This window comes from Schistosoma haematobium, chromosome ZW, assembly GCF_000699445.3.
Source record: "Schistosoma haematobium chromosome ZW, whole genome shotgun sequence".
Classification (NCBI taxonomy): domain Eukaryota; kingdom Metazoa; phylum Platyhelminthes; class Trematoda; order Strigeidida; family Schistosomatidae; genus Schistosoma; species Schistosoma haematobium.
In genome coordinates, this window is record NC_067195.1 from 59,873,048 (window position 1) to 60,017,226 (window position 144,179).

General features: G+C 31.9%; 2 protein-coding genes across 4 annotated transcripts; one reads left to right on the forward strand and one right to left on the reverse strand.

The window, feature by feature from the left end:
• Positions 1–973: 973 nt before the first annotated feature.
• On the reverse strand, positions 974–73,141 carry MS3_00004035 (uncharacterized protein). Of its 3 annotated transcripts, XM_051211924.1 has the most exons (14): positions 72,598–73,141; positions 39,603–39,914; positions 37,523–37,728; positions 35,020–35,128; positions 29,052–29,345; positions 27,406–27,684; positions 25,110–25,421; positions 21,181–21,431; positions 19,616–19,772; positions 17,635–17,769; positions 15,744–15,869; positions 11,763–12,087; positions 3,995–8,682; positions 974–2,721 (listed from the first exon to the last, which is right to left on the reverse strand). In XM_051211924.1, exons 1-12 carry the CDS (start codon positions 72,989–72,991, stop codon positions 11,768–11,770), a joined length of 2,895 nt encoding a protein of 964 aa, XP_051072042.1. In that variant the 5' UTR covers positions 72,992–73,141; the 3' UTR covers positions 974–2,721; positions 3,995–8,682; positions 11,763–11,767. The 3 variants fall into 3 exon arrangements, with proteins under 3 accessions (XP_051072042.1, XP_051072043.1, XP_051072044.1); XM_051211925.1 differs by lacking the exons at positions 974–2,721; positions 35,020–35,128; positions 37,523–37,728; positions 72,598–73,141 and adding an exon at positions 50,058–50,399 and having other exon boundaries at positions 6,815–8,682; XM_051211926.1 differs by lacking the exons at positions 974–2,721; positions 3,995–8,682; positions 11,763–12,087; ... (7 more) ...; positions 35,020–35,128; positions 72,598–73,141 and adding an exon at positions 50,058–50,399 and having other exon boundaries at positions 35,585–37,728.
• A 37,790-nt stretch (positions 73,142–110,931) lies between these two features.
• Positions 110,932–130,662, forward strand: LIMS2 (LIM and senescent cell antigen-like-containing domain protein 2). The gene is made up of 9 exons (XM_051218804.1): positions 110,932–111,019; positions 111,064–111,267; positions 114,261–114,368; positions 116,256–116,301; positions 117,383–117,449; positions 118,974–119,094; positions 123,603–123,851; positions 125,770–126,042; positions 130,123–130,662. The coding sequence occupies exons 2-9, from the start codon at positions 111,164–111,166 to the stop codon at positions 130,244–130,246; spliced, it is 1,092 nt and encodes a 363-aa protein (XP_051072045.1). The 5' UTR covers positions 110,932–111,019; positions 111,064–111,163; the 3' UTR covers positions 130,247–130,662.
• Positions 130,663–144,179: the final 13,517 nt, after the last annotated feature.

Here is a 144,179-nt window from a genome sequence, read left to right on the forward strand (position 1 = left end):
GATGAGATTACAACCCTTCGGTAGATAATTTCGTAAATGTTAGAAAAGTAAAGTACGTGAGCTGGATTACTCTGAGTCGTCCACAAGACCATGTATTAAGCCAACACAGGCTATCTTAGTCGATGATTGGTGGTCTGCTTCAGTAGGACGGGATCAGTCAGCTTGTGTCGAATTCACACCTCACGGTTAATACCTAAATCAAACTGCCCTTTCGTCACATCCAGGTACTATGGCTACTTTGATGATCTTACAACACAAACAATGTTATCACAGAAATATACTGATAAGAGAAGTTACAAAAAGTGCGCGACCACTGCTGCACAGGACAGTCCATGGCAATCAATTGATTGACGGGCGTTGGTCGTGGTTGACCCTAACATGAACCACCAAATTGTTCTATATTTAGTGACCATACTACTGGATGGCTTGGCAAGGGCCGTAACATTTCACGGGAATTACAAGCAGTTGAAAATTTTATTCATCACTATTTTATTTTCACTATATCTTGTGGCAAACGTAACATTTTTGGTTATTGAAGCATTTCAGCCTATGTTAAATTTCATGATTTTCATGTATTAGCTCATTTTGGTGGACACGTATACGATGTTATTTCAACATATTGACTGCGTTACTGATAATTATTGTGTTCGAACAATTCCTTTAAAGTCTATTTTTAGAATCCTATTACAAACAATCGAAAGATACCTCAGTGAAACGATGCTCGCTCTCGAATTTCCACAGCCTTATCGTTCTGAAACTTAAAGACAAACCAAAAAGACAGAACATCTATAGTGGTAGATAAGTCCTGAAATCAAATAATAATTCAAGTCTTCGACATTGTTGCTGATATCATTAAGTTGACAGGAGACACTTCAACTGAAGACACTTGCTCAAACATCACGCCAGACCACTAATGGGTGCGTAATGCTACGCAAACCTTAGAACGGTAGTCAGCTAAGTTAACATAGTATTCAATATTTCCAAATATTTGAGCAATTTACTTGGAACAGGACAGTTGAGTGGCTAGAATACCTTCACTTTTATAGCTTGAGATCCTAGACCGCTTCTTAAAACCAAGATAAGAGTATGTGCATAGCGATAAGTTTATATGAACTTTTCACAAAGTTTCTGAACACCGAGATATAAACAACAGTTGTCATAGTAACAGTAAATTCAACGTTGTTGAAAAAGTCAGATGGAGAATACAAAGCCAACTGGGATGCGGCGTGCATCTCATTGGTCTACTGAAGTCGAAAATGCATATAGGTTTCAGTTGGCAGGTTACAGAGACGAAGTGGAATATTTTGTAAGTTTTTTCGTTTTATATTATTTACGAATGTTTTGAGAACTATAATAATGCTGATCCAGAGAAGTGGACAAATACGGGATTTGTTAAAAAACTGAAGCGACGAGATGGTCTGTTCTACTATTTTAACAAGAATAGGGAGTGTCCAGACAAAGATATACCGAAATGCAAACTATACGTATATTAATAAACAAAATACAACTCAGTGAATAATATCCATCAAGCTTTATTTCTAGAAGTTCTTGACAGTGCGTACTCTGTTTAACAAAGGGTGTGAAAATTTTACACGAGGGTAAAGCAACAATTAATAAACTATTTCAACCACAAAACCTGTCGGTGTTTCTTCGCTTGTTGTTTATTCCTAATACAAGAGATTTACTGCAATCCTCTGACGTTTTGGTAAGAGAAAGGCTTTTGCCGATTATGAGTGGTTGTATTGACTGCATACATAGTCTGGTCATAGTTGAAACGAATATTTTTCCTCAACTCAGTCGAAGAAGAAAGAAGAGCACTGTATATTGTTTGACAGTTTAGCTAAATACTACATACTCATTTTAAAGAAGTCTAAAGAATGAAAAGCTTTCTTTAATTGTGACGATGAGGATGCCCTGTTTAACCTGCAGGGTCTGGTACTATGTCAAGCCTGCACAGATTATTCTAGCCTTTGGACAGACCAATTTATTTATTCTTCTGGAGCCGTACTTTGATCTTGTTAATTAATCGCTTATCAACCCCAACCGTTTTTACGTAAGCGTATGTATGTAAATTTCTTATCTTAAACATCACATATCTGCAGCTTATTTTTGTTCGACTATAAATATCAATTCATGGTCGGTTAAATCAAGTTGGCTTACTCGCCTTCTCCACCGCGCATCAATCCGTTTCGCTTTGCCATCTCCTCTTCGCTTTCTTCTCTTCGTCTCTCTGAACGTCTATTCTGATCGACGATTGTACTAAGTATACGTATTCAAAACTCCATTCTCGTATTTGAATAATTTTAATTTCGTTATTCGCTAACGCGAGTTAAATCGATAAATATGTACGGAATTGGTGACATGTATATTTCGATGGCAATCAACATACGATCAAATCGGAGTCAGGTAATGGGCCACAAAATGTCTTGTCCACAAATGTGTTTTCTGAAGGAGCGGTGGTCATGCGTTTAGGTAAACAGTCTTCAGTCTTCTTCAGTTTTGAGTAAAAAGGATAGGAGGTCTATCAACCTATATTAATCCCTGCAGTTTGTAATACTGTGGAGGTCCAATCTCGTTTTGAATATATTAACAGAAGGTGCTGATATTACGTGTTCCGGTAGAGAATTCCAGTAATTCATTACTCAGTGCGAGAAACGAAACTCCAAACGTAAACGATTTAATTTTTGAGCTTTCTTCGAATGTCCTCTCAAATGATTAGTCCTAGACGGAAGTAAAAGATAAGACGTGTTAATACCAAGGTCATCGTTCAGTATACTATAAGCCAATATTAGATCACCCCGTACTCTATGGTGAGATAACGAAATAAGTTAAGGTGTATCAGTCTTTCTTCATAGGATAGGCCAGACAGACCTTGTACCGTCTTAGTACCTCGTCGTTAGACTTTCCAGCATCTCTGCTTCATACTTGAAAAAAGGACTAGCTGCTTGAATCCCATATTCTAAATGTGGTTGCACATAAATCGGGTATAATAATCTAAACATTTCATCATTTAAATATTGGAAAAACCCACGAATTGACCATAATGCCCTATAGCCTTTCGCAGCAGCAGTCTTACAGTGACTAGTGGCTTTGAGATCACTGCTTAATATGACTCCTAAATCTTTATAGTTTCTTACTTTGGGTAGCATGAATCAACATATTGTATAGTGATACGATTCATCATAGTTATTTATTTGCATCATCACAGTCTTATTGGGATTTACTTCTAGTGACCACCTGTCCAACCATGCCACCAATAAGCTAAGATCATTTTGTAATACCATCCTATCTGACATACTGCGTAGGGGTCTCCAAATTTTTATGTCATCAGCGAAGAGTAGAACGGATGATTTTGCTACAGTTGGTAATTCATTTACATAAAGTAAAAAGAGAAGAGGACCGAGGATTGTACCTTGGGGAACTCCACTCTTTACAGGTACCCACGAGGAGAGAGCCCAATTTACCCTTACCTTTTGTCTCCTGTCACGGAGAAAGTTACTTATCCAATCTACGACTGTATAATGGATTCCAAAAAGTTCCCGTTTAAATTTAAGACCAGAGTGGGAGATTATATCGAAGGCTTTACTGTGATCTATGAAGATCACATCCACAGGAATATTCCGATCTTTTGCAGCAGCCCAATCTTCTTTTGTGATGAGAAGATTTGTCAAGCATGATAGACCTCTTCGAAAACCATGTTGTTCCCTGGAGAAAAGATTATACCCTTCAACATAGCTTATAACATATATCCGAATGATTTTTTCCATCAGTTTTACAAGTGCACAAGTTGAGCTAATGGGTCTATAGTTACTAACTAAATCCCTACTCCCAGCTTTATACATCGGACTTTTTATGGCGTATTTCCAGTCTCTGGGCAATTCACAGTTATATAATATACCCTTGTGGGTCAGCGTAATTTTACATTGGTTTTCAGGAGAACCAGACTGGGAAGCCTTTTACGTTTTATGTGTGAAATGACCAACATTTGACTTACCAGAAATCCTATTTCTCAACGTCTCCTCACTGACACTGTGTGTCAGTAAACTTGGTTCATGAGAAGTGTTACCTAGTCACACTAACCAAGTAAGTCACGAAGTCAGTTGCGATCAATACAATTCATAGAGTATTTAACCAGTTATGGCAGATTTTCAGGGCATGCTGTGCATCTTAAAGTACAAATCTTTCGTTCCTGAAAGCTACACAAACGAAAAATATCAATTCATAACCGTTATTTAGGTTGAAAGTTGAGAATGGGCCATCTGGAGTCTTCCTGTATAATAGTAGCTGGTTCATCATACAAAAGGTTAGAGATTGATTCACTTGCCAATTTTTAGTTCTTTCCTAACGGACCACAGTCTTTTTGAGGGAAGGAGATGGATGTTCGCATGACTCACTCAAAATGTGGGTGGACAATTGTTGTACTCAAAGTTATAGACGTCTTGGTATCCCGGTGATCGAATAAGCCATGTATTTTTTCAAAGTTTTTAAAACAGCTTCCACTTAGGATTGCGCAGCGAACTTTGAGTTTTGACTGATATCACTTCCAAGGTTACCGTGTGTTTGCAAAAAAAGTAATTCAACACAAGTATTCGATAATTCTAATAATTTGTTGTAGCATTTCAGAAATCTATAGTGTTCCTTTCAGTTTGTATAACGTCATATATCTTGTTACAGTCCGCAAATATCAAGACTGAGCGAAACGAAAGACTTTGGGGATTATTTACGAATAAAAGAAAGAAGACTAAGCAAAGATTACACTAGGAGCCTCTGTTAATCATCTCCATCTGTATGCAGCATTAAATTACTCCCAACCCGTGTTGCCTAACCCAGATAGAAGTTGGGCACATGGAACTTTACTACAACCGTTACTGAAGTGAGTGAAGATTGCATCTTTCGGTAACCTGTGACCTGGGATGCCAGTGGATGTTTCTTTGCCAATAACAACTTAGAAGCCTGAACAACCAATTCGGAAAACATGCTATTATTTGGAGTACCAAGATCTTGTCCGATTGCTTAAATAGTTGTTTTCAAATAACCTCTTTAGAATCTTGACAACTGTGTCAGCTAAACTTACTAGACAATAGCTTTCAGGACCGAACAGAGAAATTATTTCAAAGATAGGATACAATAGAGTATTGTTCAATTATCTAGCTAGTTTCACTGTGTCGTAGGCGTGTTTAAAGAAAATAAAATATTTGATGGTAAGTAGTTTCGGTTTATGTAATAGCCTTGGAAGTATTTTGTCAAGTTTATTCATCAGTCCGTGGGGTGTCAAGTTATCAGTTGGACATCGTGCTTAGATTGAATTTAACCTAATTAGGGTATATACAAACGGGTGAGTGCAAAATGAACCGACATCGATTATAGTGATCATTATTTAAGATTGAACTGCAAGGGATGAGATTTGTCAAAGTACCGTAGATGTAAATGTCAGTTATACTTTTAACTTTCTATAACATGTCTAAATGTTCAGTTCCAACGAATTTCAACGAATTTTCAAGTTTTCGGATGAGTAAGGTCAATTCTCTTTGCCATCCTATTTTAGGAATATATCTGACAACTGATGTGTGAATGTTACACAATACAATTTTCCAAATTTGACCGCAGTGGTCTCCTTATCTTGATGTTCAAATGGTTTCAAAATAGTTTGTTGGTACTTTGCTTTTTTTCTCCACTTTCTGTGCATAATGGTAACTCGATTAAACCATCAAACTCAGATACGACATCAGCAATCGGTAGTGAAGGTATTACTGCCAACTGACAGATATGGACATCGAACTTTCTGTCGGTTGTTTAATGTTGTTGATGTCCTGTTTGTCGGAGCTTTTGACATATAAATTGTCTCAGATGTAATGGAAAACATTAATGTACTTCATTTCGACACTCGTTGGAATGCCGATAAACCTGAATGTTCGTAATCGATCTTGCTAATTAGTGGATTTAAAGTCAGGAGTTCATCCGATTTTTAAAAGATGTGTACATACGAATTCATGTCTTTGTCTCACATTAAAATGGAAATTAGGCGAATAATAAAATTGAATTCCGTACAGTGAATTGTGTATACCTGAGTAAACAAAGGCGAGGTAGTCTTGAAAATTACATTAGCATACCAATAAGAACACTGCTTTAGGAATGCCAGATTCCGAGTTATAGAGGAGATTAAGTTCATTTTTCACTGAGTCTATCATCTTGTGTAAGTAAATTTTATTATTTCACAGTCGCCTGATATTCCAAAGGTAGGGTCAACGTAACCAATGAATTTGGATTTGGCATTGGCAACTCATGGTCATAATGAGTGTCAAATTTTCTGCTTGACCCGAAAAGAAGCTGAAAGTTGAGATGATACTGCATAGACCAGACTGAAAAATGTCATAGCTAGGACATGATCTCTCTTTTCTGCTAATGCGAATACTATTAAATTCCAGCTACAAAAAGATTTTGTACAACTTGTCCACTTCACAAGCTTAAAAATAGTATAAACTATAATATTTGTAGAATACAATGAGGTGATTATGTTTCATGTATTCTTTCCTACCAAATATAAGCTAGTAAATCAAGTTCGATGATAATATTAGCGTACAACCTTTAGGAATTAATTTTTTCAGTGATCGGTAGAATTGTGATCTTAAATTAAAACCATTTAACACTGTTATAATATGTAATTATAGTGGTAGTAATGGGATGTAGTTATGTAACAAAACGAACGATTTATAAAAAACGCGAAAAGGTAAGACAGAAAATTAAATTGGGACCACTGAACAGTGTTGATGATTTTTTGAAACATAAAATTAACCTATTAATACTGGTTTTTTCGTACTTACGGAGTTGGAATTGAGACAGTCTCCTGTTAAACACAAAAAGGATATTTATGTTTCCTAATTTCTATAGCCTCTGCGAATTTTGATAGAAAGGAGTTGTACTGAATATTTTGGATGAGCACACTGTATATATCTTTATTCCATACTGAACAGATGGCCCTTAACCGAACTTCGAAAACCGTTTTCTCTTCTATGTCGAAATTTCTTGGGAATTTGTTCTCTGAAATCATGAATTCTCCTACTCAGAGTAATTAATCAACAAAAAGGAAAATTTTGAATATGAGATCGTGAAGATTGTTTACTTTCATTGAAATCGTGAACTGAACTAAACCAGATCACCATTGAAGATCTGGAGGCACTGGACAAAGAAAATGATATGATAGTTCGGAAAGCTAATTCTTAAAGCATTCATTCACCTGTCAATTTACATCGTTTTATAATATCATTTACCTAGTGACCGGATAACACTAGTTACTCAAATAGTTCCTATTAAACAGAAGCAGTGATTTTATGTTTTATGTGGTCCGAGATAATTCCAAAAAGTTTAGAAAACATAGAGAAGTATGATATTTAGTCCGATAGGTAGCTGAAAATCATATCAATATAGACTCAGTTTTTCCAAACATATGAAGAAGGTCACTGAGTGATATGGTTAGAGGTCAATCGAACAAAACAGTTGATTAGAATCTAGAGATATACAAAGTTGCCGGAGCATACAGAGACAGCAAAAATAACCATCAAAAAACACTAGTTCAGCTCTTATAATGTAATTCTGAAAGACTCATTTTCACTTTAACTGGGTACCGATGATGATGTCCAATAAGAAAGAAAATGGAAGATCTTGTGTTAAACCATGTAGCTCAAATTACAAGATTTTGCCAAAAATGTAGCAAAATTTCTTTTTTTTACAAATCTCAGTAGTTACCATTAACCAACTTATGCTTAATTGTTTAAAAAGCATTCATGACAGGAAGTTCAGATTTCACTCATCTTTTTTTTAAAAAATGTATATTCAGACGTTTACTAAGTATGAATTGTCATGGATACTTAGTTATTCTAAGAAACAAAATCTCCAAAGCAACATAGAACATAATCAATTCAAAGAAATATTAGCATTTTTTATTTAAACATGAAAAAGAAAAAAAAATATTTTTTAAGCGTAAATATTTCTAAAATAACATTATAATTAATTAAGATTAATAACTCAATTTGTATCATTATTAAGCTGAAAAATAAAATAAAAACATCATATTGAAGAATATATACCATTTGTTCATTGAAATCTTTAACATTAAACAATTCTATTAATTTACCATAGAAATTATTCATATTCAATACAAAGTTGAATTATTTCCCTTTGGTTGATTGTCGTTTTTCTTTAAATAATGAAAATAAATTGACAGTATAATTAAATAATTATATCTGATAATGTAAAATTACTAAATGTGATTCATTAAAACATTTTTTTGAAAAATGCACTTTATTATTGAATATTGAATTGATCATTTGAATTAATAGTTTTGTTTATGATTGAAACATTTAATTCTTATATAATAATTGATAAATAAATATGTAAAATAAATAAGTTTTTTTTATTACTGAATATAGCTAAATGTTTGTTTGTTTTAACTGTTGATATATATATGTATATAAATATTTTAAAAATTTGCTTGTTTAAATTGTTTACTTCATTATATTTGGAAAAGAATAGAACAAATTCAAACTGAATAGGAATATTAATAACTAAAAAGAAAACACTTCTAAAATGTCTCTGTTTTTTTTAAAATTGATTTATTTAAATAAATTCAATGTTGTTTTTTTTATTTATTGGAAGTTGTTATTGACTTCTCATGAAACCTGATAACTATAATGAAAGTATAGAAAAGTAATAAAATGATTAAATAGAATAATGATATTTTTAATTTTGTGGAATAAAATAAATATGTATAACAAATATTTATTATCTTTAATTCTATTTAAAGTTTAATTTAATGAACATTAGAAAGTATATTATACTAGTTAGGAAATACATGACAAATTTGTATGATTCATATTTAGTTTCACTGATTGAAATCATGAGTCAATTGAAGCTAGACCACCATGGAAAACCTGGAAGCACTGGACGGCATTAACACCCTTGGATGCCGGCTCAGTGGTCTAGTGATTAAGTGCTCGCGAGCGAAACCAGTAGGTTCTGGGTTCGAATCTCGTAAGGGGCGAGGTCATGGATGCGCACTGCTGAGGAGTCCCATACTAGGACTTTCTCTGTTCGTGTTCGGCTGTTGTTAATTGCTGTCTTCTTGTTCTTCTTTTCTTTGATCTTGTCTAGTGTTTCTATAGAGCTCCATTCTTTATGATGGTGTTTCTTTAGACCCAGAACCTCCTGACACGTCGAAGTTTATGCTTCTTTGATACTTTTCCAGTTGTCCTCCATAGTAGTTTCTTCTTCCTTCAGTAGATCCTGTAAGGCTTGGAACCTGTTGTTGAGAGATATCTTGAATTCGTTGATTTTGTTAGTATCTCGAAGGAAGGCTGTATTGAACCTTTGTATTGCTGTTTGTCCACTTGTCCAGTTCTTTTTTAGCTTCAGTTTCAAATTGGCTACAACTAGGTGGTGATCTGAAGCTACGTCAGCACCTCTCCTGGTTCTCACATCTTCCATTGTCCTTCGGAATTTTTTGTTGATGCAAATATGATCTATTTGGTTCTCTGTAATGTGGTCCGGTGAGATCCATGTAGCCTTGTGTATACGCTTGTGTGGAAATATTGTGCCTCCTATGACCAATTTGTTGAATGCACATAGATTTGCAAATCTTTCTCCATTTTCGTTTCTTTCTCCCAGTCCATGTCGTCCCATAATATCTTCATATCCAGTGTTGTCTATTCCGACTTTGGCATTTAGATCTCCCATCAGAATGGTGAGGTCCTTTCTTGGGCACTTCTCTATGATTAACTGCAGCCGCTCGTAGAACTGACCTTTAATGTCGTCGTTGCTATCATTGGTGGGTGCATAACATTGGATAATATTCATTAAGATCCCCTCCTTCTTTGTCTTGAATGACGCTTTGATGATTCTGGATCCGTGAGATTTCCATCCTACAAGTGCATTTCGTGCTACTTTGGACAGCATAAGAGCGACTCCCTGAGTGTGTGGAACATTGTCCTCTTCGTGACCGGAGTATAGCAGCATTTCTCCCGTAGCTAGCCTTTTCTGTCCAGCTTGGATCCAGTGGGTTTCGCTGATTCCCAATACTGCCAAGTTGTATCTCCTCATTTCCGCTGCTATTTCACTGGTCTTCCCGGTCTCCAACATTGTTCGGGCGTTCCATATACCTATAGAACTTTTCGCTCTGGTTGTTAGAAGGGGCATCGGCCTTGTGGCTTCCGAAGGAACTCGGCTTTCACCATGAAGCGTCATAATTCTTCTAAATGAAGACCTTCTAACTCCCAGGGCAGAGTTAAAATGGTTTGAATAATTTTTTCTGGTAAGCGTTTTTTTAGCGAGTTAGTTTTCTACGGGATGGGGACTCTAACCTCATGCCAAACCCTCCTCCTTTACCCGGGCTTGAGACCGGCAGTAACTCTGGAAGAGCTGCAGGCGGAGTTTTTGCTACATTATGGTGCTTGTGAAAAGATTGCCAACATAAAACGGAACTCTTAAGAGGGACCAAATTTCAAAGTTGTGCACAAAAGGCAGCTCTCATAGATGCATTCAAGTTGATGATTGGTGTCAGGAAGACCGCTTACTCTCACCTTTTCTCTTTCTTCTGGTTGTTGGATGGATTATGGAAACGTTCACATCTCAGGGAAACCATGGAATACAATGGAGAGTTGGATGCGGCTAGACGTTTTGAACTTCATAGATTACCTAGCTCTTCTATCCTATGCACAACAAAACATTCAGGTGAAGACAGCTAGTGTAGCAGCAGCCTCTGCAGTAACACACATCAATATACACAGGGTAAAAAGCAAGATACTGAAGTACAACACCGCCAGCACCAATCAAATCACACTTGATGGAGGAGCTCCGCGTGATGTGGAAATTTTACATAGCTGGACAGCATCATTAGTAAACAAGATGGATCTGATGAAAGTGTCAGGGGAATGATCGGCAAAGCAAGGACATGATCCCTACAACTGAATAACATATGGAATTCAAAACAACTGTCAACCAATATCAAAGTCGGAAATTTCGATATGAAAGTCAACAAAGTCCTACTGTACGGAGCTGAAACTTGGAGAACTACTACAACCATCATCAAAAAGACCCAAGTATTTCTAAACAATTGCCAACGCAAGATATTCAACATTCATTAACCAGATACCATCAGTAACAGCCTACTATGGGAGAGAACAAACCAGTTTCGAACTGAAGAGGAAATTACGGAAAGATGATGGAGTTGGTGGACAGGATGTACATTGAGGAAATTATTATACTGCACCACATTGAAACCCCTAACTTGGAATCCTCAAGGCAAAAGAAAAAGGGGCATACTAAGGAACCCGTTGCGCCAGGACTTGGAGGCCAACATGGAAAGAATGAACAGAACTTTGAAAGAACTGGAAAGGAGGGCAAACGACAGAGTTGGCTGAAAAATTCTGCTCAGTAACTTATGCTCCAATAGGGGTGAAAGGCATAGCTGAACATGTTGTTTGTGGAGTCAGTACCTGATATTGCATATTTTTTCGTTTGGATAAAGTTATATTTCAAATATTCACCTCTAACAACGATTAAAATTAGGACCAACAAAATCCATATAACGTTAGTTTTTTCATGATCTTCGGAAGGTTTTGTAAATTTTTACAAAAAAATAATTTAGGATTCACAGATTTAAACATGAAGGATATATCAAGAATAAAGCTCATTTAGGAACATGGAAAATATATGAGTTTCTGAAACCAGGAATTTAAAAAGGATGTTAGGCAATCAAAATTATCACTTACATTATTTAACCTCCGATCATGACAACTAAGTCATTGGATAACGCTCGAGTAGCTCCTGAAAGACCTTCACAGTTATAAATTCCATCATCTCCTGGTCTTACATTTGAAATTGTCAGGGTACTCACGACAGTTGGCATTGGTGCATTACAGTTTCTGGGTACATTGCTTATTCTGAAACGACTGGGTTCCTCAGGAAGACATCCCCAATTGAAGCGCCATATCACATAGGGCACAGGATTGCCTGTGACTTCACAAACAAGAACTACAGTATCACCTCTACGAACAGAGTAACGTGTAGTACGTGGTTCGGCAATCATTGGCGGAGCTATAAAATTAGTTATTCAAAGCAATCAAACATGAATAATACTAACATACGAACTAAATGCTTTTGAAGACAGTTTTTTTAACGGCAATATTCTATAAATCATTATTGTAAGCACTCGGATAGTCTGTTATAAGTGATTAGGGATTATGGTGTGTTGAATTTCCTTGAATAACAATATTAGGTAAACACGATGAAATATTTGGATTTATAATAATCGCATACTTTAGTTTATAGTTATTGGACCTTGAAAAAACTGATACTTAGATCTTGATAGGAGTAATAGTGTTACACATGAAACTGATTCATAGTTTATATTTTCCAATTTTATACTGATAGATGATAAAGCCTATGATTCTTTACGGTTGCAAATAAAATCGTGTCATAATTGACAGAAAGCACCTAAAGTAAGTCTAAACGACCTAGGTAGTTATCTTCAAATATGCACATTTGACTAAGTTCATGAACATACTAAAGATTCTAAAGCATCTCTTTCAGAAGAGAATAATAATTTAGGTGATGTTAATGATATTTTAGTATAATCTTTATGAAACTGTTAAAGAGTTATTCAGTTTATTTTGAACCTTATCATCTTATTGGATCATTTTCGCGGATACTACAAAACAATAGAAGCTAGTCTTTACTTACCATTAAGTATTTGATTATGAACACAGTTTGATAACTGGTAATTAGGCAGAGGCATCTATTAATCAGGCGTACTGTTTATTATTATTCTAAATGACTTATCAATGTAGTCCACGCCACTTTATTCAGTCGCTTAGCTACAACATAGGACCAGGGACATATATGCATCAATCCAAGTGGCCATGCCTCAATAGCACAGCAAGATAAACACCAAATTCATATAAGCAAATACTTTAATGATAGTAATATATATGTAGACAAAGATTGCATATAAGGATATGATACAGGAAGAAAGAATTGGTTCGTCGAAAGAAAGGTATGAAGTAATTTTAATGTTGAAACGATTTTAATCTCATAGTTTAGGGGAAGACAAAGAGTGTATACATCTACGCCATTGTGGTCGATTCTGAGCCATGTCACCCAGAGTCTCTAACCGTTGGTTACGATAGTCACGCGGACCGCAACCAATTAGTCTGCATCTACCAACATGGCTCAAATCAGAAGTTAGTGACTCCAAGAACTGATGCCACGTTCTGGTTTGGCCGCCCCTGACTTTCTCCCAACCATCTCCAACACCAGCCATCATTGCGCGCCGTATTAATCGGTGTCCGTGCATATATAACATGTGGCCCAACCATCTCAGTCGATGAAGAATCGCAATCTTAACAATTGATTTACCACCATTCCCTAATACCCTGCGTCTAACCTCACTATTACTTACCCAGTGATCTCAGCAGGTGCGAGCAATATTTCTACGAAATATGTGACCAAATACTAGTAACCTACGAGTATCTTCTACTCTGAATGGTCGCGTTGTGCAGTAGTGAAGTAGAACAGAACGAACTGCTGCAAAGTATACTTTTCCTTTAATTTATAGACGGATATCTTGCCTTCGCCATAGGTGACGTTAGTTGGCAAAAGCCAAACGAGCTTTCTGAATTCGTGCCGAGATTTCGTCAGACGCCAAAACAATAGGGCTGATTGGACTTTTACGATAAGTGGAATTGTCGAAGCGTTTGACCATTTCACTCCACGCCACTTACTATCAAATAATTTAACGTTAAACAATAAATTCTTTTTATGAAATAGTCTAGAAGCTTATGAATGTTTTTTAATCAATAAGAGACCTTCCACTTTATTCTCGGCTGAATGCATACTATTACAATGTACTAAGAGCCATTTCACTGAGTGTAGAATTCAGGATCAAATATCAACTTCTGGCCGAAATATGTGCTTCATTATATTTAACAACAATGGTAATAATAACCAATCTAATCATCCGTACACATATAAACAGAAGATTAGAGTATAAGATTTTCTGTTTATTATCTATAGTTATCTAAAAGACATAAAAACTGTTTTATCTGGAAGATACGTTTGCACATCATTCTTCTTAAATTGATATTATTGACTTAATTCAGATATTTGAATTTTTAATCATCATGATGAAGACAGCACTAATTGTTTTTTGATATTAGAACAGTTTTCTTCTTTATGACTGTACACTTACATTTCATGCTAGTTGTTACTCAACAGTATAACTCATCTGGAATCTTAAAGGGATTATTACCTCTAATGAAATATGAACTCATATCACCCAATGTCAAAGATAAGTAGAATATTTGATAATCAAGAGCATGAAACTCTCAGTTTAGCAAAAGCTTAATCGCATCTCAAAACTGCAGAGTGACAACAATCATCAATCTTAAATACAAAGCTTCCACCTAACATTAAAGATATATCACTTTGAACTGATTGAATTTTAAAAGTATCTATTTATTTACATCAGTTTTATTTTGGATTGTGTAACTAAAATTATTTTATTTATGCCTACAAACAGAATACCTACGAGCTATACTCATAATCCAATGTAAGAGAAACTAAAATCTTTTTTGTCTCATTGTTAACCTGAAAACATATATACTCCTAAAATATGTATGAATAAACACATATCTTGAATTAAGTGATTGTGTAGTGAATGAGAGCATACAAGTAGGAATAAGCGGATCTATGCGAATACAAAATTTAAGAACCATACAATAAACACTTAATTTTCAAAATGTCAATCAATTGTCACAGATTTGATTATTCCTTCATTTTCACACCAATCATATTTTGTTCTAGTTTAAATTTCTTCGATCGTCTTAACTTTCTACTGCCAGGTATTTCACTTTCGATTATTAATACATACTACTTATATCTGTCAATATCAGTAATACATACTACAATTATAGTTTTAACTTTGTAGTTAAACAAACCATTAGTGAATAATTTATTTTAATTAGATTACTATGCACCACAGTATGTATATTAAGTAAATATCAAATTTATATTATCTACAAGATATATATATATATAGTTGGACTTTCTTATCATAAATAGATATTTTAAATATTCTATTTAAATTTAATTATCATTACAATGAATACTTAAATTCTTTATTTAAACAACAGTCCAATAAATAGGTTATGTAATAATTGTTTATTATTTATTAATTTTCTTTGAACTAGTTTACACATTTTATAATTTATGTTTGATTTATCTCATTCACTTTCCAGGTAGCTGATATATACATATTTTCAGATGGGTTTTGTGGATATTATAGTAATTTCAATGGTTAAGATCATGAGTCAGTTGAAGCTAGATCACCATGAAAAATCAGTGCTTCCAGGTTTTCCATGGTGGTCTAGCTTCAACTGACTCATGATCTTAACCATTGAAATTCATATTTATTTGTCAACGGGAATCTATTTTGTCGTTATAGGAAAATTAATGACATTTCAGGAGAGAATATTTTCTTAACGATATCCTCAAACTGTTTATAATCCTTTATAATATTTTAAAAAAAATGTAATTCAAGTACATAGAAGTACTAAATTCCTACATTTTTAGATCCATTAAAATTATAGGCTTATCATCTTTAGAAATATTTTTGAAAACCCTGTGTTTTTTTGCCAATGAACAGTGTTTATTTAAATAATAAAACTCTAGTGGTTTGTTTTAAACAAGCTTACCACAAGTTAATTCATCTTCACCATCACTACAATCTCGATCCTTGTCACATACAAAAGCCATTGGAATTTGACGACCATCTCGTCTACAACTAAACATTCGATCTTGACAACGTTCTGAAGCTCGTGCTTATAAAGGAATTGAGAAAAAAATACTTTATTTAAATTTATACCATGTATACTTTGCAAATGTTATGAATAGACCAACATGTTCAATTAATAAATTGGTGAATACAAATTGAAATACTTAGAAATGATGTTGAATTCGATAAATACGTTAATATCTGAATGGTTGCACGTCAGGGAACACAGAAAACACACTAATAATATTAGCTAGAAGAGTTATCGAATGGCTTTTATGGCAATATCTTTGAATTTACAGTAACTGTTTAAAACTATGTATATTTTGTATAGTTTCAATAATGTACATTATTGAGAAAAATGGTAAAACCTTTAAAATCTATCCACTTTATTAATTACCAAAGATAATCGACAATATGAATAACTCTTACGCTTGTCTAGTTCACTAATACAAGGTTTAATTTCAAATTGTTAAGATAAAAAAAACCATTTAATTAAATCTAGTAATAACTGTGTTAGGAAGGTTATATTTTTGGTTTCTATCTAAAGGATAGACATTTTATTCTGTCTATCATTTGATTATAATTACACCGTAGTTAGAAAAATCAATTGGTCAGTCAAGTGGTCTAACATCAATCGGTTCATGATCTCAATCAAAAACTTAACAATCTCCATAACACCTATACTGATAATTACCATTAGCTCACTAGTGCTAGCTTCGTGAGGGAATTCTCAGAGTTCTAGTAAGAAGCCGTGATCAGTGGAGCTAATTTGTGTCGGGTAGAGACAAGCATCTACCTCGGTACAACGGAAGATGGTCGCGCAATTTCGTGGATTGGTTGAGGCTACACATTAACATAATTGGATGCCGGCTAAGTGGCACAGTAGGTTAAGCGTTCGCGCGCGAGACTGAAGGCCCCGAGTTCGAATCGCGCGAGCGGGATTGTGGATACGTACTGCTGAGGAGCCCTACGATAAGACGAAACGGTCATCTAGTGCTTCCAGGTTTTCAATGGTGATCTAACATCAATCGGTTCATGATCTCAATAAAAAACTTAGTATTCTCCACAACATCTATAATGAGAAGTATATAATTGTAGGGTACAGTACAAATAAGATTTGTCTTTTCTAAGTTTGTTATTTGGTATATAATATGAATTTACTCATGATAACAACCAAAAATCTTATTCTACCATCCTCAAAAGAAAAAAAACATTTCCAGAGATATCTTGTCGACTTAGATCATTTGCTTTGTCCAATGAAATATCAATAAATTCAATTAATTCATTTCTCTCTCACTAATTTTATACGTTACATTGGGTTGCATTTTATGGTTAATTATCAGCTATTTCTTTTTGGATTAAATAAAATCTAACAAAAAAGAAGAATATCGTGTGCAGGATAATGGATGCGCACTGCTGAAGAGTCCTACAATAGGACGAGACAGCCATCCAATGCTTCCAGATTTCCTATGGTGGTCTAGCTTCAATTAACTAATGATCTCAACTATCGAAAAATGAAATAGTTTTTTTAATTAATACTTCGAAACAATCAGATCACGTATCTAGAATAACTTGACTAAAATTTATTGTTATTATTGACACAATAATTGACTATCATTCGAATAATGCTCCCCTCATTTTTAAAAAATTATATTCAGTTCTTCAGTTTCTAAGGGAAATTTATCATATAGAATATGATTTGATAAAACAATAAATCGAAATTTACTATAATCTATCCAAAAGATTTTAATACATGATAAGTAAATTTATTATGAATGTATATTTTAATTTAAAATTGTTTATTTGTTTACCTTCACAATTTGATTCATCAAAACCATTTCCACAATCATTTTCACCATCACAAGTCCAATGTACCATAAATGTTGGTACTGTCGATTCTTTTCCTTGATAATATTCACATTTTCTTGAAAGTGGATCACAAATATCTAATGAATAGTTGATGTAAAAAATAAATAAATAAACAAGCAGAACAAAACAAAATTACAGATATTTATTTGACGAAAAATTAGGTTATTCAAGAAAGTTCAATGATAATTTTCTGACAATTAGATACTACTTAAATAGCTTTTTTAAATATACGATTTAAATACATGAAATACTGGAAATCAACTTATGCTGTTTATATCCGTTATCTCTTCAGAGATATTTTTATACAATACGAGATTAGTAATATAGATAATAATTTTGTCTGTAAAAGACTATATTCATCGCTAAACAGATAACTTTATTGAGTGTGAATGAGAAGAATGAACATTGTTGAAGATGTATTGCTCAATGAACAATTGGTCAATGACTACAAATACTTTATTATTAAAGTGATTTCATAATTAATATACCATGTGGATTATAAAAAAAACAATTAGAATATCGCTAAAATGTCTAAAAATCTTCAGTTGTATGCACAGATTAGTATTGATACATGGTAATGATATGTGATAAAACAGAAAAACACAGCATATATATTCTGTCGGACAATTAGTTTTATTTATCTTTCGTGGAAGGTTTCTTTAAACCATTGGTTAGAAAATAATTTGGAACCTCGCCTATATTGTATGAAGAATTTGATGGAGTGATTGAATGAATCTAGTAGATGTTTAGATATTCGTGAAATTTCTCTTGATAAGTTGTGTGCTGTGGTTCCGGGGAGTGCTACAATTGAACGTAGTGGCATATTTGATGTGTATTTTTGACCTACCGTAGAACCAAAGGAGTAATGGTGCATTGAATTTCATTCTCCATTAATCTTGTTCTGATATTTGTCCTGCTTTGACGAGCTTGTTTAAAAACTTTGAGATTTGGTTGTCCAAACTTTTAAGTGGATTTGGGTCCATTGGTTTGTATACGCTTTTATTCTCAAGTAGTTCCTCGGCTTTCTTGATATATTCTTCTTTGTCCATAATCACTGTTGTGCATCGTTCGTCCGCTGGAAATATGACGATATCTTCTCTCGTTCTGAGTTTTTTCAACGCTTTTTGTTCTTGTGAAGTCAGTTGAGTGTTATGTTTCATTAGTCAAGTTAGCGGTACCATAGTTTGTCTTATTTCCCGTTGAGTTTCTTCACGGCAGTTTTGAGTGGTGATCCCAGTTCTGAGGCGTTACTTGTATTGTAGTTTAGTCCCTTTCGGTGTAAGTGTTCTTCTATGTTTGTTAACGGTTTTTTTTGACAAGTTGTTTGTGCTTTCTTCCGCACATATTATTAGTTTTCTAAGTGTATGTTGTACATATATATGTAGTATGTCTGTATGTTGTAAAAATTTCATTTATATTCAATAACTTTAGTTCTCTGAAAAAATACGAAAGTCAAATACAATTTAGATTCCGCATTCGTTTACAATCACAAATGTTCAGACTAAAGATTCTGTTAAATTTATATTGTTGATGATATTTGGAACAAAAGAATACCATTGTTAGAGAATATATTTTTGCAAAATCTTTCTCTTTTTCTCTTCCAGGTTAATAATATATTTCTAACATTAGGAGGCTTGGAAAAGTAACCTCATCAACAAAATTAAATGTAAGAATAAACTGCAACGGTCAAGATATTATCTGATTATAGTGTTATGTCGATAATTAGTGTACAGTTCAAAAGCCTTATATGTCGGTCAGTTTATCATGTAAGTAATTATACGAAGAGGGTGAATCTAAATTCAGGCATAAGTTAAGTTCCCGGAATCGACTAATCATAATAACATAGAACAGGTTGGTAAGTTTAAATTATTCTTCGTAATTTAATTTTTTCAGTCAAATCAACAAATTATTTGTCCTACTCACTGCACATTTTAGGATCTTCATCTGAACCATCATCGCAATCCCTCACTCCATCACAGAATCTTCCAGCTGGTAGGCACTGACCAGAACGACAGCGACGTGAACCATCCGGACAGATATCTTCAACTGTAATTATTGCTGATGTTGGTTTACTTGGTTCCTGCAATCATAATTTAAAATTAGTGTAAATAAACTGACACAATAATAATTTCATTTAAATGATTGATCATTTCATGTTTTCAGTTTTCATGTTGAAAATTTTCTTAAGTTCATAAAAGCAAACAAAAACCTACATTATAAGTCATAAATCACTGTGTAATTGATAACCAAATTTATTAACAATTTGTATGACCACACAAAAATTGAAAAGTTTACGGTGTATAAAATGAACTAATTTCTTTCATTCTCTCTTTATGAGAAAATGGATAAACTTCAAGCAAAGTAATAGTAAAGTAAACGATCATTAGTCTATCTTCTGTATATTATTAACATAGTTTACTTCAATTAATTGATATCAATTGATGAATAACTATTTGAAATTAAGGGACACTTAAAATGGTTTCTCAAAAATTTTAAAGACAAATAATCATTTTCATCCATTTTCATTAAATTACTGTTCGTATTTAGTTGTCCATCTTCAAAATTTAAATGTAGAAATACTTTCCTATTCAACCGAATAATTTACGGACATATTACAAGAATAAAAGAATTGTCATTTCAGATTCTTAAAGTTATTATTCCGCTCAGACTACGTTTATGCAGTATATATATATATATATATATATATATATATATATATATATATATAATTTAATTCGGAACCCATTAACATTTGACATCATTTCATTGAATTAGCAACCAATAGAAATCAAACATGTTTTTATGAAACTGATCAATAGTAGGAAATATTCTGTTCAATGTTTGAAGTAAATTTCTTTTCTTTTTGTTTTCAGTTAGTGATTAAACATTTTAAAAGTACTAAGTTTGAATATTGATCAAAAATTGTTTGATTTTTGTAAAGGGGATTGATTTTTTGAAAACTATTCATAAATATACAATAAATTACTGGGTGGACTACCTTTAAATAGCTCAAAAAATAGTACAAAAAACATTACTGGTATATAGTTTCGACCGATTGATTAATCATGTTTTGTTGAAGCACAATTGAATTACTGTTGCATATTTATCATGGTCATTTGAAACAAAAAAAGTATTTATATTTGTCAAATCTATGGCAATTAAAATGGTAACTATTTACCAATGTTTATTAGAATAACTAGTGAAACAATATTGGAAATTTTGTGAATTGTAATAAATATGTGTGCTTAATACTATTTATCATAGAGACGGTAAATAATTATGGCTGATATAGGATATATCTGTCTTATGATATATGTATTACGGTGATACTGTGTGCAAACCGTTTGGGAATAGGAGGATATAAATTTGCCACCTTTGGATGAAAGTGTACTTCTAAATTAATAATGAATCAAATATATATATATATATATATATATATATATAAACAATATAATAATATATAAATATTTAGGATATTTTAGTCTTACATCTGAAAGGCATTCAACAATCGTTCCATTTTGATCTGGACCTAATCCTCGTTGCAACACAAATCTTACACGGTTTTCACTGACACGTGTAGTTTCGAAACTGATTCTTGAATCTATAACTCGAAATCGTGGAGTAAATGGAGCCGGTTGTCCATCTTCAGATGCGGCAAAACACTCAAACTCTACTGGTTGATATGGTCGAACAGTCAATCTCTGAGGTGTGATTGTCAATATGTAACTTTTTACGGCTCCTTTGTGGTTAAAAAAACAATTGAAATTCAGTATAAAACATTTAAATATGACATGTGGACTATTAAGACAATCTTTCATGGTTATTTAGTGTTATCCTAACAGATTCATGGAACTTGGCACTTTCAATTCTATCATTCCTTTTATTAATTGATATTCAACTGTTTGAAGGATATTTTACGGTTCTTAGGATTAAAATTTCGATCAATTATCTACCTTACACTGACCAAGAGCTTTTTAGTGAACCCTTGAACGGGATCGGTATTTAAAAGAGACTTCTTTATATGATGTATTGGGAATAATTGCTGACTTTATAACGGTCTATATATATCTGGATGCATAGAAGGAATTTCTCTAATGACGATAAAGTTAGAAGTAAATAGCAAATTAACAAACTGGATATCTACAGAATGATAGCTTGAAGATATCATTTTCATAGCATTTAATCTTAAAACAAGTTGAAATAACTACTAGATTCTATAATACTTTATGAAGTCTAAATTCTTACATAAAGACAACCTACTGTCAAGTTTGTCTACTAACCATACTACACTACGAAGCCGTAATTTAAGTACTCCTAATGGTTGCAAATGAGGAATCACAATAATTCTCACGATATTGAGTAATTCTCATATTGAATTGACCTTTTTTCAATTTTAGATATTTCAATCTATATCACCATTTATTTATTTAAATAAGGCTGATTGTTTCCGATTCCAATAATATTTTGCATATTTTAGAGACTAAATAAAATATAGTCCCAAAAGATTTGTTTGTACAGATTGACAAATTTATCCCTTTAGGAGAGTCAGATGGTATCAAACAAAATATTGTGATGATCGAGCTTTCTAATACTTACAATCCATCTTGAATTACTGACCCATGAATTCTTATTATTTTACGATCATAGAATTTAAAATAAATAAAATGTTATACAAGTGAAACCTTACTATGACATTGATTCGGTTGTGGAATTTAAAATAGTCTAAGCTCCTATAATATTTGTTGATATTTCCAAATTCTACAGTCAAAAGTCCTATCTAAAGATCATCAATAAGCTTTTAAGATTTTAATGCAGAATGAAAACATTTTCATTCTCCTACTCCAGTTTAAAAGACACCTTTCAATTTATTCAACTGCAGGAAAAAGTGGACATTTCTGATAAATTCATGGTTTTCTTTGATGTACCATTATTATCCACTACAATCGCATTAGAGGAAACCAACCAGGTAATAGGTCAACACTTTGACTTAAAGATGAATTTAAATAGCTTCTACTAATATGTACTAGAATTATTCAGTTTAGATTCAATAAAATCTTATATCATCATATTGATGGAATGGTTATGGGTAGCCTACTGGGATCAATCGTGGCAGATTCCTTTATGAGAAACTTGATATGTGCTGGGTTAGTTGATTTTGTGTTATGAGTTGCATAACTATAACACGTAAATATTGTTTCTACATAATTTTGTCTCTATATTCTCAGTTATTTATTCTAGAATATTTTTATTTTTAACTTATACATTAGCATTAATTAACATATGAACATCGCTTTTTGTTCTTTCATACTTATAACCTTTTTCATTAATTTTCATTGAAGAAAACTCCTCCGAATTTTATGATATAAAGTATGCACAATGATTTTTAAAGATTAATACTATGGTGCGTGCTACTTATATTGATATAAGTAGTATGTAACTCGAGTCAGAAATGTAATGTCTGGTAGCAGAAGTTGGGGAAGGTCAAGAAAGGAAGAGCGGGAATAGAAAGCAATTAGTATGGAAATGCAAGAACAATGAAGTTTGAGACAATTATTGAACATTTTGCAAATTAAGTATTATAGTATGGTTTTCTATTTTATCAAGTAACTCCGTAATTTTGTGCTAAATATAATTCGATTGTCCCCACCCGTGTTCTGTTCACTACAATACTACTATGTTTAAGTTGTAAACAGCTAACAAGAAACAGTAAAATAATTTCATGTTATTCTGCTACTGTCATCATTCTTGGTTTAGTAAAATTTATAAATGGGTTGAATTGTATAAAAGTTTTATAAGTTTGGTCATTACAACTGTAAGGAAACATTAAAATGTTAGTCTACCAAGTAGATTGCAATTCACTGAAGTCTATTATAAACTAAGTGTATTGTTTTTGTTTCTGTACTTTTGTGAAGTTTTACATTTGATAATTTAATGAAATGATTATTTAAAGTTGATGAAATTTTTCTATTTTATTAAATTAGGATTATTCAAAGCAAGTTATTTGACAATTCATTGTATCAGAAAGGGGTTTTGTGGATATTACAGTAGTTTAATAGTTGAGTTCATGAACCATATGAAGCTAAGACCACAATTTTTTATTATTTAAACACATAAACATTGGTAAAAAGAGGTACAAAATAGATATGCTCCATATAAATCATTTGATTTGTGTGAGTACTGGGATACTGCCCAGGTGCCCAAACTGAAACAGGTGGTTCCCGGAGCATTCGACCTAGAGGTCTGATCCACAAGGCAGTGGAGTAACGTCAGGAGATGCAGTCCTATGTTAGCCGGTGACCAACAATAGGTTCATATGCTATATGTTCCTTTAGGATCCTGAAGCTCATGTGCACCATTCATTTAAAATCAGGGTTTTCCAACTCCCCTAGGTGGTTTCTCCATATCCACCAACTTGGTTAAAGCTCCGGATATTCACTTTTCGTCCTCTCAGTTTTGTAAAAAGCACCCCTTTCGCGAGAAGGCAGTGAGTACGAATTCCCTGGTTGTATGCGCGTGGCCATGTGAGACCACCATGGGAAACCTGAGAGCGCTGGACGGCCGTTTTGTCCTTTGTATTTTCATGAATTTTCACAAATTAAGGTCATGTATAAAACGCGTATCTATACTTAACAATTAATCATTAACTTAAGAGTTAGTCCAAAGCAACTATTAATTACTTTAATGGGTAAATATTTAATTTAAAATTATTTTATTAAAATTTAGCTAAATTACATAAATTAACTGTCTTTAGTCTAAGAGAGAAAGGCATTTCTTTTTCCCCTTAGCCAAATGATTGTCAGCAACTAAAGTACAGCAACCGTAATATTGTTATTATTGTTATCATAGTATTTATGTGTTAGTGACCTTTTCCATTCATCTGCATTATCATTACTATTTTCGATATGAATGTTACCAGTAAATATGGTCAAAATCAACATACTGAATGTTAAAAAACATGTGATCGGCTTATTAGTTTGTGTTAACTTCAAATCAACTGTTTTATTGAGTAAAGCGGGAGATTTGAAAGGTAGAAAGAATGTTTACTTACATGTTGCGGTGAAATATGATGAAATAAAAATAGTTCAGATAAACAAAGTTAGTCGGAAACAATTTTTTTCTAAAGGCATATATATATATATATATATATATATATAGGCGGGAGGTTGGATATTGTGCAAAGTTTAACTTTATGTCATGTATATGACAGGCGATCCTGTTTATTTAGAGGCTTTTAGTTGCCGACTATATCTAACATTTAAGTGAAGTTCAACATATTATATTAAATATTGATGAAGTTTTCCTTTTTCATTTTACTGTTCAGTATTATAGGTCTATGAAAAACCAGATCAAGTTAAAATAGTATAATGTTTCAAGTTATAAAGACTGTTAAAAAAAGTAAGTGAATTTTTTAACTTACTAACAAAAAGTTTTCCGACAATTTCTTCATTTTGAGATGGTAGTCTACAAATATATTCACCTTGATCAGCAACACGTGCTCTGCTTTTACTAATAAAACTGGTATGTTGAGCAACTAGATCATCATGACGCATAAAACTATCAGGTGTATCAACATCAAGACGTACACGTGTGGAACTATAAAATGGTCTATAATACCATTCTAATTGACGATTAATGTTACCATCCATTCCATGTACACGACAATGAAATTCTACTGCTTCACCTTCATCAACTGTATCCGATTTTGGATTGATTTCCAATCCTTCTTCAGCTGTTTAATAAAGAAAAATCTTAATTAGTAAAAATGCATTTTAATCACAAAATATCTTTCGTTCTAACGTATAGCTTTTATTTTACTTTGTTAGCTAAGATTAGGTTATACAACAGCAAAGTAGCACCCACGGACCTCTCAATCGACGTTGACTCACCAACAATTGAAGAGATCAACATGGCCATAAGACAAATCAAGAGCTGCAAATTATCAGAATCAGACAACATTCCAGCAGAGGTACTGAAAGCAGATGAAGCAGTAACTGCAAAGATACTCCACATTCCCTTCAGGAAGATTTGTGATGAAGAACAAGTACCAACAGAATGAAAAGAATGACTTTTGGCCAAAATACTAAAAAAGCGATTTCAGCAAGTGTGAGAATTATGGAGGCATTACTCTTCTCTCAATACCAGGAAAAGTCTTCAACAGGGTTTTGTTAAACAGAATGAATGACTCCGTATACGCCCAACTTCGAGACCAACAGGCAGGATTTCTTAAGGATAGATCGTGTACAAACCAAATCGCAACTCTACGGATCATTGTGGAACAATCAATTGAATGGAATTCATCACTCTACATCAAGTACGTTGAATACGAAAAAGTATTTGATAGCGTGGGCAGAACAACACTATGGAAGCTTCTTCGACACTAAGGCGTGCATCAGAAGATAGTCAATATCATACGGAATTCCTATGATGGATTGAACTGCAAAATCGTGCATGGAGAACAGTTGAAAAACTTGTTCGAAGTAAAGACCGGTGTCAGACAAGTTTGCTTACTCCTACTCTTCCTATTTCTCCTGGTGATCGACTGGATCATGAAGACGTCAACATCTGAAGGGAAACTCGGGATACAGCGGACATCTAGGACGCAGCTGGACGATCTGAACTTCGCAGATGATCTGGCCCTTCTATCCCAAACGCAACAACAAATGCAGGAGAAGACAACCAGTGTAGCAGCAGCCTCGACAGCAGTAGGTCTCAACATACACAAAGGGAAAAATAAAATTCTCCGATACAACACAACATGCACCAATCCAATCACAATTGACGGAGAAGATTTGGAAGACGTCAAAACCTTTATATATCTGAACAACATCATTGATGAACACGATGGATCTGATGCAGATGTGAAAGCGTGGATCGGCAAGGCAAGAGCAGAATATCTGCAACCAAAGAACATCTGGAACTCAAAGCAACTGTCAACCAACATCAAGGTCAGAATTTTCAATACAAATGTCAAGACAGTTTTACTGTATGGGGCAGAAACCTGGAGAACTACGAAAACCATCAACCAGAAGATACAATTGTTTATTAACAGTTGTCTACGGAAAATATTTTGGATCCGTTGGTCAGGCACTATCACCAACATCCTACTGCGGGAGAGAAATGGAGACAGACATGAGAAGAATGAACAAAAATTGGATAGAACTGGAAAGGAAGGCCCAGGACAGAGTGGGCTCAAGAATGCTGGTCGGCGGTCTATGCTCCATTGAGATTAAAAGGCGTAAGTAAGTAAGTAAATAATAGGTCCTACGGAAGTTTGACAAGGATCGAGGTTTGAATGAAATATTTATTTGCTAAGTCAATGCTATCTAATGTTGTAAACACGGCTTATTCATAATGGGTATAGAATGATTCCTGATTTTTTTAAATGTCGTTTAATTTATTTCGATACAACTAATCAGATTTCAATTAATCTTGATAACCTTAACTTTGAAGATCTCGAAAATTAGATAAATCAGAAAATTACTTGTCAATTATGTAATGCGAATGCTTCATTTAATAATGTTCACTTAATAATTTTTATTATTACACTAGAAACTTGTATTATGCTAACATCCCTGTCTCAACAACAGCCAGACTGCCAGTTGTAATATTTACTAAGTTTTATAAATCTATTTTAAGGCAGTTATATTATATAGTTTTGTTTAAAGTGAATTTACTGGTCTTACAAGAGTTGTCTTATGAGAAGATAGGCTTACCTCTAACAACTAAATGTGCTTGTTTTATATCACGACCAATTCTGCACTCGTATGTTCCTCCATGATCATATTCTATGCCACGAATTGTCACAATACTTACTCTTAAACGATCGATACGAAATATTTTGCCTGTAGCATTCACAGTTGGATGATTCTCTAATAATTGATTTTCAAAATACCACCTAACATCTCTTGGATTAGCTACAGGAAATTCACAGTGAAGTTCACGTGTTTCTCCAGGTAAAGAAACCATAACTGAACCAGGCGGAGGACTCATTTCTACAAATGTAAAATATAAGTAAAGTACATTTAACGTGTTTTCAAGACTGATTAATATCTGTCATAAGTCTTTTTATAGTTTGTTATGAACAAAGAAACATCTAATGATGTTATGACTGAATAATTTCTCCATGATTAATAACTAATTTATCAAATAAATATTAAGCAAGCTTAAATTTTAAGAAGATAATGAAACATGTTTAATTAACTGATTTTGTCTATTTCTCAAACTAGCTAGCTAACTTTTAATGATGCATACTCCAGTGATTATCTGTGGTGTTGCAAGAATCGGATCTCTTCTAGAAAAACAAGATTTTTTAGTTCACATTTCCATTAGTTGTGACTAAAAAGATTCTGAAATGGGTCTCTCTGTTTTAATTTCCTCTACTTAGATGATAGTGAATGATATGGAAATAAAATCAATTTATTCAACATGGATGAGTGTCGCTGACATTAGGCAGTAATACATTATAATTTATGTGAATAGCTCCGGATTTGCAAAGCACATACATAATTCGATATATAAACTTTTAACAGACAAAACTCCTTGAATTAATAAATACAACATAGTAATAAGTAAATGTTAGCTGAATGATTTACTTGTTTTAAAACTTCATCGTTTGATATAAAAACCTAAATTAACTAGCTAGAAATTGTTATAACTTGTAGCCTGTGTGCCCTGTTAATGTATAACGTAACGATACCGCCAATTAGAGAGCAGTGAATTGTCGGTCGGACCAATGACTCGTAAAACCCTTACGAGCAGCCTAGAGTCCTGATTGGTCCTGCTTTCCGCCTAGCCCAGCCAGTTAAGTCCAGAACGCTAATCTCAGCCTCTGCGATATGAATCATTCATTTCATGCATACTGGGTTTATATACCAACCTGACAGACCACACCGTACCATAAAATAGAAAATAACATTTGCACAAGAATTAGCCAAAAGTGGCTGTGAATGAGGGAGGTAGTAATTAATAGACAGGGGATAATTCAAGAATGGTAGATCGTATAGCAATAGTTCATGGGTCAAAATAAAGCTTATGATAAGAGAAATATGAATATGAACAGTTTAGTTATTTAACAATTATACGATAAAAATATAGGCATATTATTGATCCATAAATGGATCCCAAAAGTTACCATTCATTGTGCTTATCGGAACCTAACAGAAATTGAGCATGCTTTGTCAAGACATACTGTTAACATTTCAGTCATCCTGATATTTTATTGCTTAACATAACAATTCCAATAATCAAACTTGTTAATTCAGTTATATATGTTATCATAAGGACTGTTTGTTCTTCAAACTAAAGGTGGTCTTTTTATGTTGTGATGTGTAGATTTATATGTTTAGCACGAAGAACTTACCAATTTTTGTTTCTCGTGTCAATGCCAAACTTAATTCAGCTGTTGCATTAGCTGATATAGCAGTACGTGAATATCTTGGTGTCCATTCAGCTCGACATATATACATACCTATATCACGATACGATAATGAATTCAAACGTAATAATGCTTCACGATGCACAACTTTGGCATTATGATACCATACAAAACTGATTGGCTCTTCCGGTTGCGGTTCAACTTCACAAACCATTTCATACGGTCTGCCAATGATGACTTCACCAGTAATTGGTCGAATATTAACAATATGCTGCATAGCTATAATTATTGTTAAATAAATAATGTTGTTCATAATTAATATCATATTGAAATAGATCCGTGGTAATATTGAAAACGGCATTCTTTTGCAAAACAGCCACAGGTAATTTTCACTTATTTGGTAAAAATCTTAGATGCTTACATGTAATCAGTAAATTCCTTAAAAATATTTGTCCAAACATTTGCTTTAACGAGTAACTATGCTCACCACCATATAATTTTATTTACTCATGGATCAAAAGCCTAAATTAATAATAAGCATTATTTATTTGCAGAATACTTGCAAAAAAATGACTTCTAAGTAATATTTACATAACGATTGTTTCTGAAGAACTCTTGAAGTGGTCAGTTTATATAGGTAAGTGATTGTTATTAGTAATTGAGTTTCCATTGAAATACATAAACTTTTTTGATAACATGTCTGTCGTTGGTATCTCTTTGACCAATTTCATAGTATAACAATACTAGGAATTTGTGAGATTGAACTATTGTTTCTTCTTCTACATTTTATCTTCATTATTCATAGCACAGTCATACTGTAGTGAATGGGATTTCAGGTGGGGAAAACCACTTTATCTTGTAATTCAAAATTATAGAGTGCCTTGGTAAAATTTGAAGTACCATATATTAAGTACTTTATTTGTACATCTTCCAACAGTTGTCTCTTACAAAATTCATCGTTCATTCATTTCTGTTTTTACTACAATTACGATCTGATTACATTTTTATTATCTTCAATTCTATCTTTTCAACCTTTTGCTGCCAGGCATTTCACTTCTGATTGACGTTACATACTACTTATGTCGACAAACATAAGTAGCATACAATTTGAACAAACAATTTCGTTTAGAAGCCCATTATCTTAGTATTAATACGTTAATTAAAAATTGTAGAATATTCATTTAGTTGTGAACATTTATACGATAAACATTATATTCACTAAAAACTAACAGCATCTGGAGACTAGAGAGGCTGAAATGGTCGCTTTGGCATTGTCTAAGAGTTTACAAAAATGTGAACCAGTGAACATAGACAGATCTCAATAAAAAACTTAATAGTTTCCACAATACCTATACTAGTAATTAGCATGTGCTCACTGGTGACTAGCTTCGTGAGAGAATTCTCGGAGTTCTAATGAGAAGCCGTGATCAGTGGAGCTAATTCGTGTCGGGTAGAGACAGGTATCTACCTCAGTACAATGGAAGATGGTCGCGCGATTTCGTGGATTGGTTGATGTTAGACACTATCACCATTGGATGCCGTCTCAGTGGTCCATTAGATGGAGTGTTCGCGCGCGAGACAGAAGGCCCAGGGTTCGAATCCCGCGAGCGGGATCGTGGATGCTCACAATAGGACGAAAAGGCCATCCAGTGCTTCCAGGTCTTTAATGGTGATCTAATATCAATCGGTTCATGATCTCAGTCAAAAACTTAACAGTCTCCACAACTTCTATACTAGTAAATAAAAACATAGAGACTACATCAAAAGTGATGAGCCCGAGACAAACGTATATATCTAATTTTAGTTAGTTAGCTATATGATATGATGATAATTCAGTGTCATGGTGTATGACTACTTCAACTACTCTATGATTGAGTTACAATCAATACGTCATCATGGAACGATCTATTGAGTACCTTTTGACTTGTATTCATTTTCAACCTGATGCTAATCAACTAATACCCCAAAAATATCCTCAAATTCATGAACATAATCAAATCTCACTAAAATCTATTTGTAACAATTTACTCCTAAATAATTATTTAGATTCAAATTTTATTGAACATAACTTTGTCATACATAGACAATTATGTTATCCATAATAATGATTTTTTGAGACAGAAATGTGTTAATCAATATTAGTTATAAATACATTCAGTATTTAGGTAAAGCAAAATGTTTCCTTCACCTAAAATGTATTCATGTGAATAATATTTATAAACATTATAAAACGAATGATTATGAAAACCAGATTTTGTCTGTAAACTACTTCAAATACCAAAAAAAACACAATCACGGGAATTTTCAATGAATTGACATAAAAGTGTATTTCTTCTTCTTTTTTTTTGTTGCTTCACTTTAGTTGATAAGCCATTAAAATCTTATAAAGATAACATTTGTTTTGACTTTTCAACTGAAAATTTGGCATCATCATTTAGAAGTTATTTGTGATGTCTATTCAATGGCCTACGTTTGGGGAACAACTTCATTCTTCGTTATTATTTTTCTTGTTATAAAACCATTAATAGATACATTTGATAATAATCGTATTACATTTACCACTCCATTGAAATGTAAATCAACTTAGTTTTTAAATATTTATTGAATAATATATTAAGCTTGAAAAGTTATAAGATTATTCAAACATTTGCTAGAAAGTAGGGTGAGACTCTAATTTAGGGACGAGATAATCAGAAGGGTTTGAGCAATTTCAAGGTCATGGAGCCAAGTTCAACACGCGATGCTAACATACGATCGGTTCGCAGTGAATTTTAGAGAAGAGGTACTTATTGAGAGGCTACAACCCTAACCCTATTGAGAGGCTACGTTTCTAACCCTAAACCTAACCCTAACCATAACCTTAACCCTAACCCTAAACCTAAGCCCTAACCCCCAAACCCTAAACCTAACCCCTAACCCTATGGACGAGTTTCTATACGGTATGCATTATGAATTGAGAACCTCTGAACCTTTGTCGAACCTTAACAAGTTTTTAACTCATGTAAAAGGAGAATACCCACTGTAATTCATTACTTTCTCATAAGATATTTTCACTTTATACTAACTGTCTTCTGATTGGCTAATAATTATCAAGGTCATTTGAGATTCGTTCAAAGGTCGTCCCTAAAACTAGAGTCTCGCCGAAAGTAGATAAAAAGCAAAAAAAGAAAAAAGAAAAACAACGATCGGTTACTTCCTTTTTTCAATATGAAACTCCATAGCACTATAGTACAATTATCTAATCCTTAAATTACTGATATATGTCATAAAACACACTATAGTGTCAAGTAATTATTCTGATGAAACTATATTATTTAGATGACGAAAAAGTAAAACACATTCATATCGTAAATTTAATTTGAATTAAATTTTCTACTTATATAATACACAACCATAAAATTCAATTAAGCTTATTTTAGATGTGTACAATAAATTTTAGATGAAAGAAAAAAAGGAAAAAAATAAAAAAAAGAAATATTTAATTGACAGTTACATAGGTGAACTATTTAATTCCGGTAACTACCATAGATGAGAATTCCTTTCTTACATTACAGAATATAACACATGGATACTTTATACGAATTATGATTTAACTTATTTTTTTCTCATGTTGTTTTCTTTCTTTTTTTGATTTTTCTTGCTTTTTTTATTTAAAATTGTCTCAAGGGGTTTGTGGAGATTTTAGATATTTCACAGATTGAAATCATGAGTCAATTCCAGCTAGACCACCGTGGACAATCTGGATGCCGGCTCAGTGGTCTAGTTGGTTAAGCGCTTGGCGCGAGAATGATAGGTCTTGGGTTCGAATCTCGTGGGGTGCGGGATCGTGAACGCACACTACTGAGAAGTCCTATACTAAGACAAAACGGCCGTCCAGTGCTTGTAGGTTTTCCATGGTGGTCTAGCTTCAATTGACTCATGATTTCAATCTGTGAAAATTGTCTTTTAACTAATTAAAATTAATCAATAAATAGATAATTCACTATTATCCACAGTCTAGTGGAAAATATGAAATATAAATCAGGAATAAAATGAATAGAATTTTTTTCTTTTTCTTTTTTTGGTTTTACTTTTTATTAACATGACGAAAAATAACAGTTGACATTATTGTTTGTTTTAAATGATTAATCAGCTTTGTACAAGATTTGCTTTGCTTGAAATGAACATATATATATATATATATATATATATATATATATATATAATCGACTTGATTGTGTTTATTGAATGAATAGTATAGTTTGTGTGCATATGTATGTGTTATGTTGCTAAGCCGTTGAATACATATCTACTTGAAACGTAGACAACGTAAATTGACTCGTTTTATATTTTAACATATTATTATATATTATGGATTATCTATATATATGTATCTACTGAATACTAAACATCTAACATGGAATAATTATTATGATCTTTTGACTGGGAAGAATTGACGTACCAGTTAATGCCTATTTATGAACTAGTTGATGATGAATCAGCAAAAATGTAGTTTTGCAAACAATAACAATAATAATAACAACTATTTCTGCTGTGATATAATCACCATCATTTGAAGTAAAAAGAAAAAAACGCTCATAAATTTGTTTTTTTTTCTTCTTCCTATACAGGATATTCTTGTGAATATTCCTGTCTGTATGTAATCGGACAAAATGCTAATGAATAAGAGATTAATTAAAAAAAAGTAGTTTGAAGAATAAAAGCAAAACAAAATTTGGAATTGATCGGTTACAGACTTGAAAGTGTAGTTTTAGGGAAAATATTATTTATGTATACAATAACAACATAAAAAAAACTGATGATAAACATGACGACAGCAGAAATAACAATCAGGATTGTGAGGAGGATGGTTATTGTTATAACGTTTTGATAATTTTGATTAGTATAGAGTGACACAATAACTTACACTTAAAACAGTTTAGAACAGAGTTGATGAACAGTGCATATATATATATATATATATATATATATATATATATATATATATATAAGTTTGACTGATGTAGGTTAATAATGTTTCATGCATAACAAGTAAACTGATAATAGTGAACAAACCATAAACATATATCATCTTATAATTGATTAGTAATATAGATATTATACGGTAGAATAGATTATTATGTGGAAAATATTAGTTGTTTAAGGTAACTATTTACAATTACTATTTTGAATATCATTTATATAAATGAAATAAACCGTTATTAATCAGTGATTTGATTTCAATATGTTTAGAGTTTTAATTTAGTTTAATTTCCCATATGATGGGATATGACAATAAGAAATAGATATCCACATATACATCATTCATTATCTGATTTAAGTCGATGAAGTGAAAATCTGAAACTAGAAATAACTCATCAGTTTATCACCTAAAGTCAAACCACAAATCAGATTCTTTAGCCAATTTTAACTACATTTTAAGTAATATTTACGGCTTCCGACAAGCAATTCAATTAGTATTGAAAACTTATTTTGAAAGTAAATAATATTATGTCAGCGGTGTGGCCCTCTAAGAAAACCATCTGCTTCGATTTTGGCGCCTAAGGAGTATTCCAACCCTTAAACAAATCGAATGATTTGTGTAGCACATATATACTTAATGTTTCCTTGTACTAATGTTTATATGTCTTAATAAATAAATAAAAATCAATAAATGTCAGATTATCCCATTCAAAGAGTGATATGAAATTATTTATTCAAAGGCTTATTGATAAACTTGTCAATTGGTAGTTTAGTGAACAAACACATTACTATTTATAACATTTAAAGTGATACTGGAATCTCTTTTACTTTCTAAATTGTACGTTTAATCATAGATTCTAAATTAAACTTTATTAAATTGTTACATCTTCATAAAAAAAGATAAGTAAAATCAGTCTCTTCTTATTTATCAATAAATACTCAATAGCTTTGATTAGGTGTCTTCACACGTCATTTATTTATTACATCATACCTTGTTGACCGTTCAGCATAGATACACGGTACTTGGCTTGGTAAATTACACCTGTTTGACGGTTGGTTGCTTCACATGTATAATTGCTCAATTCACTCGGATCTTCAATCTTTAATACGATTTTTTATGGTAATTTAATGTTTTTTTTTTGTTTTTCAATGGATTATAATAGATTGTTATGACGATAGATTTCAATAAATGTATGATATAATGAGTGAATGAATGAATGAATGAATGAATGAATGAATGATGATGATGATGATGATGATGATGATGATGATGATGATGATGATGATGATGATGATGATGATGATGATGATGATGAATACAGTATTAACAGTTAAGATGAATAAAATGAGAGATGATCACCGAATACATGATGACAATAATGATGATTGTTGTAGGGAAGAAAAACCAAAAACAAATTGGTTAAATATTTTGGTTAGTAAAATGAACTAATTTAATAATTATAGAAATACACTAAATAATAATAGAATATGTAACAATTGTAATAATGAAGCAAGCAATATCATTTCATAATCATGTTAATCATGCAAACTAATCTATACAAGACACAGATTTTAGTAACATGTTAAATTAACGCATCGGAAAACAGAAAAAAACTATGATGTTACGAATATTGTCAGCTAAACAGTTAGGTTTTTTGTAAGATATCATTGTTGTTTTACCCATTTATAATTCGACACCTTTCTTGCAGTAAAGTGTTTATGATCTGAATAACTTGACAAAAAGGTGTAAATCAGAAATTTAAATATTACTTACTTACTTACTTACGCCTGTTACTCCCAATGGAGCATAGGCCGCCGACCAGCATTCTCCAACCCATTCTATCCTGGGCCTTCTTTTCTAGTTCCATCCAATTCTTGTTCATTCTTCTCATGTCTATTTCCATTTCCCGGATTAATGTGTTCTTCGGTCTTCCTCTTTTCCTTTGGCCTTGAGAGTTCTATGTGAGGGCTTGTCTTGTGACGCAGTTGGATGCTTTCCTCAATGTATGTCCTATCCACTTCCAGCGCTTCTTCCTCATTTCTTCCTCCGCAGGGATCTGGTTTGTTCTCTCCCACAGTAGGTTGTTGTTAATGGTGTCCGGCCAACGGATTCGAAGTATTTTTCGTAGACAACTGTTAATAAACACTTGTATCTTCTGGATGATGACTTTTGTAGTTCTCCAGGTTTCTGCTCCATACAGTAAAACTGTCTTGACATTTGTATTGAAAATCCTGACCTTGATGTTGGTTGACAGTTGTTTTGAGTTCCAGATGTTCCTCAGTTGTAAATATGCTGCTCTTGCTTTGCCGATCCACGCCTTCACATCCGCGTCAGGTCCACCGTGTTCATCAATGATGCTGTTCAGATATATAAAGGTTTTGACGTCTTCCAACTCTTCTCCGTCAATTGTGATTGGATTGGTGCATGCTGTGTTGTATCGGAGAATCTTACATTTCCCTTTGTTTATGTTGAGACCTACTGCTGCTGAGGCTGCTGCTTCACTGGTTGTCTTCTCCTGCATTTGTTGTTGCGTTTGGGATAGAAGGGCCAGATCATATGCGAAGTCTAGATCGTCCAGCTGCATCCAAATTTAAATATACCGTTCTTAAAAAAATAATCTGTCAGTGATTACAGTGTCTAGAAGCTGATAGAGCACTAATTTGCAATTGATTGATTACTGAGTAGTGATTAATGTTATGTATATCTAGTTCTTTAGTAATGATTGAATTCTATCGATCGAGTTACATTACTATATTTCATGGTAATATAAATAGAGACCAATCATGACTGGAATAGCTCTATCGTCAAATCTGAAATTGAGAAGTTGACTAATGTAAATGTGGATATCACGTGATATATCAACTAACTGTTCACAGTATAATGATCATAATATAAAATAACAACTGAATCAATTTATTTCTAAATAGGATTTTCAGGATAAAGATCTAATCGTTACATTTCCTCCGTTTCTTTTTAAAGGTACGAAATTCGCACCATGTGTCTTTTTTAAAACTTTAGTTAAATACAACGAATTATTCAAATGATAGATGTAAAAGTGACGTTTTATGTAACTATTGATGTTTTCTGGAAAATCAGCTTAAATGTATCAAGCAACAATTGATTTATGGCTACCCCATTTAGTGAATTACCAAAATAAAAATTTTATGTTATACAGTATGAAATTTAGTTCATTTTAAAATTAACCGAACATATTAAACTATTTTAACTTTTCTTAAATTATTTATTAAGTCCCACATGAGGACGTTACATTCATCCAATGCTTTGAGATTTTTCAAGTGCGGTTTAGCTTTCATTGATTCATGATGTCAACTATTGTTCTTTTCATAAAATGTTTAGTTGTACCAAAATTTGAATCATTTGTTGTCTAGTGAAAGTAAACACTGAAAAAAAAGAAACTTTTTTTATTTGTTTTAATGAAATATACATATAAAGTAATAAAAAAAAAGAAACTGAAATATAATAGATAACCCACCAATAAATACAATGTATCACCATTAGTTACAATACGACCATTTTGATCAATCCAACGAAAATCAAATAATTCATTGATTTCAGGATCATTTTCAAATAAACATTGTCTCATTATAGTTCCTTGACGAAAATCTTCATTCGGTAATGGTTTGATAGTTAAATTTAATGTTTTATATTCATCATCAGTACTTAGTTCACCTGATGATGCTGGATAATTAATAAAATACATTCTAATATGAAAAAACAATTCTCTTTATTATTATTATTATTATTATTATAAAATGATCACTTCATGATAAATTAGTAATAATTATGATGACAAATGAAAGAAAAACTTGTCAACCAAATTCATGATCTGGTACTTTGAATGGTTCTTTATTCTTTTCAAATTTAGTAAAATTAATTTCATGCAATCTACATGCAGTTAGTAAGATCACAAATGAATTATGTGTATAGGGGATGATTATCATCTTTTGCCTAAATGAATAAATGTATATATATATATATATATATATATATATATATACATGTATATTTCTTTTAGAACATTCACATGATAAAGAAAACAGTTTTGTTTTTTCAAAACAAACATTAGAAAATGTTGATAGTAAACTAAAACATTCATTTAATGTTAGTACATATTGTAAATAATGATCAGAGAGTTATTCAGTTCAACTATTTTGATAAATTCATGTTAGTACTATATTCGTTGTTACTATCCATATTACTGTTTGTCTATAAAGTTTGTTGTTTATTTTTAATTTTCAAAAAAACATTACTATGTATATCATTATATGTGAAAATTATAATTTGAAATAATCTCAGCGATTGAAATTTAAATAATTCCAACGTTTCGTCCAGCTTACTTATCTGGACTTCTTCAGGGTAATAATCAAAATCAAAATCATCAAAGCTATATATATATATATATATATATATATATTATTGATTAAATATAAGATTGAAGAGGAAGAATGTATTTGTAAACGTTTAGCGAATGAATTTCGAGGTAAATCCAACATTTCATCTGACAATCTGATCCATGCTTTTTCAAAGAAAAAAAGGGATTGCCAGGCGAAATGTTGAATTTTCTTCGAAATTTATTCGATAAGATTTTATAAATACATTTCTTCCTCTTTAAAGTCTTATATTAACCTTGGTACCTAAATACTATGAAACTATTCGATTAAATGTATGATTGTTTAAAATAATGGTTATTTATTTGAAATTTATGAAACCTTATAATTTTCATAGTTGATTATGATATACCAATATTTTGTTGGTGTTTATTTAAATTAATAGTAAACAAAACGAACACATCTACTTTAATGTAGTTTATATAAATTGTATGTATATACAATCGTAATATAACCTTCTAACCTAATTTTCTATAAGATAATAATATAGAAATACTTATTTGTTGTTGTTGTTAAAAAAAATATGTTTTGATATTAATGAACTAATGTAAATTATTTAATCGGTTTTGAGGAGTAATTTCAATGTGATTAAATAGTGAATGATTATTTGATAGTTCAGTTCATGAGTCATTTAAAGCTAGAACATCATGGAAAACCTGGAAGCACTAGACGACCATTGGATGCCGATTACTTCAGAGGCAAGACTGATAGGTTCTTGGTTCGAATACCATTTGCGGGATGGTAGATGCGCACTGCTGAAAGGTCTCATACGAGAATGAAACGGCCATTTAGTGCTTCTAGGTTTTCCATGGTGGTCTAGGTTTAATTGACTCATGAATTCAATTATTAAATGACTAAAATCTTAACAAAATCCCTTCTGAAAATGATTATTTGTTAAAAAGCATTTTGAATACATATCGATTGATAACATTGTGATAAAGTTCATTATCATATTTATTACATTTTCATATATTCTGAGCAACTTAATGAATAAGGAGAATCTTAAGTCGATTTGCCGGTTATACAGGTTCATAGGTGTAATTTCCAGCCAAATTACTTGAATTAAAGAAAACCTAATCAAAACATAGTTGAAATTGATTTGTAAACCATTTTGAATAAGTGATATATAAATAATTTATAATAATGAAATAACGTTTAACTTACCTAGTCGAAGATTTAAAACTTTCTCAAAAGTTTCATCATCTGATAATCGCGTAACTTCACATCGTAATGGATACTGTAAATGTTCCGGTCCAAAATTCGTTATATAAAGTCTAGCATCAGAAGATATTTCTTTTATAGTCCCATCAGGTGCACGTTGTATCCATCTGTATGAATATTGATTACTATCAATTACTGAACAACGAGAATAAAGCAATTCTCCAAAATTCACATCTAATGGTCCAGGATCTCCGGGATTCAGTACAATTGTAGGTTCAGAGTTTCTGTCACCACCAGCCATTGAAATATCATCTTCTGTTATTCAGACATAAAAAATTAGAAAAGAATACAAGTGACTTAATTAAGTTATTACAATAGTTACATAATAATGTCGACTAAAATTATGCATTATTCTATGTTTGGGATGTAATGTTAACTCATAAACTCAATGTTTTCTTTCTCATAAAAGAATACAGCCACACTGTCATTTCAACAAATCTTCAGCTAAAGAACTACTGGTTACCAAATCATTTTTGTCAGGAAACTTAAATAATTAAAGTTATACTTAACTTTGAAAGAAAGTAAGCTTTCTTCTCTACTCTTTGAATTATTAATCATTTAGTATAAATCATCGAAATGCTTTCATCAAATTTGTTTAAAATCGTTTTGCCTCAAAATTGAAATTGCTTGCATGTTGCAACACAAAAATTAATGAGATGGATATTTAAAAGAATATTTCATTGAAAATTCTTCATTGTGCTTAATTAAGATACGTTATTGAAATGAAAATTCTTCTCTTGCAAGCGGTATGGCAACAGAAATAACCAAACTATGGATTACTTATATTACTTATATAATACTATTCACATTACTTTCTATTAAAATCAACTCATTCAAATCGGAGAGCAATAGATGATATTGAAACCTGTTTTTTACATTGCTCTTGATTTTCTTTAAATAGATTTATCGTAATCACAAAATGTATTGTAGATCATTAAGTAGGTGTTTTACATTAATTTAACAATAACAATACATTTTACTTATAAATCAAATATTCAGTAGTATTTTGCTTAATCTAAGTAATATTTCATTTTATTATAATTTTTTAAAGAGAATATAGACTGATATACATTTCTGGTTTGTTAACTGAATAACTGAAGTATATTCAATAGAACTAAATAGAAATTTCATACACATAATTCCCTTTATTATTTTAAAGAGAGCAAGAACAAAGATTGGTGTAGAAGAATATAAATTCAGTTTATTTCGTTGGGTTTTCATCAGCTGCTTACAACCTAAAATATTTGAAAATCAGAGTTACGACAGTTATTGACATACTTATACATAAGAAAGTGATTAAGGATGAATATGTTGGGGACAATTGATCCCCAGAACTCACTTGAGAAAGGACGTAATTTTGTAATTTTATTTAGAAAATTTAAATTTCTTTGTTTTCGCATCAATGGTGCTCTTTTCACTTTCATGTCGTATTTGTCACTGGGAAATACCTTAAGTGCTATTGGTCCGTTGCGTCTCTTGGCATGCTATTTGGTCACTATTCCCAAGGACGGTTTTGTACTGTATATACACGTTTTGAATTGTGTTTGTTGTTATCGCTCGTTTCTGGCTGTTTTCAGAATATACTTCACCATTCCAAGCTTGAACTTTTCCCTCTAGTTAGCGGGGCTGGGATGCATCAATAGATAGCTTACTGGTCTTTGGTCACCGAGTCTTGTTTCTCGTTCGCAGATTAAGTGAACTCGTGATATCTTCAACCCTAGCAAATTTGGCGAGGGTGGCTTCGGAAACATGGATCCTTCTAAACTTGAATTAATACTTGAGCAGCAGATGAAACTTATTCAGATGTTAGCAGATACAAAGCTTACGTCTAATACTTAACCAAGCAGTTCTAATCCTACTACTACTGCACCATCAGTTGATGGTATCGCTAACAGTATCGCTCAGTTTCATTACGATCCGGAATCCAATGTCACGTTTGATATGTGGTTTCGACGTTACGAAGACTTATTCAGACTTGACTTTGCTAACCAGGATGATGCTTGGAAGGTCCGCTTGCTGCTTCAAAAGTTGGGTCCTACTGAACTAGACAGGTATTGCAACCTAATTCTGCCTCTAAGCCCGCGCGATCTCTCATTCCCGGACACTGTCCAGTCATTGAGCCAACAATTTGGAGATAACTCTTCACTATTCAATGCGCGCTATCGATGTTTGAAGCTCACTATGAACGAAGATGATGATTTTCTCACACATGTGGGTATCGTCAACCGAGAATGCAAACGCTCCCGGTTGAAGTCGCCTACTGAAGACCAATTTAAAGTCCTCATTCTCGTCTGCAGCCTTCAATCGCAGAAGTTCAGTGACATTAGAACACGCTTGCTAAGTCGATTGGACCGAGACCCAAAACTAACTCTTAATGATATTGCAAACGAATATCAACGTCTAGTCAGTCTACAGCGTGACACTACGATGGTCCAGCGTGGTGGTTCAGATCGTACTGAAGTTCGTGTAGTTCAGCAACCACCCAACTCGCATAATTCTGCCCCAAAAACATCTAGTTCAGGTCAACAGGCATTTTGTTCGAAGCTGTCCATATAAACAACATCGGTGCAGGAAATGTAATGCGGTGGGTCATAAAGATGATTTTTGTCGAAAAAAGAAGCCGAGCAGCTCCAGAGGTACAAGAAAGCCTAGGCCTAGATCCAACACGAGTTCGTTGAGTCTAATAGCAAGCTGTCAGAACTCAACCCCAGGTGAGAGGAAATTTATTACCCTTAATATTAATGAGCGCTCGTCTACATTGCAAATAGACACTGCATCTGACGTAACAATTCTCTCACGAAAATATTGGATCAGAATGGGAAGACCACGCACGGTGCCAAAAACACAGAAACCTCGAGCGGCATGTGTTAATTATCTACGTTTGTTGGGACAACTAGATTGTAAAGTTTCTTTTCGCGATTCGACGTTTACCGGGGTATGTTACATCACACCAGCTGATCTTAATCTACTTGGTTTAGACTAGATTGACCGGCTACATTTAGCTGACGTTCCGTTAAGCACTGTATGCCATCTGGTGAAACAACCTCATGAACCTGAAGTATATTCGAAAGAACTAATAACGGAGTTTTCAACCATTTTCCAGCCTGTGTTGGGTCAGTGCACTGCTATGAAAGCAATACTTCGGTTGAAACCTGGAGCTAAACCTGTCTTCCGTCCGAAGAGACCATCGCCGTACGCAGCATTATCGAAAGTTGATGAAGAACTTAACCGCCTCCAACTACAGGGAGTTATTACGCCTGTTTCTTATTCTGCCTGGGCAGCACCCATTGTGGTTATTAGGAAGGTTAATGGCACAATCCGAGTATACGCAGATTTTTCCACAGGTCTTAACGCAGCTCTCGAACAGCATCATTACCCACTGCCAGTCGCTGCAGATTTGTTCACGATGTTAAATGGTGGGAAGTTCTTTGCAAAGCTGGATCCCACTGATGCCTATCAACAAGTGTAAGTGGCTGAGGATTCGAGAGATTTACTTACCATAAATACTCATCGTGGCTTGTTTCAGTAAAATCGCCTACCATTTGGTGCTAAAACAGCTCCATCTATTTTTCAGCAACTAACGGATACCATTCTATCGGGTATCCCGCGGGTCGCAACTTATCTCGATGATATCTTAATTGTTGCCACATCGTTAGAACAGCTTAGAGAACGCACGACATCTGTACTACAACGTGTCAGCGATAACGGATTCCGATTAAGTCCAGAAAAATGTCAGCTTTTTTTGAAGTTAGTAAAATACTTGGGATTCATTTTTGATGCCGCAGGTCGCAGACCAGATCCTGAAAACATCCGAGCTATAAAACTGATGCCGACTCCCACTAATATCTCTAAGCTACGATCATTCCTGGGACTAATTAGCTACTACTTTTGTTCCGTCTATGCATGACATACACGCTCCGCTAAATCATTTTCTGGATAAGAACACCAGCTGGAACTGGACAAAAGAATGTTAAGCTGCATTTTACAAGCTGAAAACAATTATAAGCTCTGAACTATTACTGACACGATCCGTCCATGCCTATCATTGTCGCTGCAGACGCTTCAGCTTTTGGACTCAGTGCTGTCATTTCACATCAGTTCCCGGACGCAACAGGGAAAGCCATTATGCACGCATCTCGTACATTAACTTCAGCAGAAAGAAAGTACAGTCAAATAGAGAACGAGGCTCTGGCCCTTGTGTTTGCAGTACGCATTACATAATCGTCTAATATGTATGTTTTTTCCATGAGTTCTAATCACTATTTCAATGTTCTGTAACCTTCCCTCCCAAACTTTATTCATTCGAAACAAAATTTAATGAACTCATTAACTCTATCGAAATCTTCGCTACATCATGATACATATATTCATCTTTAATCACCCTCTTATGTATAAGTATGTCAATAACTGTCGTAACTCTGATTTTCAAATATTTTAGGTTGTAAGCAGCTGATGAAAACCTAATGAAATAAACTGAATTTATATTCTTCTACATTAATCTTTGTTCTTGCTCTCTTTAAATGAAAATTCAAATATAAAGCTTGGTAATGTTTTTGAATTAAAACTTATAATAATGTATTAATTATAAACTGGAAAGTGAAGTGAAAATTGATTTACTTTCAAAGACAAAATTCATAAATTTATATTTTCTATCACTTTGTATTGTACCAAACTGAACATCAAACTTGTGATACAGCTAACGAGTCTTAAATTGGACAAAACATACGTTCTGAATTTCATTACTAGTCAATATTCATCTTTTTATTTACTGTTTAAATTGTTCATTTAAAACTTTATTGTATCTTGTATGTTTAAAGTTCAATAAGTAAGTGACATGTATGATGGCGTTTTCGAAAAAAGAAAAGTACAACAACATACCGATTGAAATTGATTATAAAGTTAGTTTAATTCTATTTCTTAAAATGGATCAAGAAATTATGGACATATGTTTTCATTTTATTAATCCACAAACTAAATATTATCAAAAGAACTAAAAAAAAGTCTTACTAGGATGATAGATAGTTGAACTATTCCCTACCATTTCTTAAAGTGATTTTCAATAATGTATATTATCTATTAGCTTCTACTTTAGTTTTTATATCATAATCTTCATATTAAGATTTTTATTCAGTTAATCCATATATATTCAACTCTCAATCAGCTTTCAAGATGAAACACTGGGGGAAACAACGTTCTTTTTTCTTTGTCACAAAACATATCCCATAGAAATTCTATTACCTTCATGATAAAAATTCAAATAAAAACTAAAAATGAATCTTATTGTGACTTTTGGTTAAAACACAGGCATAAAAAATGTTACCAATTTATGTAATGTAAAGTAAAAGGTTTATGTCTATATATACATATATATTGGTGAATTCTTTTATATAACTAAAGTTATCTAATATTATTGAAGATATTTTGTTCAAGTAAACAGTATAATTTAAAAAACATTTACTTTTCCATCTAACTTATAATCAATGTATTAACCAGGGTAAAACCTATTGGGATTGTTAGTAATATATAAATGTTTGATATAAATATAAACATATGAGATAAAAAAACCTGTGTTCCTATTACTACATGGGATAAATGTGTTGATCAATGGTAGTTCTAGATCTATTCACTTTTACTGTCTAAGTAACTATTGGATTTATGACTAATATATGGATAAGAGTTCAAGTGAAAAAGTATTTCATTTCTTAAAAGTTCTCTTTATAAACGTCATATGAAATAAACAAATAATAATGTAGTAAACCCGAACACGAGTGGGGACAATCGAATGTATTTGACACGAAATTACAAAGCATCTCAATAAAATCTTAGAACTATATAATAAATCGTTAATTTGCAAAATATCAATCTATCATCTCAAACTTGATTGTTCCTGTTGCAAACATCGATATATTGTCTCAGATTTCATTGTTCATGTGTTTTCATATCAATTGCATTCGGTTCCCGTTCACTTTTCATCGACCTACTGAAATACGTTCTATGCCTGATCACCGTTATGTACTACTTGTATGGATATAAGTAACCTACACAACAATGGGATACCATATTAAGCATGTTAAAATCACATAAAATTGTTGTTGTTTCTTTCACTATGAATAATCTAAAATATATTGTGAATAATTACCTAATGAAAAATGTCCGAATACCTACTTGATAATCTTTAAGCATAAATACGATAGTTGTAATTGGATTGTATACAATATTTTTGTTCTAGCTACTTTATAAAACCTATGAATGTTTGGATGGTCTTTTGTCAATTTGAAGATTTTTTCATCAGAATGTGATATGGACTGAAATTCTAATAAAATGTAAAGACCAGTTGATGAGTGTCTTATTCAAGGCTTGGATGACTATCTATGATCTCTTAAATTTCACGCATAAGCATAAAAACGACAGTTTTTCTTCAGTATTTTATCTTTCTGAAGAATATGAAAATTGTTTAAAGTAATCGGATGTTTATTCCGAAAAGTAAAGTATTCCATTTCACAGAAGTAGAGCATGAAAATATTGATCCTACCATTTTTCTCATAATGAACGTTTCCATTTAATTGTACACAATTAATGATTAGAAGTATTTTAGATAGATGGTCAATAAATGTCTTTTGTAGTCATGATGTGTTGGAAACATTGGCAACTTAGTTCCAGTTTAGCAGGTCAAAAATATATTTCTTGCTAAGTAAGCTAGAAATACTAATGTGAGTAATCATTTGTGACTCAACTATATCTTGGTAACTGTATGAGAATTTCACATACATTTATTTGTCTAGTGAGTATATTTTGACAGATTTACACATCCCTTATCTACAATAAAGTTATCTAGTGTAATGTTCTGATACTTTATCGATTCCTTTATTCATTTTATTCGCATTCATATAAAGTGTGAATACAATATTCCACTGTAAGTCATTTGATTTATCCTTGTATCTGTTATGCTTTAAACCTCAATTATAATTGAATAGTGCAACTCATAATACAAATGGGTAGTAAAAAGGCATTCGTTCATAATATTCTAAATGTTGGATAACATGAGTATTCAAGATTGAAAAATTGTTTTCGTTTGACAGTTTCAACTAGAAGTAATTGTATTCTATAGTTAATTTCCTTCCGTAGGTTTAGAGGCTAGCATATTATTATTTAAAATGTATAGTGTTCCAGTTATTTGGTAAACCCATAAGTGCGATGCAGTTCACCTATTCGAATGAATTGTGTAAGTTACAGTATGAAGACTTTATGTGCTCACAAGTGACTAGTTTCATGAGGGAATTCTCAGAGTTCTTTTGAGAAGTCGTGACCAGTGGAGCTAATTCATGTTAGGTAAAGACAGGTATCTACCTCAGTATAGTGAAAGATAGTCGTGCAATTTTGTGGATTAGTTGAGGTTAGACATTCACACTGTTGGATGCCGGCTGGCTCAGTGGTCTAGAGGTTAAGCGTTCCCGGGTTTGAATCCCGCCAGCGCAATCATGGATGCGCACTGTTGGGCAGTCCCGAACTAGGACGAAACGGTAGGCTAGTGTTTCCAAGTTTTCAATGCTGTTCTAACATCAATCGGTTCATGATCTCAATCAAAAACTTAATAATCTCTACAACTTTATACTGAAAATAATATTAGTTAATATTCAATATTGAATTAAATCCTTGATAACATAAAATGAACAGAACTAATTGTAACAGCATTTAATTTACATATTAGCAATTAGATCTTAATTAATGAACTGGTTATAAGATTATTCGATTTAAATCTAATTAATAATTGTAATATGGTATAATTCTTTATTATTCTGCCATTAATACAGTCTACACAAAGGTTTTCTTCTTTAAATGAGTTGGAAAAAATGAATAAGTTAAGTAGATTTTCATGTACATGACATTTGTCTAGAGAAAAAAATAAGCACAAGTATCATTAGAATGTAGTTTAATATCATCAGATGGAAAATTTCATCTAGTTATTACAATTGGTGAGTTACTTTATTTTATTATAAATTAAATAACAGTACTACTGATCATATTTTAAACAGTATATAGCTTCTATATGGGTAAATATATTTATATTTCGGATAAACGATAATCAAAGTGTATACTTTTAAAAGATGATATGATTTCAAGCTATTATCCTATAAATACACCAAAATCTTAATCTATTTTTTAAAAAAAATGTGGAGATTATTATGGTATGTACTACTGATGTCGACCGATATTAGTAGTATGTATCATGAATCGAAAGTGAAATGCTTGGTGACAGAAAGTTAAGAAGACGAAAGAAAAGAGAACGAGAACAATGAACAATTCCTATAGAAATGAAGGAACAATGAAGTCTGAGATGATTGATTGACATTTTGCAAATGAAGTATAACATATATAAGCGAACAATATTGTTTTCGATTAGATCTTCGTCAGGCTTTACTCTAATATACGGTAATATTTGTATGCATATATGAAATTATTAAACCAATCAAGGCAGTTTATGAGTCAATGATAACTATGAAAACGATTACATAATAAGTGAAAAGCGAAAAGTACAAATTTGTAGTGTGATAACAGGTGTATTAGTTTTTGATAAGAATAATAAAGGCTCAAATCAATGAAGTATAGTTCTCAAATTTTACTAAGATGTTCTGTAATTTTATGTTCAAATACATTCGATTGTCCCTATTTGTGTTCTCGTTCACAACATTATTACTGTAGATTGATAATTAAAGTATTGGAAGTGTTCACTGTTAAATTATAAAACCAACATACATAGTTATTGTATTACTGATTCATCTTCATTATTATCATTTATTTAGCTAGATATCAATGTAGATTACTTAATTTGATACATTACTATCAAAGCTCCATGAACAAACTATCCAGTTCAGAGAATAAAACTCCATCAAATAACATTACTATCATTTCATTCATAAATAAATAAAATTAGAATAGTATTTTTGTGTACAATATACAATAACAATTCAAACAAATAGGTTAAATTAACTAATTGACTTATTATGCAATGAATCAGAAAGTATATAAGGGAAATTTCAAAGATTATATGAATCACATTATGAAGAGATACTTTTATGACATGATGATTTTGTAGCATATGAATAGTTTAAAATATTGAAAGATTGAAAAACTTCCTTTCTTAAAATATTCAAGTAATATGTGTCTAACTAAATCTTGTACAATATTTTTGATCTGAAATTTATATCATACTTTAAGAGAAATTGATGAAACCATGGCAACAACTCAAGTAGAAATTCAATTTAATCATAGGATTTGACCAATATGTTGGATAAGTCAAACCAACTGTTATTTTAAATTCGTTTAAAATACATGTATTAGGACTAGTTTATACAATAAAATTTATTTCTAACAATTATGCTTTTTGAAACTAACTGATTTATGCAATATCTTTCAAATGTCATTAAATTACTGATTATGAATTTAGAACTTTCAAAAAAGTGTAAAATAAAAGATGGTAGGTGGCTGGTAGTGGAATTCAGGACGTGCGTTTCGTCATCAGTAGGTAAGTGGATAATGTAATGACATTTGAAGCGAACGGTACTGGGTTCCTAGTTTCAGAGTGAACATCAACTCTATGATTCACATACATGCAAATGATAAGTCTTAAATAGAACGAAACACACGTTCTGGATTCCACTGCTAGTCATTATTTATCTTTGCTTATAAAGCTTATGACAAAAGGCAATATCAAAGCGATCCGCACAGGATGCACATATGCTAGTAAAACACTAATTAATTGCAGTCCTAATCAACAATAGGATGATACAAGCAAACAATACGAAATATAAACTAATTTGAAACTAAATTTAATTCTTATTTTTAATGTTAAATAATTGAAACAAAATTCATCATGAAATTATTAGACATATAGCTTGGTTAAAATATAATAAACATCTCATATAATAAATCAAATTAATAGAGATATTTGTATGTAAAGTATTCTGTTTTTTAATTGTTCCAACATTTTGAATTGTCTAACTAAGCCAGTAGGTCCTGGGTTCGAATCTCGTTGGGGGCGAGGTTGTGGATCCGCACTGCTGAGGAGTCCCACAATAGGACGAAACGGCCGTCCAGTGCTTCCAGATTTTCCATGGTGGTCTAGCTTCAACTGACTCATCATCTCAACCATTGAAGTAAACACTGAATTATTTATGAAATAAAACTTATACGTTAAAATCGATTTATTTTAATGAATGTTTCAATTCAGTTTATAATGTTACCTATTACATAACACTGTAAAATAAATTAATCTCTATAATTCATTTCTCTATTCATTTCTCACTTGTAAGTTGTTCAAGTTTTTGTTTTTACGAAACAATATCATATTATTAATTCAATGAAATCATTGAAAGCTATACAAGTTCTATGAAAACTTACCAAGAACATCACGTTGGCCATTTATTAATATACAATGAAATATTGTTAAGTATAAGATATAATGCATCAATGTCAACATCATTTATATTCTTATGAATCTATTTGAATGAATGTAGTTTTACAGGAATTCTTTATTATCTTTAATATGAATATGAATTATATTTTATATAAAGAAATATAATTTCATAGATTTGTAACTACACAATTGTCTAAATATAATGACCAATAGGAATGAATAGTTTTAACAATTGGTTAGTTGATAAGTTTATCTGGATTTATGTAATAATGTACCGGCCGGTATTCAAAAATCAATCATTATTGTCTTCTATATTTGTGTATATTTGTATTATATATACATAGAAGTATAACCATTTATGATTAGACAACATTCTGGTTGGTTTAACATAAAAAATAATCAAATATTAAAAACATATTTTGGTGCTTGAAAATTAGAAAATAATGCCTTTTCAATGAAAAGCAATAGTGTAAGTTGTGTTGAATAAAAAAAATTAGAACGTTTAAATGATAATTTCAATATTTGAGATCATGGGTCAATTGAAACTAAACCACTATGAAAAGCCTGAAAGCACTGAACGGCCGTTTCATCCTAGTATGAGACTCTTCAGCAGTGCTCATCCAATGATGTTATTCTCTAACTTCAACTAATCCATAAAATTGAGCGACACATTTACCATTGTCATCAATGACTTAATATCTCACAACAGACCCGAATGAACTTCGCTGATCATGTCGTCTCACTAGAACTTCAAGAAATACCTCTTGAAGCCAGTCATTAGTGAGCATATGTTGAATATGTTTAAATAATACTATATAGTATACTTTGATTATAGCACTCTAAATCGATTCTGACCATAAATAGTGGAGCAAATGTTTTGCCTTATAATCAGCTTTTTTTAGCCATCCCTACTCACGCTATACTAATGGTTAATCCAAAATTATAAGGTTTTCAAGCATTTACCTGTACTTAAGTTAATTCATAAGACATCACGATGCTTAGATAGATTTATATAGTCGCTTTTTAATAAAACTTTGTCAATATAATTGAAATCGGAATGGTTATCTCAACAGTTTATCACTAAATGTTGGTCAGAATAAATTAAAGGACAAACGTTAATCCACTAAAGATATAATTTAATCAAGTAGATCTTAATTGATAAATGAACGAAATGGAATAGGTTTTCAGAGGATTGATAATGGCGGAGTTGATAAAATATTTCATAAAAAGTCCGGTATTAATGACAATAATAGCTAAAATATGTAGTGAAGAACTGACACTAATAAATTTAAGTAAGGATTAGGAGATTAATACTAAAATTGTAAGAACACCTAATTTAATGGAACATTTAGACAATTTGCGAATGTAGACTTACCCACGCTTGTATGAACTATGTCCATGACCAACGTGTACGAACCTCTTTTGAATACGATACTTAGGCTTCTGGATGTGAATTATGATCGCTATGACGATACACAAACGATGAACCCGTAAATCATGTGAAAAATCTGATGATGTATCGTAAATAACATAAAAAAACATTATTTAGGTCAACCTGATGTTTTGTCTCCACAATGTGAGCAAAAATAAAACTCTTAGTCTTATATATATTGAATGAGAGCTGTGATAAAAATCTAACTGAAAAGGAATATTTTTCACCTTATTCATCTTTTTACGAAATGTCTCAGTCAGCCAGCTACAACGTAGGACCAGGCGCATTTGTGCATCGTTCCAAGTTGCCACACCTCATTAGTACAACAAGATGAACACCGAATTCATAGAAGTAGTTAATTTAGTAGTGGTAATATATAAAGACCGCATATAATGACATATTACAGGAAGAAAGAATTAGTTCGTAGAAAGAAAGATATGAAGCGATTTTAATCTCATAGTTTAAGGGAAGATAAAGAGTGTATACACCTACGTCATTTTAATCAATTCTGAGCCATGTTACTCAGAGTCTCCAAACATTGGTAACGATAGTCACGCCGATTCCAACTGAGTAGTCTGCATCTGAATGTCTAAAAAATGTATGTTTATATGAAATGTTTAGTGAACACAGAACGAAATGTATTCATCTTATTCAACGATATTTGTTATTCATTCATTATAAATGAAAATAACCATTAAAGCTTTTTTTTATTTTCCAAATAATTTTCTAACAGACTTATATTCTTTAAGGAATCATTAAACTAGAAAGTAGTCGAAACAAGGTTAGTCATCATTCAAGACTTCAAAAGAATGCCCAATTTATTATGTCTGAATTCACCCAATATAAAATATAGTTTTAGTTAATATAACCTTTTTTGTAGTGATTGCATATATCTTAATATAAGTCATGATAAATGTTAGTATTTATTTACTTTGATTTGCCAAGATTTTATTACAGCCTATTAAGCTAGTGTGTATTTATTTTTACCGTAGTTATGTTTCAAACAATCCACGTCATTACTCGATATTTCTACATCGCATAAAGTAAACACATTGTAAACAATTTATAAAACATAAAAAACATGAGAATAAAAAAGACTAATATAAATTTTTGACTGAAATCATAATTCAATTGAAGCTAGACCACCATGGAAAACCTGAAAGCACTGGACAGCAGTTTCGTCCTAATGTGGGACTCCTCAGCAGTGTGCACGCGCGAGATTCGAACCCAGGAAAATTAAATTGATAGAATCACTTGATATGAAGGAATTAGTAATGAGTTTTATATATGATAAATATTAAAATATTTAGCTGAAAGACTTACAAATCTTTAATGAGATATTTTATTTATTTCTAGTTGTTGATTGAACTAAAACCCTTTTTATTTAATAATGCTATAAAGTAATATGATTGATATAATGAGTGCGAAATGTATTCATTATCATAAGCTTACATGTATATACAATGAAGAAAAATCAATGATTTCACAGCTTTACAAATCAAATTACTTTGATTGTTTGATCCGTATTACTTTTAGCTAATATTTTTGTATAGATTTGGAATCATATATTTACTTCAAAAGAAAACTTCGGTTATTTCACCATTTTCTTTTTTGAATTTCCACAATCAAATTTAATGTTTCACAATAGATGTAACTTATATAAATGTATATTTGACTGTTAAAAGTACTTGGTATCTAAAATAGTTTATTACATGACCTAATAGTATATTCAAAGTGTAAAAAGTGTATATGCAAATGATAGGAGATTATTTGTAGAGATTTTTTTTTAAAATGATTAATTATGTGCATTGATTAGTTAGTAATATGACTTTGGCATCATAACATTCACAAGATATATGTATATATTAACATAATAATTAATTGAAGTGTTGAAAACAACAAACACAACAAGATTATGTTGTATAAATGTAATATAATTATTGAAATCAGTCAGGCAAATGTAACAGGATGTGTTTGTAGAAGTTGTTGAATTTCATTGAAATCACAAAGCAATCTAATTCACACAACAAACGAGAACCTGGAATCACTATACGGCTTTTTCGTCCATAGTAAGGAAACTCTCAGTGGTACACACCCCCAGTACCATACTTGAAAATCTAACCCAGCGCCTTCAGTGTCGAGTTTCAACGATTAATCTCTAAAACACTGAACTAGCATACAAAAGTGTTAATATCTATTTCGAATCAATCTAAGATATTGAGTGACCATCTTTCATTGTCTTTGATTAGTTAATGCCTGACACTCAACATGGTTTAGCTCCACTGTTCACGGCTTCTTATAAAAATGCAAGAAATTTCCTCTGGAAGCTAAACACTAATAAGGACATGATAATTATCAATATGGGTTTGTAGAGGTTTATAAACTACTGGAAGTGTAAAACGATAACTTGTTCACTTATATTGTCTAAAAGATCAACTCATGGGTTAATCAGTAAACGAAATTCTTCGATATTGTATATAAGTAAAACGAAAGTAATGTACTAAAATCTGACATATATAGCAATAGCTAATTGCTCTGATAATTTAACCTATGTCCTCCAAACGTATAATCATAAATATTTAGACAATAAAGCTAACATGAATTATTTCTATCATAGGAGTTGCAAATCATACTGATGGTTTGTATTTCTATAGTCAAGTATTAGTCGAAACCTGCAGTTTTTGAATTCGATGAAGTTCTGAATGGAGCATAACATCGAATAAAGGTGAGGTTGCATCATAAAAATATGATTAATTAGATTTCATTGATTAACTAAAAGAAAAGTTTTTCCACTAGATTTCAGTTGTGTTTTTTATTATTTTTGATGCTGTAAACAATTTCATTGTGTACTCTTGGACATTTCATAATTTCTAATGAATATTAAATAGTGGACAAAACATCTTCAAACATCATCTATGTAAAACAGAATTTACATGAATCATACACCAATATCTCTATTAGAAGCTGATTATTGAAATGCTTATCAATTCAGTGAAGGTATTCAAGACAAACTGAAACACAAGTACTACATTCTATTATTAACTATCTATCCAAGATATTTATTTAATCCTCTAGTAATACTATTCCTTTATTGTATAAAGTATAAGTTATAAGAAATGAATTGTTATTAATAGTAGTATTTAATTTAATAAGTAGTCTATAATTGGTACAGATATTATTTATCTTTTATTTTTCAATCAAGCTTATCATGAACTAAATCTAATGAAAAAATTGTTGTCAAGGAATAAAACCAAATCTCTTTTGTATGGTTAGATAGATTTTATCTTTGAATTAGTGTATACATATATATATATAAACATGTTCAATGCTTTAGGATTGATCTAGAAAAAAGATATTTCAATAAATAGTTCCATTTATATAAATGATAAACTACATGAATAGATAACATTTACAGATTTCTATTATCTTGAGACTTGATAAAGAGAATATTTATTATTAAGTTTTTCTTTACGATTAATAAAAATAATTAAACTTTGATGAATTGAATTATAAATTTAATAATTAAGTTCAATTAGTTTATCAGTATGGGGGTTGTGAAGATTATTATGATGTTTTTTGATTAAAATCATGAACTGATTGATGTTAGATCATCATTGAAAACCTGGAAGAACGGGGTGATTGTTTCGTCATCATACTGATAATTACCACATGCTTACTAGTGACTAGCTTTATAAGGGAATTCTCAGAGTTCTAATGAGAAGACGTGATCAGTGGAGCTAATTAATGTTAGGTAAAGACAGGTATGTCAAGACAGTTCTACTGTATGGGGCGGAAACCTGGAGAACTACAAAAGTCATCATCCAGAAGATACAAGTGTTTATTAACAGTTGTCTATGCAAAATACTTCGGATCCGTTGGCCGGACACTATTAGCAACAACGTACTGTGGGAAAGAACAAACCAGATCCCGGCGGAGGAAGAAATCAAGAAGAAGCGCTGGAAGTGGATAGGACACATATTGAGGAAAGCATCCGACTGCGTCACAAGACAAGCCCCCACATAGAACCCTCAAGGACAAAGAAAAAAAGGAAGACCAACGAACACATTACGCTGAGAAATGGAGACACGTATGAGAGGAATGAACAAAAGTTGGATAGAACTAGATAGGAAAACCCAGGACTGAGTAGGTTGGAGAATGCTGGTCGGCGTCTCATGCTCCATTGAGAGTAACAGGCGTAAGTAAGTAATAAGTAAAGACAGATATCTAACTCAGTACAATGGAAGATGATTGCGCAATTTCGTGGATTGGTTGCGGTTAGACCAGCTCAGTGGTTTAGAACTTAAGCGTTCGCGCGCGAGACCAAAGGCCCTGAGTTCAAATCCTGTGAGCGGAATCGTGGATCTGCACTGCTGAGTAGTCCTATAATAGGACGAAACGGCCATCCAGTGCTTGCAGGTTTTCAATGGTGATCTAACATCAATTGGTTTATGATCTCAATCAATTAGTTTAATCTTTATTCCTTTTAAATATTTGGTTTGTAGAATTTTTGATTAATGAAAATAAATGTCAAAACTGAAAGAAAACTAATCAGAATTTGCAAATTTCATACTATATGCCATAATCTCCAAATTGTGTATTACATTTAAAGTAAATTTAAAGATGAATTACCTGTTTTATTTTATATTTGAGCTTGTTAAAATTGAAGATGTCAAAAGAAAAACTGACTTTTGATTCACAAATTTCTATATCTATTACTATGACACTGTAATAGTTGTAAATGGAGAATATAAAACAATGGTGCATATTTATTTGTATTGTTAAAAAACAAATCAATAACAATATAGATTAGGTTCGCTTTTTTTCTGATCAAACAAAATGCTCAATTGATATTCGTAAACTGTCTGTATGACTTCAAGAAACTTATGATCTTGTCACAAGTTCATAAAACAAGGACTTCTTTAACATTCTTTATTTAGATAAATATTCTTATACATCAATTGGAGGTTATTGAATTTTGGCAGTTTACCACATCACCAGCTCGTTTGTTAATATCAAAGCAATTTATGTTGGTAAGTAATTTCGTGTAAAATATCATCTGTATGATTATGCTGGTATTAAGCCATTACTTAGTCAATCAGTAACAACGTAAAACTTCGTACGTATGTACATCAGTTCTAGTTGCCATACCATATTAGCACACAGATACCATTTTCGATTCGAATCCCATAGTGGTAGAGGTAGTAAAAGTATTAACAGTGATCGGAAAGATTACGGTTTGAAGATATTATTCAAGGAGTATAATCCATTGAAATAAATTTCGGTTGCTATCGTCTAGTGGATTTCAACCAGATAGTCTGCATCTACCATCATCAAGTCATTACTGATGTTTATGTACCAGATATTCTATTAAACTGATTAGATATTGCTAAAATATAGATCAATATTGTCTTTATGTATCACAATGCATAAAAACTTAATATCATGTATATGATTATATAACCATGTTTAAACTAGAAAAAAATATATATATATGTCATTTATCATTATTCACTACATTTAATTATTCATTAGAATGTGAAACAAGATACGATTGTTACGATAAATATGATCTTCCTATTGCATTTTACCAAAAAAGGTAATATAGATTATTTGAATATCAGATATAATAAAGTACAAAGTTATTATATGTGAAAATTATATTTGAAAACATCTCAGCGATCGAAATTTGAATAATTTCAACGTTTTATCCAGTTGACTTATCTGAACTTCTTCAGGGTAATAATCAAAATTAAAATCATCAAAGACAAGTTAACTGGACGAAACGTTGAAATTATTCAAATTTCAATTGCTGAGATGATTTCCAATATAATTTTCACATATAATAACTTCCCTTTATTCGGCGCCCAATTTCTGTCAAACTATTCGTTCTAATCATGACGATTATTCGTATAAAGTACAAAGTTATTTTATGAATTTTGGAATTTTTTTTCACTAAAACTGTTGACATTTTCCACCTCCGTTAATTTTATACATTCCATAAGAAAAAAAATGTAAAATTTAAATGAAACAACCTACACTTTAAAGGTTAGCAACAAAATATTTGAATTATCATAAATATATGACAAATAATTTCTTTTTTATACATAGAAATAATTTGAAAATATTTCACCGTCAATTATTGGGTAAATTCTATAGACATTCGTTTTCTATTTACTATTTATGGGCTATAGATATTAAGAAGTAATTAGTAACTCTGCTTAGAACCCTTTTGAAGATACTGTCGGTTCTAAGCACGGATAAAAAAAGGAGGATTGGGCATGGAGTTAGTGACCGAATCCCGTAGAAAACGAACTCGCTAAAACAAAAAAAAACGCTAACCAGAAAGAAAATAATTTTAACTCTGTTCTAGTAATTAGAAGGTTTTTATTTAGAAGAGTTATGACGCCTTATGGTGAAAATCAAGTTCTTTCAGAAGTCAGGAGGCTGATACCTCTTCTGACAACCAGAGCAACCAGTAATTAAGGTACATCCGGATTGCTGTAATTCAGTTTAAAAGTTTCATAAGGTTATAATAGGCAATTACTTAGTTATGTTCGATTTTCAATGATGAATTATGTAAAGATTATATAGAATAATGCATAAAAATTGAACCAGATTATCATGGCTAATAGAAAAGATCTAATGAAAAATTGACAGAGATTCAAATAAGAATTGTAACAAATAATAATACTTAGAATTAAACTCCAAAAAATTTATTTATCACAGCCAACGTAATATTTTTCAGAATGTTTTCGAATTCAACTAATCCATAATAATTTCAATAGTTGAGCTTATGAGTCAATTGAAGCTAGATCACCATGGAAAATCTGGAAGCACAAGACGGACTCCTTAGCAGTGCGCATCTCGCATCGCGAGGTTCGAACCCACGATATATCAGTCTCTCTAAACCACTAATCATAATTCCCAACACTAATTTATAACCCTCATATGGTCCTAGTTATCAGGTGGACACTCTCAAAATCAATCTAGTGTCTCTCAAATATCGTTCATAAATTATAGTCTCACCAAAGATTCATTTAATTTAATGTCTTAAAATTTATATTGAATATTCATCACAGACTGAATTCATTCCTAGTACCGTTCATTATTTCTTTCTTTCTATTCTTATATTTTTATGATCATGAATGATATAAACAAAGTAGTACAATATTTCATTTGTCATTTAGTTCAACTGGTGTAATCGTTTGCTTTTATAGCTGTTCTAATTTAAGTCTTTCATAATGATGATTAATCCATTTAGTAAAAGTTACATAACATTTAAATATAGATTCAGAATAGAACAGTTTGTATATCCTACACAAATTCTTAAATTATTAGTTATCTCCATATATAGTTTAATTTTGTTTTATTCCATATCTCTAGTTTACATAATAAACATAAATCTTGTCAATTATACAGAGTATAAAGCTTAATTTTTTGTTTATAAACTCTAATTGAATAATACAATAAATCTTATTCAATAAAGTACCATTTCAGAGACTTTCCTCAATTACTTCCATTCATATTCATAGAAATCCTTGTAATTAATTAAATGGATACTTTCAAGAAAAAAAACTTAGTTTTATCTCGCTAATGTACAATTCTAGTTGAAACAAACAAATAAAGTCCATTTAACTAAAATGTTTGGAATCCTGTATTCCGGCAGTGAAAAAAAAAACAACCAAGTATTCACTTGTATGCAATTATCTGTCTCACTTATAATGTCACAGGTTAATCAAGATAATACATATCGGTATCTCTTAGGTTCTTTAAAAGATATATGTATTTCAGTGTCTGTGTGTAAAATTGACCGAAACCTACATGTATAAAAAACGCAATTCTTAGTAGAGATATAGTAATATATTCAGTTACTACTTCACTATTGTCATTGCATTAGACAGAATATAAATGAATCACTAAAATTTCAATGAATAGTTATTGAATGTCTCGAAAGGTTTAGTAAGTAAATAAATGGATGTATATTAGCCAAATTTAACAACGTTGAAAAATCTTTCAATATATATATATAAAGCTTGACGTCGGAAGAAATAACAGTACATACACCCACTCGTTATTATCTTACTAAAATATATTAATATCTGAATTCATGAGTCAATTAAAGCTAGACCACCATGGAAAACCTGAAATCGCTGAACTAGTTCGAGACTTCTCAGCAGTGCGCACTTACGATCACACATGGGGATTCGGATTCAGGAACTGTCGGTTCCGCGCGCGATCACTCAATCTCTAGACCACTGATGTGGCAGGCATCCAACGGTGTTAATGTCTAACTTCAAACAATCCATGAAATTGAGCGGCACATCCATCATTGTCGTCAGTGAGTTAATATCTCACAACAAGCCCGATTGAACTCCACTGGTTACGTCTTTTCACTAGAACTTCAAGAAATACCTCTTGAAGTCAGTCACTAGTGAGCACATGATGATTATAATAAGAAAGGGGTGGGGGATCGTGGATGCGCCTCATACTAGGATGAAACGGCCGTCCAGTGCTTCCAGATTTTCTATGGTGTTCTAGTTTTAATTGACTCCTGAATTGAACGATGAAATTAAAATAATATCCACAAAACCCCTGTCTGATATGAATGTCGGTATAATTACTGTTCTAAATTGGTGAAAAAAATATTGCATGTACTTGTCAAAACTGAACTAACCTAAAGTTACATCCATCAAAGCTATGAATGTTTATAATATAAATGGTAAAAAAGATGTAAACTTAATTATCCAAAATTTCATTCTTGCAAGTCTATGAAGTAATCCTCATAAAATTGATTTATTCTGTTAATTTCTAATTACATTTTATTCATCATTATGACTATTTGACATTTAGGCACTAACGATTTACATTATATTGTACTTTCTTTATGTGCACATATGTCATAATAAAAAATATTAATCTAGTGTATTTTATAATGACTTACATCAAATACTGATGACTCGAAGTAAATTGAAGCTGTTATTATTTCGTCTCTATTCTTATTTAGACAACTTGACTTGCTTTAAGACGTATTTCCTGGAGTTCTAGTGAGAAGCAGTGACCAGTGAAGTTCAATCGGATTTGTTGTGAAGACAATGATGGATGGTGGCGAATTTTCGAGGATTTGTTGAAGTTAGACATTAACACCGTTGGATATCTGCCAGCTCAGTGTTCTAGAGGTTAAGCGTTAGCGCACGAGATCGATAGGTGTTAGATTCGAATCCCCATGTGTGACCGCAGATGCGCGCTAGTGAGGAGTCCCTAACTAAGACGAAACGGCCGTCAAGTGCTCCCACGTATTCCATGGTGGTCTAGCTTTAGTTGACACATGAATTCAACCACTAAATTACTATAATATCCACAAAATCTCCTTTCTATTAATAAGTCGATCCTGTTTGAGCATTACTGATATGATAACTAACAAAAAAGCCTTGCAAACAGTTTCATTTAATGAGATGTATGATTATTATAAAATGAAAAGGCAGTTGAAGTACTAAGATTCTTATTTAATTTAGTTTCGAAGAATAATGTACTATTAAACCCTATAATCACAAGATCCTTTATATACTTTATAGTGAACTATGTTTATTTTTCTGTAGCTAATCACAATATGTGAGAGATTGGGAAATGTGGTTTAGGCAAAACTAGATCTATAGATAACAATAATTGTATTGTGCAAATAATTGAAAAGAGAAGATTATTGTTTAAACATTCATTCCAGTAGATACAAAAATTTATATTCATATGCCGTCGTCTTCTGTTCTTTTCTACCCTTTAGATATTATAATCCAAATCGCCATGTTTTTTAAAGAATGAAACATGTTTGCCCATACATTTGGAAATATTAAAAGTAGGAAGTTAAAAATAATCTAAATTTAGTGAAAATGTTCTATTATAAACTGGTTAAAAAATTAGGTCAGCAGATGTTTTTATATTTTTCATAAATTCCAGCTTGAATCAGGCAAGAATTTTTGTAATGTTATTACTATCTATATAATCGAATTGTTTATATGTACCGTAACAACTGAATATGGTTTAGGTGTTGAGAATGTTGAACACCAAGTGTATTAAAGTAATAAATTTAAAAGAATAGAGATGAACCATACTCTATCTGTACGATTCTATCATATATGTGAAAGATAATAAGTTGTGGTAATAATGGCATACATGAACGTTCGCTGTTCAGATTTTGTTTATTCTGACATTATTTTTATGTAGTTTTTTTGATTAAACTTCTTCGTAATTATGTATATATGTGTTATGTAATATGTGTATGTATAATGCATAGTTTAAATAATGATTTAAATGAACATGAGGAGTTTGTAAATGAGAATTACCCGTTTTTAAATTCAGAACTTCTCACACACAACTGAGGGAAATTGTCAAAAAATAATGCGTTAGTTGATATTTTCATTCAAAAAGATAAATAATCTTCAGATGTTACTTATTTTGAATCCAATCCCAACAAAGGACATAAAGTTTTCTGTTCATCATTTGGCTACTAACGGTTATAAAGTAGTTTAAAATTATTTGAAAAAAAACTGGGATTCTATTCATAACCAATTGATCACTAAATGGTAACGAGTGTCATGCATGTCAACATCTTCTTTAGTGTTGATTGAATTCTATTGATCAAGTCGCGATGTGGCCACTAGATGAAGTGACTTAGGATTGCGTGCATTAGGTTGAGATGTAAGGTGGTTGGTGGAAGTAGTCGCCAGGAAGCCGTGCATTTAGTTTTCGTGCTATTCGACATTCATTAGCAAGGTGGACCTGTAGTCTTGAGAATACTGGTTCTACCTGGTGGATACTCACCAAAGAGGTCGTCTATGCAAACCGAAAAGGGGTCTTCCTTCACATAAAAACAGTTAACTGTTTCCGGGTTTCTGAATATAGTTCAGTCTCTGATGAAATACATGTTGAAAATCTGTTAGCTGTTGTGTGGTAGTACTATTTTGATAGTGATTTAAGCCTGATTTTTTTAACAACCAATGCATAAACCAAAATATATAACCCAAGTTTGTTTCTTAAGCATATTCAGACACACTAATTTTTACGATATTTTACAAAAAGTAAGCAAAATTCCACAAATGGCAAAATTCAAAACTCAAGTTGAAAAATGATGGTTACATTCGACCGTATTCACTATGAAAGTGAGAACCCTAATTGATGCTGCAGAAAGCGGTTTGGTTTTAAAGAACGGTTTAAATTCTATTACACAATGATAGAAATATTTACTTCAAGAACACATATTTTCCATGATTTTTCATATCATATTCATTCGACAACCACATGACAAGGTGTACAATTATTTTACAAACCACAGAGTGAGTAGTCTTGAAATTTCATTCTTTAGTGTAGTGATCTATCCGAAAACATATAATATACTGAGAATTTTGAAGAAAAGTGAAATGAATTTTAACTACAGATTCTTTTAAATATTTCATATTTAAACTACATATAAGTTTTTAAGTAGTATAAAATTGTATGCGAATATTCTGTAAAACATCGTCATAAGCATGGAACATACTCATCTCTAACTCTAATAATTATGAATCAGGAGTATATGTCTTTGCATAGATCTTTCAGTATTATTTGTGACACATCAATCGAAGAAGATGATCTTCATATACATCACAATAATTATCTATGAACTTTTATACAAACAAATATGTGAATTTTTCGATAGAAGTATGTTGAACGTCGTTGACACTATCAAATACATGATATTTTATTAGTTTTACTCAAATTTCTGTACAAATTCATTACTTCGAGGGAATAATACTTGTCTAATGAAGTTTGTAGTATGCACATTATAGTAAACTTGGATGATGTATTTAAGTAATTATTGCTTTGTTGTTCCATGCTCTTTTGTTTCCATTTCACTTTCTCTAGTTGTGAATGGTTATAATTAACTCGATATGACGTAGGAAATGATCCTAAGTGCACTGTTCATAAATCAACAGGATGTTCACTTACGAAGAACCATTAGTTCTCGGCTGATGTATTTCATTACTGTAATACATGTCATAAATGTACTACCTGAACAATCCTTGAACTAGTAAAATTAAAACAATCTTATGTCACATGTTTGTTCTCTACAATTTAACGTTACTATCTATATCGAATTGATCATGTCTATAAACTGTAATTACTATTATTATCATATATTCCCTCTTACTACTGTTCTTCAGTTACGATTACAATTCTATGTTTTCATAATCAAACTTTACTGACAAAAAAGTATAGAAATTTCTAGATGTGATTAGTTACATGTAAAACACGAAACATTTGAGAAAGAAAACATCTATCATGTAGTTATTTTCATGTAAAACTAAGTTATAGCATCACAGTTTTCTACTTCTATATTAATTCTCATAAAGCATCATGATAGATTAGATCGGGAGAACATTAATATGCAATAGATAGGTATTATTTAATGAAACTCAAATGACTGATCGAACATGACTGAATGCTTATATGATTTACGATCATCATTGATTTGATAACATATTTATACTCAACATAATTATTCTACTTGGCATACTGACAATCTTTAAATAACTTGTAGTGCTAAGCCCATATACCTTATTCTAGCTTTCGGACAGCCCATTCTACTCATTTTACTTGAGTCACATTCTGATCTTTTTATTCATTCGCTTATCAATCTTGACTGTTTTTATATGAGTTGCATATATGTGTGTACACTTCTTATCCCATTACTCATCACATGTATGTAACTTACTTTTGTGTAACTATAACTATTGATTAGCACTTGGTTAAATGGAGGATGGCTTACCTGCCATCTCCACTCTGTGTCCTTTCTCTTCTTTCTATTACATTCGCTTTATATACAAAATATATGTATACACAAGTCCATTCTCGTTATTCGACTTATCTAAATCCGTTATTGACTAACGCGATTTAAGTCGATGATTATATACGAGGATAAGCGATAACAAACATTAATACGATCTAATTGGAGTCAAATTCACGGGCCATTAAAAACTTTTTTATAATAATAATAAATTGATAATACTACTTAAAAATGAATAATGAACTTCTCCTCACAAATAGACAAAAGTTTAAAAAGTTCATAAAATGTTTTCTAGACTAGATTTATTCAACCCAAATCAATCTAGTCTTGTTTGCTATGATCAATTATGTTTTGAATCCTTGTGTTAAAATAATATAGTTTGTAAGGAAATGACCATTTTAAATGATTGATATTAGTTGCGAAATTCTATTTTATGTTTATTTCTTTTTCTACTAAAGTGATATGTTAAAACAAACAAAACAAAAAGTCTTAGAACAAAGTAAAGGAAGACTCTGAACAGTGCAATCACCAAACATCTCCTTGATACAGGACATCAGGTAGATACCTTGTAATCCTTTATAGTGATTAGTAAGCAGCCAAACTCCAGTCTTCTGAAGTTTGCTGAAGCCATTGCCATCAGGCGTCAAAAACCTGACCTATGTATTCAAAAGGAGACGGTGGTTAATCTTTCCTTGCCCTGGTGACAAATATTCCTTCACTGCACCATAAAATTTTATTTTTTATTTTTTTTCTTTTGCATTTATTACATCATTGACTCTATTTTATTTTTTTCAATTATCTATCAAATTAATAATCTTTCAACTCAACTCTACTCACTACATTCCTTCAATGTTATTCATTATGTAATCGATTGTTTCTAACCCACTTTCGAACTGTTGTCACAATTAATGCTGTAGAATATTCTTTCACATTAGGTATATATTTACAATATTCAGTTGGCAATTTAAACCCATTATGTAATTATGATTTTTAAATATCACAGGTTGTAAGCAGCTGATGAGAACCTACGAAATAAAATGAATTCATGCTATTCTGCTAGAATCTTTGTTCTTGCTCTTTTCAAAATGATAAAGGGAACTATGTGTATAAAACAATATCATTGAAACCTGTCAAAACATTAGATCATCAGTCCTAAAAAGCTTGATATTTTGGCTATGAATGATATTTATTAGATTAAATCTTTCACTACATTATATTCATTTAATGAAGTTGGTTCGAACCCATAAATTAGTAACTAGTTGTCGATTTCATAAACTACTAAGTGACAGCTCAGAATTATAAGATACTCAGCCAATTACTTTAAATAGCATCTATGAGTAAGCTAATTTTATCTCACATATCAATAACAATCTATTCTATGTTGGTGTAATTAACAATAGCTGTTATAATGGAAAGATACAGCATGACTGAATAGTTCAGTTTTCTTTTAATATTCGTTTGAACAGATATTAATAAGCACAATGTGAAATCCCCAGAAATAAATAACACAATTGTAGTGTGTTAATGTACATTTTCCAAATATATCTACCTTTATTCACTTAATTTTGTTGATATTATTGAATGATAGTAACTAACTGAATATCATCATGTTTACTAAATCCCTTTTTTTTATAAGTGACTTTATATAAACAATGAATCATTCAATAATATACTATTTATATTATTAAAGATTTCTTTTAGTATATATAGTCATATTCAATGAGATGAATAATCATCTACCTACATTCGGTCATTTCCTCCCTTTTTTCATTTTCACTTGGTTATATGGTTTAACCATAAAATTTGACCTGATCTTTGTTGTTCTTATCAATGATAGTCGGTGTATTAATCATTTCTTTTGATTACATTAAATAAACAAATAAATCTATGCTGTGGATAAATATGGATAAATGAATAATTGTAAAGTGTTATTCATATTTAATTGCATAGTTATAATCTTCTTAATTATCTTCAGTTGGTAGGAGCTAATAATGTGTATTTAGTAGAAACAATCTGTTTAACAAAGGGTTTGAATAAAATACTTTTCCAGTTTACAATACATCTATGATGTAATTAATTATGCACAGTTATTTTGATAAAACCACCTAATATTTTTGATTGAAATCATGAGTCGATTGAAGCTAGACCACAATAGAAAACCTGGAAGCACTGGACGACCGTTTCGTCCTAGTACCGGACTCCTCAGCAGTGCGCATCCACGATCCCGCACCCTACGAGATTCAAATCCAAGACCTATCAGTCTTGTGTCAGGCGCTTAACCAACTAGACCACCTAATATTTGTTTTATTACGTTGACATATATTACACTTTTCGAAGACTTATTGAGTAGTGTATACATTATCAATTGAATAATTAAAGAAACTATCTTAACTTTACCTTCACATATGTTCTTCTAAGTTGGATAGAATGTTCTTATTTATTCTAGATCAAGCCTTATTTATCAACTTTTCAAATTCTTCTGAATCATGAAAGTGAACATCTTGAACTTTGAAATTTGATTCGAAGAGTTATTGAGGTAAAATGGACAACAGCTTATTCTTATGTTCTTGGAATGTTTGAAAACAAGATATTCAACTCAAAGTCAGATACATAGTTCATGTGTTAGGAAATTTTTTTTTATCAAATTTGATAAGATGTTAGTACATATAAGTAAATCATAAATATATTTACCAGACAATAATTACGAGGTAAACTTTATCACAGGAAATCATGAAGCATTCTATCTAAACATCATATACACTGACAAATTGTATGTTCAGTTAATTGATGAGAATTACATGTTAGCTTCTATCAACATTCTAAATTTTGTGTTTGTATCAGTCAAGTCATTGTCTATATAACTGACGTTTCTCAATTTATACATTTTATCATAATACTTTGGTTTACTTACTTACTTACGCCTGTTACTCTCAATGGAGTATAGGACGCCGACCAGCATTCTTCAACCTACTCTGTCCTGGGTTTTACTATATAGTTCTATCCAAATTTTGTTTATTTCTCTCATATCTGTCTCCATTTCTCAGCGTATTGTGTTCTTTGGTCATCCACTCCTTCTTTGACCTTGAGGATTCCATGTGAGGGCTTGTCTTGTGACGCAGTTTGATGCTTTCCTCAGTGTGTGTCCTATCCACTTCCAGTACTTCCTCCTGATTTGTTCCTCCGCTGGAATCTGATTTGTTCTCTCCCATAGTAGGTTGTTTTTATTAGTGTCCGGCCAACGGATTCGAAGTATTTTGCGTAGACAACTGTTAATAAACACTTGTATCTTCTGGATGATGGTTTTCGTAGTTCTCCAAGTTTTCGCCCCAGTAGGCAGTAGAACTGTCTCGACATTTCTGTTGGAAATTCTGACCTTGGTGTTGGGTGACAGTCGTTTTGAGTTCCAGATGTTCTTCAGTTGTAGATATGCTACTCTTGCTTTGCCGATCCACGCCTTCACATCTCCGTCAGATCCACCGTGTTCATTAATGATGTTGCCGAAATATGTAAAGGTTTCTACGTCTTCCAAATCTTCTCCGTCAAGTGTGATTCGATTGTTGCATGTTGCTGTATCGGAGAATCTTGCTTTTCCCTTTGAGTATGTTGAGACCTACTGCTGCTGAGGCTGCTGCTACACTGGTCGTTTTCTCCTGCATTTGTTGTTGCGTGTGTGATAGAAGAGCCAGATCATGTGCGAAGTTCAGATTGTCCAGTTGCATCCCACCTGTCCACTGTATCCTATGCTTCCCCTCAGGTGTTGACGTCTTCATGATCCAGTCGATCACCAGAAGAAGTAAGGGTGAGAGTAAGCAACTTTGTCTGACACCGGTCTTTACTTCGAACGAGTTTTTCAACTGTCCTCCATGGACGATTTTGCAGTTCAATCCATCATAGGAATTCCGTATGATGTTGACAATCTTCTCAGGCACGCCGTAGTGCAGAAGAAGCCTCCATAGCGTTGCTGTGTCCACGCTATCAACTGCTTTCTCGTAGTCAATGAAGTTGATATAGAGTGATGAATTCCATTCAATTGATTGTTTCACAATGATCGGTAGTGTTTCGATCTGGTCTGTTCACGATCGATCCAGTCTATTGGTCTCAAAACTCCCCCTGGAGCCCCTCTACGGCTACTGCCGGTTCCAAGCACGGATAAAGGAGGAGGGCTGGTCACAGGGTTAGCGACCCCATCCCGTAGAAAGCTAACTCGCTAAAAAACGCTAACCAAGAAATTATTCAATACTTTGGTTTGCTGAATTTGTAATCTGTTATTTATTTGGCATAGATTAAAATTACAACTTTACAACTTTACAGAATACAAAAAATACTTAACAGATAATTTTGAATTCAAATTTACGGTAATACACGTTTTGTCAAGATTGCATATCAACTAAATCCAAGTATCTGGTTAAAAAAACAACACTTCAATAAAGTATTCTGACTTGTCAGGGTCAATTGCATAAAAATGAGTTTCCTATTAACTAATTGGATAAATTAATTGATATATATATGAAGAATTCACTAAATCTAATGTTATTATTTGTATTACGTAACTTAGTATGATAAACTTTATATTACATCATCTTGGTTATTCGTGTTCACGGAATCGGTACTTTAACAAAAAAATTTCATATATATACAATTGTTCAGCATGATAATAGAAATTCGTTGAAAAGAGATCTTTTCACTGAACTTAGTTTTTTTTTTAATTTTTGAACATATTAAATGTCATTGTTTTGGGTCCAAATCCCGCGTGGTGCGGTCGTGGATAAGCCCTGCTGAGGAGTCCCACAATAGGACGAAACGGCCATCCAGTCATTTCAGGTTTTCCATGATGGTCTCGCTTCAATTAACTCATGATCTCAACTAGTGAAGTTACTACAATCTCCACAGAACCCCTACTGATATATTGATGTATACATTCTACTCATTTGTTTTATTAACAATATACAATTAACATAAAATAGATTTACATATATTCTATTCCCATTCCTTTTTTTTTATAGTGTAACGTCTTTGTTTTTACGTAAGTTATACTTTAGCATTCGTATGTATATAGATACATGTAGTTTTGTTAACGAATATACAAATAATCATTGTATTTGTGTAAATTATTTATTAGCCTGTAATAAACAGAACATTAAAAATTATAAATAGATTTTAACAGTATTACATTTGTGATCACTAAAACATGTGCCAATGTAGTTTCTATAATTATAGTCATTATGTTATGAGAAATTTATACCAGCTGACAACAAAAATACTTTCATCTTCTGTTGTTTTTTCTTTCTTTTTTCTTTATGAAGTGAATATGCGTGATTCTCAAACATTTTGAATTGCCGTGATAAATAAACAGCAATCTTCAGTAAATTGTTAATGATTATTATCGCTAATTTTTTGTTTAAGAAAAAACCCTCGGTGGTTGAAATCACGAGTCAATTGAAGCTAGACCATCATGGAAAACCTGGAAGCACTGGACAGCCGTTTCGTTCCATTGTGGGACTCCCCAGTAGTACGCATCCACGATCTAGTGAGAAGTCGTTACCAGTGGAGTTCAACCAGGTCTGTTGTGAGATAGTAACTCACTGAAGACAATGGTGTATGGTGGCGCAACTTCGTGGATTGGTTGAAGTTAGACATTAACACCGTTGGATACCGGCTCAGTGGTCTAGTTGGTTAAGCGCCTGGCGTGAGACTGATAGTCCCTGGGTTCGAATCTCGCAAGGTGCGTGATCATGGATGCGCAATGCTGAGGAGTCCGATACTAGGAAGAAATGGCCGTCCAGTGCTTCCGGGTTTCCCATGGTGGTCTAGCTTCAATTGACTCATGATTTCAACCAGTGAAATTTCTAAAATCTCCACAAAATCCATTCTGATAATAATAAAAAAACCCATAAAAAATCTAGATGATTTGTGTTAGAAAATTGGAGATTAGATCACTTTAAGACTAACTTTCATCATACAACAAAATCATCTTCAAAAACTTCAAAAAACAATAAACAGTAAATGAGTTGTTTCTTTAGAAATTGTAATACTCTTCACCAATTTTAGCTTACAGCTATACATTATTATTTGTCTAGAATGAAAGATACTTTTTTTAAGCTAAACAGATCTATAAAAACAATCGTCTTTCTTTCTAGATAATGTTTAGTTGTGGAACTGTGATAGAATCCATAAAATACTTAAAGTACATTTTGAAATCCACTGCTAGCCACTATCTATGATTGTGACTTCAAAGAAATATTGAAACATTCTGTACTGGATGAATATACCATGAATGAGAATGATCTATTGTAGTTCTTAACAATAAAGACAAATGATTTTAACGAGAGAACCATCTTTCTTTTTCTTTAACTTTCTTATCATAAACCATTTCAACATAATTTCTTAGTTATAGCAGCATACAATTGAAGAATATATGGCACTCAAAACAACTGTCAACCAATATCAAAGTTAGAAAGTTTATTGCGAACGTCGGGAAAATTCTACTGTACGGAGCTGAAATGTGGAGAACTACTACAGCCATTACTAATGAAGATAAAAGTATTTATAAATAGTTGTCTACGCAACATAATCAAAATCCATTGGCCGGATACCATCAGTAACAGTCTACTTTGGGAGAAAATAAACCAGCTTCCATTTGAAGAGAAAATTAGTAAGAGATTATGGAAATCGGAAGGACATACATTACGCAAATCATCAAACTGCATCATGAGGCAAGCCCTAACATGGAATCCTAAAAACAACAACACTAAACAACTGGACTACATTATCTTTACAATAAATTCTTATGCAAATGGAATACAATAAAGTAATCGAGGCTTTTTCTAAAAAAAACTTTACAAAAAAAGGAAACTAATTAAATCAATAGATCAATTAACTGATGGACATTTTTCAATTTTATTAAAAATACAAAAAAATAGGAAACAAATTGGGTATTAAATTGAAATACTCTAGTAACAAAGAATGTAATGTGACATGATAAAGATATTTAAAATAGAGATATATGAAAGAAAAAAAGAACCTTTAAAATATAAACTAATTCTAGGAATAAATTCTCTTTCATGACACTCTAGGTTAAGTGACCTATCATTGAAAACGCTTGGTTCGGTGAATTGGTGCCCTCCTTTGCCTGATATATATATATGATAACTACATTTGTGTTGTAAATCTCTATTGATTATACAGAATTTATTTTTAATATTCCGATTCTATAAGGTACACCAAAAACTAAATAAATCACCTCACTACAATCTTACTCATTTATTAAGCGTATTACCTTTTTGTACATTGATATTATCGATTTTCTTTTTCATTATTCATGAATGATTACATGTATTTATTTTTTTTGAGGAAAATAATTTTAATGATTAAGATCATGAGTCAGTTAAAGCTAGACCACCATGGAAAACCTGGAAGCACTGGACGTCTGTTTCGTCCTATTGTGGGACTCTTGATACTCCCTGATACTCTTTTTTGTATACAATCAAATTGAATATCAGTCATTTATTAGTTTCTTTAATTGATTCTAACTATTAATATGGATATCCGTTGTTAAATATGAAAATAGCATTTTGTTCGTTTGTTTTAACTAAAGAAGTAAATCAATTTAAGGCATTCATAATTGACTTTAGTATTACATTGTTTCTTATAATTATATTATTTCCTCTTTAACTAGCATTCATCGCATTATGTTTACGTAATTATACATATACTATCTACATTGGATCAATTGTAAACACTACCAATAACGAATACAAGTACTACTAAATACAATAACCATGATTTTTTTTTAGAATAATCCCTTTTTTTTAAAAAAGTTTGTTATTACAATGAGAAAACAGAGTTAATACTTGAATATGTACATCTATGACAAGATTGTTCGAAATGTACAGTGTAAATACATCACAACTTCCGAATTCATTTTGTCTTCCCATTGTGTTTAATTAAGATCATGGTTTTGATAACTTTATTCATTTGACATTATCCTCAATCTATTGATAAATATATACCATTTACTATTGAAGTAGAATATGTCTTATTGATAAGGTTGAAGAAGTTAATTATGTTATGTAAATACCTTATATCATATTAATTGGATGGAAAAAATCCAAACTAATCAGTAAAATAGTCGACAAAAGAACCAATGCATTATAACTAATATATTTTGACTGGCAACTAGTTATATTGGCTAAAGTCGTGATTTAAAATTATTTATCATCATTGTTATTTAAGTGTTTCATTATGTTTTAATCAACGTAATAAAAAACAAGAAACTTACGAACTTCCAGATAAAGACGATGTTGATCAACCCATTGTTCACCACCAAATCCAACATAAGCTGAACTATGGCATGTATAAACACCAGCATCATTCATCGTTACATTAGGTATAACATACAGTTTACTGTATCCTAATATATTACCTTCAGGATGTTCCCATCTATATTGTACTTGACTTGGATTCACCTCTGGTGGTAAATTCACTGAACAATTTAATACTACTTTACGTCCAAGTAGAACAATCCATCGACGTACATGACTTGGTTGAGTTGGTTGAATTATCCCATGATAACGTAAATAATTATTACCATGATACATTTGACGGCCATTTTGACAAGAAACAATAATTGATAGAATTGTTTGTAGAATTAATAATTTGATAAAAGATGTCATAGTTACAAATATAGCTACTATGATCTATATATTTTTAATCTTTGTTTATGACAAGTAGTCGTCCTTACTAGTTTTATTGACTGTAAACTTTAGTGTACGATTTTTTTTTCGGAAGGCAAATAAATAGTTAGAAAACACTTTATAATAGACAGAAACCGGCCGGTATTCCGATGCCGTACAATTATTTACTTAAATTGGATGGACGTATAAACACACGAATTTGAGGTTTTTTTCATAAAATCTAGAATGATTGTGTATAGAAACACATATTCCGCACAGGCACACAATTACATATACTAACATAGAAATAAACTAGAGGATATGTGTATTTAGCACATAATTCACTACTTATTCGAATAACCTACGCATTTTTCTTGCCCAAGAAAAAAAATCATGTACACTACAAAAAGTACAGTTTGTCATGTGAGTATGATGTTTTGTAATAAAATAAAGTTATAAGATGAATATCATTACAAATACGGGAACTCTAATAAGTGGACAAATGAAGTAGTGTAAATGTGAAAATTTAATGGTAGATAAAACAAAAATGAGAATAATCACAATGTGTACTTTCAAATATGAGTATATCTAAACAGCTATTATAATTTAGCTTTGATGATGATAGACATGAATATTTGAAACTAGGTCTGGTCTTAGACTAACATTAGTTGATAAAACTATAACTTCCCACTAAATCCTAGTTTTCAATGGATTTTCAACTAATGTTCATACATAAAAATACTTGCACTCACATTGAATTGAAATCTACTTGTAATGTCAGTTACTATGTTAAGCCCACATAGCGTATTCTAGCTTTCGGACAGACCAGCTTATTGATACTTCTTGAGTCACGTTTTGACCTTGTTAATTATTCACTTATCAATCCTGAAAGTTCTTATATGAGCGTATGTGTGTGTATATCTTATCCTACATCGTATATCTGTAGCTTATTTTTAGCTGACGATAAATATCGAGTCAAGCTTAGTTGGCTCACACGCCTTCTCCACGGTGGATTGTTTCATTTCGCTTCATTCCTTTGATCGTCCGGCTGGATCAATGATTGTACAAAATATACATATTCGAAATCCTTTATCGTACTCGGCTTATTTTAATTCCGTTATTCACTAACACGAGTTAGGTCGATAATCATATACGAGGACAACCAGCATGTATATTCTGACAACAATCATTCATACAAACTGATTGGAGTCAGATATAGGGCCACTAAATATTAAACCACTATAGTTATGAATAAATTTAAGATAAATAAATTATTAAACATTACGTAACTTCTTTTGTTTTGCAGTTAAAATACGATAATTAAAATGAAAATGTGGTATGTGCTACTTATACTGATATAACTAGTATATGATGTTAGTCGTAAACAGAAGGTCTGGCAGCAGAGAGACAAGAGGATCGAACAGTAAAGAATGAAAACAGAATGCAATTTGTATGAAAATGCAAGAACAATGAAGTCTGAGCTATTTTGAGACAATCCATGGACATTTTGCAAATTAAGCATTTGCTTTATGATTGTTAGATTTTATTAACAGGTCCTGTAATTTTGTGTTTAATATGTTCGATTGTTCCCCACCCGTGTTCTGTCCTCTACAAGTGAGTTAAAGGATTGGGTTAGTGAATCCACCATGTATAAGTACACAAATTGGTTTTCATTCAGTCATTGAAATCTCTTTTTATTATGTATTTCAATTAACATGCATAAAAGATGGGTTTTTAAAAAAAACAGTTAAGTGTATTCTAAAACTTTATTCGTCAACTACTGGTGTATGCTATAGTAGATTATGATGAATCATATCTAAATATGATCTATAAAGACCTGCAGATCACCAACGTAGACGACCCCTGTCGAATGATTAGAGGCCTACTCGAGTCAGACGGGAATGGTGTGATCAACAGCTAACGTCGAAGTCACACTTTGAGGTCAGCACCCAACGTGGATTATACCTTGGTCGTATATCAAGGTACTATGGATACTTTGAAGACCGTACAATATAAAGGAAGTTATTACAGAAATGTAGTAGTTAAAGTAGGTACAAACAAAAGCGTGACCACCACTGCATGGTTCAGTCCACAGCGTATAATTAATTGATGCGCGTTTGTTGTCCTTGACGTAAACGGAGATTGATGAACTGTTCGATATTCAGTGACCTAACTGCCAGATGATTTGGCTAGGGCTCAGTGACATTTCACTGGCCCTATAGACCTATATTTTGGTCGCTTATTTAATCAGATTCAACTGTAAGCTAAATATGAGTAACATATAAATAAATGTAATAAAATGTTAAGTTGCTGAAAATTAACGGGATGAAGTTCTATTATTTTAACTACCTACCAATTAGTATTTATTAGCTAATCAGCGATTACTGATGAAAAAAAACTTTTTAGCTTCTTACGTAATTCCATTAATGACAGTAGTTTTTAGCTTTCAAAAAGAAATGAATATTGGCAATTAATCGTTGCTTTTTTAAGTTACCTGGCTATTCTATTATGTAATTTTCATCATCATCCATGAACGATATTTTCACAGTCACTAATTTGTATTCATTTAACTAAAGAAAAATAAATTCATATTTATGTAACGATCATAGTATAAATGTCAATAGTTTAGACGAAAATGTAAAGTGTACATTTCAAATCAGATAGTTAGAACTTAATCAATTATGTTTTTATTTTTTATTCAAACACATAAACATTGGTACAAAGAGGTACCAAATAGATATGCGCTACATAAATCATTCGATTTGTGTGAGGGCTGAGATACTGCCCAGGTACTCAAACCGGAACAGGTGGTTTCTTAAGGGACCACACACGGAGCCCTCGACCTAAAAATCTGATCCACAAGGCAGTGCAGCAATGTCAGGAGATGCAGTCCCATAGTAATCAGTGACCAACCATTGGTGCATACGCCATTTGTTTCTTTAGGATACTGGAGCCCATGTGCACCACTGGTTTAAAATCAGGGTTTTCCAACTCCCCTAGGTGGACTTTTCGTTTCCACTAACTCGGTTAAAACACTGGACATTCGCTGTCCATCCTCTCAATTTCGTAAACAACAGTAATGCCGCTAGAGGGCAGTGAGTAGGACTTCTCTGGCAGTGGTCTTTTGCACGTGGCCATGTGTGAGCATTTTTAGAGGGAGAGCTGTCTCTCTTCATTCTCGGCCGTACCAGGACATTTGAGGGCAATCAGATATATAGTACGTAGGCTCTAATTATATGAAACACTATTATGTTTAGTATATTTACGGTTAAATACTATTTATTTATATTGTAGTGGTAAATAAATTCCCAAAATAAATAGCTCTGTGAGTTTTCGACATTGGATGCTGACCGCATTAGCTGAAGGCTCTCGGTCATGCATCCGCACCAGATCACGAGTAGGAACCTCCTTGCTTCTGTCTTTTGATTTTACTTGGTGGGTACGATTCATATTAGAAGGTGTTACTGGTTAAAACGTTGTCAAACTCCAAATACCTGTGACATCTTCAATATCTAGTTTTTTAACACTACATATAACAAAGGAATCAATGTGTAAGTACAAATGGATATGTAAACGTTATTGATTATATTACGGTTAAAAATCGAACAAAATATCAATGATCATACACAAGATGATCTGTTACAATGTGTAAATCATCAATAATATCAATATAACTATCTTTAAGTATCATATAGTTACACATTATCTATCATAATGTCCTTTTATTTAAAAACAAACAAACAAACAAACAATAACTTGCGAAAAAAGAATGACTTCAAACATTTTTAGTGAATTTATGGTAGGAAACAAGGATAATAAGAAGAACAAACAAAAATTCCTCAAAAACAAATACTAATATCAATTGTTACAAATTGTTAGAATTCCAAGTTATTTTTACATACTACTGATTGTAACCAATTAAGTATAAATAGATAATGTTGTATTTTGGAAAACAAACAATAGTGTAAATCTAATAATCACTTTTAAATGTAAGATATAAAATACTACTACTAATAATAATTGTTACCACCACCACCATTATTATCATTATTATTATTACTATTACTATTGTTATTGCTATTATTATTATTATTATTATTATTATTATTATTATTACTGTCATTACCACTGTTTATTATCAAATAAAATAGTTTGACTCCATTCTAAAAACGTAATTCATCTTTACGTTAAAAATTCTTTTTTATTTTTCACATCATAGTGATTAGAAATGATACATGGTCATCTGATAGTACACATCAAAAAAGAAAAGAAATAACATTCATATATTACATAATATTGTATGAATAGAATATAAATAAAATTACTTAACTCATTAGGTAATTAAAGGAATGTTTATCAATTTAATTGAACAATTATTTTGTTTGTATGAATTCATATTGCTTTAGTTGTGTGTTTTTTTAAAGTTAAATGTATAACTATTGAATGTTTTACTGTTTCTTTTGAATATTTTAATTTTAAAGAGAACAAGTACAAAGATTGGTGCAGATTCATATGAATTCATCTTATTTCGTTAGGGTTTTCATCAGCTGCTTACAACCTAAAATATTTAAAATTCAACATTATTACAGATATTGACATAGTTATACATAAGATGGTGATTAAAGGTGAATAAATATATCATGATGTAGCAAAGATTTCGTTAGAGTTAATGAAGTCATAAAATTTTGTCTCGAATAAATAGAGTTTGAGAGGAAAAGTTCCGGAACATTGAAACAGTGATTAGAACTCATGAAAATAAATTAATGTTAATAAAGAGAATGTGAATTGAAATCAGTCAGTTATGTATGATGTAATTTAAAAGAGTTGGAGTGATGACACAATAAATAAATAGAGAAATAAATGAATAAAATGGGGGGGGGGTTATTGTTACCATGGTAAAGAAAGAATTATTATTGTCTCTTTTTGTATACATAAATCTGGTTTTAAACGTTTGATTGCTATTGCTTCGGCAAATTTCAAAAGGTTGGAGTTTGATTGTTTTATTAATTACCTTGGAGGACTTCAGTATACCAACTTCATGTCCTGTGTCAATATGAAATATTTTAATTGTTGTTTTATGGTTATAAAAAATGTATAGGAACTAATGTTTGCTTTTTGTAAGTATAAAGGTATAATAAAGAGATATTAGAATTATTATTGTTTTATTGATTTTATTTGTTTTAATCATAGTCATTATTAATAATATTGACCTTTGAAATCAGTGTTTGTTGTTTGATACTAGTAAAGCTTAATAAACTTTAGATTATTTGAATCAGGTTATTTTTACTCAGAAGGAGGTCATCTACTTTAATGAACTTATCAATATTTATCATTATTCTATTTAGTTATATATCTGTTTGTTATTCATATTTGAATCATGCAAGCTAATACTTTTGGAACATAAATATGTTGAATCATTTATATGGGTCTCCATGAGAACACTTAATTACATATTTCGTTGCTAGGCACCAATTTGTTTTCAAAAACTGAAAATAGTACTTAGCGAAAACTTGGGTTTATTTTGGTTTTTAAACTCATGATATGGTATAAAGTGATACCGACAAAACTTAATACGATACAGCTTTACTCAAGAAACCATTCATTGGTAAACGTTTTCTTCATTATTTTAATTATCACTATTTATTAGATAGTTTAAGTAATTTTTATCAATTATTAAGTCATCAGATGTTTAAACTAGACCAAGAGGTATGCAATTATAAAAAAGCATTTGTGATTCCTTCCATTACTAGGCCCATAACAGAATTCAAAGAGATGACTGGCAATAAGAAATCTTATAATCAATAAAACTGAAAAAATATGCTGTTATAAGTTAGTCAGAACAATGAATAAGGTTAATCTATAATGAAGCAGTCGACTCATGATGATAGCTACGTTGAAAAAGAATAAAGATGGTTTAGCCAAGAAAATTTTTCTTTGGACAATTTCGTTCATATAAGCTGAACAATCGTATTTGTAGTTACTTTAATTGCTATAAGTGGTAGTAGTATTGAGCGCTTTAAAAAAATCTGAATTGGTATCTTATCACGAATCGTTTACGAAGGTCAGATAAAATCAGGTGACACTTGATTGATATGCTCATGCGGCGCACACAAAGCGAGCTCTTCCGGAAAGCACCTATGAACATTACACTGCCTAGATTTCTAAAAGACAATAGAAGTCAGTCAAAAGTTCAACCTTGAAGTATCTAGTTAATCTTAGTCGTTCTGCTTCCTCAGAAGCCTCTTTCATAAACATACAAACAGTTATAAAAATTGGCTCAAGAGGAAAACATATGAAAAATCTGTGTACAACTGAGGCTATTGCTAGCCACCAGTATAAGCCTAACCTTAAGGTACAAAAGCGGTATGTTTTAATCTTTCATTCTTCCATGATGTATCTATCCCTTCTTATTTCTACTTCTTTTCAATTGTGTTCAATAGTATCAATAAGCCATTGTTACAAATTTTAAATGTTCTATTCCCCATAGTGGAAAATTATCTTCACCTCAACAATTTTTGACTAGGCGATTATTCCTAACATCCTTTCTTAAATAAGTTTTTTTAAGTATTCAACATTACTACCATCTTAAGCAAATAAAATCAACCATAAATACGCTTATGTAAGCGAACCTGTTGCAATAGGTCTGTTTCGTTATTTGAAAGCATCGCTATTTTTATCGAGTATACAACGAATTTCAAAGGAGTCTAAAGTATAAATTCATAAAATGAGTATAATTGTTTATTCTTCGATCAGATGAATGTTTCTAATCTAGTCTAAACACAAGATTTACTTTGAGAAGTGACGAAAATACTTGATTCACTAAGTTGATTCTATCTTAATTGGAAAGTTAAATGATAAACAATTAAGAATAATTATTACTACAATCTGAATTCAATTATTTGAACTGAAAATGGATAAGTAGGATGAATATTCCTTAAAAATGTTTCATGTATATATTGATTAAAGTAATTATTTTCACTGTTAACTGGAATTAATCAAATTTTATGTTTTTATTAAGTACAGACCATTAAGGTTCATAAATTAATTTGTCACTACAGCAATTGAAAAAGAATGTGACTTTTAACAATGACCTGTAAAGCATGCAGACTGTAACACCATGGATTCATTATCCACTGAGTTATACAACTCCATTGATTTTAGCAACCTATATACTAATTTGTACATTTTTTTCGATAATTTGATGCAATTGTAAAATAATAAATAAGACCTTTCGTCTAAATTTGATCGAATAATTTCACAGTATTTAGGGGTCGAGTTAATGTGAGATATTAAACAGAAAGAATGTATTCGTAAAATCTCAGAGAAAGAATCTGATCCAAACATTTCCTCCTTTCTAATGTCTATGTTACTAAATATTCTTATAAATATATCAAATTGTAGAATAGAAATTCTTTTACAAACTCCGCCTGGACCCCCTCTGTGACTATTGCCGGTCCTGGAGGAGGGTTGGGCATGGGGTTAGCGACCTAATCCCGTAGAAAACTAAGTCGCTAAATAAACGCTAACCAGAAAAAGTTATTCGAATCATTTAAACTCTGCCCTAGGAGTTAGAAGGTCTTCATTTAGAAGAGTTATGACGCCTCATGATGAAAGCTGAGTTCCTTCGGTAGTCACAAGGCCGGTGCCCATTCTGACAACCAGAGCAACCGTTTATTTAGGTACATGGAATGTTCGTACAAGTCTTCCAAATCGCAGCAGAAACGAAGAAAATTCTTTTCCAAATAAAAAGACTTGCTCATGATTATAGTATAATCCCAAGTCTATTTTCAAGTTTTATTCATCTATTTATTATTTACTAAATTGTTCTGATCTACATTATAGTGTAAAATTTGAAGAAGTTTAACAAGATGACTTGACACTGTTACAATTTAGATAAAAAGTATTCAAATTTCATCTTGATTACCCATTTTGACGTATATCTAATATAGATACAACAAATTCAAATGACATATTATTTGTCTAAATGAAAACTTATTTCATATATTTTAATACATATACTATGATATTTTAGAAGTTAACAAGTTAAGATTAGAACTAGAATAATAGATTAACAAAAATGTCAAAGAATTCAAAAAAAACGTAATAAACAATAAACAATTATATGTAATAGAATAATTCACCCAAAAGTTTTTTCTGGTTAGCGTTTTTTAGCGAGTTAGTTTTCTACGGGATGGGGTCGCTAACCCCATGCCCAACACTCCTCCTTTATCCGGGCTTGAGACCGGCAGTAGCCCCCGGAGGGACTCCAGGCGGAGTTAACCCATAAGTAGTTAATGAATAATGTATACAAAACAAAAAAAATTAGAAGTAAAATCGAGAGGTTTTTATTTTTGTTTTACAAATCCGATCATAGTAACTTAAAAGGAATACAATACCATCCATCTACTAATTTTACACAATATTTAATATGATGTTATATAACATTTAGTTGAAACTAATCGCTAAACAAGTATTTAGTATTTTAATTTTGACTGTTAACTTTACTTAATCTAAAGTAATATGTAGATATGTAAGTGGAACTGGGGAATAAATTGATCAGTTGCAGTCCTAAACATCAATGGAAAGATTTAAGTAAACAATATCAAGTGAATTTAAACTTTACCTCATTGCACAATTAAATGGTTATCATGACTTAGCAGATAAATGGATAACGTGATGGCATTTGAAGCGAAAAGTACTGGGTTCAAGTCCCAAAGTGAACATCAATTCTGAAATATAGGTACATCCAGCGGATAAGTCTCAAATAGGACGAAATGTGCATCCTGGATTCTATTTTCTAGTGATTATCCATCTCTCCATCTAATAAACTGATTGTTTATAAAGGTAATCAATTTGGTAAAAATTGGTGTAAAATTTGCAAACAACGAAGTTAGAAGATTAAAAGGGACTAATAAGTGACACATTAACCGTTGAATTAAAGTTGTTAAATATAGAACAATATGACATATATATATATGTATATATAATAGGACGAAACGGCCGTCCAGTGCTTCCAGGTTTTCCATGGTGGTCTAGCTTCAGTTGACTCATGATTTCAACCAGTGAAATTTCTAAAATCTCCACAAAACCCCTTCTGATGTATATATATATATAGTTCAATAAAGTTAATTGGAACTATTCTATAGGTTAAACAAATGATAACTTTCTTCTATTATCCAATATTATTTTCATTTATTACGATTTGAAGATTAATGCTTAATCATAAATTTTGCTCATAGTTTCATAGTATGCTTTTTTTATTATTTTAGACATGAAAGTCAACATAATATAGATTGTTATTAAACCGGATTATATTTGATCTGGTTTCTTAATCAGTAAAATGTAAACTTACATGGGATTTTGCATCTGTTTTTCGGTAATCAACTTAATATTCAGAAATGTAGTTGGTTTGCATTTATCAAGGAAATGATATGTTATCATAACTATTAACAATTAAATGACAGACTTAACAGTAAACTTGGTATTAGTATTTAGGTTTAAAATGTACTATATTCTCAATTTATTATGAAACTTGCAAGAAATTTCATTGGAAAATGTAAATATAAATAGATGAAGTTAAATCAACAAGGATGTTGGTCACCAACTACTTATCAACTGTGATGACTGGAAAATGCGATTTGTGATTGCTTAGTTGATCTAAGATGATTCATATACTTATTAGTCATTCATTTATTTTACCCAGTAAAATATCTCAATATTTTTATATGACTTTCAAGCTGATAAAATTTGTTGATAGATAACATGGTTTACCAAAAGAGGTAATATGGAACATTTGATTAATTTTAGTTTTCCTCATTGAAATTAGGTACTTTTGACTAGTTCAACTGATTTTAATACTTGAATTCATGAGTCGATCTAAGCTAGACTACCATTGAAAACCTAGAATCTCACTAGTGACTGGATTCAAGATGGGTTTTCTGGAGTTCTAGTGAGAAGCCTTGACCGATGGAGTCCAATCGGTGTGCATCTACCTCAAACAACGGAGGAATGGTTGCACAAGGTTGTGGATTGATTGAAGTTAGACATTAACACCGTTGGATGTTGGCTCAGTAGTCAAAAGTTTGAGCACTCGCATGCGAGACTGAGGGCTCTAGGTTCGAGTCCCTCATGCGGAATCGTAGATGCGCACTGCCGTAGAGTCTCATAATAGAACGAAACAGCCATCTATTGCTTCCAGGTTTTTAATGGTAGTCTAACTTGTATCGACTCATGAATTCTACTATTAAAATCACTACAATCTCCAAAAACCACCATTCTGATTATATTCCAATTGAGTTTATATCTTTCTGTTTACTTTGCATTTTAGTTTGCTTCTAACTGTTTCCAATCAGTTATTTGTTTCAACTTTCCCTACTGATCAGAATTCCAAATGTTATGATATGCTACATTGCTATTCAGTCAATTTATTCAGTCAATTTATTTACCATGAAGTTTGATCTCAGTTTTGACAACTAATTATATAACGACGTTATGAAAAACATAACAAAATATATGTCAGTGAACAAACATCATCAGGTGGGTATAAAAGTATAGCTAATATTTAAGAAAATAGGATACATCATGAATTATTTCAAGCAAAATAATGGATAAATTTATTGTTAATGTGAAGCATATGTTGTATACCAAACATAATACCATAATCATTTGGGGAAATACATATTCTAATCATCAAGTTTCTTGTAAGTATAGAGTTATTATTCATAAAAAGATGATAAAGTATTGTGAAATTAGTCGAATATGTCACTAGGTTAGCATATTCGTTCTATGAAGATAAACGTCACATCTTTTTTGTGAAATGCATATTGAATAGTTATATCGCTCAACTTCACTTTGGTATTCACATCAATTTCGTGTCCACCATGAATGGCAACTATCTTTTATAGCGTAAGGCTAAAAGTGATTTGAGAGGTTGTATAATGAGTCTAATCTGTTGATCTGAACAGAGTTTGATGGTTATTATTTTCAGAAAGGTAATAAACTTTCCAACCAGTTAACCAAATATAACCATCATATTTTCAAATGAAACCAGAGGTTATATATATATATATATATATATATATATATATATATAGGGGTTGTAGAGGTTATCAAGTTATTATTAAGAATTATTAAGAATTGATGAACGATTTTAATAATTTTCAACAGACTCATGATTTAAATCGGTGAAATTTCTAAGATCTCCAAAAACCCCTTCTGATAATTATCATCTGCTCTATAGTGACTGACTTCAAAGGATACTCCTGAAGTTCTAGTGAGAAGCCGTTACCAGTGGAGTTCAACCAGGTCTGTCGTGAGATATCAGCTCACTGAAGATAATGGTACACGGTGGCGCAACTTCGTGGATTGGTTGAAGTTAGATATGAACACCGTTGGATACCGGCTCAGTGGTCTAGTTGGTTAAGCGCTTGGCGCGAGACTGATAGGTCCTGGATTAGAGTCTCGTGGCGGGGGTGCGTGATCGTTGATGCGCACTGCTGAGGAGTCCGATACTAGGACGAAACGGCCATCCAGTGCTTCCGGGTTTTCCATTGTGGTCTAGCTTCAATTAACTCATGATTTCAATCTGTGAAGCGAACCTATTTATACTTTTATTCAATTTCATCAATATTTTGGTAAATCAAGAATAACAAATATTATGGTATTACGTAATTTCATTCCATATCATCTCATATATTCTGAATGTTATTTACACTCATTGATTTACGTAAATAAACAAAATATTGGGACTCCTTAGCAGCGTACATGAATATAATAAACAAGAGAAAAACTATGACAGAAACGATTACAAGAAAAATACATAAAATCTTATGATTACAATGGATAACAGATAAAACTGATAGTAATTATCAAAAGAAAAAAAACATTAGTAATTTAATCATTGTGATGATAACAATAATTGTGAAGGGTATGTCGATACCTATTAATTTGCATGATCAAAATAATTGGAAATCAATAAATGTTACACAGAAATTTATATTTTTAGAATATTTTGTTTATTTACGTAAACCAATGAGTGTAAATAACATTCAGAATATATGAGATGATATGGAATGAAATTACGTAATACCATAATATTTGTTATTCTTGATTTACCAAAATATTGATGAAATTGAATAAAAGTATAAGTAGGGTTGAAAATTATTAGAACCGTTTACATATTCTTTTAAAACTATACTGTTTATCAATGAGTTACATTAATGTCAAAGTCTTAGTGTTGTAAGCCGGAATCTGTAATACATCTGCTATGTACAAAAGAAAACGAGTTCGAAAGATGTGATAGAATACAATGAATAATCTTGAATGTCTTAGTTCAACAAAATCTCACTAAATAAAATTCACTTGATATTGTTTTACTTGAATCTTCCAATCGATGTTTTAGTACTGAAATTGATCAGTCTCAAACAGGACGAAACGCGCGTCCTGGACTCCACTGCTAGCCAATATCCATCTTTGCTCACTAAATAGAGCTGAAAAATAACTTTATATAGTGTTTTTCAAATCGTAAGGGAAAATATTTGACAACTTATTTTTATGTTATCTGGTAGTACAACTGATATAGGTATATTACAAAAGGAGATGAACAGGTAAATATGTATAAATATAGCAAAATTATGTGCCTTAATTCGATAAACCACCCATAAATCAACCAAAGATATAAAAATCATTGTCACGCTGTTATGTAACATTTTACTGAATAAATGTCCGCTGAATAGGTGCCTTAGAAAAAAGCATTTTCTTTGAACATACAAAGCACATAGCGTTTTGTTCCCTGTATTCAATTTCTTATTTACATGACTGTCAAGACGACCAGATCCAGCCAGCAATATTTTGAGAGAAATTTAGTTCTACTTGAAGTTTGTGCTGATGATGTTATTCAGGATAACGATGAAAGCTCCACGACCAGATCATCTAGCTTATAGAACAAGACTCTATCGAAATTTGGTTTCCTTACTTTATCGGTTATTGATTGAAAGATTTTTTCCTTCCTTGTGTCTTTCAAAAAGCTAATTTATTGGATTCGACTTAAATGAAGAATATTTAGTCACATAAAAGGCATTAGTTTACTACCAATCAAGACAAGCTTAAATTCTTAAGAATATTATTTAAAAAGACTGTATAAATTGCTTATGTGTACACACTGTTTGTTTCAATCACTCTAAAGGTATACTGGATACGTTGTATTCTAGATGCTGTAAGTAAGAAAATTTATTTCATCATTCACATGCAGCATTATCGTCGAAAAAAACAATTTTAGTGATATAGCAATAACGGATGATTTTTTTAAACTTTTTTATGACTCGGCTAACACTGAGTATTGAAGTGGGTCTTACTATCACCTATATTTGGATATACACTATAATTGTCACTACTCTTGTAATCATGTTGTTGTCTTTAATAATTCTAAGAAGCAAATAAGTAAGGTTAGAAAGTGGAACAAGTAAAATTTCAAGAAAGGTTTGGAATGGTAAATGTTGTATAGTACATAACGTTTAAAAAACAGCATTTTCTTAGTTGGATGACCGAAATGTTATGTTTTTTCCTAAGAGATTGAATAAATGGTATAGCGGAAAAATAATTTTGATTCAATTATCCAATACATAAAATTATTTATGATAAATAGAAGAAAATGAAAATAGAGAGCTTGTAACAATATAAAAATTAAGTCAGTAGACCTATCTATTTAAGCCAGCCAATATATATATATATATGTTTATAATAACGAAGTGAATGAAGATAGAGTAAGATATGAGATTATTCAGGGATAACAAATGAGATATGATGTTCGGAAGTATTTAAATTATAGTATGAACTAGGAATCCCAAAAATAACGTAATCGGATCAAGAATTACTAGATAAGCACGAACGAATGTACTGTATTTAGAATTCGAAATCAAGTACAAAGAAATCATCAGTTCATTCAACCACCACATGAGATCAACAATATCAGCTAATAGTAAAGTTAATCTATAAAATATCAGTGTTTTTTTACGGTTTTTAAGAGATTATCAGAAGAATGGACATTACAATAGTGTTACATAAACGGTAGTGGTTACACGGATGGTTTGTCACATTACCATAAGATGCAAGTGACTGATAAAAAAGCAATCGAAAAAGTATAATTTTTCGTTATTCTTCTCAAACTTGTTTTGTTGTATATTTCACAATTATCTAAGTAGTTATGTAAAACGAAAATAAAAGATGTTTGTTTTAATCATATGATGTACTTTTGCTGGAAATTGTTTTACAGAAGAAAAAAAAATTAGTTCATTATGTCAATTTTCATAAACAGTAAAGTTATCCTTTTTAAAGATGCTCTAAAATCAAGGTCAAAGAATACGATTTCACTAAAACAAAGACTTAAATTCACTTAAATATTTAACAAAATGACCTTATTTGTTTTTGTGAAATACATTATAACTATATTATATCTGTCTATATTCATTTACTAACTATGTTTATATGCTACATATTCATTTGTTGAAACAATTTAGTTTTATAAATGATTGTTTTTAGAATATTTATCTAGTTGAACTCCATCATTTATTTTTCTTGATGTCAATTTTAGTTACTGATGCTTAGCTACTATGTTAATTTGACTATGATGGTATAACTTTCTTGCTGTCCAATATGATGGTTGCCAATCACATTTTGCATGATGTATGTTTGTATATAGTACTTCAAATCATGATTTCCAAAGGTCATACATTATCAGTTTGAAATTTAGTGTTATAAACATTTTATTTTGTGGAGGTACTGATGAAAGAAAGCTATAGTATTACAATGAATATTCATCTTAAACCATACAATGAGATACTGGCTTTTATCAATGACTCTTTAAAGAACATTAACTACTTCAAGGAAAAATTCAAGGAAAACTATCATATCATTGAGGTGAATTCACTTTCATCTCTCAATGTGGTCCAGGAAATAGGTCATAGAACCCAAATGAAAAGAATACAACTGAATAATTCAATTTTTTGTAAGAAATAGGTTTACTTTTTACTTAGGTTAGACAAAATGATGCATATCTTGTAAAATATTGATTTTTGAATTCATAACAGTTTACAATAAAGTAACTGTTACTAGCTGAAAAGAAAACTAGAAAAAGTACTAACTGCAGCATAGAATATTAGGTAAGTGTATTGAAACAATGGTGATAAATTATAGTTCAGTTCGTTTGCAAGTTGTTAAATTTATAAGACAAATCAATTAGTTTCATTTATGTACAAGGGGATCAATCAAATGATACTATGTCTTTATCAAGTCTCTACTGAAATGTAGTTTGGATTTTACAAACCCAAATGATATACGGCCAACTTCTCATAATCTGGTTATTTGTTATGAGACGAAAATGTGTGTCCAACTATAACATTCTCAACAAGTTGATTCGTTCATGAATATATTGACTTTCATGTTGTATTTCCATTTTCCAGTGATAAATGTTTGGTAACTCCATATTACTAGGTAAAATTGGTTAGAGTTTTCATAACTCAACTAACAATGTCTGATTCATATCTTATTCTGTTGATTAGATCATTGTATTTAGAGAAGTTTAGATGAGTAATAGATAATTTCTAATTTATTGATTTAGTATGACATTTGGTTTTTGTCCTTTGAAGCAACGTAGATCCTAGACATTAAAGGAAAACACGAGATGAAGATTTCTAAACTATTACAACATCATTTTCTGCAAACATCCAAAAAATTCCAACGTTTTCCTTTAGAGTGCACATACACATTTTAGGAGGTTATGAAGTTTCACGCCAATCATATGTAAACATACAATTTACTTGAATACTTCCCAAACTCAGTATTTATTTTTGATTGAAATCATGAACCGAATAATGTTAGACCATCATTGTAAACCTGAAAGCACTGGACGGCCGTTTCGTCCTATTGTGAGACTCCTCAACAGTACGCATCCACGACCCCGCTCTTGGGATTCAAGCCCACAGCCTTTAGTTTCGTGCGTGAACGCTTAACCCCTTGACCACTGAGCTAAATATGATGATTTTATTTACCATTTTATTCTAATTAAACTTAGTAAATATTGCTTCATATAAAAAACGTATTTCTCTTAGCATATCAACCAAATACTTCATAGTTATTTTATGATCTAAACTTTATTTTATAATATAATTAACTGACTAAATAAAAATGTTATTAATAATGGGGATGATCCAAAATGAATACCATTGCTTGAAATACTTTTTTTATTTTATTGACATCGAGTTCAGTCTAAAATTAATCTCCTTGTGTTGAATATTCATTAGAGAAATCAAGTTTTCACAAGTCATTACATATTACATTAAAATCAGAATGATATTATTCAATATAAATTCGTATTAGCACTAACTACGAAGAAACAGCCTATAACTCATATATAAAGTACAGTCATATATCTGTATGAATTTAGAAAAATATATTAATATCAGATAGGTTTTTTGGATATTATAGTAATTTCAATGGTCAAGATCATGAGTCTCGAATCTCGCAGGGAGTGAGGTCGTGGATGCACACTGCTGAGGAGTCCCACAATAGAACGAAACGGCCGTCCAGTGCTTCCAGGTTTTCCATGGTGGTCTAGCTTCAACTGACTCATGATCTTAACCATTGAAAAATATATTAATTAATTAAAATATGATCCCTTTGATTTTTGTAATTTACCATATCAACTTATAGAACACTTTAATAGTCTATTAGAATATTCAAAGAAATTGTGATCGTGCATACGGAATAGTGATTAACTCCTTATTATTTTTTTTGAGCTCTAATAAATTGACTTGACCTAATTACAAGATATGGTTATTAAGAACAGTAAGTTGATTTATATCATAATTTATATGAATGATGGTGATTAATAAATGTCCTAAGGAAAACCGAGAATATCGATTACATGACTACTGACTTTCATCAGTCTAACATATATATATATATATATATATATATATATATATATATATATATATATATATATATAACGTCCTAACAACTAATAACTACATTTAAACCCAATAATTCATTATTCAGTTATTCAATCATAATAAAAAGTAATGGTTGAAATTATAATTTTTGTATATGGCTGAATATTGGTACAGAAACTTATTAAACAAACATGTGTTAAAGTGGTACAGTTAAATTGTGACGTTGAATACTGTCTTCACCTCAAAAGATTCCTCAGATGTTTTTGAAGTACTGAGTTCTTTCTAGTAAGCTTTTAATATGTTATATCAGGACAATGAAACATTTATTTTCTCCACATATATATATAACTTGACTGGAAGGACTAATTTTTATTCATATCATTTATCCATTTAACAAACTTTTGACATTTTTACATTTCCACACAATTGTATGTTCTCATGATTTTGATATATTTATACATCCTAACATAAAATATATAAAAATGTATAACTAGTTAAGGTCAATTTAGACAACTATTTTCATATTATAATTTATTGCTGATGTTACAACTAGGTCAACTCATTCGGTACTCTGTCAGTTCAAATAAAATTTACTTTGTTTCATGATACTGGATGCTAATTTACTTCTCAAATAATCTATTAGAATATATAGATATATATTTATTAAGATATTCATAAATATTTTGAAATATCTCATTGCATTAACCTTATTCTGTTCATATCAGATCGAAAACTAATTGAACCTGTAAATAATAAACATGACATAGAAAACCATTCCATAAATGTAACCGATCTACATGATTTAACAAAGAATGTTGTTTCGAAATCATGCATTTGGATGCAATATGGTTAATTTATATATATAAAGTAACCAAAAGTAATTAATTTTTGAAGGTTACCAGTACTAAAAGGCATAATGTGTAAAAGAATAGAGTAAGTTTATCATTACAACAGAAGATAAGAAGATAATGGGATAGTTTTTTTGTAAACCCAAATACTATTCGGTTATATAGTCAAATAATTAGATGAATTCATAAATATTTTTACGAATAATGGTAATAATCTTGATAATAATAATTATTATTATATGTAACAAATACTTATTTACTTAAAGTACTTTAGATTATGGAATTTACTACGGAATTCAAATTTGCTTATATTAAACTCAGCTGTTCATTGCATTCCTGATAAGCTTTATTTATATTTCATATCAGTATGCATAAATATATGTATATATATTTGTGAATATTAAGATGTTTGAATTTTCATTGTATGATACATTATCAGTTTATTATTTAAGTAGAATCTTCTAGTAGTATCTGGAACAGTTTATTTACGAGTCAAATAGTTCATTAATTTTCATACATATATCACTTTGATTCGATACAATTTCACCTGTTATCGATAATGATATGCTCATACTTAATTATTTTGGTGGATTTAGATGGTGGTTGGAGGTAGTCAACAGGAAACCCTGGACCCGGGTTTCGTGCTACTTGGCACTCGTCAGCAAGGTGTACCTGTAATCTTGAGGGAACTGATGCTCCCTGGCGGATTCGATCTCGTGTCACCCTGCTTCACAGTCAGAGACGTTACCACATGATCGACAGCATTCGATCCGCACTAATAAGGACTAGACAAGCATGACACTGATCACCACCCAGTGATTAATCAATTGTGATTATTTTGGTGGAGTTTTGATTGGTTCTTATTGACCTTAAATTTGTCATTGTTTACTTCTTTGTTTTGGTTGTGTAAACAATGACAAATTTAAGGTCAATAAGAACCAATCAACATCGAGGTGCACAGAACAAGCTCTGAAACACATATGGAGAAATTCAAACACTTCACTTCTATTTGAAGTTTGTGCTGATGATTTCGTTCAGAAGAACGATATAAGCTCCACGACCAAACCATCCATCTCAGAGAACAAAACTCCACCGAAATCATCCACTTGAGCTACAAATCTTCTCCACCATCTCATACTTAATTAGTTTCGAAACTTTATGACTGGGCTTATCAAGCCATTACAACAGTCTGTCTTTCTGAGTTAGGTCTACTTAATCTGACTATTTATTCATTTGTAATTCGCTCAACAAATGTTAACTAAGTGTTGAGATAGTGATCATATGAGTAAACAACACCACTTAGATATTTAAGGCTTTGTATAACCACTCACTACAATTAGTAGTATAAATCGTGTAATACTAAAATCACTTTCGTGTGTTAGATCATAGAATCGTGGATTAAAACATACCTTAACCAGGACGATTAAAAGAATATCATGCCTCATTATTGACTTCAGTTAGTAAATATTTAATCAATTTATACCATAAATCTTCCAACATTAGAATCATGTTCTTAAGTGATTACAGTCTTATGAGGTTATTACACTTGATTCAGTCCTTCAAAGTTGGATGCGACCCATACATACCAATCCATCATCATCAAAAGTAAAAGTCAAAGGCACAGATTTTAAATAAGTTGATTCACTTTTACGATTTGGAAATATTATTTGATGTGAAGGGAAATCGTTTAAAATGTCTATTATTACATCCGTAGAAAACTAATACATAAGACAGGTAAAGTTGAGATTTACTTGACTCAAGGTAGAAGGCGAGAAGCTAATGGGAGATGAAGAATTTATTCACTTACTGCAAACATGACAATCACTTTAAATAAATACGCTCATTCATTCATAGATTTTGCTGCGAGTCAATGGTTAGTCAACGCAAATTGTTACATACTTACGCCTGTTACTCCTCGTGAAGGAGCATAGGTCGCTCATCAGCATTCGCCATCCAACTCTGTCCTGGGCGATCCTTTCTAGCTCCTTCCAGTTGTTATTCATCTTTTTCATATCTGCTTCTATTATCCGACGTAATGTGTTCTTTGGCCTTCCTCTTTTCCGCCTTCCTTCAGGATTCCAAGTTAGGGATTGCTTCGTGATGCAGTTTGACGATTTGCGTAATGTATGTCCTATCCATTTCCATCATCTTTTCCTAATTTCTTCTTCAGCTGGAAGTTGGTTTGTTCTCTCCCACAGAAGGCTATTGCTGATGGTATCCGGCCAATGGATGTTGAGTATCTTGCGTAGACAGCTATTTATAAATACTTGTACTTTCTTGATGGTGGTTGTTGTAGTTCTCTAAGTTTCTGCTCCGTACAGTAGAACTGCCTTGACATTCGTATTGAAGATTCTCACTTTGATATTGGTTGAAAGTTGTTTTGAGTTCCATATGTTCTTCAATTGCAGGAATTCGGCCCTTGCATCTGAACCTCCTTGTTCATCGATGATGCTTCCCAGGTATGTGAAGGATTCTACATCTTCCAGAGTTTCGCCATCAAGAGTGATTGGATTGCTGTTCTCCTCTTTGAATTACAGGACCTTAGTTTTCCCCTTGTGTATGCTGAGGCCTACTGATGCAGAGACTGCTGCTACACTGGCTGTCTTCATCTGCATTTTTTCATGTGTATGCGATAGGAGGGCTAGGTCATCTGCGAAGTCCAAATCGTCTAATTGATTCTGAGCTGTCCATTGTATTCCGTGTTTTCCCTCAGATGTTGAGGTCTTCATAATCCAGTCGACCACCAGAAGGAAGAGGAAGGGAGAGAGTAGACAGCCTTGTCTGACTCCGGTCCTTACTTGGAATGCATCTGTCAGCTGTCCTCCATGCACGACCTTGCACTGTAGTCCGTCACATGAATTCCGGATATTGTTGACAATCATCTCAGGAACTCCGTAGTGTCGAAGACGTTTCCATAATGTCCTCCTGTCTACACTGTCAAGTGCCTTTTTATAATCAATGAAGTTGATGTACAGCGACGAGTTCTACTCAACTGATTGTCAACGCAAATTGTAAACGACTGAAAATAGTGGAAATACCAATAGATTTCACATTGGATCATTACAACCACACTGCGTATTAGTGTAAGGAAGTATCACAACAAAGCAAGGCAAAAAAACGTTGTACTAAACAAATACTACACTGAAATAAAACGAGTTTTATACTAAAATTACATATTATAAAGTTACCACACTGAACTAAAAACAAAACAAATAACATATTGAATAAAAACTACACTGAAACAAATCGTGATTTCGCGTTTTATTCCATTTAAGGACTTATCAGTATCTAATAGGTAACTTCTTTCGACCAGAAATTTCTCTTCATTAGCACCAACTCATTCGTGTATACAAAATTTTGTCTCTCGTAATATCAATTTAGTAAACAAATGTGAAAAAACCGGGATGAAAAAATAGGAAAATACCATACTTACTGATGACATGGTAGCAAGTTTTGAAATGTCAGCAATCTAACTAAGAAGAAATTAATGAACTCATTTTTGAGCTAGTACCTGACGATAATGATAATAAAAAGATAGTTGCAAATTAAAGGACCAACTATTCATAAGAAAATTTAATTTTTTAGAACCAAAGAAAGGATGTTGCGACAATTTTAAATAGCTATATCTTTAAGTAATTATAAAATCTTGAAATGATTCTCGTATATTAGTTGTTTCTTGAAGTGTAATCTGAAGTTAGCACACGGAAGTAGGTAGTGGGTAAGATTAATAAATATGAATGGACGTTCGTGCCTTCATCAGCCTATTATCCATCTTTACTCACAACTCTAGTTTTAGTATTAGTATTACTTAATCGGGACTTCCATCACTTTCGAGTAACTTTCCGAAAACACCTGCGATCGAATATCTGTAATTCATGCATTTAACCAATTGTTAGAGTTTAAATTACACAGCTCTTAATTAATATCATTGATGTGCATTATTCTCAGGGAATGGTCAAATAACGGATATTTCATCTATGTTACAAGTTATACAAGTTTGTTAGACCAAGTGAATTGTGGTTATTCCGGTATACATAGTAATGGGACGCAGCCTACAAAATTTAAATTGTCACCGAAAGCTTCGGGAAAGCCCTTTATTATTGCCAATCTTTACCAAACACGAGTAGGTCATTCATGTTTTCCAAATGATTTAGGTGTATTACAGTAATAGGGTGTATAATAATAACTCATGATTGACGTAGTCAAGTTGTGTCCTCAGGATCAGGAAGACGACAAACATACCACAAGCCATTATCGTTTTGTATGTTAACTTTCCAAATTAAATTAGAGATGGAGGTAATCACTATCTCTAGTCCTACGTCTTTAACCTGATAATCTTTTTCCACTTTTCCATTTCTGATGTCTGATTCAGAATTATTTAATAGAATAAGTGACTATCTTAGAAGTCATTTTGTCAAAACCATATCGTAATACTAACATTTTATAATTCAGAAGTAATATTGACGGTGGTTTTAATATAGTCTCTACATCAGTCGGTCAAACATTGTAGTGAAACGCATTAAATAGGTTCCGAGGACATAAAATATCTACTGATATTTATACCAACAAAGATGAACTGTAGTGTCCACCCGGTCACTTTTATTGTTTTCATATACTCATAAAAGGCTTAATTGATCTTATTTCACGAGTAACCTGTAATTTGGATATTTGTAAACTATATTACTTTACACAAGCATGAGGAATAAATTTAAAAACCTAAGGTCCAACCAAATGCGAAATCGGTGATAAAAAGAAGTCATAGTTATATTTAAACCATAAGTATATTAGTAAATAATGATTCACTTGAATAAATATATATGGTTTAAAAAAAGATTTCTATAGAGAACTAAATAATTTAAGGATCATACAATATAGAGATGGTGGAGATTTGGAGCTCAGGTGAATGATTTAGGTGAAGTTTTGTTCTCTGAGCTGGATGGTTTGGTCATGGAGCTTTCACTGTTCTTCTAAACAACATCGTCCGCACAAACTTCAGGTAGGAGTAAATTGTTCGAACCTCTCCACATATGACTCAGCTTGTTCTGATGACCTCGATCTTAATTGGTTATTGTTGACCATTAACCTGTCATTGTATACTTTCTTATTTTGATTGTATCTTTCATTGATTTGATTCTTGGTCCTATATTTGTCTATGATTTTTCTAATTGTTTGATGCATTGGATCGATTTCAATGAAAACAGCACGAGCAAACTATCCACCTCAGAGAAGAAAACTCCACATAAATCATAAAATATCGAATCGTGACGGAAATTTACATGAGCTGATAGCCTACGTCCTTCATTAGTGATAATAAGGGTTCCAAAATAAAAAAACAAATTTAAAAATGTATTTTAACATTTTTTATATGACTACTATTGAATATGACAATTTAGTAGCCTTCAAATTATCATACTAAGGTTGACTACTTACAAAATGTGTAAGTAGGTTATATTATCTATCAAATGTATCAGCATATTTCAACATTCGATACCATGATTTTATTCTGTTTTGACGGGTATCAATTATCCGACGCTGAATAACTTAATCCAGTCCTGTTTTCTTGGGCTATAGATGACTAGGGTATTTATTTACTGTATTTTGTTTATTAAAGAATTTAGTTAGCGTAGACATATTACAGTAGATTATTCCATTTCAAATATAAAAAACAACTCTAGGCACTGGTATAGTAACTATGAACGTAACTACTTGAACGAGTGGTTTAAAATACGGAACTGCATCACTAAGCGTCTGTTCGGTTACCCTAACTGTGCATAATTACTTTTATTTATTAACTCGTTTGATGTAATAATAATACTTTACTCTCTCATTTGTTGTGAGATTTTTCCTCTGTCATTGGTCAAGTTCAAGTGAACAAAATATATCATTCATGTAAACAATTATCCAGGAAATTTTTCTCCTCATCTGCAACATTCGATTCCACATGCAAAGTTGCTAAGCAGTCATTCACAGCTCTATATAATTATCTGAGTTTTTTATGTACATTTGTCTAGTTTCCTAGTAGGAACAGTCAAAGCTGAATTTTGTTCTCCTGCTATTAAACTCGCTACTGTGTATTCATAGCTACCTAGTTTATACGATATGTTAAACGTTAGTGTCTCGGTCCCCGTTTTCGCTTGAAGAAGCATCAATTGAAAACATTAATGTTCTGAAATAATCCTCAAATCACCTTACTCGGATATAATTGACGCCCAAATGCCTATTCTTGACAAAAGAGCCATTTAGAGATAATAATATTTTTGGCGATGCCCTTTGCTTGGTTTGAAACCTGAAATATAATTGTTTGCATAAAGAATATGAATAGAATGAGAAAGAAATACAAATGGCAGAGTAATAATAACAAGTGATAAATATGAAAAATCGGAATAAGATATTAATGACTAATTAGTGAGCATTTAACAGTTTATAGACTTCTATTAAAGAATGGCAAACTATTAGCAGCTAAATACTATAAGATTTTACCGATTTCAGTAATAGTGCTTCATCAGAAATATCTTAATAAATCGCATACTCGATCAAACAATTAGTATTAAAGGTAAAATAAATCAATAAACTTGTGCACTGCGGAAGATTGGTCAGTCAAACTATTCAAGCCTGAAATTCATGTACAACTTCAGAAATTGTGATCTCTTATTCGATCATTGTTCCAAATTTTTCAAATTTTATACTGAATAATTAGTTGCTTTAAATCTTTTTAAATGTATTAAATTATACTAAATATGTTGGAACCGACGTACTTTAGAAGAATTATTTTATATTTTGTACTGTGTGCAAAGCATCATATATAAACAAAGTATAGATTATATTTGCTTTGAAGGACTTTTGAATACAAATTATTAGTATAAATTTTCAAGGAAAGCGCCAAATATTTTTGAGAAAGAAACGGAAAGTGGAAGGATATATATATTATGCGTTTTCCTGATCTTCGACTAAGAGCACTTCATCACTAACAACATTTACAATTTCTGGTATAAAAGAAAGCATGAACTAAATCATAGTATGCATCTTGAAAGAAGTAACTTTACTATTTACGTATATGTGGCTAGATTATTTTAAGGATTTCAAATGAAATACTAAACTAAATTCTCTAATTGAATAAAACTGATTACATATTTCATTTGCTTGTTTTATAATTCTAAAACTTATATTCAATAACCATTTGAAGTTAGAATGATCTAAATTATTGGAGAAAATAGAGTAAAATTGTCAGATAATGAACTTTTGTTTTGCTTAAAGCAATGAATATGAAGTAAGCATTTACATGAACTTTTCTATAATGCATCGATATTAACATCTTATTGATAATGAAATGAGGTTTTCCATTGTGGTTACTTTATTAACATGTTCAAAAATGTGCTTACGTTTCCTTTACAAAATGTTAACTTAAAGGATTAAGAAAACACGTTTGTTTGATTATAGATTGGTAGAAATTTTGTTTATAAGAAAATGAAAATAAATACACATAAAGGATTTTTTTTAGGTAAAAGATCTAATTAAGTAAATTAAGAGTTATGTACTTTTACAGAAATGTCGCCGGATAAATATACATCTGACTTTCAAGTTTACTTTGAATTTGTACCGAAACAGTTTATGGTAAGGCGCCTAGGCAACAATTTCATGATGTACAGAACGTGACACTTTTAACTGTAAATTCATGATTTTATTGTTCTAATAAAGTAATATATTATTTTTGAAGATTTCTTAAACATTGAATAAACTAGCAAATCGTTCGAAACATTGGTTGAAAAGTTCAATTAGAAGAACGTTCTAATTTATGTTGTATCCATGAAACTATTGTTAGAATAAATTTTTCTTAACAAAATATTAGTAACCAGTGGAGTTCAATCGGGTCTGTTGTGAGATAGTAAATACTAATTTCGACTAGAAATATCAACATTTAGGTTCGAATCAAACAGGAAAGATTGTGGATGCTCATTGCCGAGGAGTCCGACACTAGGACGACACGGCCATCGAGTGCTTCCAGGTTATTCATTGTGGTCTAGTTTCGATTGACTCATGAATTCAACTATCAAAAATAGTAGTACAGAAGAACGATAATGAATAAAAATCCGGTTTTATTTTCAAATTTTTGAATATTGAATTACTAATACTGAGATCATTTTTATTATTGAAATTGGGTTATCAGAAAAAGTGCTGAATCAGGGTATAGTTCTATAAAGCTGATTGTAATCAACTATAAATACACGTCCAAATAGTTTCATTGAGCGAGTAGTTTAGTATTTAGAATTATTGATATAATGTTAGCAAGAACTCATGAATTTTTGTTTTATTAGTAATAAGCATGTAATAGTAATAAAGCATTTTATTGAACAATAATTAAATAGAATTAATACAATTGAAATAGTTCAACATGACATTATATGAAACAATGTTTTAGGTCTAAAATATATTCACATTTTACAACACTGATTTTCATTATCAAAGATTTAAATACGTATGACAGTAAGTTTACATATTACCATGGTTACTAAAAATGATTGTCAATCATCTCAATAATCCGTTCTAATTGCAGATGAATAAATTTCCTATTGGTACTTACTAAAATTGATAACTACTAGTAAAACTGTTTTCGCCAATTTCAGAGTTTTTCACCAGCGTAACTTAATACTAAAGTAATAGATAACTTGATTATGACGAATGACAATAGTGTTTTATATAAAATAACTCGATTTAAAAGTTTTTTCTGTCTCTGACTCCTCTTAATGGATAATACTCTCTTATTAGTTTGTTTCCGGAATTTAATCTGATAAACTTGAATTTCAAATATTATTTAGTGATCCAGATACGTCATAGAAACTTGTTCTATGTTGATTACACTAAACTAACTAGAAACAAATCAGTGAATATAATTTTAAAATTAAAAAAATTACAATGAAACAAGTATAAATGATTCAGGAATAATGTACGGTACACTTGTTATTCAGAATAGTTTTTTGAAGATGACAAATTTATAAACACCTAAAGTAAAATACAGCTTTCTTCACATACTGAAATTGGTAGAGCACGTGATAAATAATTCTCCTAGTTTATAACCAATCGGTACTAGGCAAGCAGCATCACACCTGTGATCAGACTCAAGAACTTCATACCTCACAGAGAACCCCACACATTTACATCACTGATTTGAATTACAATTGCCTGAATTTCAAATTTATGTTACCGAGATCACCTAACATTATTGGTCATAAATGGTTAACTGATAACAAGTTTAACTTAATCATATACAATAGCTGACAAGAACTTTGGGAAACTGAAATACTTTGGTTTTTTCTACCTACTCTGTTTGTAGAGAATAATATTTATGCTTAGATGATAATTTGTATCCCACCTGAACAACTGATAAAAATCATAAAGTGATGAGTAAAAAGGAGTATGGAATGACAAACTTAAAGTGACTAATATTCCGTTAACTGGTTCTTTTGAAATTGTCTCAGTCAGATAGTTTTAACTATGAGGGTAAAATGGCCAGCGATATAATTACTCATAGACTAATATTTTTCTTAGATGAATTTATCAACCACCGAACAAAATAAGCGAGAAAATTTTATCTTTCACTAAACAATTTACAGATAATAAAATAAACAGCTTATGGTAAAACTCTAGGTAATTACTATTCGTATTCGATAACAGATAATGTTGTAATTTTGAAAACATAATAAAACTTGAGCTTAAATTGTATTTCAAACTATGAAAACGTTCATCTTATCAGAATTATATTTTTATTGAATGAAACGTTGATTAACAATTGATCTTGACTATGCTTACTTACGCCGGTTACCCCTTATGGAGGAACACAAGTTGCCCCCCAGCATTCTCCATCCAAATGAGTCCTGCGCAATCCTATCCAGTTGTTTCTAGTTGCTCCTCATTCTCGTCATGTCTGCTTCCGATTCCCAACGTACTGTGTTCTTCGTTCTTCCACTTTTCCGTTTCCCTTCAAGATTACAAGTTAGTGCTTGCATCATGATGCAGTTTCGTGATTTCCGTAATATTTGTCCCATCCACTTTTGAAGTCTTTTCCTAATTTCCTCCTCAGCTGGAACCGGGTTAGTTCTCCTTCACAGTAGGCTGTTGCTGATGGTATCCAACCAACGGTCATTGAGTATCATACGTAGACAACTGTTTATAAATACTTATACATGTTTGACGATGATTGTGGTAGTTATACAACTTTCATCTCTGTACAGTCGAACTGTCTTGAAGTTCATATTGAAGATTCTTACTCTGGTGTTGGTTAACAGTTGTTTTGAGTTCCATATGTTCTTCAACTGTCGGAATGCTGCATTTGATTTGCCAATCCCTGTATTTACGTCTTCATCGGGTCCTCCACGTTCATTGATGATGCTGTTCAGATACGTGAAACTTTCCACCTGTTCCGGAGTTTCTCCATCAAGGGTGAATGAGTTGACGTTCTCTTTGTTGTAATTGAGGATGTTGGTTTTTTCCTTGTGTATGTTTGTATGCTGCCGCTACACTGGCTGTTTTCATCTGCATTTGTTTCTTTGTATCTGACAGAAGAGCTAGATCCAATCTGTCCATCGTATTCTGTGCTTCAGGTCAGATGTGGAGGTCTTCATAATCCAGTCAACAGTAGTGTGGTGCATGTGTAGTTTAGATATTTGCTCATGTTTCGTTTCTTTGGTATCGTGATGAGGTGTCCTTCCGTCCAGTCTGTCCGTGGCACTTGTTCCTCCTCCCAAATCTTCCTGAACGATGATTGTGGTAGTTACACAACTTTCATCTCTGTACAGTCAAACTGTCTTGAAGTTCATACTGAAGATTCTTACTCTGGTGTTGGTTAACAGTTGTTTTGAGTTACATTTGTTCTCCAACTGTCGGAATGCTGCATTTGATTTGCCAATCCCTGTATTTACGTCTTCATCGGGTCCTCCACGTTCATTGATGATGCTGTTCAGATACGTGAAACATTCCACCTCTTCCAGAATTTTGCCATCAAGTGTAGTTGGGTTGATGTCCTCCGTATTTTACTTGAAGATGTTTCTTTTTCCCTTGTGTGTGTTGAGACCCACTGATGGAGAGGCTATTGCTAAACTAGTTATTTTCATCTGCATCTATTTATGTATATGGCATAGATGAGCTAGGTCATCGGCAAAGTTCAAACCTTCGAGTTGCATCCAAACTAACATATTCCGCGCTTCCATTCAGAAATCGAGATCTTCATAATCCAGTCAACCACCAGAAGAAAGACGATGGGTGAGAGTAAGCAGTCCTGTTTGACAATGGTGCTCATTTCGAGTGCACCTGTCAGCCGTCCTCCATACAAGACTTTGCACTGTAGTCCGTCGTATGAATTCCATACGATATTGACGATTGTCTCAGGTACACTATAATGTCGAAGAACTTTCCATATTATTCTCCTATCCATACTGTCAAGCGTCTTCTCATGGTCAATAAAGTTGATGTATAGTGACGAATTCCATCCAAATGATTGTTCAACGATGATATGTATTGTCACGATTTGGTCTGTGCACGACCGATCTTTACAGAATCCGGTCTGTTGATCTAGATTTGGGCGTCTACTTAATCTTTTATTAGGTTCAACAACGCTCTGTTGAAATCATTTCGTGGTACTGACAGTAGTGTGATGAGTTTGTAGGCCCCACATTTGCTTATATATTATTTCTTTGGTATCTTGATGAGGTGTTCTCCCTTCCAGTCTGTTTGTGGCACTTGTTCCTTCCCCCCAATTCTTCTTGATTAAAACATGGAGCATGTTTGTAGTTACTTCTAAGTCCAACTTCAGTGTCAACACAAATATAATGTCCAGTGTTTCTACTTTCCGATTCTTGATATCTTTGATGGCTTTCCTCATTTCCTTGATAATTCTGCTTTGATGTCCACTAGACTCAATGGCGCTGGTCCATTTGAAAGTTCCTTGAAGTATTCCACTCATCTGTCCCTCTGTTCTTGACTCTAAGTGATTGACTTGCCTTCTTTATCCTTGACCGGTCTCTCTGGTTTACTATATTTCCTTACCAGTTTCTTCGTTGTCTCATATAGTTGTCAGATGTATCATTCTCTTGCATCTTTTTCCGTTGTCGTTGTTAGATCTTCCATGTTTTTCTACTTGTCGGCCCTAGTGTCTCTCTTTACTTGCTTGTTTGTTTCTGCGTATTCACACTTTGCACTGACTTTTTTCTATTCTCGTTCGGCTGTTGTTAATTACTGTGTTCTTGTTCTTTTTTCCCCTGAATCGCGTCCAGAATTCCGATAGGGATCTATTCCTTATGACGATGTTTGTTGCAGCCCGGCATCTCCTGACACGTTGAAGTTAGTGCTCCTTTAATTCTTCTTCCGGTTGTCTTCCGTGGTAGTTTCATCTTCTTTGGGAAGATCTTGTAGGGCTTGGAAGCTGTTGATGAATGCTATTTTGAATCCGTTGAGTTTGTCAATATCTTGAAAGAAGGCTGTTTTGAGCCTTTGTACTGCTGTTTCCCCACTTGTTCAATGCTTTTTTAGCTTCAGTTTCATTTTTGCCACAACCAGGTAGTCATATGAAGCTATATCAGCTCCTCTCTTGGTTCTCACGCTCTCCATGACCTTCTGAAATTTTTACTGATAGAAATATAATTAATCTAACTCTCTGTACTTGGATCCGATGAGACTTATATAGCTTCGTGTATGCGTTTGTTGGTTAATATTCTGCTACATTTTAACGATCGAAGAATTTATTTAAACTGTTACACAGTATTCTTATCATATTTTGATTTGCTTTATGATTGATGGTTTCAACTGAAAGTTACTGAATTTTTGAATTCATTAATCATAACAGTGATTATATAAGCCACTTATTGGTTAATAGATTAATCAAAATGAACTAATCTTATGAAATTACTAACATAAACTAAATTTTTCCCAAAACTGTATACACAAGAACTCAATGATATAAGTGCATGAAATAAAAACATTTCCGATTCTTATCATATGATATCAATGAATGATTATATGAGAAGTAAATACAAATAATATATACATAGAATGAAGCTTCAAAAGAAAAGTAACCAAATTCATCCCATATATAATATTGTTTCTAGAAAAATGAAAAACCTAAAAAAAAACAAAATATAAATAAATGAACCGACAATAAATATCATTCATATCATTTTATTACTAGTTTCATTGATAGTAATATAAATAGTTTTCATTCTATACAAAAGAACATAATTCTGCGACAAGAAAAGTAAGAAATTTAATATATATATATATATATATATATATATTCCACAATTGACCATCTCATAGATTTGAAATTGTTTTTCTTTTCATTTTTGTTTTCTTCATTCTGTTCTTCTTTTTTCTTTATTAAATAAACAGTTAGTTCATCTAATAGTTAATACATTGTATATATTACCAGTGTTATATTTAATAACCAATCATATTTTATTGAAAGAAAAAAGAAAACTGAAAAAAAAGAAAAATCAGTTTTATGCAGATTTTTTTTGTTTCTTCTAAAATTTAAATATAACCATTGAACAAAGAATTCCTTTCATAATGAATAATCCATCTTTAATTATTTACAGCAAAGTAATTATTCCTAATTATGTCACTAAACATTTAAACAAACAAATTGTAATACATTGAATATTGAACAAAATAAATTACATTTCAACATTAACTAAAACAAAACAAAGTTTTGTTTAAAAATTATTTTTCAAATGATGTAATAATCTTTAATCAATGATTTCATCACATAATAAAATACAAAATAATCATTCAAAACATATCAGATTTAATAATCATTTATCATTTTCCCCATTGATTATAACAAATCAATATCCATCAGATTTCAATGTGAATTGTTCATCGAATTTAATCATTAATAATATTGTACATTTAGATACAATATTTCATTTATTACATCATTATAATAAATCATTATGGAATAAACAAAATCTTAATAAAAACTTTAAACACTATTCAATTATTTCTAAGATATTCAATTTAAATAATCCTCTTTATAAGAATTTATTGTAAGTAGTATTTTTTAAAAATAGAAAATAAAAATTAAATTTTTGTTTTAAATTTATTGATCATTTAAAATATAAAAAAAAGAGAATGAAAAACAAACAAATACATGAAGATTATGTAATTTTTATTAAATATTGATTATAAATAAGATATATCATTTCAATAATTGAGATCATGAATCCATTGAAGGTAAACCACTATGGAAAACTTGGAAGTATTGGATAGATGTTTCGGTTTATTGTGCTCATCAGATTCAAAACCTGTACTTTCAGGTTTTTCATGATGGTCTCACTTCAATTGACTCACGATCTCAACTATTAAAATTACTATAATGTCCATAGAAAACCCCTTCTGTTACTACTCACTATATGCTCACTAGTAACTGGCTTCAAGAGTTCTAGTGAGAAGTAGTGACCAGTGGAGTTCAACCAGGTCTGTTGTGAGATAGTAACTCACTGAAGGCAATGGTGGATGTATCGCTTAATGTTGTGGATTAGTTGAAGTTAGACATTAAAACTGTTGGATGTCGGCCGGCTCAGTGGTCTGGATGTTAACTGTTTGCGTGCGAGACCAATAGGTCGTGGGTTCAAATCCTGCGAGATGGGATCGTGGATGCTTACTGATGAGGAGTCTCAAAATAGGACGAAACGGCCATCTAATGCTTTCTGGTTTTCGATAGAGGTCAAGCTTTAGTCGACTCATGAATTCAACCATTAAATTACTATTCATTATCGACTAACTTAATATTGTATGCTTTATTATTTAGATGACTGTGAAACATTGAGTGAAGCCAAAATAAACATTATTCATATATTGTATTGAATTCTAACGTTAAATTGTTTGTTAGAGTGAATCTTGTTGAGTTATACTGTAAAGTTACCTGTGTTAGACTAAAATTTAGTTTCATCCAACTATAAATGTTTGTTTAATAATTCACTAAATTAGCTCATCAACTAATATTTCTTAAAACATTCGAATATCGTGTGTTTGATTACGAGTACAAAAGTAAATGTTTATTAACAAATTTTATTTGGTTGGGCGAAATTGGGAGAAATAACTTCATCCATGTTTTCTTGACATTTTTCACTTATGGATAAGATGTAAATTCAATTGTCGAATAACTTTTGGTTGTCCATACATTCTCAAGCGTTTGACTCAATGTCTCAATGAAACGCTTTTACCACTGTGTTATTTAGGTGACGTGTGATCTGTGAAAACAAGATAGCCTCATTGAACTGTCACCCACCTGTGCATCAGAATATCAAGTCAATCATGCTAGTAGTTAGACTGTAACTTGATCAGTATAATCCGATTTGTACCGCAAACTGCTAGCTATGACTTCGGATACTACTCAGTTCTCAACTTACTTACTTACTTACGCCTGTTACTCCTCGTGAAGGAGCATAGGGCGCTCACCAGCATTCTCCATCCAACCCTGTCCTGGGCAATCCTTTCTAGCTCCGTCCAGTTGTAATTCATCGTTTTCATATCTGCTTCTATTATCCGACGTAATGTGTTCTTTGGCCTTCCTCTTTTCCGCCTTCCTTCAGGATTCCAAGTTAGGGATTGCTTCGTGATGCAGTTTGATGATTTGCGTAATGTATGTCCTATCCATTTCCATCATCTTTTCCTAATTTCTTCTTCAGCTGGAAGTTGGTTTGTTCTCTCCCACAGAAGGCTATTGCTGATGGTATCCGGCCAATGGATGTTGAGTATCTTGCGTAGACAGCTATTTATAAATACTTGTACTTTCTTGATGGTGGTTGTTGTAGTTCTCTAAGTTTCTGCTCCGTACAGTAGAACTGCCTTGACATTCGTATTGAAGATTCTCACTTTGATATTGGTTGAAAGTTGTTTTGAGTTCCATATGTTCTTCAATTGCAGGAATTCGGCCCTTGCATCTGAACCTCCTTGTTCATCGATGATGCTTCCCAGGTATGTGAAGGATTCTACATCTTCCAGAGTTTCGCCATCAAGAGTGATTGGATTGCTGTTCTCCTCTTTGAATTACAGGACCTTAGTTTTCCCCTTGTGTATGCTGAGGCCTACTGATGCAGAGACTGCTGCTACACTGGCTGTCTTCATCTGCATTTTTTCATGTGTATGCGATAGGAGGGCTAGGTCATCTGCGAAGTCCAAATCGTCTAATTGGTTCTGAGCTGTCCATTGTATTCCGTGTTTTCCCTCAGATGTTGAGGTCTTCATAATCCAGTCGACCACCAGAAGGAAGAGGAAGGGAGAGAGTAGACAGCCTTGTCTGACTCCGGTCCTTACTTGGAATGCATCCGTCAGCTGTCCTCCATGCACTACTTTGCACTGTAGTCCGTCGTATGAGTTCCGTATAATATAGACAATCTTCTCAGGAACTCCGTAGTGTCGAATACGTTTCCATAATGTCCTCCTATCTACACTGTCAAGTGCCTTTTCATAATCAATGAAGTTGATGTATAGTGATGAGTTCCACCCAACTGATTGTTCGACGATGATCCGTAGTGTTGCAATTTGGTCTGTGCACGACCGATCCTTACGGAATCCAGCTTGTTGATCTCGAAGTTGGGAGTCTACTGCACCCTTCATCCGGTTCAGCAACAATCTGTTGAAGACTTTCCCTGGTATTGACAGTAGTGTAATGCCTCTGTAGTTTTCACATTTGCTCAGATCTCCTTTCTTTGGAATCTTGACGAGGTGTCCTTCTTTCCAGTCCATTGGCACTTGTTCCTCCTCCCAAATCTTTTTGAATAGAAGATAAAGCATGCTTGTGGTTGCTTCGATGTCTGATTTCAGTGCTCCAGCTGGTATGTTGTCGGGTCCCGCTGCTTTCTCGTTCTTGATTTGTCTGACGGCCATTCTGATTTCTTCCGTAGTTGGTGGATTGACATCTATAGGAAGATCTATGTGTGCTGCTTCGATGTTCGGTGGATTCATTGGAGCCGGCGTATTCAGGAGCTCTTCGAAGTATTCTACCCATCTGTTACGCTGTTGTTGAATTTCGGTGATTGGCTTGCCTTCTTTGTCTTTGACCGGCCTCTCTGGTTTACTGTATTTCCCTGATAGTTTCTTCGTTGTATCGTAAAGCTGTTTCATATTTCCTTCTCTAGCAGCTTTTTCTGCCGTCGTTGCTAGTTCTTCCACGTATTTCTTCTTGTCGGCTCTAATGCTCCTCTTCACTTGTTTGTTTGCTTCTATGTATTCAGCTTGTGCTTGGACTTTCTCTGCTCGTGTTCGGCTGTTGTTTATTGCTGCCTTCTTGTTCTTCCTTTCTTTGATCTTGTCCAGTGTTTCTGTAGAGATCCATTCCTTATGATGGTATTTCTTTAGACCGAGAACCTCTTGACACGTTGAAGTTAATGCTTCCTTGATGCCTTTCCAGTTGTCCTCCATAGTAGTTTCTTCTTCTTCCAGTAGATCTTGTAAGGCTTGGAACCTGTTGTTGAGAGCTATCTTGAATTCATTGAGTTTGACAGTATCTCGAAGGAAGGCTGTATTGAACCTTTGTAGTGCTTTTTGTCCAGTTGTCCAGTTCTTTTTTAGCTTCAGTTTCAAATTGGCTACAACTAGGTGGTGATCTGAAGCTACGTCAGCACCTCTCCTGGTTCTCACATCTTCCATTGTCCTTCGGAATTTTTTGTTGATGCAAATATGATCTATTTGGTTCTCTGTAATGTGGTCCGGTGAGATCCATGTAGCCTTGTGTATACGCTTGTGTGGAAATATTGTGCCTCCTATGACCAATTTGTTGAATGCACATAGATTTGCAAATCTTTATCCATTTTCGTTTCTTTCTCCCAGTCCGTGTCGTCCCATAATATCTTCATATCCAGTGTTGTCTATTCCGACTTTGGCATTTAGATCTCCCATCAGAATGGTGAGGTCCTTTCTTGGGCATTTCTCAATGATTGACTGCAGCCGCTCGTAGAACTGATCTTTAATTTCGTCGTTGCTATCATTGGTGGGTGCATAACATTGGATAATATTCATTAAGATCCCCTCCTTCTTCCTTTTGAATGATGCTTTGATGATTCTGGATCCGTGAGATTCCCATCCTACAAGTGCATTTCGTGCTACTTTGGACAGCATAAGAGCGACTCCCTGAGTGTGTGGAGCATTGTCCTCTTCGTGACCGGAGTAAAGCAGCATCTCTCCCGTAGCTAGCCTTTTCTGTCCAGTTTGGGTCCAGTGGGTTTCGCTGATTCCCAGTACTGCTAAGTTGTATCTCCTCATTTCCATTGATATTTGACTGGTCTTCCCGGTTCCCCACATTGTTCGAACGTTCCATGTACCTATAAAAATTTTTGCTCTGGTTGTTAGAAGGGGCATCGGCCTCGTGGCTTCTGAAGGAACTCGGCTTTCACCATGAAGCGTCATAATTCTTCTAAATGAAGACCTTCTAACTCCCAGGGCAGTTAAAATGGTTTGGATTATTTTTTCTGGTAAGCGTTTTTTTAGCGAGTTAGTTTTCTACGGGATGGGGACGCTAACCCCATGCCCAACCCTCCTCCTTTACCCGGGCTTGGGACCGGCAGCAACCCTATAAGAGCTACAGGTGGAAAGGAAAAATCCAGTAGGAATGTTTTTTGGAACCGCGCGGAATGACACATTATATTTAAAGATATATTTGCTTCGCAATTGGTTTCTTAGAATTCATTGGTTTAGCCGTCTCAATAGAGATTAGATTCGTCAGTAGGTATAGTCTTGACAATCAGTATGTAATTTGAAAAGTTGGAACAGTTTAAATATACCCGAGACAGAACTAACAATCAAAACTCTAAATGAATATTCTTATCTCTTTTTGGTTACATTGGTTCATCCGATTCAGTAATGCAAAATGTCAATAATGCCTTGCATCTATTGAAAGATTTTGCTTTATATGATGGTACTATCCGATACCCCGTTTAATCTCTAGATGGTCGTGGTGTTTTAATGCTCAACGAATAAACTATTTAGTTAAATGACCTTTGAAATGAAAGTCCCTTTTAAGGGGCTAATATCCATTGATTTAATAAGCTACATTTTTACTTACCGAAACAAGCATCAAGTGCAATATAAAACCTTTTGTACATACTGATGCAGTGAGTAAGAACAACAGCATCGATAAATCGATTTCTCAGTCAGTCATATTGTTCACTAAATAATACAATCAATACGTAATAAATATTTATTTCCGGATCAATTTTATACAGTATTCAAGGCTTTTTCGTCCTCATTACTACAATATTCGCATGTGAACTAGATATTTTCAATAGTTAATAATACTGTTCAACATAGCTAGGTAACAAACAACAATTACTGACTAGATATCGCAGACACCATCAAAACAGTTATCGCGTAGTACAGCCATAAAGTAAAAACAATGTCTAGTAAGTTCAATCAGAGATTCCTTTATTTGTTCTGAAATAAGATAATTCTTTGAAAAAATATATGCAAAGTAAATAATAAAGCTCTTCATAAATCTTTTAGCATTTGATTTTGTGATCAATCTAAAATATATATATAGTAAGCGGTTTAGCAAGCATATGTCTAGTTTTATTAAAGATAAATGCATGCTTAAACTCTCTAGTTAAGTAATTTATTTTCTTTATCGAATAGAGTTATGGTATTTAAGAAATCAGTAATTATTCAATAATTTCAATCACACATACCCTTCAGACTACTGAACATTGAAATGATTTATAAATATTTATGTAAGTATAGTCATATAGTGTATCAGTATAAGTTTACTTTATATTCTGACATGTATGATCGATAACAAATATTTCTTATGAAAATAATGAGTACCAAGTACTAAGTGAAACAAGAAGTGATCTAATCCATAAAACGAATAGGGGTTGAGGTCAAAATCTCCTTATAATGAAGTTTCTTTAGTTTTTTCTTTATTACATTTCACTTTGTAATGTATATGAGTGAAACAACCAACAGGACAAGAATAAGAAGAAAGATTATTAATAATGATCAACTATCAGATTTTTATACAACTCTAAACATGGTAGAGACATTTTTTAAGTGAAGTAATATGAGTGGGTGTCGACTATGGTGTACCTCTGAAACATTTGCTGTGATATATATATATATATATATATATATATATATGATGTCAACAATAATATAATGTAGCATACCATTTAAAGAAAAAGTGAATTTTATCCAGGAAAATCGATCATTTCAGTGTCAATTTAATGATTATCATTAAATTTATAGATCAAATGTATGTATGTATCTGTGTATCTGTGTAATCATAATAACTTTTTATAAGTTGGTTATCACAAGATAAAATTATTTCAAATTCACTATTACTTACGGAACAAAACTAAGATTGGTAATATTAATAATAATAAACATTGTGATATATATCTATGTATAAACGACCAATGCTTCATGAGGTGCGAAACAAGCAGGAGTTAGGCAGTGATCATATAGCTGTCAAATTTAATGACAACAAAGTTGAAAATATTGTAACGTGAGTTACATTTTTATAAGTATTTAATAGATAAACCGAATAGATTGGTTAATATTTTAATCAAATTAGTACATTCTCCTCCCAATATATAAGTGTATAATTATGTCTTATAGGTGAGATTAATATCAGTTAATATAGATTTGTTTCGGATGGTTTTGATTCACAAAAGTCGTTAATTTTACGAAATATTTTGTAATTTTTTATTACGAGTCAAATTAAGTGTTATTAACCTATGTATATACAACTGAGTTGTTTCATGTTAATCTTTTGGTTATGATTCAATCTTTGAATCAAGCAGGTTCAAAAAGTTATGTAAGATATTGTTCAAGACTGTTGAAATGGCCAGTTTACCATTAATATATTTTTAAGCCATACAAGTATTCATAAATCCCAATTTATATCATTAAATGATATCATGGATCACTCTGCATTGTTTAGAGTAATATTTCCATTATCATTGTTTGCTTGAAATGACTTAGATATAAACTAACCGAGATAGATAGGATACTGTCTGAACATTAGAATTTGTTAAAAGGATATATCTCATGTATCCCCTTCCCTTAGCGGTATTAACTGGTCCCCTTATCTCAAAAGTCCTATTTCATGTTATCCTTAAATTTCGTAAAATACAAGGATAAGATAAAGAGTTTAGTGAGTTTTTTTCAGTTATCCGTCTTTCATGTCTTTGACTTTTTATTTAATTTATCATTTACAGTATTAATAGGAGTTGCTTTACCAAGCGAATAGGTAACTACAATATTCAAAATACCACTAAGCTATATGGATCTTCTACAACTCGAACTCAGTTTCCCACTAAATTTTTAGTGGCTCTCGAATATCTGACTCTAATTGGATCATGTGATTATCGTGATCGGATTTTACATACTGTCAATCCTCACATATAATTATCGACTTAACTAGCGTTAATGAATAACAGGATTCAATAAAACAAATACGAGAATAAAGCTTGAATGCGTATATTTCATACAATCGTTGATCTGAACAAACAGTCAGAGAATCGCAGAGAAGGTAGCGAAGAGGAGAGAGAGAAGCGAAACAAAATGACGTGCAGAGGAGAAGTTGAGGAAACCAACTCGATTTAACCAAGCATTAATTAATATCTATATTCAGATAAAAACAAGTTACAGACATGTGATGTGTAAGATAAGACATTCACACATACACTTACATAAAAACAGTCAAGGTTGATAAGCAATTAATTAACAAAATCAAAATGGGACTCAAAAAGAATGAATAAATTGGCCTGTCCGGAAACTAGAAAAATTTATATGGGCTTGGACATAGCAATCGACAGATGAAATTATGAATTATTAAATTTCAATTCATTGGTTAAATGATTACATGTTAAAATCTCGGTTTGAGCGAAATGATGAGCAGCAATTATTAATGAGTAGTACTAGTAAAAAGTGTGCAACACAAATGGAATCACTTATATCACTTTTACAAACATTATTACTTTTGTCGTGATCAAACTATTGAAAAGAAATAGAGTTGTAGTTCTCAATAACATTTACGTACATCTTAGTTTTAATCATGGTTTTTTCAAGTTACGATATTTTCAATTGTGATGTTTTCATGAAGTTGTAAAATGTTCTATTATTTCAGCTTCGGAAGCCACATATAAATTACTGGAATTTTTAAAATTTGCGTAAATAGGTATTTAAGTCATTAGAATGTTAACAGTTTATAAAAACATCGTTGGGCTTTGAATATGAGAGATTCTTTATTTTCGAATTTGATTCAAATTACTCAAATGTTTTGCCGGAGAAAAATGTCTTTTTCTTGAAGATATTTTGTAGAACATGCTTGATCTGAGAATTTGTCAAGGATTAACTGTCATTTTGACCCAAACTAATGTGTATCTGTCAAGTTGACCCGCATCTGGAGAGCATAAATTATTGTTTGCATAAGTGTGCTCTTTCTGAACTGATATCCAATCACCCCTCAGCATGGTCTTTGGGAGGCCAGTGGAAATCAGTCAATCGTCTTACTGTTGAATCTTTAGCAGTACATATAATAACGACTCTACAATTCTCTATTTTATTATGAGCCACTAGATGTAAAAATATAAATATAAATACGTCTGTGTGTTCTAGTAACTGAGAATGTCTTGAAGAAAAATTTTTTTGTAACAACATCTTTATTTTCTCCAGTGACTCCTCATATTTCTTTCTCTGTTACTCACAATTTTACCATTGTCTTACTATGCCAGTTCAAACAAGTTGACCATACTTCGTGTCCCAATTATCCAGACATAGTTACTTCGCCGACTAGGAATCTGGATATAAACTGAATCAAAAGTGATCAATTTTTCTGAAACTTTTCTTTATAAAAAATTTCCATGAATATGCCTCAATAGGAAAGCTTTACAATCTCCTCATTACAATTGTAACCGAAATATAAGCAGTAGAAGTCACGGTAGTTATTCTACAAAATTATAGTACAATCATATTTATACCGTGCGTCCTGGATTCCACTGGTAGACATCATCCATCTTTGCTTATCATCATATTTATGGTTTAGTGTTTATGGATGTCACTAAAATGTAAAGCCATTCTAGATATCAATTTAAAAATAACTGTCTCAAGAAAAAATATCTAATTAATTGGCTTCACGGTTGAAACATATATCAATACGTAGTTTCGTTCTTAACTCCTTTTTAACTAGTAAACAGACAAAAGTATAACTACGGTATTTATAGGATTTCTGAAATTCCTGAAAAATCCGGAATAAGTGTTTCAAAACATCCTTCTGATTAGATAAAACGAGTCGTGTATAGCAAATTGCAAAACGGATATTTGTATGTAGATGAGAACTGAACAGACACGAATACATCTTCATCAGACAGATAGGATATTTAAGTCACAGACAGACTTTGATACAACGATCATTAAGTATCAGAATGTAATAAACATTTAATTTTTAGTTACTAACTATAATAAAATGTGTTTTAATTATCTTTAAATATTTAGACATGATACTTCTGAAGAACCTCATTGTAAACGATGTGATGAACCATTTACTGAAGATGAAAATATCGTTTGTGTTAAAAATGACATCTATCATCCGACATGTTTTGTGTAAGTTTAAATTCTTTGTAATAAACTTCCATTGATCACAAATTAAAAATGTAAAAATAAAACAAAAGCTAAGAACTATAAATGCATACAGAAAGGTTGATGATTTAAAGAAACTGAAAAAAATATTTGTGAAAAATATTAACAAGTTTAAATATCATAATTCATTTGTATTAGTTATTTATTCTTCTCATTGATTCTTAGGATTGAAGTTGGTCAGTGTCCTTCAATTGTGGATCGCCACAATATTGCCAAGTTACTTGTTTCGAATAACGGTTTGAACACCGACTCTGGAATGTAGTTACGTCTAGTCGAAGAGTATCAAATCGGACGAAACATGTGTCTTGAACTTCCCTGCTAGCAACTATCTAAATATTAAATACTGTAGTTGCAGTAAAAATCAAATCAATAGCCAACTATATAACATATTTATAGTTTAAAAAGTTAAGCACCAGGTATACGGCATTATAGGATCATTGACACATGAATGTAAGTACATGCAACTGATTCATAGTTCATAGTTTACTAACTAGTTACTGTTGAATATTATCACTTGTAAAATAATAAATTATTTAATGAATTGTTCTGTATTTACTTATGACTAGACACAAGTTAGATGAGTTTTATTTTGAAGTACCACAAACTGTTCCCGGATTATTTATGGTATAAATATCACCAGAAATATTAGTATGGTAGTATATGTAACTTTTAATGATATACCATAGGTATGTAATAGAGATGAAATCGTTTGCAAATGGGGTTTATATTCACAAAACAATAAGTATCAATGGGGTTTACTTTAATCTTACATAAACATTCTTTTAGATATAAATGTTAGTTCAAAGCTTACAAAAACTAATAACACATACCTAAAAACAACCGGATTTCTGTTTAATATGTAAAATTTTAAGACACTACGAAACAAACACAATCCATCACACTGTACATTCATAGAGTCAAGATTTTCCGATTTACGGACTAGACCATAGTTTATTATTCTAAAATACTGTTCCAACTCTTTTGGATCTAAATAATATTTGTATATCCAGCTCTTTTTACAAGAGGCACATCACATAGCCTATTAAATAATGTCGCCTTTAGTCAATCAGTTATTTGTGATGTATAGCTTCTCAGTCTGCGAAATCATAATTCATGGTCGAGAGATTTACAAGACTAAAATAGACTTCAGTTAAAAATGGCTACTAATACATTATTTTAGGTAAGTTTTATACGATATTGTCTTCTTTATACAAATTAATGTGTGAGTTCAAAGGTAGGTTGAAAATCTAAATAAAATATATGAAAAATTCTGTGCCTGATGATACGACATCATTGGCGAATAAACATCCGTTCGATCCATCGCTAACATGTCTTACTACATACTGTTAGTAAATTACAAATTGTAAATATTGAACTTCTTAGGAGGTTTTCGGCTTTTCATTGACCATATCCAATCTCATCAGTTTAGTCATGAACTTTATTAACTATCAGATAAATTTGTTATACAACTGGTAGGGGACATGTAGTGTTTTATCTTAACGCTTTTATCACTTATGTTTATTGACCTAGTTGTTATCCTGTTTCTGAACTATCCAGTAAAGACCTGTAAGAGATTATAGGCTTGATCCTTCTAATCGCATCGCATGAATATAATTTTATTGAAGATAGTCTATTTATGTATCTCCAGTCTATCTGTTTGATGAAAACGTTTTGAAGCAAAATGAATTTTTCTCATTTGGTACTGGTAAACTAGTTTTATTTTTCTAGAAAATGAGTGAACAACTCTAATTACATAATAATTATGTCATTCACACGTAAAATGCTTTTAATTAATGAATTTTTTTATTTTCGTCAACACTTTTTTTTCACTTCTTTCATTCAACTCTGAAGATGTACTCAATGTTTACAACCATTATCTAATAAAGAATTTTATGAGGTAAGTTAATCCCAAAGTTACGTATTACTCATATTAAATTTACGAATCTGATTATGTTTCGGTTATTTAGTTAGTTGAAGTAGGCGAAGATTTGCCAGAGAACAACATTCATACTCAGCGTTATTCAGTAAATCTACAATATACTGACGGTGTCATGGTGTTTCTTGTAATTAAATACTAGCGATACAGATATTTATTTCAGCAGTAAAAGTTGCTTTTTTAAAATGACTAAATAATGAAGATGAAACTGGTATCCCGTATACTCCCCACTTAGCTTGCGAATAGACATTTCACATCCGTTACATGTCGCAAAAGTTGGTGGAAGGAAGCTCTAAGTGTATATGTTGAAATTTTCGTTCTGCTAAAAGTTTTACTTATTTTTCGGATACGTTTTAAAAGAAATCTTGGAAGTAATAACGTAATAGTCCAAAACAATGCAAATTAATGAGCTTCTCACAGGAAGAAAACCAGTAATTTGTATGTAGTTCACATAAACCTGTCACCCACAAAGAATATTAGACGATGTTGTACCGACATGAAAACTGACCAAAATTAGCAATTATGACTTCAAACATTACATTATTTATTGAATGATCTAAAGTGGCTGAACTCTATTTCAATTTCAATCACGATGACGAATGATTTGTATTTTTTTAAACTGGAAATCAGCAATTACCTGATGACTATATAACTTTTTTACAGCTTAATTCACGAATCGATCTAAACTGGAGCACTGGACAGCTATTTCGTTCTAGTATGGAACTACTCAGCAGTGAGCATTCAAAATGTCACACGCGGGACCTAAACTCAGACCCTTCATTCACTCTTACGAACGCTAGCCTCAAGGTCACTGTAAAAATACTACAATCTCCTAAAATCCTTATATTAACCACACATATGGTACTTGGTTTTCTAGCCGACTTTTATTCGTGATACCAATCAGCCTTAAACAGAAAAACTGTCTAGTAAATTATTGACATAAATAACTTATCTAACTAGAATACTTGTTTAGGAAGTTTTGTGTTATCACAAACATCAATTGAATTTCATTTCTAATCATTCATTCTCTCAATAATTTTAGTTTGAAGGTCGAAGATATTGCAAATATGATTTTCAAGTACTTTTTGCACCATTTTGTTTTAAATGTGGTAAGTCGGTATTTAATTAAGTAGATTATTTACTTTCATTTTATTAGCTATTATAAATCTTAAATGAAACAATATTGTCTGATTAATATTGTAATGGTAATCAATAATAATAATAATAACATATATATTGAAAAGACCTAAAGATAACTACGCTTATTCATGGGAATGATTAAGTTAATATTAAATGGTTACAATATTCAAAAAACTATTAAAGGTATTTAAAAACTTATGGTTTACATATCATTTTTGAATAAACATTTGTCACATGGTTTTGAATATTGTGAAGCATATATTGATCAAAAAAATGTACCACACTAATAGTTACTTTTCTTGTAACCATAGCGTTTTCTTTAATAAGTCGGGTAACAAGAAAGTATCCTATGAAAGTAGTATAGCTACAACGAAATAAGATATTGGAATGTAAATGTCATATAAGAATCAGTATTTTCTTAGTAATAATAATTAATACAACACTACTGTGAATAAATAGTGTTGGGTAAGATATTTTCAATCCTTGAAAGAGTACTTATAATTATCTACAATTAAAAAGAAGGAAATAATAAAAGTTATTACAACAGGTCTATTGTCGTATATGTTCTTGGTCTTTTCCTAATGCAATGATTTATGTATGTTTTATTTAATAATAAAGCAAATGAAAAATATAAGATTAGATATGAGACTAGACAGGTATATCGGAAGTGATTTATAATATTAGCTTGTAATAAAGTAATTTCATAAGATATCGATACGAAGGAAGGTTTGACAAATGTACTTAAAAATAAGTGTTGGCTCATTTAAGCTACTTATAATTTGATTGGTGGAACAAGATATAATTATTAGTGTTGCCGTTTCTAAGACTGTTTAAGAAAATTATATGTTATCCAAGTGGCATACAGACAATTGTAGTGAGTTTGTTACACAGATAGATTGTGACAGATTATTACTTTTAAGGTATTTCACACAAGAGTGGATTTAAAACAAAGTATCTTCTGATATTAAGTAAAGAATCCTATAACTTAGAGATTTAACTAAATGGATCTCATTATTAAATGTCAATAATAATACCTTCAGGTTGCAGAAGAAAACGATTATATTTTGTTCAAGTAACTTTTATAATAAGTTCCTTCACAAGTCCTAGCTAACTGAGTCTTGGTTGATAGTCTAAAATATAATCACTAATAAGAGTATAGAGTATAACCCTACACCGAACATATATCAATTCAAGTTTATCTTTAGTTAGAATACCACTCAGAAAAAACTAAATTATTCTAGAAGCGGTTGAACGCGAGCAAAAAATCAAGTTCCCTTCTAAACATACTTGGATAATAGTATTGTACTTTACGCTATTTTTTTAAAGTACATGTGTCAAAATCCTGAATAAAGTTACCATTTGTTATACGAAACTACCAAAGGTCTTGTAAAGACCGACATAGATTGTTATATGCACTGGACATTAGTGTTCACACCTAAATTCATTCTAAACCTGTAAAATTCAATTGATAATGTTGATTTTCTTCTGTTTAGGTGAATTTATCATGTCAAAAGTGGTAAAAGCAATGAATCGAAGCTGGCATCCTGAATGTTTAGTCTGTGATGAATGTGGTATTCAAATTGTAAGCAAAGGATTTCAAAGACATAAAACAAGGCAAGTGGAATGACAAATTTTTTTCTATATGATTCAAAAATTAACTCTTTCTCATTGGCACACTGATGAATACGAAAAATAATTATTATTTACAATAAACTTACATCAGGTTATACAGTTATATGTTTAAATTTATAATCTAACGGACCTGTCAGATGTAAAACGAATAAAGCTTTTGAGTACAAAATTGTCAGTAAAATAAAATTATTAAATATCAGTATAGGGTTGTGGAGATTATTGAGTTTTTATTGAGACCATCAATCAATCAGTGTTAGACCACGATTGAAAACCTGTTAGCACTGGACGGTCATTTCGTCCTAACATGGGACTCTTCAGAGATGCACATCCACAATCCTGCTTGTGAGACTCAAACTCAGGATTTTCTGTTTCGTGTCAACGCCTAACGTCTAGATTACTAAGCCGACATCCAACGGTGTTGATTTGCACTGCTGGGGAGTCCCATACTAAAGCGAAATGGCTGTCTACTGCTTTCAAGCTTTGAATGATGGTCTAACATTGGTTGGTTCATGATCTCAATGAAACTAGTAATATTAAAATTACTAGTATGTTATGTTAACTTTCATATGTTTAAACTTCACATAAAATTGTTAAATCAATAATCAGAATAAATGTAGGTAATATATGGAGAGTGAGGTATAAAAATACCACTGAAAATGAAATAAAAATTTTTATCGAAAATAACACAGCAGAAACCAGAGAACACTAGACAACCATTTCGCCTTAATATGAGACTTCTCAACGTTTTGTACAAAAGTTATGGTTAGAAAGGCGTAGAGTACTAATAACTTGGGGGTTGTAATTTATAATGGCTAACTCAAAAGAGATGATTGCAAAATTTTGTGCTTACTAATGTTGCTTGTCATCACGTCTATAAAGAAATCTTATTTGACTGAATCATCACATTATCAATAGGGTCACGCTCAAGTTACCGTCCAGTATTCACATTCTGATACGATCAATCAATACTGATTGTCAAAGTAAATGATTTTTATTTTAACACTCATATGTTTCAGAGGTCTGCATTGTATATCTGTTATGGTTAAAATCTCAAGATAAATCATAGCGTTAAGTAAATCATAATAAATGTAATATTAACATATTGGTACTATTGTAGAGGCTAGTTTCCTCTATATCTGTCTCCAATAAATAGTATCCTGTTAACTGAGTATTTAATGCAGGATAAATTATAGATTTACTCAAGATTATTTAAAAGCCTGAACACCAGTTATAGAGATAATTTATTGTTAAAGATTGGTAAAATCCACAAGCGTACAGGGTAACCAAGAGTGTGTGTTATAAATCCATATGTCATTTTGAGTGTTAATCAAGTATGGATAAATTATTGATTGTCTGTGTATTACAACCAATAAGAGAAAAGATTAAAGATTGATGTGCATTCATGTGCTCAATCAAACTCACACAGAAAATTACATAGTGGATTAAGTGTGTAAATTACAGTGAGCAAATAAATAATACATTAGTTGAATGGTCCACCAGGGTGCTTGGTACCTGTGTGGTTGCGCCACAGGATTGATTTGTACTATTCAGATTGTAGCGTTAAAGCCTATACGGTGTCTGGTTCTCCGGCTAAACGGGGTTGAGCTGTACTGTTTGGGTTGTCACGTGAACGTACAGATGGTGTCTGGTTCTCCTGAAAACCAATGTAAAAGTACCCTGGCCCACAATGGTATATTATATAACTGTGAAATATGATAGTTGAATGGGCTTACTACACTATAAAGTGTTTCTTTCAAGCAATCTTTTTAAGTTATAAATAGAATTATTATATTTTCATTAATTATTGAATGTCACATGGCTCCATTTCTTTGTTGATTTATGAACTAGATTTTATTATCATTTAAGTACATTATATGATCATGTATGTATACATTTAGCTTTAATTGTATACATTAACTAAGTATACATATATAAACACATTAATATTCCTTTAAAAGTGTAAGTACACATTTCAATATCTTTCATTAAAGCAACAAAATGACTTCAATCAACTCCTTTTTATACCAAACTATTAGTATAAACTAGATAAATTTATCAAATTCACAATAGAATGAATCAAAATCCAAGATAAATGTTTATTTAAATGGTGTGTATTTCAGTAAAAGAAAAAAAACAAAGTTTATTTAAATGAAACACAGAAAGCTTTCCAAGAAAAAAATGCATTTGTATATTTACACATAATGTTTCACTTCATTTCATCTAGTTTTGTTACTGTAGTAATAAAAATCAAAGATTAATAACTGACGTATATTGATTTCATGATAAACATCGTATATTATCAATATCAGTATAGGGTTGTAGAGAATATTAAGTTTTTGATTGAGATCATGAACTGATTGAAGGACTGGATGGCCGTTTCGTCCTATTGTGCGCATCCACGATCCCGCTCGCGAGACTCGAAGCTAGGGCTTTCAGTCTCGCACACGAGTGCTTAACCTCTAGACAACTGAGCTGGCAGGCATCCAACGGTATTTATGTCTAGCTTCGTGAATGAATTCTCGGAGTTCTAATGAGAAGCTGTGACTAGTGGAGCTGATCCGTGTTGAATAGAGACAGGTATCTACCTCAGTACAATAGAAGATAGTCGTGCAACTTCGTGGATTGATTAAGGTTAGACATCATCAATATATTTGTTTTTGAATTTAGGGTATTTCATAGTCATGTAAAAAAAAGAAAATGAAATATAGTCTTTTATGACTTGACATATTAAATTACGAAAAAGTGATTAGACTCGGTTTCAAATATTTTGAAAATAAACAGAACATCGAGTGTTACAATGATTAAAATGTTTGAAATTTCAATAGTTTTGTGCAATTGGATTCCTCAGTCACAGTCATCTACCATCAAATTTATCAGAACATAATAAAGCGAAAATAATGGCGGTATATTACTTACTTACTTACGCCTGCTACTCCTCGTGAAGTAGCATAGGCCGCTCACCAGCATTCTCCATCCAACCCTGAATGGCGGTATATACAAATGAGAATATAAATAAAATATATGAAAATACCTGACACTAATTCTTCTAGTTAACACATGAACTAAATACTTCTCATAAAAAAACATGTTTCTGTAAAGCAAAATGCGTCATTCAATCCTTAAGAAATAAACTAATTGTATCAACTCATAGTTGGTCGATTAAAGAAAGGAACTTAATATCCCTGGAACCAAAACAGAATGTCAACTGAAATAAAATTGCTATCAATAAGGAGATAATGAAAATAGAAGTAGTGCAATTTGGAAAATACAGTTGTAAGTAAATATAACCCATAACCTTATCTTAGATCCTCTTCTAATCATGGTCCACAAAAATAGATTGACGAGAAAGATAACTTTATGTTTGAGATAAAGTCAAATGTTAGTGTCATGTAGAATGTGAATAGGAAGAATGTTCTCACTCATAAGCATACATACACACAAACATGAAGTTATCGTGGTAAATCAGTATTATTTGGATAAGTATTTGAAGCTACCTAATATTCTGTAATTGTTTACTGCTATCTTAGAGCTTCTAAGAATTACACATTCATGTACTCGCTATATAATGGATCGTTTAATTTCAAAATACTCATAAACAATAATGTTACATTTAATTCTAGTAATTTCAAGATTATTCTTATATTTCGGCATTATGCTTACTTGAAAATATTGTAGAGAAACGAATTTCAAAGTAGCCTTCTATGAATCAATCCTCAATTCATCGTGGCAGTATATCTTACAGATTATATATGATTTCTAATGACTGATATGATATATAAACATATAGGATATTGCCTCAGAATTCACTAGCTTGTTGTAAATAAACCTCATCGATGATAGTTTTTCTTTTTTACATTAACTTATAGGTCATTTTTTTCAGATGATAAGATTCAATCTGCTAATTCAGCAAGTTGAAAGATGTACCACTTGGAAGATATTAGTCGTTAACACGTTTTCAAAACATTTTTAATCATTTACTTAGTCTACTTAGCTAACTATTTTGTTATGTAAACATCTTATATAAATCCATGTGTTCCTTTAAACCTAATTTTAATCATTTTTTTTCGATGATGCAGTTGGCAACTGACTCTCAAATCTACATTTTTCCACGTTCTTAAACTTGTTTGTTTTAACAATTATGAACAATACTTCAGTAAGGTATCATTACCAAGGTGTGACTTGATAATTTCAAATATATTGAGCATTGAACAAATTGTTATGATTAAAAATAATATATTTGTAATATCCCAAAGAGCAGAAAAATGAGATTTTCTGACATTTCATGACTTAATGTAAGCCACTTCTTCAGAAAATAAATAACTAAACGTCACAAAATCTAATTATTCTACTCATTGGAATGATTTTAGTATCTTAAAGCCTATTTCGTATAAATAGTAGATACCTGTAATGTTTAGTTTTCTTGATAAATGATTGTGTTCTGCAATATTTTAATATAATAACCATTGTGTATTTTAATGAATTTCTGATAGAATCCTGTGTAAAGATTGTTGGTCTGTTATATGTCAAGAATTAGTTGGATATCACATATGTCAAACATGTAATGAACCAATTGAATTAAATAAACACATCAAATTTATGGGTGATTTTCATCATCCACATCATTTTCATTGTTATGATTGTGATCAAGAACTTGGTATGGATGCACATGAACGTGGTGGTGAATTATATTGTCTTAAATGTTTCAGTCGTTCTGGTGTATCAATATGCTCAGCATGCAGGTAAACAAATAATTGTTGCAATTTTTTCTTAAATATTAGATTAATTTCAGATAAATTTTGTTCTTTTCAAGTTTGGATAATAACAATTACATATGAGTAAAAGAAAACTCTGAATGTATAGAAATTGATTTGACTTTTGAAGTAATTAGACCGTTTGATAAATTTTGATCGTTTAGTAAAAAGTTGAAGATTTTCATTCCTACATAAAATGGAGAAGGTTAGATTCACTCTTTATTAATACGACCAAACAATAGATATTTAGTTTAGTCTCAATGAATGATTAATTGGTTTTCCAAAAATTTGATACATTTTATATGAAGAAAATTCAATGTAAGATCTACTGGTTTGTATAGTATGAATAATTCAGTTAGGAAAAATGTAGCTTTGTTAAATAAAATAGTGAGAGGTTAGAAAATAAAGTAAAGGACAGTAGATCAAGAGTTCAAATTTAATTTCAGGGACATTTTAATCTACTGCAAACATATTGTATTTTATCATAATCAGTCATTACCGATATTGTATTAGTCCAATAAAACGTTAGACAGTGCTGTAATGAATATATAAAAACCGAAGACAAGATTCCAGATTTATTCGTTTACTCATTCAGTTCACATTTAAAAATGACTTATTGTAAATGCACAATGCTAAGGAGTCTCATATTAGGATGAAACGGCCGTCCAGTACTTTCAGGTTTTCTATGGAGGTCTAGCTTCAATTGATTCATGGATTCAATTATTAAATTACTACAATCTCCACAAAATCACTCTCTGTTTAGCAACATGTATTAATGAAAGAATAAACTGTTAAACAAAACTTTTAATTATTTCTATGCTACTTTTGGACTAATAAAAATACAGGTAGGATTAGAAATTTTTCTTTAAGATTTAATGATAGAGATGTTCTGTTATGTTTAGACACCTGTGAACCATAGACAGTTTTGTAATCCAGATAATTATTAATCATATAATACGGATCTGAGACAGTGAAGCCTTATTTTCACAAAAAATTGATATGTGACACGATAAGAATTTCGTTTCTATTTACACTCATTTTTATCAATCTTTAAAAAAAGATGTTTCAGACTGTTGTTTTTCAGGACAATGAACGTTGGCATTACTTTTAAAATTTTACGCTAACACATTGAAGTAGTTGTCTTTCTACCAAATGACTTGGTAACATAATATAGTTTAGGCTTAGATCGGGAAAAATGAAACGGTGAATATGTTTTATACTTCCTTAATATTTGAATCAATGCAGTTATCAAGAACTTAAAAAGGATAACTATGCAACGGATTTTATATAGTAGTGTTTAAAGGTCTCCAGCATAATATGTAAATATTTTCATTGTCCTGAATAACCATTACGTTATTTTGAGTGACTGGTACCTATGGGAATCGTCAAAACACTAGATTTTTTCTCCCTTAACTCACACCTATCTGTGCTTATGTAATTGGTTGGAAAATTAGATCACTGAAGATTGCTTGTTTTATGTTATCATTGACATTTTACGTTTTGAACACATGAAAGATTCAATTTTATTATCAAACATCTGCTACTGTGTGTAGTACTAGCACGTAAGAAGATTGTGCAAAAGACACTTTTTTCCTATTTATGACTGTTTAACAGAATTTAACTACGGTTAATGTTCAGAAATGAAGGATTAGTAGTCGGTTCTTGAGCTGAATTCTTATCTTTGAGCAATAGTACTTCATACTTTGAATACTTAGTATATAAATGAACGTATAAATTCATAGTCACTAATTGCTTCTTCCGACACGAATATTTGTTAATTAATTGATACGGTTTTTGAAATTCATGGAATGATATGCTTTAGATTTCACTAAGAATGTTTAGTTGTGGAAACATACTGTGTCAGTTACATTTAGTTACTTTTCTTCACTTTGTTTCTTTAATTTAGACGTCCGATTGAGGGTCGTATAGTTTGGGCACTTGGTAAAGTTTGGCATGTTGAACATTTTGTATGTCATCACTGTGAAATACCATTTATGGGTAGTAGGTTTTATGAGTGGCAAGGACACGCCTACTGCCTAATACATTATCAATCTAGAATTGGAAGTGTCTGTCATATATGTGCGAAACCGGTTACTGGTATATTGGTTAAATTTACTAATAAAATTTATTGCCCTGAACACTTTCTTTGTTCACTATGTGACAGAAAATTAGATGAAAAGTAAGTGGATACATTGATTTTTTTTATTTTAAAGTTCTTTTCAAATAACTGATAACCTAGGAAGATTACACCCTTCAAACTAATGAGCTTGAAATAAACTGAATTGTGCTTATATGATATTGCTTTCCAACAATAATAATTCTACTTAATAATGTATTAAGTAGATTGAAGAAAGATTATTTCCTTTTATAGCCATACTGTTTGACCTGACCTTTAAAAGTTAATCTGCTTTGAGTATAAGTATATAACTTTGATTTTCAAAGACTATTTCGGCAGCTCTTTTGGGAAGCTATGACCGATAGATTTCCAAAATGTTAGGTGTGAGACACTTATCAATGATAATAGGTATATGAGCAAAACGACAAACTGATTGAAGATAGAAATATTAACCACTGACTGCCAGTTCAGTATCTTGAAGTAATACAGTCACTACAAGAATTAAAACTATAAGTTCATTTTCTGGTATGGACGTAAATGAGCACTAAAATCAACAGTACTAAAAACAAATATCCGTCTCTTGCTTCCTGATTTTAGATGGTTGTCTAAGGTCAGTCAGTGTTATCAATTACCAAATATAACTTCATTTATTAATTACTTATGGAAAACGTAAATTATATCAAAAATAAAACATCTGACTAAAACTAGACTTTATCAAATGTAAATGGATATTTGTTAACACTTTATTGACTAGTCTAACAGTTACTGATATATGAGTGTGTGGAAGACAACAATAATAAAATAAAAACCGTCAGTTAGCTCAATAAAATAGTTCTAGAGTTTCACCTGTCAATCTGATCTAACATTCTATTCATATAACATGATAACTTTAATTTGAATGCAAAATTTGGTATAAAATGTATTCATGTTTCATGACAACATTATGTGTATATGCTTAATCATCCAACCCTCTGTGCTGTGTAGACGAAGCCAAAGAACACGACTACAGTGGCGAACATTTTTATTTATAAACTGTAAATCTCGGTGGAAACAAGAAGAGCTTACTAAGAATCTAAGACAAGATTGTTTTCTTCATTGCGCTCGTCACTTTCCATGGAGGAGCACTGACCACCTACCAGGCTTCTCAAACCAATTCTGTCCTCGGCTCTTCTTACAAATGATCCCAGTTAATTTTCATTCTTTTAATAACTGCTTCTCATTTTTGTCGTAGTGCTTACTTTAGTCATCCAATTTTCCGTTTCCCTTCAAGATTACAAGTTAGTGCTTGCATCATGATGCAGTTTCGTGATTTCCGTAATATTTGTCCCATCCACTTTTGAAGTCTTTTCCTAATTTCCTCCTCAGCTGGAACCGGGTTAGTTCTCCTTCACAGTAGGCTGTTGCTGATGGTATCCAACCAACGGTCATTGAGTATCATACGTAGACAACTGTTTATAAATACTTATACATGTTTGACGATGATTGTGGTAGTTATACAACTTTCATCTCTGTACAGTCGAACTGTCTTGAAGTTCATATTGAAGATTCTTACTCTGGTGTTGGTTAACAGTTGTTTTGAGTTCCATATGTTCTTCAACTGTCGGAATGCTGCATTTGATTTGCCAATCCCTGTATTTACGTCTTCATCGGGTCCTCCACGTTCATTGATGATGCTGTTCAGATACGTGAAACTTTCCACCTGTTCCGGAGTTTCTCCATCAAGGATGAATGAGTTGACGTTCTCTTTGTTGTAATTGAGGATGTTGGTTTTTTCCTTGTGTATGTTTGTATGCTGCCGCTACACTGGCTGTTTTCATCTGCATTTGTTTCTTTGTATCTGACAGAAGAGCTAGATCCAATCTGTCCATCGTATTCTGTGCTTCAGGTCAGATGTGGAGGTCTTCATAATCCAGTCAACAGTAGTGTGGTGCATGTGTAGTTTAGATATTTGCTCATGTTTCGTTTCTTTGGTATCGTGATGAGGTGTCCTTCCGTCCAGTCTGTCCGTGGCACTTGTTCCTCCTCCCAAATCTTCCTGAACGTGGAGCATGTTTGCAGTTGCCTCTATGTCTCACTTTAGTGCTTCAGCTGGTATGTTGTCTCAATCTGCTGCTTTCCCAATCTTGATTTATGTGATGGCCATCTTGATTTTTTTTATCGCTGATGGAGTGACACCTACAAAACGGCTGTAGGTGCTGTTTCGGTATCTGATGAATTCAATGGAGCTGGTCTGTTCAACAGTTCATCGAAATATTCCACCCATCTATTCCTCTGTTCTTGAATCTCAGTGATTGTCTTGACGTTTACATCCCTGACTGATCGCTCTGGTTTACTATATTTCCCAGTCGTCTGATTTTTTCTTCTCTTGCAGCTTTTTTCACTGTCGTCGCTGGTTCTTCCATGTGTATCTGCTTGTCAGCCCTGATACTCCTCTTCACTCGCTTGTTTGGTTCTGCGTATTCAGCTTGTGCCTCGACTTTCTTTGTTCTTGTTCAGCCGTTGTTAATTGCTGTCTTCTTGTTCTTCCTTTCTTGAATCGTATCCAGGGTTTCGATAGAGACCCAACCTTCATGATTATGATTGTTGCGGCCCAGCATCCCCCGACACGTTGAAGTTAATGCTTTTTAACCCCTCTTCCGGTTGTCTTCCATAGTAGCCTCCTCTTTGTTGTGTAGATCTCGTCCCATAATATATTCATAACCGCTGTTGTGCACCCAGACCTTGGCGTCTAGATCTCCCATCTGGATGGTCAGGTACTTTCCTGAGCATTTCTGTATGATTAATTGCAACCTCTCGTAAAACTGATCTTTATCATCTTCGTTGTTATCACTGTTGTGTGCATAACATTGGATAACATTCATTGCGATCCCCTCCTTCTTCCTTTTGAATGATGCTTTGGTGATCCTGGTCCATGAGATTCCCATACTGTACGTGCTTTATGTGCTTCTTTGGACAGCATCAGAGCAACTCCCTGTGTGTGTGGAGCATTTTGTTATCCGTGACCAGTGTACCACCACATCTATCCAGAATCTATCCTTTTCTATCCAGCTTAAGTTCAATGGGTTTTAGTGATTCCAAGCACCACCAAGTTGCATCTCCTCATTTCCGTTGCTGTTTGACTGATCCTTCCGTTCTCCCATACTGTCCGGATATTCTATATACCTATAAAAATGGTTTCTTTGGTGTTTAGAAGGGCTATCAGCCTAGTGACTTTCAAAGAATATCGGTTTTCATCATATGGTGTCATAATTGTTCCTTCGACTCCCAGGGCGGAGTTTAAATGGTTTAATTTGTTTATTCTGGTTAGTGTTTTTTTAACTAGGTTGTTTTCTACGGGATAGGATTGTCGACCCGTTATTTTAACTCTCCTCCTTTGCCCGGTCTTGGGACCGTCAGTAGCCCAAGAAGAGCTACAAGAGGACTTTTTGTACATGATAGCTGGTAACTAGTATCAGGGGATATTTTAACTCAAAAGAAACAACTTAACAAATGTAGATATTTGTTCATAGTTTTAAATTTTGGGACAAATAAACATACTTTGATGATGAAGTTTTTACCCATTCACTGATTGATAATTGCCAATATACATTAGACTGGCCAATTACTTAGTATATTTAAATGAAATTTGAAGTGATTTAATATAAAAAAATTATTATATGCCATTAAACTTCGTAGGTCATAGGCTAAAAAATCTTCTCTATGTTAGTTAAGATTCGCAAAATCCAGTTATAAAGAAGTAAAATTTTGGTCTGACTGATCGCCGTTAATTCATACTTGAGAGTTACTTTTATACAGAAGATCTTAGACTTTAAAATTACATAAAAGATTAGGCGAGACTACAGTTTATGAACTACCTTTAGGCGATGCTAAAGGGACCTTGAGAGTGTCCATCTAATAACCAGGACCAAACGAGGGTTATAAACCTGTATGAGGAATTAAAATTATGATTTACAGTTGATGATTAAGTTTAAGAATTAGATTTAAGGTTTTCATCACTAACTGACATCAGCTATTATGCCAAAACTCTATTTAGCTAAATGAATGAGTGAACTTTGTGCCAAAACCCGAGACCTGATATCTTATACCTAATTTAGTCGTTCACAAATTTACTCAATATGAATATTTTATTTCATATTTATTTAGATCCAAACTTTATGAAATCGATTTGAAACCAGTATGTAAAGATTGTTATGATAAATTACCAATACAGTGGAAAAAGATTCTGGCAAAAATTCATCGTGCAGATAGAAAAAAATGGAGTAATTAATGATTATTTGTATATTCATAAAAAATGTAACAAGTTTACATTTATTCCGTACAATCATTTAAGGAAACCATTTCAAACAGTTGACATATATATATATATATAACCTACATTTGAGTCGACTATTCAATGTTTTAACAGGATTTTATTTTCTATAATATTCTATTCAAAACTGTATACATAGTTTTCACTGTCATACTTCTATATTCTGATTAACCTGTAATGTAATTAAGTAATGGATGATAATCAAAGCAATTCATTCTATTTGTTTTCTGTGTAGTGCTTGTTGTGATATCGATTAGCAAACAATGTTGACAAGAGAAAAATTACTTGAGTCGTCATTATATTCAAATTAATGGTGTACAGTTTTTCATGTGATATTATTCAATTAATCAAAATAAAAGCTGAACTTAAACAAAGCCTCTGTATGATTTCATTTGTGAAGCTTTATACCACATAGTCAAGTGAAAGGAAGGATTTTAAAGTATGAAAATATCGTCATCCTATATGTTAAGGTAAAAAGACTTCTTTCCAGTTTTAACTGAGGAGAATTAATTAAATACACAAAAACGAAGAATAATTACACTTCTTGAGGATGCTTAAGTTAAGGAAAATAAATTTGAAATAAGTATTCCATATGCTGTTCTCTAAGTTACGAGGTTAAACTATAGTCTTAGTATCTCTTTTATGGTTTACTACCATGTGTTCGATAGTTTTGTTAGACTTCAATATTAATAAACCATAAAACCAAAAATTCCTTGGGTTCTTTTCCAAATTACTCATAAAGATCTTGAAATGTATTTGCTGTAAGAGCACGTGTTTCTCTCTAGTTAGCCAGCGTTTATCCATGATCATCTACACTATTAGGGGGAAGTATAATTTTCAAGCGAGAAATCAGGAAGCTGTATCTTTTAATATTTGTCTAACATACATATATTTAAATTTCATTGATTGAGATAAAAGTTGAAAGATGTGAAGTGTTACTTAAACTTTTGATTTCTTTAAAATCACATTGAGCTTTGACTCTTTTGGAAGATAATTATAACTATTTCTGAATTAGATGTTGTCCATAAAAATAATAGGTCATGATGTGTGATATTTATTTGATATTTACCTTGTGTAAGAGGTTCGTAGCTTTTTGTTTACATTTGGTTTTTGTCTCATTTTTAGTAGCCCATCCTTTAGTATAGATGAAGTGTGAAAAAACTTTATGTAAGCACTGTATATTCTGGGGTATTGACGGATATTAATACATTTGAGGTGTTGAAACCAATTGAATGAAAGATAGACCAGTTTCTAAAATCAGGGACTGATGAAGATCAGTCTTTAATAAACGTCTTCAAAATACTTTTGTAATGTAGTTTAATATATATTCAGTAGTTTAATTGCAATGTCATTATTTTCACTTAAAAGAATTACGCCGTTGGTGTACTGTAACATGATGAGACCGATTTAATTTTGAAGATCAGTTCTTAAAAAGAGTTGTGTTATTTTACTTAAAAAAAACTTTTCGATGAAAATAAATGAATATTTGCAGAGTGATAGCTACAAACCTAAACCATCTAAACCATACCGTTTACAAAAAGTTAATAAAATCCGAGTAAATATCTTTTCAGAAGGTCAATGTAGGTGTTCTAAACATATAACCAAACAGAATTAGAATAAATCTGTATAACAGTATTAAGAAAATCTTGTTTTTCAACTGGTATACTGAATATTTAAGGTAACAAATAACCATTTTGTGATCCGCCTGTTAACGGCGGTCAGTGGTTCGGGACTTTATATGGCATCGATCAGAATTATTCCCAGTTGTACAGATCTACTTCACTTGCCTCAAAGTTTTGCTATTCCTCAAAAATACCTTTTCATACCTTATTCTTGAACCATGTTGCTAATGTCCTATCCTTCTTAATACCAATGTTACAGAATTATTTCATCTTGTAGTGCAAATGAAGTATGGGAGTTTGGGTTAAGATTTATTTGTGTCGGACTCTACCTTGATTATGATTAATTAACTGACTGACTGTGTTTTCTGACATCACATATTCGGAGGGATTCAAAACACTTGCTTTTGTAATTATTCACTTAAAATTAGATGTTCATCGTATATGTAGACAATCAGGGTGAGTATGTAAGTCAGTCAAATGTTTTTACATCTAGGAGATTACTGAAAAATTCAAACTTGAAATTACCTTCACGTTGAGATTTTATTAAGGGTTTATTTCGTCAGAAAATCCAAAATAAAAGACGCAAGAGAGAATGTGAAGGTAAACCAGCTTGTAAGCACAATATCAAGAATTAACTCAGTGACACAGTGAATCATAAATAAATGAGTTATAAGCGTTTTGTCATGAATCCATGAAAACAATCTTTTTTTATTAAAGCCATAGGTTGACCTGCTGTTACTACAAAGTAAACAAATCTACACAGATATAGGTATCATTGTATGAAGGGCATAGACTGTTGACTGTGAATTATGTACCGTTATAATGATCCCAATTGAAATGAATCAACATTCAGAATCCATTTGTTCAATATCACACTTGATAATGTTGGACTACTTGATTAATAATATCAGAGAAAGATTAGAACAGTATAACGTTTTACTTGTTATGTCTAAACTGCAAATCCTAGTGTTTTTAAAACAAGATAGTTGGAAACCTTAAACTATGCGTATCTTCTAGAACGGATACCAAGTTGCCTGACATTGAGATATACATCAGGATAGTGCTGGCTTTCCAATGTCAAATTAACAATCATGATTAGGCTGAAAGGAAGCTGTTTATTAGTTGGAACCAAATTAACTCTCCGTTTTTATATTCGCACTCTCTTAGCCTCCAAGTGTAGAAAAAGAAGACAAAAACATTTCATACGTTAATTCTAACAGTATCGATCATAAATTCATTTCATTTTATAAAATTTCATTTATAAAATCCTAATGGCTCGTCAAATATTGAAATTCAGCTCTTATAAAGTGACAGTTGGTCAGGAGTTTTATAAATTTAATATTTCGCTTCAAATAAACGCTACTTAATATTAATTTAGTACATAGATACATGTTATTGAAAAATCTTAAATAAAAACAAAGGCTAGTTGGCTCTGTATCCAATGAGTACGAACGAATAAGACAGTTTGGAGACAATTTATTCATTGATTTTTTTATGACTGAGTCCTCGTATGTTTTATTTTCAAGTATCATTAGGCAACCGTTAATACAGAAATGAGTAACTGACTTCTGAATAAAATGATTTAAATGTTATAGTAGACTTAAATTCATTCACTTATGATTGGTTTCTTGGTAGTCATTAATTAAATACAGTGAATAGAAAAATATCAAAGTATAACTGTTTCGACATATATTTCCTTATTTACGAGCTATTAACTATTTGGTTTGATTATAAAATAACTACACTCCCAATTTTGTGTTGAAATAGTTTTCTAGGAAATGGGAATAAAATGTCTACCATATTAAATATGAATAATACGCAATTAATTACGGGATACTGTTTGAAACTAACTGGTTAAATGTTTAGTAGCTAAAAGATAATAATCACCTCTATATTTATAAATCAATGTAAATAGATATGAAGTTGAATAAACCTCGATTAATAAACCAACCACTTACATCTTTTCATGTTGATTAAACTTTCAAAATACTATAATTGTTTATTCGCGTACATATGAAAAAATGCAGATAAAGACAGCCAGTGTAGCCGCAGTCTCTGCAGCAGTAGGCTTCAGCATACACAATGAGAAAACCAAGGTCTATGCTCCTTCACGAGGAATAACAAGCGTAAGTAAGTAAGTAATAATTGTTTATTAAACTCTCTGGATTCTATTCAAATATTATTTACCAAATAAGAGTTAGCCTATTTATTATAGTTCTGTTTTCATTCATTCAAATTTCATTCTACTGACAAACAAGTTCATTATCTTCGTTACCAAATTTTTAAACCTTTAAATAATATAGAATTACAACTATTTAGTACAAGGATGTACTAATAACTACAAGTTTTATGCTATTTTGGGATTTACAACTCATGCATTAAACCAAATGAAATCTAAGATCATAACGTGTAACATTTTATAAATTTTAATAAATACACTACAACGATATAATTTGACAATAACCATAGTAACAGATTTACAGTTAATTGACTGAATTTTTCAATAAGGAAAACTACAATATTAATTAATATGACGAAATAAAGCTTCTAAGCAAAGGTACATAAAAAAAATAACATAACATTAGCATTTGATAAATACTTTTATGAAATATGGAAATTAATCTGTCAAAGAATAACTCTTATAATCACTTGATTTTGTTTACTTAAATCTTCCTATTGATATTTATGACTGTAATTGATCAGTCTCTTATTGGTATATGTGCATATTATGATATTATGATATTTCCTTAATTCGTGAGCATTCTATGCAAAGATGAATAGTAGCTAACAGTGGATTCCAGGGTTCGAGTCCCAGGGTAAACATCAACTCTGAGATGCAGGTATACCTAGCTGACAAGTCCCAAAAAAGACGTAACGTGCGTCCTAGATTCCACTATCCATCTTCGCTTATAGTAAATCATATAGTTTCGATTTCGTTTCTTTCCAATTCTTTTCAAGTTAATATATTAATTTTGATTGAGATCGTGAACCGATTGATGTTAGACTACCATGGAAAACCTGAAAGCACTGGACGACCGTTTTGTTCTATTGTAAGACTCCTCAGCAGTGTGAATTCACGATCCCGCTCGCGGGATTCAAACCCAGGGCCTTCAGTCTCGCGCGCGAATGCTTAACCTACTGGTGGTTTAACATCAATCGGTTCATGATCTAAATCGAAACTTAACAATCTCCGCAACCCTTATACTGATAATATATTAATTGCTAGAACAAATAACATACTTCCAATAAATATATTTCTGTTATATCCGAATGAGTAGAAAAATTGTATTTTTGACGTTTCATGACTTACTGTAAAGAAATGGTTTAAATTAAGTCACAATACGTCAAAAATACAATTTTCATACTTATCAAGATATAACAAAAATATACTTATTATTAACTCTCTATTCAATGCTCAGTTTATTTGAATGACACTATATATTTTAGACAATGACAATGATTAATATTTAATAATAATTTAGACTGTAGAAATGCAGAAACAATTAGCATATAAACTAGTTTCAATAAGTATCATTGGTAATTTGATGGTCTTAGAATCATATTGTTTCAATAATTTGATTTGATCCTAAAACTATAATTTGCCTAATTAAATTAGGCAATTGTAATTGATTGATATCAACTAAACTGTTTCATTCGATATTCTATTGTGTATTGAGTCAAATGAACTAACACTTTTTGCTTCTTAAAACAATACGAATAGGTACTTTATTTAATTATCTGATTCAGTGTTATAAATACAGAATTTATTAAACGCACTGTTGAGGTGTCACACAATAGGATGAGACGGCCGTCCAGTGGTTTCAGGTTTTCCATGATGGTTTAGCTTTAATTGACTCATGATCTCAATTACTGAAGTTACTATTATATCCACAAAAAACCCCTTTTGATACTAATCAACATATATTTACTTGTGACTGGCTTTAAGAGGTTAATCCTGGAATTCTAGTGAGAAGCAGTGACCAGTGAAGTTCAACCGGGTCTGTTGTGAGATAACAACTCACTGAAAGCAGTGATGGATGTATCACTCTATTTCGTGAATTAACTGAAGTTAGACATTAACACCGTTGGATGCCGGCCATCTCTGTGGTCTAGAGGTCAAGCGTTCACATACAAGACCGAAGGTCATGGATTCGAGTTCGTCATTCTAGATCTTGGATGTGTACTGCTGAGAAGTCCCATACTTGGACGAAGAAGCTTTCCAGTGCTTCCGGATTTTCACCGGTGGTCTAGCTCAGATTGACCCATGAATTCAACTGTGAATATCTAACTAAGGTCTACTAAAATTTACATAAATCTAGACAGCTCACCAATAATAAGGGATTGGAAACTATTCCTACAGAATAACATCATAACAGATAACTGATAAGTTCTTTTATCTGTTCAAATTTGCCACTTCACTTAATGATTAAGGAGTTATTCAATATGTTGTTACGTTTGCCCTTTAATCTAATATTATCCTCTATTCTACCTTCACTTTGATTCAAATGTCCGTACACACAAAATACTAGTTGTCTTTATTATATTTCAAAGGGGTTATTTACAAGTGTTAGGAATTCTATTTTTCTAATTTTTGTATTGTTGTGACTTGAACTTGGATCGATTTTTACCCCGTGCCAATTGTTGTGTCCTTGACTGGAAGATTAGAGATCAGTGTATTTATCGATCAATGACACGTAAACCACGTACGAACGACCTAGAGTCCCGTCTGGCCCTGCTTCGCTGTCTAACCCAGCCAGTTAGAGTCCAGAACACAAGTCTCAGCCTCTGAGATATGAATCATTGTGTTTCAAGCATACTCTGTTTATATACCAATCAACCCGACCACAACGTAACAATAAAATAGAAAACAACATTTGTACAATAATTAGCCAGAAGTGGCTGTGAATGAGGGAGGTAGCGATTCACAGATAGAGAATAATTCATAAATGGTAAATCGTACAATAGTAGTTCATAGGTCAACATAAAGCTCATAATAAGAGGGGTATGAATATGAACAATTTAGTTGCATAACAACTATACGATAAAAATATACTCATAATATTGGTCCATAAATGGATCCCAAAAATTACCATTCATTATTCTTATCGGGACACAACATGTATGTTCTCTATCGTTCCGTTTTTTTTTGTTTATTATTACAGATATAATCAACATTCTATGGGTTTGTTGACATTATTAAGAAAGAAAAAAATTAATAGAAATCAGTCTTTATTATTTGTCACATTCTTAATTCCACATGGATAAGATACTTGTTGTGATAATATTTACATAGCTAGTAGTTATAAATTATCACTGAGTGGTAGGATATATACAGAAATATGTGAATTAATAGCATGAGCAGTATTTTCATATTAAGTATCTGTTTTCATATTTATGTCTCTGTATGCCATTTACTTTAGTCATATACATCTTTTTTTAATTGGTTTATTATAACTGAATTATAATTTTTATTTGAACATTTGATAGTTATACCATGTTTGATGCTTGAAGAGATGTTATTCAACGTACCGGATTTTTTTATTATTATATAAGTTCAGGACAAAAGTCAAAGAGCGTAAAGTAGTTTGCTTGGAACTTCAAGACATTTTAAACTTATAATCTCATAAAGAAATTTCACAGGTTGAAATCATGAGTCAATTGAAGCTAGACCACTATAGAAAACCTGGAAGCACTGGACGGAAGTTTCGTCCTATTGCGGGACTCCTGAGCATTGCGCATCCACCCCGCGAGATTCTAACCAAGGACATAGTCTTGTGCGCGAGCGCCTAACCAACTAGACCACTGAGCCGGCATCCAATGGTGTTAATGTCTAACTTCAACCAATCCACGAAGTTACGCTACCGTATACCATTGTCTTCAGTGAGCTGATATCTCACAACAGACTGATAGGTCCTGAGTTAGAATCTCGCGGGGTGCGGGATCATGGATGCGCACTGCTGAGGAGTCCCATATTAGGACGAAACGGCCGTCCAGTGCTTCCAGGTTTTCCATAGTGGTCTAGCTTCAATTGACTCATAATTTCAATCTGTGAAATTTCTAAAATCTCCACAAACCCCTCCTGATAATCTCATAAAGAATCAAAGTTTAAAAGTTTCAAATGAAATTTATACACCTTTTGAAAGTGTATAAAATGATATTATTTACTTAGTAATCAAAAATCTATCTTCATATTCACTAGAATTTGCTGACCATTTCAAGTTGTTTTTGTCCTCTTACCCGCATAAGGGTTGTGTAGATTCACGTTTATTAATTCGTTGAATATTGATTGATGTTATGTTCATTTAAACAAAGTATTTCAGCAACGTAAATACAAAATACAAAATCGATATGTTAATCTATATCATTTAAACCTTGCTTGTCTTATATTACCCCTGTTAGCAATTTGTTATTAGGTGAGCGTGAAGTGAAATATGTGTATATGTATCTGAAAAAGAGGGAAACGAAATAAAATATCATCAGAAGACTCAACAATAACAAACTAGTCAATGATGTATAAATCCCATTTCAAAATAATTCAATAGTCAAAACTAAATATGTTCCAGTTATATTACAAATAGACAGCTACTAAATCTAACCAAATTGATAATGCTCAAGCAATTAATTATCTGTGTTAATATACGTTAACATTAATATATGTATTAATCCATGTGTATACAGGTATGTACGTTAGTTTGTATGAATGAGTGTTTGTATGGATATTTATTTATGTAAATATGGGTGTAAGTATGACTCTATATACTGTAATCAGACTCATTCACTATGATTAATTTCCCTCATCATTGTTTTAAAAAGTTAGTTAATAAATTAATTATGAATCATATTATTATCATTTTTATCATCTTGTATATTTTTCTTGTGTTGATTACTAAGATCTTTACTGTTTGTATTTAAGTGTATTTGTGTATGTACTTTCATTTGAAAAGTTTGTCATTTCAATCTTTTCTTGTACAGCTTGATAATAAATTCGTTGAAAAGAGATCCCTTCGCTGAAATTCGTGTTTTAATTTTGACGTTTAAATGGGAATTATCTGTCAATCTTTTCTTTTGCCAACTTGCTAATCTATTACTTACTTACGCCTGTTACTCCTAATGGAGCATAGGCCTCCGACCAGCATTCTACAACCCACTCTGTTCTGGGACTTCTTTTCTAATTTCATCCAATACTTGTTCATTTTTCTCATGTCTATCTCCATTTTTCGGCGTAAAGTGTTCTTTGGTCTTCCACTTTACCTTTAACCTTGAGGATTCCATGTGACGGCTTGTCTTGTGACGCAGTTGGGTGCTTTCCTCAATGTGTGTCCTATCCCCTTCCAGCTCTTCTTCCTAATTTCTTCCTCCACTGGGATCTGGTTTGTGCTTTCCCACAGTTGGTTGTTGCTAATAGTGTCCGGCCAACGGATCCGAAGTATTCTGTGCTAATCCATAGTATTCCAGTATTCTTTTAAGTTATGTACTTCGTATTCTACAATCATATCTGTTTTCGTTAGAATATATGGTTTGTATTGTTTATTTTCTTTCTTTTTAAAAAGCAACATTGTTTTATTTGTTAATATTTCCCTCTTTATCGATAAACAATAGTTGCTATTGCAGAAATATTTAACATTATTTGAATTTATACATGAACTAGATTTGTTAGAACCTTTCTCATGTCTTTAAGGTTGAATATTTACAATATATAGAGAAGTTGATTATTTATGATATTCTCGAGATCTTTTCAATTTCATCATTGAAGTAATAATAACTTTGATTCAGTTATATATTCCAACAGGAGATTGATTTAAACATTACTGAGGAATCTTTATGAAATAATGTGTTGAAAATAAGAAGGAATATTTGCTGATAACTATATATTCTAAACAATAGCGTATGCAATGTAACGAAGTTTGTCTAAGAGTCAGAATAAACTGATAACGTTAATGACATTAGTTAATGAAGTTATATTAAAATGAATAATGTTGAAAGAACTTTACTGATAAATAAATGAGTAGTAATTTTATAGTATTAAAAATATAATAATTTTATTTTTAGATTTGTAAGTTGTTGGGACAAGTATACTATATTACTGCCTTTAATAGTACTTCATTAAAATGAACTTATAGGAAATCTCCTACAAAATCAATTTCGATTATGGCTAACTTTTGTCATACCCTATTATTAACTTATTTAACTGACAATGTTATCCGAATAGTAACAATTCGTCTATTTCTTTGTATTATTATGATCACTATCTTATCTGCATAAACGTGTACGCTTGATCACATGACAGCCTATACACATACCTCTCTCTAGCTTAAATGTTGGTAGCTTAAATATCGTTTAAAGAATCATTCATAAAACATATATTATGATAATCCTCAATAAAATGATACTGATTTCTAAAGTCAACTTTTAATGTATCATTTTCATTTTTGTTAGTTTCAGGATACTGTCAAGAATCAAAGAACAGAAAAAAATATTTCACTGATTGAAATCATGAGTCAATTGAAGTCAGACCACTATGGAAAACCTGGAAGCACTGGACGGCCGTTTCGTAGAAATAAACGCCGTTGGATGCCGGTTCAGTTGTCTAGTTGGTTTAGCGCCTGGTAAAAGACTGATAGTCCCTGGGTTCGAATCTCGCCGGGGGCGGGATCGTGGATGAGCACTGCTGAGGAGTCTCATACTAGGACAAAACGGCCGTCCAATGCTTCCAGGTTTTCCATGGTGGTCTAGCTTCAATTGACTCGTAATTTCAATCTGTGAAATTTCTAAAATCTCCACAAAACCCCTTCTGAGAAGAATTTTTACATAGTCACCAAATAATACTGACGAATTTCAGATAACCTTAAATATTTTTAAAAAAGGCAGCTAAGTTGCTGTTACTATTTAGAACAAAGAAAGAAACTCATAATGTTAAGAGAATATTTTGATGATTAGAATAGTTCGTAGGCTTCCACTGATCTCAACATAAGGTATAAACAATCACTAAACTTCATCTTATCACCAAATGTTAACCATTCTTCTATTTACTTACTTACTTTCGCCTGTTATCCATAGTGGAGGAGTATAGGCTTGTATTGTGACGCACTTTGATGATTTTTTTCAATGAATGTCCTATCTATCTGGTGTATATTCTTAGTCTTCTCTTCATTTACGGATAGCACGAATCACAAAACTACAAGCGCATCTAGCGGATTTGGAGCACAGAGGCTAATATGTGTGAGCGAGAGAATACAGAGGTGAATATATAGTCAAGTCGAATCAAGTTTCAGCTAGGCAGGACAAAGACTAGTATTAGGATTCGAGTACATGTATACATAGGGAAGAGAATGTTTCTTCGAACGATATTTAAGCTATCAGCATTTAAGGTAGAGATATGAGCGTAGGCTGTCATGTGATCAAGATAGTGATCATAATAATACAAAGAAATAGACGGATTGTTACAATTTGGATAACATTGTCAGTTAAATAAGTTAATTAAACGGCTAAACAAAAATTAAGTAAAATCGAAGGTGCATGTAGGAGAGCTGCTATTATATCTTATGTTCATACTGAAAACTATAATTAAAAGGTCGTCTGTTTATTTGATACCTAAACACATTTCTTGTAACTGCTTGAACTTAATCTGATTGTATTATCAGCAAAAACTTAACATAGGAAATGTTAGATACGAAGTCAAGTTGACAACAATATATTTTAGATAAGCAAGCTTAAGGTAGGAAACGCGTGAAGTCCATAGTATTATAGCCAACACATAAAAAATGTATATAGGATAAAATGTCACGATTAATTATATGTGAATACATAAAATGAGAGCAGTAAAGTTACGATTGCACATTCAATAGCCACGTAGGTGTTTCATTTTGTAACAATTTTCAAAATAGTTTATATCAATCTACTATATCAATTCATGATATGATCGTAACTTTGTTATATTACAAATGTACACGATTTCTCTACAGTGTTCACTATTTCATCGTTCATGTACACTCTTATCCGTCTACCTTAACTTCAGAGAGTGATTTCTTTACAAAAATTCAAACCATTTTTCTCAATATACAACTTTATTTTTCTATATTGAATAAATCTTATATATCAGTATTTGGTTGTGGAGATTATTAAGTTTTTGATTGAAATCTTAGACTGATTAATGTAAGACCATCATTGAAAAGCTGGAAGAATTCGACAATAGTTTCGTCCTATTATAGAACTCCTCAACATTCGGCATTCACGATCCAAGATCCAAACAAAATTCTTATATTCATGATAAATCAAAGAATAGAATTTAGAAGTGAAATTTGAATTCAATAAAATTTGGATATTATTCATCGAATATAAATGATTAACATTAATTAAAGGTAAATAATTGATTAAAGCAAATGACTCAAGCTTCTAATGAAAAGATTAAGTTTTGTCTTATTTTTCTGACAAACTAAATTCATTTAAACAATGATAATTGAATTTTAAATTATCCTACAACGAATATCTTTTACAAAAGATTACGAATCATTTAAAGATAATGTTAATTAGAATTGAATTAATTCTCTTATTTTCCTATTTTCAGTTCAAGATATCTTAGATAGTTTATATATGGCCATTAATGAATATTTTATAGGATTTTATACGATCATTTTCTTCCAAACATTTCTTGTAACATTCAGCAGATTTATATGTAAAGATAGATGGTGGCCAGTAATGGAATCCAAGGCGCATGTTTCGTCCTGTTTGGGATTCGTCAACTGGATGTACATGCATACAAGAGTTGACGACATTTGAAGCAAACTGTACTGAGTTTGAGTCCCGTAGTGAATATTAACTCTGGGATGCAAGTACATCCAGCTGACGAGTTTCGAATAAGACGAAATGCATGTCCGAGATTCCACTGCTAGCCACCATCCATCTTTGCTAATAATATTTGTGACTTAAGGCAATGTCGAGGCAATATCCACATAATGCACATATGACAGTAAAAGATTAATTAATTGCAGTCTTAAGCAACAATGTGAAGTTACAAGCAAACAAGAACAAGTGAATTTAGGAGATGTCTTTAGAATAGGGTTAAACTTACATTTATAACATACATTTAATTGATTACACTTCTTGGTTGGTATGAAAATCACTGTGGTTATTTTTCTTTCATTCCTAGCGATAAATCTTAGGAGTATAACAATAAATATTGACAAAATAGTGATTGTAAACATAGATAGTGATTATGAATGGAATCTGTAATGTCTTATGACCTGTTAATATATCACGAGACAAGATTGCCCATTAGTAACACCGACTTTTCGACCAGAATAATGACGCATAAACCTGTATGAGCTGCACAGAATTGCTTTTGGTTCTCTGAAATAACAGCTTCTCACCTAAAACGGTCGGTTTAGTCCAGAATGTCAATATCAGCCTCCACGATACGAATAATATATTTCAGATATACTGGGTTTAAATACAAACAGACCAGACCGCATCATAGAAAACAATAATTACACAGGATCATGACAAAAAGTGGCCGTGACTGTGAGAGACTTTTACTAATAAATTGTGAATATCTTAAGAATATTAAATCCTGTAATATTAATCATTATGATTAATAAAAGCTTATAATAAAAGGAATATGAATATACATATACTATATTTCCTTTATGCTTACACAACAAAAATATATGTATAATATTAGTCCATAAATAGATCCTTAAGTTTGCTATTCACTTATTCTTTGTCCGGCTATAACAGAACCAAGAACGCACGTTTCGTCCCATTCGAGACTTGTCAGCTGGATCTACTTGCACCCCATAATTGATGTTCACTCAAACCCCATGCCGTTAGTTTCAAACGCCATAGTGTTATCCATCTCTGCTTATAATGCCTGTGATTCGAGGCAATATCGAAGCAACCCGCACAAGATGTACATATACCAATAAGAGACTGGTCAACCTCACTCCTAAACATCAACAAGAAGTTTCAAAAAACCAATGCAATAAATGAATTAAGACAGTGACTGGTTTAAATTTTATGGAAATACATCCTTAATATGTTTAGGAGCACAATTTTTTCGCCAAAATATATACAAAGATATAGCATGTTAGAACTCTCATTTTAGCTAGTGATAGCGTGATTACTAGAGCTCAGTTTTTGGAAATGGTAATCACTCTACATATTATTGACTTTATAACCATCTTTTAGAAAAATACAATAATAACCAATCATAACATTTTTAAAATTACTAATCTCATTGGACAACAGGATTGAGGAGTAAAATGTGCAAACGT

Excerpts from the sequence above, each read along its gene's own strand:
- MS3_00004035 (XM_051211924.1), bottom strand. The coding sequence starts at position 72,991 with ATGACATCTTTTATCAAATTATTAATTCTACAAACAATTCTATCAATT. Across the intron at positions 19,773-21,180 it reads TTGTTGAATGCCTTTCAGAT|GAACCAAGTAAACCAACATC; the intron begins GTAAGACTAAAA and ends TTATGATTGCAG. Across the intron at positions 12,088-15,743 it reads TGAAGATGAATTAACTTGTG|CTCCGCCAATGATTGCCGAA; the intron begins GTAAGCTTGTTT and ends CTAATTTTATAG.
- LIMS2 (XM_051218804.1), top strand. The coding sequence starts at position 111,164 with ATGTATAAACGACCAATGCTTCATGAGGTGCGAAACAAGCAGGAGTTA. Across the intron at positions 119,095-123,602 it reads TTTCAAAGACATAAAACAAG|AATCCTGTGTAAAGATTGTT; the intron begins GCAAGTGGAATG and ends AATTTCTGATAG. Across the intron at positions 123,852-125,769 it reads TCAATATGCTCAGCATGCAG|ACGTCCGATTGAGGGTCGTA; the intron begins GTAAACAAATAA and ends TCTTTAATTTAG.